Consider the following 144179-nt stretch of genomic DNA (forward strand, 5'->3'; position numbering starts at 1 on the left):
TTGTCTTTGTCCTGTTTTCAATCGGGTTTATGTCAAAAAAGACCGGAAAATGATCTGATTCTGTTTTTATGTTTGACACAGGGTTCCACAGTTTTTAGAGTCTGTAAATTATTTAACATAATTGTATTATAATCATTAATAACTGTTATAAAACATTAATATGTGTCTTGGTAGGTAATCATTGATCTTTCCATTCATGCAAGCTCCCAGAGTTGTTCAGCATGTTTAAGTCTAAAATCTCAGGCTTCAGATCTGTCTTAAGATTTCCAGATGGCTCCAGCTAATTTCAGACCACCAGGCAACCCGTGCATGCATTTGAGGAGAAGAAGTAAGTTCTTGTCATCTTGGTCAATACCTGGAGCCGCAGCAGCAGAATTCTCCACTACACCTGTTGCGAAACTGCATTTATATAGTGTGAATCGAACAGTTACATAAAGCCAGAAGTATAAAATGCAGCCTTTTTTCAACATATTTTCTATAATATTCACCACTTCACTGACCTGATTGCTAATTTTGGAAATGCACTAAGAATTATTTTATTAATGCAGTAGTTTTGAAAATCACTGCACTAATAATATAATTATTTGTGTAATTATGGAACTTTTGAGAGCTGTGTGGTAACAGAAAGGCTATTGTACCTCTTGGTCTTATCACAATAAATCAAGGACATAGCTTTTGAGGTCCAAAGACCAATAGCGATAAAACTGATGATTGATAATCAGCAAAACCTAAGGTTGACTATTTAGCTGACTCATTGGTCCGATATGTAATAAGGATTCTGTAAGCACTCAGACACCATTTTCTGCAAATCCAGCTGCCAAAGTTACCTTCGGTGTCCTAATTATTTCTGTGTCCCTACAGGAAGGACATCAACAAAAGATTATGCTTGAAATCAGTGATACCCTGATACCTATTTCCTGTTACATGCTGAAGACAGGGATCACTTGGCACATGGACGGTGTGACGGGAACTGTAGGCCTCGTCTGAAATGTTTCCTCATAATTCTCCCCCATGTATGCAGAGATGAGGTTAGCTGTCGGCCTTTGATCCAATCAAAGAAGGGAAAGTGATTTATGATGTATTAAATAAACTTCCGACAACATGTGACCTGAATGCACGCTGACATATGAAAATACAATGGCAGGCAGGCACATTTGTTAAAATTTGACAGATTTATGATGCTTTTTAGCAGGTGAGCTAGTTTGTCTTCTAAGGTTAGTGGGCTCGTCGGCTCAAGAGGAAAAGGGCAGTGTTTTTTTCCACTTAGAATAGACTTGAGATAAGGATGTCACATAGGTGACGGAGATAATGGTGCAACGGTGATTGCATACCTGACGGGTGATGTGTGTTGCAGGACGGGTGAACTGGCCACAGGAGGAAAGGCTGGAAAGGCTCTGCAGATCAAGACTTGCCTTATCACCACAAGTCTGTCAATGAATGTGTGTGCGTATCGCTTTTCTGCTGCTACAGTAGCCCCCTTCTCTCTCTAGACCATGCATGTGCATAACCACACATCATAAGGCCCTCTATGTGAATCTACTCCTACCAGCATTATTGTTAATATGTATATTGCCTCTTTTTCTTCCAGTATTGCTTTATTGCTTCCTCTCCCTCCCCCTCTGACTGTTGCTGCAGCGATGTTGGACAACTGCTGTCAGACTTAAGAAGCAGTGAAGAGAAAAAAAGGCTAGAAATTTGAACCTCTTCTGTATCCTATAACCAAGACTGTCACCGTAAGGACCACGCCACTTTGTAAAACTGATCCCACACGCGTTAGCTCTTACTCAACGTGCTCTGCAGAGACCCGAAAAAGGCAAAAGACTTGACCGACAATATTTTAAAGTGAAGAAATTCTATTTATTTCACATCATTGAATTTGAATCAAATCTATATCAATGAGAAATCTCTACCAGCTGAGCAAGCAACAGGTCAGGAGATGCACTATCTGTCATCATGATATGCCACACGTGCGCACACACACACACACACACACACACACACGAACAGGTGCTTCAATGTTTCTAGATGAAGGCACATAAACCCATTGAAGGTCACAGTAAGGCAGATTCACAGCACTAAGGAGAAACCGTAGACCGTAAAAATTAGCGAAGGAACACTCAAGACTTTGACCAGTCTGCCGTATTATAGAATCTCTGTGTAGGACTGTCCTGTCTCCCCCTGTCCGGAAGGAAGAGAGCAGGTGAGAGAGGGTGAGGATGGCTGAGAACAGGAGGAAGAAGATGTTCAGGTGCAGTGCTGACAGACATCCCACCCCTGTTTTCCATGTGACCTTTCCCTCTGCAGGCAGGTAGTGAGAGTTTATCCTCATCATTAGAAAACTAGCAGCGCAGAGAGAGAGAGAGAGTCCTTCCCAGTCTGTAATCCTCATTTCCCTTAAAAGTTCTTTGGCTTGATTGAATCAGCCAACCTTTGGACAGACGGAACAATCGGCAGTCCGTGAATCAACATCATCATATGCCTTTGCAGGCATACCGTCAAAGGTAAACAGCTGTGTTTCTTCTTCCACTCGGACGTGTAATTGCGGCAACGACAGTACACCATCACTCAGAGACAGCAGCAGCACAAACTCCGAGAGTTGTTTTTGCATCATTTAGGAACAGTAACACCATAGTGTCAATCACAGTTTGTTCAGTTGCTTTTCGCGCCCCGGAAAGGACCGATCTGTGCACGCAGCGGCAGCGGTAGCGGCAGCAGCAGCAGCATTCCTTTGGATCACCAACACACTGCATTTGTATAGTCCACAAAGCACTAGTTTGACATAATACCCTGTTTCCAACCGTATACATTCTTGTGCAGAACAGCTCTGTCTGTGCAGAGGTGCGACCACTCTGTTTTCACGTTAGGAATCTGGTCCCTGAGTCTTCAAACTACATCTGAATAATCCCACTGCACCCCAGTTCCCCACCCTGTCCTCTTACCCCCTCTCATCTACGGACATTCAACTCGTAGGTGTGGGTTAAAGGGAGCTCCAGCCATTTCCGCGTAAGTCGATGAGCTGAGATGCGCACCCCCCACCCCACCCCCCACCGGCAGAAGGGCAAGGAATATGACACAGCATCTGCCTCACACTCGCTCGGACACACTACAGACATGTAGTCACATACAGCAGAGAGACTCCACACTGGCTCTGAGCTAACGGCGCACACTCACACACACACACACACACACACACATTGAACAGCATACACAGCTTCAGTCTCTTGGTTCAGTCCGTCACAGAGAAGATGTCTTAATGGCGTGTCAGTGTCAGGTGCAATGGTTGTGCAGGGCTTGTGTGTGTCTGCATGTGTGTGTCTATAGGCAGTTCTGTTTGCGAGGACATCTATGGATGGATGTGTGTGTCCCTGTGTTAAGTAAGGGCATACTCGAACGTCCCCTTCTCCAGCCCCTCGATCCCGTCCGCCCAGTTGGAGGAAGGCATACTGCTGTAGGGGTCCAGCAGGATCCTGAAACATCTTACTATCAGCAGACCCAGGAACACCAGTAGCATCCCCACGAAGGCAAATGCCGTCTTCTGCTCCAGAGTCAGGGAGTGCGCCATCATGTCGTTTCCGCTCATGGCAGCAAGGGAGTGGTTGTAGTGGACGCTACACATGGTAAACCAACATCTAGGTGCCTCATCTCTCCTCTGATAGGGTCAGGCGTTTAGGAGCCTGCATGTTACCTGGACAGAGATAACATGACGGCTTCAGGTTAGCGCCGCCTTGTGTCTTGTGCAGAGAGGATCCATTCAATCAACCTATTTAAACATGATCACACTTGCATGCATACGCTGCATAGGCGTTGAGACACAAGGGTGCAGATATGGGAAGGGGAAGACACAGAAACAAGTTCAACGTCTTTGAAATGAGCTGACCACGAAACATGAGGGGCTACAGGTATCTATAAATAGCCTCTTTTGAATGTGGTATCAAACAGATGTCCGGAGACTTCGATCTCTCTCGCTCGCTCAGCCCCTCTGGGAATTTTGCAGAAAATTACAAAAGGCAAACATGAAGGGAAGAACGAGGGAGACTGCAGGAAAAATGGGTCCAGGGATGCGAGCCAGTGCCACGGCTACATTCCTTTAAGTCGGTTTAGAATTGCAGTGTGTCGCAGTGCATAGCCAGCTGTTAAACACAGGCAAAGCGTTGGGGTTTCAATGAAAGCATCTCATCTCCATGAGATGTGACGCTATGTATGTTCAGGTTTAGAGAAAAGGGCTCTCTACCTGTTGCGTGCGAGCAGATGCCTGCCAGACAGCAGGACTCCATTAAGCAGGAAAGCGAGGGTGATTGATCAAACATAATGACAAAACTGGCCTTGTCACACAAGTGCAAGTCTGCTCCTGTCATTCTGTTCCTCCCAAATCTTTCATATGAACACAAGCAGCAGGTGGCTCGAGTGAGGGGGGGGGTTAGATGGGAGAGGGAGGGTACATACAGACAGGGACAGGTGAAGGAACAGAAAGAGAATGGGGGAAAGACAGAATGAATGGCGAGGAGGACACTGCACAACTATGCATGGTGTGAGAGACAGCGAGGCGAGAGGGGGGGTAGTGAGGCAGGGTGAAAGAGAGAGACTGCATCGGCAGATTCTCCAGTGAGGCTGTCTGAGGAAGAAAAAGCAGGCGTCTCACCGTCATTATCGCTCCATCCTTACAGACCTGTTGCTGCCGTCTCTCGCCAGCAACTCCTCTCCCTCGGAGTCCTCGGACGCACGCCCGTTAATCCATCCACGGCCGGCATGCTGCATGCGCTGCGCTAACCTCTCATCTAAACAAACGGCGGGAGGTGAGGAGAGAAGCGGAGGAGCGGGGGAGAGGCTGGATCGAGCTATGATGCGCGTCTCCTCTCAGAGATGCAGCTCCTCTTCCTCATGCTCCCTCACTCGCTGCCTCCTGCTCATTATCATTCTGGTTCTCTGTCTCTCCCTCCAGGAGCACGCACGCTTGCTCCTGCTGCATGGCAACCACTTGTTAGTCTCACTCAGCTGCTCTGCTGCCTCAGTCATTCACAACATTCCCCCCCCACCACCAACAGCACCAACACCACCACCACCTCACCCGCCTCAGCAACACTGGGACGGATGCAGCAGCATAAACAAGCAATCCGCCTCTTCTTTTTCTTCTCTCCTCATTCTCTCCCCTCCCTGGCTTATTTGGCTCCTCTAAAAATGACTCCACCAAAATGTGACAGGAATACCATGGCTTAGCCAGGGGGAGAAATGCTGCCTCTCGCTGCCCCCGGCCAGTAAATGCTGCTGCAAAGGTATTTTTGGTACAGCACAGCATTATCCTCCAAGCCTGGTTTGATGATGTGTTTTTAATGGGTGCAGTTTGCTGTGGTCAAATTGAATTAGCCCCCCCACCTCTGCTTAAAGGCTCACTAATGCCAGCACCCTGGACATGGCGAAGGAGAAGAGACCAGTATTTAAAGACATTTCACTGTAGTGAATGAAAAGCAGCGGACAGCAGGTCATCATTGCCCACTGTAACAGGATGCAGCAGTGAAGCGTCCGGCCATCTGTTTCGTTGTTATGCAGCGCAAAATCATATCAGCAATGTGGTTTCTGTCACAGTGCTGCAGTGACTCGGATCTGAGGATAAGGCATGCCATGAGGGAGGTGGTCATCTTTACACTGGTAAAGGTTGCTTCGTTTTTCCTTTTTCGGTCATAAACATCAGACGAATTCCCTGAGAGAATCTAGAGGCGCGTTACCTCCCTCACATTTACTTTTACTTCAGGCTTTCATGCCTCTGCAGTGTCTTTTGAACTGTCCTTTTTTCTTGAGTCAGAAGCAGCTTCTAGTCCTGCTGCTCCGTTAACACTCGGCGGCGCGGCGCTGCTGTGATTTAGCTGTGAGGGAGTCAGCTACTCATAAGCACGTTTTTCTTTCAAGGACAGCTCTCGCAGATGAGATGAGGAGATGTCACACTGTACAGACAATGCAATCGTTAGACGCCGCCTCATTGCCCTCACGTCAGTTTGAGAGGCAAGGTCAGAATGGAAAACTGTGTGGCGGCAGCACAATAGTGCGCGGTCACCAGTGACGAGGTCAAGTTACAGACAGCGTGAACTGTCATTATTATTAATCCATTATAGTGAATTTGCTGCGAGAGAGGATTTCATAAAGCCACTCATGTGAAAATTAGCAGCAGCTCAGTGACTTACATTAGGACATTTGCTCTTAAATTCCCTTTTTATCATAGCTGCCAACAGACAGAACAAGCAAATGTGCTTTTACTTGTGTGCCAAGGTCTGCCGGTGCGCTTTGGACTCTTTTGGCTCTGGGAGAGGAATTGCTGAGACAATATAAACCTGTTGCATAAAGCATATTAAAAGACAGCGTTCAGAGGACATAAGGATAAAGACTGTTAGACTTTTATCGTGGCCAGAAATCAGGAAAACAAAACCGCTAGCCTGATATTGAGAACTATAAAACTGCGATTCTATGAACTGCTCCCCTTCAGTGTTACTGAACCACACCCTTATGTGATAATACAGTTCAAAATTAATATTAAACACATACTGCCAGGTGATTGCACACATCATATTACACAAGAATTATGGCTGTAAACTGTTATGAAAAATAGCAAAATGATTATTTTTGCATCTCTTGGTGTGGTCAGATGCTGGAGGTCTTCAGTAAGACATCACTAAGCCATGTTAGACATTATGCAAGTTAGGGAAAGGTGTATATTGTGTATTTTGTGGTATTCACACCATAAATAAGCAATTAATTTACTGTTGGTATTAGTTGTGGGTTTCCAATTTGTCTATATTATGGCTTGAAATGCGACGACTTTTCTGGCTAGACTTAAGGGGATGTGTGTGTGTGTGTGTGTGTGTGTGTGTGTGTGTGTCCACAGCTAATCTTGTTTAATGTAATCTTTTTTTATTGTAATCTCTGTTTTAAGCCGCCATCGACTGCTGACCCCTCACTACTCTAAACCAGCCGGTAGGACCTGCAAGTGATCAAGACCTGCTTCGCGACACGTCCGCCCCAGACCCACCTGGTGGAGATCTGCACTCTGCTGAGTGCACTCCTCCACCTCTTTATTTGGTTTGTTTTGACCTTTCTTCATATTTTAGTCTGGAGCGTTTCCACAGAAATCAATACAAAGAGGATTATTAATTACTGCTGACTCATCAATCACATCTCAAGCCCTAATCTGGTTTCTACACAAAATTAAAAACCTACAAATGTGGCGAGATACTTATAACGTTTGTCACTGCTACTGAGAAAGTCACATTCCAGTCTAAATTCATAAAGGAAGCTTCAACATGACTGTTGGGCTTCAGCTGCCTTGTTATGAATTGTGCAGCAATCGTCTGTATGTATTCTATCAAAACACCCAGCCATCAAGGAAATGCATTATGAGTTTATTGACCTGATTTTTCATTGACAGAGTAACGTGGACTGTACATCCAGTTAAAGGTTAACTTCCCTGCAATATTACAGGTCAACCTTATCCATGGCCATATTCAATAGTTGTTGCAATCTGTCCTTCATCACACCTGACTTATCAGTGGTATCTGTTCCTGAATGAAGTGATTTATTTATTCTCAGGAGTGAGGTTGCACCAGCTGTTGAGTTTGTGGTGATAGCATGCATAAATCTACGCAGGCCGATCAAAAAAACAACAACAACAACAAAAAAACAATCAGTATGGCAATCACACATTTCCATGTAACATAAAAAACATCTGGATTGGAGGAGCTCGCCTGTAGATGCACTAAAAATTCAGCATGAGGTGGTTATACATGGGAAATTATCCCCCAGAGTGACTTTATAATGGTTTGGCTGTCAATGAATTATTCTCAAGAGATTAAATGACAATTTGAAACAGAAAATTGATTCTAGAGGTGATTATCATCAATGTGCCCTTTAGACTGACACTTAAACCACTGCCCATTCGCTTGTTTCCTAACCAGCTTTGAATGCTGCTTTGAATCATTGCTCAGGCATGAACGTGTAGGTGTAATGATGTTTCTGGTGCAGCATAAATCTGTGGTTTGAACACCATTATTATGTTCAAAAAGTTGTTTAAACTTTTAACAAGAAGAAGCTGGATAAAAGTTTTTTTTTTATTGGAATACAATCAACTTTATGTGATATTGAAAAGTGTTTTGTTTTTTTTTGGTGATGGAATCTGCTCAGCAATTCTGTGCAGATTCCACCACCAAAAAAAAACAAATGTTAAGGCACATTGCATAAAGGAAATGAAAATATTCCTTCAGCAGAGTAAAAGTGCATCAATCAATAGTTTCAGGAATGATGAATTGCCTTGGCTCATTCTGCACTATATCATTAGCATAACAACATTTTGCAGAGTATTCAGGGACTTACTGGTTCTAATAAATGCTTCAAATGTTGAGCCTTTGTCTTGTGCATCGATCAAACTGCTTTGGTGGGTTGCGCAGGTCTTGATATGGGTTTGTGTGGTCTGGGTACTGTTAGGAAACACACAGATGGATCCATTAGAGGTATTACTTTCCGTTCACACTAAATTCAGTTACTCATTTACTGTCTGATTAACTTACTGACGCCTGAAAGTGTCTACTAACCGCAGAGCAATCTTTTCAAACATTTATATTTTATTTGTGCTTATTCCTCAATTCCCTCGGGTCCAATAACTCCTGAATTATATTCTATTCGACTCTATTCACCCAGGCTGCCTAGCAACATCTCCCAAATCTCGCGTTGGAGGCACAAATCTCCACTGAATCTTGTGTCCAGTTTGGTAGGTGGCGGTATGCACTTGAAAGTTTGTATTGCAACCCGCCAAAAAACGGTAGAAGAAGAAGCCTCTTCTCTGCATATTTTGAACTGCGTAGCGACAGGGGCATCTTGCGTCGTGTGGGGCAAAAGACCTCAACATGGCAGATGTTGCAACTCTCGATGAGGAGCCAAAGCAAGAAGAATCTACTGCATCCGTCAAGTCCGATACCGAGGACACATCTGAAGAAACACCCAATGGCGTGAAAACGTGAGTAAAAATTATGCATTGGTGTGTCCGTTCCGTCTGTGTAGCCGCTAGCTAGCTTAGCTAAAATGGAGTCCTGCGATGCTAGCTATTGTTAGCCGCGAAGCCTCTAACCTCTGTTATCAAACGTTGTAACCGTGGAGCGCATGTACGATAGATGTTAGGTTTGCATGTTAGCTAACATGACGAAGAGTATGTTATAGCATTTCTAAGTGAGGTCTCAAAATTGTCCGCATATGCCCTAACGTTAGCTACTTTGTGTAGTGGGTCAACTTGACCTGGGTGCTAATCTCGGTTGTGTTTTGCTAATGCTAACAGAATACTAAATTTAATCTCTTGTTAAATAATCAAATTAAACCAATTTTTAACGTTAGCCCTTTAACTAGTAGGATAAATCAAGCAGGCTACACTTGTCCTCAGCGGACATGATCAGCTAGTGTTAGCATCCCTGTTAATCCCCACTCAGTTGTACACGTTTCATTGAATAAAGGCACTTATAATGCTGCACTGTCAACTGCTGTTAATTATTAAACGACCCTAGTTACCACAGTATTTTTCTTTTCCCATCAGACCTCACCAGATTTTTTTTACAGCAGGATAGTTGCTTTGATAAAGCGTCTTAAAACAATTAATTATAAAATTCCAAGTCTAATTAAATATTTGATATACTATTAAAGCGTATTTTCACCATAAATAATTAGTCTGATTTCTTTCTTTTAATTTTGTTGCACTTTGCGTAATTAGCTTGACTGTATTTACAGCTAGTAGAATCAGATGTACTGACAAGCAAACGAGTGGTCACCTGTATGTTGTATTTCATATCATCTGTTAATGCACTAACTTGTTGTTTATTGAGCTCTACCATTCTTTCTGATTGGGGAGGGGGGTGGGGGGGGGGGGTCCTTCTGAAAGAAAAACACAGTGCCACTGAAATGCAAAACACCTGGATGGAAATTGCTATTACTCACATATTTATTCACAGGTCCCGACTGAACTGTAGTTTTGATATAGAACGTTCTCTGACTTGCACCTTTGTACATTTTGTAGGGATGCTGAAGAAACTAAGCCCCCCAAAGAAAAGCATGACGCTAAAGAGAAGTCCTCTGGGAGCAGAAGAGGAAACCGCTACCATCCCTACAAAGACAAACATGGTGGAGACAAGAAGGGTGCTCATAGGAACCGAGTGTTCATCAGCAATATCCCCTATGATATGAAGTGGCAGGCAATTAAAGATCTAATGCGTGAGAAAGGTAATGTCCCCAGTGATGGGGATGGCGTCTCCCCTTCTCTCCAGCTCTTCATCTGATTAGAGATTCTTGACCCTTTTTCCTTTGTTTCCAGATGGAGCATCCTGCTTCTAGTAGTAGTCAATTAGTTTGTAGCTTTCTCTGGATGTATTTAGTGCAGACAGTAGGGAACCAACATAGTGTGATATAAGGTTATTGGAGTTTTAATAATTTTTTTTTGGATGGACGCCAATTTAGTTTGGGCTGATATGTCTGTGAGAAAAGGAAGATGAACTTAGTTACATTGTCACTTGTTCTATGGCATTGTCAGCTCCAAAATGTAACCTCAAACCATTAGCAGAATTGTTTGTTGAATGATTTTGTTGCATCTGTTGCAAGGTGAATCTTGTTTATATGAATGATATATTGTAATGTTTTACTTTCTGAATTATGGGGGTCTTAAGAAGCCTTTTGAAAGGACGGCTTAAAACTTTCAACTGCTATGATTGGAATCTGTTGACAAACTGATCATGTTGAAGTCTTTTGAATTTCCCAGGTTTAATGTAGCTGTGTTTCTCTCTGGCCTTGGCCTTTGGGTGTCTCAGTCACTGCCCAGAAAGGCATGGTTTTGTCTGGTGGGATGTTGGTCTGGGCTGACTGTTGATCATTAATGGGACATTTCCATCTGTAGCGGCATTGCCAAGGCCAACGGCGATTTGAAGACTTGGTGACTTAAATTCCTTTGTTCTTTTGGTATTTTTCCTTTGTATGTCTCATGTAGTTGGTGAGGTTACATACGTGGAGCTCTTTAAGGATGCAGAAGGAAAGTCAAGGGTAAGTGATGTGGCCAATTTGCTGCACGAGGTTTTAAATGCCCTCAGCAGGCTCTCATTAATCAAGTGCTCTTTTAGGTTCTGATCCTTTGGGTCTTACTAAGTTACCGAACTGGAGATACTGTAGGTTGTGTTTAGAGCCTGATAGATGGCTAATGATGATATTCATTTGAAAGGGAGATGTCCTGTTGATTTTGGAAAAGTAGACCAATGAAATCATGTAAGAGTACACTTTTGCTTTTGTTGTTGTCATTTCAATTGGTGTAAAAGATTGTTTGTTTGGGCATTTTCCAAAGGGAAGTGTGGGTTGTGTGATTTGTCTCATTGATTGACCCTCATGTCTCAAAATCTTATTTTACAATTCTGTTACATGACACAGCTCTCTCTTCAAAGGAACAAAACAGTCTTGAAAGATCCTGTAATGTTTTTTTATTATGTTTTTATACTAAATGGCAATGATGATATTATAGATGCAAAGGTGGACCTTGTGATTTTTCTTCATTGCAGTGGTAAAACTGTTTAATGCTAAGTAATGTGCAACATTTTTTTCCCCTTTATTTTCCACCTTGGTATTTGTGTCCAGTTCAAAACAATACAATGTTTCAGTAAAATGACAGTGCATAGGTATCTTTCAGTGTGAAATGATTTTACCAAAACCTTTATGAAATATAGATTATTATTGTTATTGTTTTTTTTTTACTATTTGTCAACATTGCTTCAGATAATGACAAAGAATATGCTCTTAATAGCATTTTAATCTTGTTTGCAATAGACTTATATGGGCAACATGCACTATAGAAAATACTAGAAGCATGTTGATACACCAGATTTATAATGCTCATGTGCTTTGTCTTGATTCTAACTGCATTTTGTTCACTTCCTCGACTTTGGGTGTGTGCTACCTGGATGCCAATGATGCTCCCCTTGTTAGGGCTGTGGGTAAGAAACTACCTTAATTTCTCAAAATTGCTTCTTTTTTTTTTTAAATTCTTATTACTTGCAAGGGCTTATCTGATGCATCTGTTTTCCTTATTCAACAGTGTGGTGGAGTTCAAAGATGAGGAGTTTGTGAAGAAGGCGATAGAAACTATGAATAAACATGACCTGAGTGGAAGGCCACTCAACATCAAGGAGGTGAGAACAAATTACGGTGAATAACTATTGGGGGGGGGGGCGCGACACACACTGACTGCCTGTGCACGACACAAGAGGAGAGGGAGCGTATTTCAGTTGTCCCTCTAGGCTTAATGTAGGTTGCGTGTTGCATTGCTTCTGCGCAGTTCTTTGTACTGCTCTGTTGATTAAACAGGTTAAGTGAAAGCATGTTGTTGTAGAATGAGAAACCAGCAAGATTGCCTTTATGTGGTTCTTAACCTCATATATTCTAATGGAAGAAATGATAAAAGCTATGCCTGTGTCTGGTCAAGTGTGGCAAGCATGGAGGAACGTAGAGTAGTAGCCTCCGTCAGGCTCACTTACTTGTTGTTGAAGGTATATATGGAGGCTGTCTTGCAGAAGGTCCTTTTGATAAAAATAATGTGTTACATCAAACTCATTGACATTCATTAAATGTTGAATTTTGTGTTAGATTTCTTTGAATTGTTGACGTTTTATTCATACACCACATTATTAGACACTCTTTCTGATTACTAAAATAGCTCTGCAGGGCAAGGTTTCTCTCAGGCTGGGCCATTCACACAAATCATTCCTGCCCAAAGATGGTCGCATATGACAATTTTGGTCACAGTCTGGAGAGCTGCATTTTTTTCTTGGATTGCAGCAGATATGAAGTGTTGTTTTTTGTGTTACAGCCTATCTTTCATAGTGGTCCTGAATTCAAAAAGTGACAAATCCAAACACAAACATTTCTCATCTTCCTGTAAACTGAAATACTTTCCAGTCACAGTTGATTGTACGTTTTGGTCTTTGATATTGATGATATTGAGCTGATGCTTCTTTTTCACATTGCTTGTGTGTTTTCTGTTCAAGGTTTGAAAGATTTGTAGGTGGTCACAATTAATTTATAGCATTTATTACAGCTGAATATTTTTTTTGTGGAACTGAAAATACAATGGATGCTGATATATCAAGCAAGTGTGGAATTGCATTGTACAGTTGTTAGTTGTACAACCCTTACCTGACTGATTCTTCTAGATAATCTTGACTTGCCATTTGGGACTAAATTGTTAAGCATTTCTCATTGAAGGACCCTGATGGGGAACACGCTCGGCGTGTACTGCAGCGCATGGGAGGAGGCCAACATGGAGGTCGTGGGCAGGATATGGGGCCTGGTGGGATGAACATCCCACCCTCTATTGCCAACAACCCCAACATCCCACCTGACGTCATCCATGCACTGCAGGCCGGACGACTGGGCAGCACAGTGTTTGTAGCCAATGTGAGGCAATAGTAATAAACAATTTCTTAATATAGCTAGTGGTAATTATTTTTGTTCATTAATAATGCTTGTGTCTTTCTGTTGTTGTACAGCTGGATTTCAAGGTGAGCTGGAAGAAGTTAAAGGAGGTGTTTGGCATGGCAGGTGTGGTCAAACGAGCAGATGTTAAGGAGGATAAAGATGGCAAGAGCCGTGGGATGGGAACAGTGACTTTTGAGCAGCCACTGGAGGCTGTGCAGGCCATTTGTATCCTTCAGAAATGAACATTCAAACAGAGAAAAAAAAATGGAAAAAAGGAATGCTTTACAATTTTACTGATACCGTCTCCTTGACTCTGGACTCAGCCATGTTCAATGGGCAGATGCTCTTCGACAGACAGATGCATGTTAAAATGGTATGTTATATTTTGTTATTATAAAACGTTGTTATACAGCTGGTGTGAGCTTGAAGTTTTACATTTGTTTTGTTGTGTTTTTATAGGATGAGAAATCTCTTCCCCCTGATGATTTCCGTCAAGTAGAAAAAACACCTCAGTTACCACGTGAGTGCACTGTTAGCCCCCTGTTAGTTGTTGCTATCAAATCATATCCACAGTAATAAGCTCAGTGAATTGTGTACAGCACTAACACTGTCATTGTAAGAATTATGATACCCTTTGGGAACAAGTGACTCGTCTTAATAAACTTATAAAGATATTTTACAGTGACGTTAGACAGGCCCAGATAGGCCCATGCAGCAGTATGCTAATGACACTCCATCATCTCTGTGAAAACAGCACAATCATGGCTAGAAGTACGGACAGCTAACATGTATTTTGTGCAGTATAACACATATAATGAGAATTAATGACAAAGTGAAAAATCATTAATAAAGAAAAGCAAGTTGTATTTATCTACTTTACAAATATTGAAGGAAGTGGAATCTATACATACAACATCGGGGGCAAAGGTCTCCACATACTGAATTCTGTTGTTTTTACAGCATCTGGATCTTAATGCAAATGGTTTATTTTTGGTGAAACTTGAGACATGTAGAAAAAGTGATTTGGTTATTTTCCCTGAGCGTTTGCAGCATGATGTGTTCAAGGACTTTCGGGAATTTGAAAATACAACAATAATTTCTATTTTTTTTTTTTACAGTTTCTGAGTTTGACAAATGGTGTAATTTTTAAAATTTGTCATTTTTAATGAAGTTCAGAGAGTTAAACACCTATATGGCAAGGATTTCTTAAGCTTTTGTTTAAATGGGCAGGCTTTTAATTGTATAAAATGGCGTATTACACATGCAGTAATTGAACAGTTTCATAAAGGGAAAATCTGCATTTTCTATTGTTTCCTTTTTGTTGGTCGAATTTCGAAATGTATGCTCGTTTTACTCTGGTTGTGTGCAGTATTTTTGCAACAACAAACTAAAAAAGGAAAGCAGGTGATAAAGCTTATGACATAGGAAGACATTAATAAGTTATAGGTGGTTGTTGTTGTCGTCTAGTGAAAGTCCTTGTCTTAAAAGACCTATCAGCCAGTTTGAGTTGTAGCGGGTGCCCATGCTATGGTGTGCGTGTTTATTAATGGAATTGACAAAGGTCTGACGTCTGCACTGACAGGAAAGCCTTGCTGTGCTATATACTATATAAATATATATACTATATAAATAGGATGTGGAAACATTGCTCAATTTGAACAATATGACACTTGGGTGAATAAATAACATCTATTCTCCCCAACGGCAACGTCTGTGTGCCTTTGATTTAAAGTACACTCTGAGCAGTACATCTGCCATTCTTGAAAGTTGGTGCATTGCAGATGCAGTAAAGGATCATGTAAGGATATGTCTTGGCACAGATCTGTTTCACTAAACATTGTAGTAAAGTGCAAAAATTCTCAATGAATGTCTGTTTTGAGTGTAGCATCAGTGATTATTGATTTAGCTTTGTATGAATTCTTTGTACATAATCAGCTATTTCTTTTTGTCTGTGTAGGAGGTCTAGGTGGTATAGGCATGGGACTGGGGCCAGGAGGGCAGCCTATAAATGCTAACCGTCTGAGCGGTGGAGGAGGCATGGGCTCCATGGGGCCTGGAGGTCAGTCACCTGTGAATTATTTTTATTCGTTTGCTTCCGGGACATCACATGCTGTGTTGCAAACCAGCCTGTCTCTATAGACAAAAGCTTATCAGAGAGAAGGAGATGCAGCATTAATCAACAACTTTGACCATCATTCTGTGAATTCATATGCCAGCAATCCTTATATAGACAGTTAATGTGTAAACCATTCAACCATCAAGTCTTGGCTGACATTTTCAGTGCTCATCTTTTGAACCCAAAGCACTCTCAATATGGGTCAAAGAGATAGGACAGAGCTCTGACCTGCTAAAATACAAGACTTTTGCTCTACTAGATGCTAGGATGTGACTTATACTGTGCCTAAAAGCACTTTTGAAATGTTTGAAACGCGCTTTTTATATGCGTATATACAGTATATATGTACCCATTGGATGTAAACAGATACAGTGTGTGCTTTGGCGTGGCCTATCTGACGCCATCTTCTGTCGCAGGTATGGATGTTCCAGGTTGTGGTGGAATGAACAGACTTGGAGGAGGTAAGGTTTTTGCTACCCATGAGCTTTCAGCTTTTTGTGGGGGGAAGGTCAGAGCTTTGTTCAAACACGGTGCTCCTTCTGACAGGAATGAGTGGCGGCGGTGGCTTCGGGGGCATGGATAGCATGGGCAACATGGGCAGCTTCGGAGGGAGAGACATGGCCCCAGTTGGCAGGATGGGAGGTAAGTGAGTGTATTCACTCCTGCTGGGCAGAGATGAGGGTCAGTTTGAGGATGTTATACTGTAAAGACTGAGATGCACTTTATTCGTAACCTAAATGCTTTTTTTTTTTCCTTATGTTGAGATATGTACCGGTCAGGAATGGGTGGAATGGATCGGGACTTTGGCCACAGTGACATGCCAATGAACCGAGGATTTGGGGACTCGTTTGGAGGAATGGGTAAGTGATGCTCTGACTTCAAACAAGCCTGAATTTAGTCATACTTAAACATCAAACACAATGGAGGCGATGCAAGTTCCTCTGTTTTAATTTGGTTTGTGTTATGATAGGGGTGGGGAGCTTTCTTTTTGTCTGGTGTGCTGATCTGTTTGTTTGCTGTTGTTAAATTGTTGTGTTGGTCTAATGCAATCTGCACCAACTTTCTCTCCCTTCAGGTGGAGGTTTTGGAGGAGGAGGAGGCGGAGGAGGAGGAGGCGGAGGCATGGGCAGTGGTGGCATGGGACACATGGGGACTGGATTAGGTACACGAAACTCCATCTTTTATAAATGAATTCACACATTAGCTTTGGAGGTACACTAAGCTCTGTAGCAGATTCACCCTTACTGTTTTATAGTCTTGTGACAGTTTATACAGTAAATCATGTAAACTCAGCAATGAGTATAAGTGTGCCATGATGTAGAAAGTCTTTGTCATGCCATGAATCGGCGCTGGGTAATAAGGAGGGCCAGTAGTCAGATGACCTCAGCACAAACATTGGCTCTGCTCCTTAAACAAAACATGAAGTCCCTGAGCACTGGGGTATGATCCACATTGAAGTAGGCGCAATAGTGATTTACATCGCCAACACTGAGACATACAGCATGTGTACAACGTTGCAACCAAAATGCTAGATGCCACACAGTGTTTATTATGAACAGCTGTAATCTACAAATTAACAAGCTTCTTATGGTATCTGCTGTCCACAGCTGCTTTGTACTGTTTGAAAGCCAGGACAGCTGTGTTGACAAATCTGCAGTCTGTGATTTGAGAAGAGCGGTGCCAGAGTGCCGTGCCATTATGCCTTTTTTTTTATTTTAATTTTATTCTAATTTATCTATTTATAGCAGAAGTGTCATGTCAGTGAAGAATCATGTTTTGTTCTTGAACTGCACAACAGTGTCACATTTTTCCGGTATGATGTGACCGTTCATGGCGTGAGATACAGCCGAATTGAAACTGAAATAGTTTTGGATTGATGCATGCATATGAAGAGCTTCATCTACATTTACTTTTATTATTTATCATGTACAGATTAAATTTTAATAACCCTGCACCATCTGCCTATGGCTGCAGGGTTTTGGTGCTGCGTTCACCTCATGCCGCTCTGCACCATCCAGACAACAATTTGATTTCCTGAGGAAGCATCTTGCCATTTGTTGAGATATTTTTTCAGATCTTGCTGAGATTGGCACAGCTGTTACAGAGCAATGTGACCAGTGATGCCATTGGCAGAGAGTTTATTTATTAATCACAACACCCTCTGATTTCTGTTCTGCAGCCAGCCTGTTTTTAACTTTGCACTGCTGCACATGCATGAAACCAAATAGCAGCTGCACTTGGAGGCCCTCACACAGTCTGTCCGCTCAAGACCTTCTGCTTTGCACTTGACGTTGTGTGATTAAATTAGGGTCCATGGAGTTGTGCGCAGAATACAAAATGGAAAAAAGAGTGTTGGAGAAACTGATTGTCTTCCTCGTGAAGTTGGTGGTCGTTACGAATACAAGCTGATCCAAAGTCTGCTTTTCCTTTTATAAGCAATGTCATGGTGACATTGGGCTCTCTGACAACTACTGTTAAGTGATGGAACACCAATATAGTTTCACAGTGTTTTATACACAGTTTAGTGGGATGTCATCAAACTAAATTAATGAAAAGTTATGTGTAAGATTGTGAGGTTTAGTGTATGAAAGTTCAAATATGCAGATATTGTCTCATTCATATAAATCTGTGGCCAGTGCTAGAACCTCTCTATGCTCCCCTGTGACATTACATTATAGTTCCTCTCGTTATTTCTGAATGTGTGTGTTAATTGCAGGTGGTGGAATGGGCAATATGTCGATGGACCGGATGGGCTCCGGCTTTGACCGTATGGGCATGTCAGGGATGGACATGAACCGTGGCTTTGGTGGCTATGGAGGTGGCGGAGCGGGCCACATGGGTGCAGGCATGTCTGACAGGGGCTCCGGGTCCAAAGCAGGCTGTCAGATCTTTGTGCGAAACGTAAGTGTGGCATAGATTTGTGAGAACTTTGCTAGTATAGAGAAGTAGAAGTCTATTAAATAAGATGGGAGTTACAGAGCCATCGTTAAGACCTCCACACTGATTTAATTTCATTCATAAATTCACTTTTTCAATGTGTTGATTCCCTCGTATTGATTGAAGTTTTAATGGGACACAGCCCAGTCGTGTTGTGCATAATATAAATGGTAATGATGATGTAAATGAGTAATTCATGGTTGATTTGTTTAGATTAATGAACTGGTGCTGTACTTCACAGTAGGGTTTTGATTCCTGGCACATTTCCCTGAGTCTGACTCTCTTCGTGATGTATTTGTACGACATGATTTATTGATGCACTCATCTTTCATCTAGCCTCAAATATGTTAATGTTGACGAACGCATATGCTGAAGTATACGTTTCTGTGTTGCAGCTATCCTATGATCTGACATGGCAAAAGCTGAAAGAGAAGTTCAGTCACTGCGGTATGTCTTTTCATTAGTGTGAATTGCTCAATACGAAATATATCTTAATTTACAAACCGCTCAAAGACTTCTCACTGACGTTTAGTCGTGAACTGTGGTTGAACACGAATGCCGAACACTCATCAGCACTCGGTGAAACGTTGTGGTTTCAGAATGCACTCATCGCTCATTCTTGTCCACTTCAGGCCAGGTAATGTTTGCAGAGATCAAGATGGAGAACGGAAAGTCAAAGGGCTGCGGAACAGTGAGATTTGACTCTCCGGAGAGCGCCGAGAAGGCCTGCAGGATGATGAATGGAACCAAGATCAATGGCCGAGAGGTGGACGTCCGCATCGATCGCAACGCCTAGAGCTTTTGTAGAAGTCCTGCTAACACACTTCCACATTCAGCCCTCTTGCCAATGAGCTTTTGTTTTGTTTTAAAAACACAATTACTTCATATCTCCATGTGTCCACGTTCTTTTCTTTTTTTTTTTTGTTTATATATATATATATACTGCATAGGTCTTTTATCTTTGTTTTGTAAACCCTTCTTAATTTGTCAGGCAGTTTATTTGAACAAATAAACTTTTTAATTTTTAAACCTGGTGGTTGTAAAATGTCCTGGGATCAAAGTCTGGAAGTTGTTCTTAGCATTGTGTAAACTGAACCTAAGGTGTCGGTCTGTTAAGCATCGTTGCTCAACACTGCCATACAGTGGCCTCCTGAAAGTGGGGAAATTCCACATTAATCACCAAGGCAGTAATTGGAATAAAGTGACAACAGAGGGGATGTGGACGTTTATCAGGTGTGGCGTCTAACGCTAATTGCAGGAAGATATTAAGTCCCCGATCTCTGTGATTGGTGGTAGTTTTTGTTTTACTAGGAGAGGATGATCACTTTTGGTTTTGTTACAAAATCTAAATATAGGTCAGTGTCTGAAGTCCATGTAAGCTTTCTGGTTAACTGTAAACACAACTGATAAGAAGATCAGTGGATTTTATTTTTTTACCATTTGTGGCTCTTTGCGACTTCCTTTTCATTCAGTAAGGCTCGCTCATAAAAGCTTATCAGAGCTGCATAGTTGGTGCATCTTTGTGTCTTAACTCACACACCGACCTAAAAAGAAGGACAAGGCCAAATGAGAGTGGCTGACACCTTTATTACTTGACTGACTCGTCAGTTCTGGGTTTATTTGAACTCTGCAGTCACTCCGGTGACGGCACATTTTCTGTTTATGGGTCTTGAGTAAGAGAAGACGTCTCAAAACTTGATAACAGATCTTCATTGTAGGAAAAGTCTTGTCTGACATGCACACAAGAGAGAGGTCTTTGGCACATTTTCACCTTTGGTGAAATATATATTACTAATAATCATCTTTATGAGATGTGACCAGCACACATTTCATGTCACGGTATCTTTAAAAGTAGCCATGTTTCCTTGGCTTGACATTTGAAGGTTTATAAGCTTTAAAAATTGGTGTTTTGGACTGCTGCTACTTGAGTGTCTGAGGATATGGCTTCAGTCCTGAAGAGGTCAGATCTCAGTCACTGCACAATCTTATAGGATTATTCCCAATAATCCCCAGCTCATACAGGATGGACAGAGTAGCAAAGAGGATGTAGCAGATGAGAGAAACGATTCCCAACTTCCAGTCCAACTTCCATCCGTTAATATGAACGGCTACAAAAAGGAAGACGATGGAAAGGAGGAGTGTGCAGGAAATGAAGACGAGTCCGGTGCTGTTGACCTCTACGGGGTTGCTGGTGTCCACGAAGGCGGTCTTGATGAACCAGGGCAGGCCCAGGCACAGCATGTCAAAAACATTAGAGCCCACAATGTTGGACATGGCCATGTCGGCTTTCCCTGATGAGCACAAGACATGTTTGCATATTGGATTTATGTCTATATTCACACACAAAAGAACACAAAAAGTTAGTTTACTCATTCTAGCTGATGAAAAGTGACCGGTGGTTACCTTCTCTGGCCACCATCACACTGGCCACGGTGTCAGGTATACTGGTTCCAGCTGCAAGCAGAGTGAGTCCCATTACTGTGTCAGGGATGCCAAGGGTCTCACCTGTGTGAACATGATACCAACAAGATCAGAGGCCGTGCCCTCCAACAACATTAAGATAGGAGGACAACATCAGCTGACCTTGATTGTGGTTATAAGGTTAATAAATTATAGCCGGAAGCAGGGTGTAGTCAGAAGACCAGACTCCCCCAGCAGAACTCCACCCACCTAAGAAAACTCCAACTAGCTACTAACTCAACCCTAAGTTTTATTCATTTTTTTAACTGTTCAATCGTATGTACTATAAATCCTTCGTCCTACATTATGTGCTGGTGTGGTTAGATTCATTTTAGTCTGAAAAGACTAGACTGAGCTTTACAAAACCCAGCAGCTGTAATTCTTTTCATGTCACTATATACACCTCCCAGATTTCCACAAATATAAATACATGACCGTGTGCCCTGTGACTCTGATTGGAGGCCATAGTGGGACAAATTTCAGCTCCACAAAAGCTCCAACCAAATATTAACCACATCGAGTATTTTGAAGCAACACTTCCAATGAATCATTACCGTCCCATATTCTCAGACAGTTGGAATGCTGTTCCACAACGTTCCCAGTCTTTTGTTGCTCCGGTCCCAACTGAAATGTGCTGCTGGCATCAAATTCAGAATAGGCTGAATCAGTGAAGCTGATGAGGCTTTTAGTTTTCGGGATTAGCAAATGATCCTGCTCTGTTTTATGTATGTTCAACGCAGCCTCACGACTTTTTCAGAACTTTTTCTCCGCATCGCGCGCTATGACGATGATGAGCTGCTAACAGAGCAGCCAAAAGCATGTTTGTACCTGCTCGGTCTCATGCCTGCCCTTTCACGAGACCAAACTCTCCGTCCACGTGAACCTATCTGAGGACTATGGGATAATAATCTCATTATACTTCAGTAGACCTACCGCGTCACATGGCGAAGCTGCCCTTTTAGTCTGATCCTAGGTCAGTTTCATAGTTTACATCTCCGCTGTAGATGGATGGCGGTAAAGCTGTTCCTGGAGCCGTGCCTGTGGGTTGTTCTGTGTATACACACAGGGCTCACATGACTGCTTCCTTCAGGGTGAAGCGGGCTGTAATCCTGCTGTGGCTCGGTAGGCACATGGCCCACTGGAGCTGCAATAACCCCCCTCTTAACTTTCCAGGACAATGGCATCTCAGGAATTAGCCAGCAGACCAACATGTGATTCTACTCTGCAAATGAGACATTTTTTCTCACAAGTTTCAAACACTTGTGATCCACAAAGCTCAATAGCCCATTGAGTGACAGGCCGGTCGCCACCTGCAGCTCAGCTGAAAAGACGCCCAGATTTCAGTCACCACGGGTGCAGAGTTAAACAAAAAAAAAAAGATCTTACCGACGACAGTGACCATCCACACCAGCACGTATGTGAAGCCTGAGATCCAGACAGCTGACATGAGGAAGGTCACCATGAACCATTTCTTCCAGAACCTTCTCCTGCAGTCAGGGATGGTCAGGAAAAGCAGAGTGATGATGGGCAGCGACAGAACCCAGAGGACCCGTTTCAGGTCGCTGTCCGGCACGGCAAACACGCTCCTATGCTCTGCTGGACAAAATAATTTATAAGAAGGTTTGTATCACATCATCAGGGGTCATCATCAGTTGAAAACAGTGGAAAACGGTGCTCTTGTGGCCTTAAAAAATGCATCTTTACCGTCAGGGATCTCATTGAGTCCGTGCAGGCTGAGGGACAGGTGAGAGTACCCTGAGTCGTCCTGGAAGATCCCGCTGTCTGTCCTGGAGCGACTGTGGACCCGCAGACTGGTGTCTTCGCTCCAGCCCATCAGAGGCTGTGTCTCCGTCTTCTCGCCGGATCCTTGACCCAGACAGGTGCAGCAAGGGCTCACCTTCCTCAGGACAAACTCGCTGATGCGAAGGTCGAAGCACAGGACCACGATGTAGACGCCGTAGACCAGCAGCAGACAGGCAGCGTCGTACCTGTACACAAGAAGCTCTTGACCTCAGGGACAGATGTACCGCAAGTGGTGGATAGTCTAAACGCAAGGTTCACTTGTTAAGCTGTTCCCGGACCTTTCGACCAAAAACCCCTGGCCTGCCTCAGAGAATGGAGCTCGTTCAGCTGTTGTCACATGACCGATCTACATGACAGGAAGTGTATGAATGATCTGAAAATGTTCTTTATGTGTAATCAGATGACAGAAATCACTTGAATGAAAGACTATTTTAGGGGTTTAAAAAGTTTTTAGACATCTTTAAGTTTTTTTTTGTTGTCTTACAACAGAAAAATGTGGCTCGGCTTTTATGAAACTCTATCTTGATCGCAATAAAGCCGTGCCCTTTGTTAGCGAATGGTGTGTCTTCCTGTCAAACAAAATTAATTCCACTGCACGTGGTAGTCTTCTATAAACCCTGCAGGCTACCGCAATCGCTGTGTTTATCATGCGATATGGTCACATTTACTGCTCTTTACCGCCCGTGCAATAAATGTGAGGGAGTCACGGTGGCGTACTGCGCTGTTGTTTTGTGCCCCATTTTCATTTGTTGTTCTCAGTGTCACAAGATGCAATAAACAGCTGTATCTGACTCTGCCTTTTACAACCACCTGACATGTAGGTGGTGTACGGTCTGAAGATCAGGTTAGCATGTCCTGATGTTCAGTCGGGGCACACAGATACACTCACCAGTACACCTTGTTATCAGATATGATGGCAATGACGGCGGCAACGCTGATGCCGTACGCCAGGCAGTCCCTGAACAGCGGCCAACAGGTGAGTCGCCCTGCCTGATGACAGAAACAAAAACAGCCGTTTTACAGCTTGTACTGTACACAACGTTTCTCCCGCTTTGGCCCAGTAAAATGCCATTATGTGTGGCAGAAGTCGGGTAATCGTTGTCTGAATATTGCATCAGAATGTACCATAGAGGCCAAGAGTCCACACGCTGCACAGATTCCAAGCAGGTTGTAGACCGCCGATCCCACGATGGTGCTGACCCCAATGTCTCCTTTGGTCACGAACACACCTGACACACATAAAGAGCACATCTCAGCTCGGAGGACAGCGACAGCGTGAGCGAGCGGGGCTAAAAAGCATGGCGGGAGAAAATGTCCTGATCTGAGGCCACGGTCTGTTCCCATGTGGCGGTGAAGCCACAGTTCACCGGGCTGGGAAGAGAGGAGGCACAGTGTTGACGATGCTGGTGTCATCATCATCATCAATTGTTCGTGTGCTAATGCGTGATTACCCAGAAAGGCTGTGACCAGTTCAGGTGCAGAACTCCCAGCCGCCATAAATGTGGCTCCTGCTACGTCCTGAGACAGTCCCAGACCTGAGAGAGAAACAGGAAACTGCTGCGTACAAAATAATAGAAACACACAACAACTCAAACTATAGGCTAAGAACAACCAATCAACAACAACTGAAGCTTCATAAAGCTCATATTTATTACAGGGCTATGTCTAATGTATGGAATTGCCTTATTGTATACAGGTATGTTAAGACTATCATTGTGTTTGTTACCCTTAATTTAACTTTCTCATTAAAATGTCTGTAGCCTGCAGTATTAGAGGTCGTGTAATGATGCAATGAGCCCCCCCCCCCACACCCCAGGGCCTGGTTCATGTGACTCACGCTCACTGATGACTTCTAAGGATGGCAGAAAGTAATCGTCGCAGACTATTGCCACAGCCAGCAGCATGTAGAAAACGAGCATGAAATAAATGACGAGCCCTCCGTCCTTCCTCTCCTGCACCGTGAAGAAGCCGTCAGGAAACTCGGAGGACTGTGGCGAGATGCATTCAGTCTCATTCTCTGCAACACGCACACGCACACACACGCACAGATGTCACACCAAAATCCCCCCAAAAACCAGCAGCCTGCTGCTGCAGACCTGCACCCGCATCATCTGACCTCTTCACGGCGGGTTTCACGCCAATAAGACGCGAGGATTAGTCGCGCAAACACCGTCACAGCTGCTCAGCCACAATTGATCACTTACACTTAGTGAAACAGGAAAATGAGCCGCGACATTTGCAATTAAACAGATTAGAATGACAAGAAAAAGCAATATGGGAATACCAAACAGGTTCTCTCACCCAGAGCCCGACGCAGCCTGGCAGGGCGGCCTTCCCGAGCCGTCCGCGCCGTAAACGACACAAGATGCACCGTGCAATACAAAAATATGACAAATCCCAGAAAGTAAGGTATGAAGTCTTTTCTTTTCTTTTTCTGCGGAGCTGCAACTTTAGTCATGGTCCCTGCAGTCAGTGGAGAGTTAAGTTAGCAGTTATTCCAAGGAGTCATATGTGTGAGCGCTGCATCTAACACTACACTACGGCTACAAGCTGCAAGGAAAGAGAGAGAGAGAGAGATTATTGGGGGGAGAAAGCATCATTTAAGGTCCGGCGCTACAAAGAATGGGGGATCACGAGTTGCGAGTCATTCCGGCCCACTTGAACAGACTCCAGCCTGGGGCGCATCAGGGGTGTAATCCGGCCTAACGCGCCTTAACACGCGTGTATCACATCTTTCACTGGGCGAAAAAAAAGTGTAGTTTCTTTCACAAATGGCACAAATTTACACGCCTGTGGATGTTCAGACACTGTTTAAGGCCTGAAGCTCTGCAGGTTTGGTTAACTTTTACAGTGACTCTTTGATATTTCAAAACTGGAGACATAATTCACCTCCGCATTAGTGGCCACAAATGAATGCTGAAATGTTTATGCAAAGGATTAATTTTGGGTCACAGGCCTATAAAACGAAGAAAAATAAAGGCATACAAATCCATGTCAATATAGGCCATATGTTGATTTCTATTGATACAATATCATTTATGATATGTCATGTGACTATAACTTTAGTTGCAATGTGTGGATATTCAAACCCACTCCTACTTTAGATCTATGTGTGACAGATAAAAAGTGTGTGTGTTTTTGTGGGTGTGTGTGCGCGCGCAGTGAAGGGGTGTCAGACTTGTTTGGACATGCCCCAATGTACCCCCCTACAAACCAAGGAAACACGTGCGCACTTCCAGACAGGTGAGCGCTCCGGAGACGTGGAACTGACGGACAGCGCGGGGACACACCTGCAGAACGAGCGGTACGATGCTTTCTTTCTTTCTTTCTTTCTTTCCTTTTCCAGTCGCTGTTCAGTTTTTCTCTGAACTGTGCAGTTTGCAGGCGCTGGACCGTGCAGGCCTGTCAGCTCGCGTGGACGCAGAGACACTGAGCTGGAGGTTTTCAGGACTTCTTTCCGTTTTGGTCGCATTAGCGGTGGCGGCGCGTCGGCCAAACTAGGGCGCACAGGCTTGTGTTGTTGTGATGGATGACAGTGCGTCAAAGCGGTGTTTGTTACTGTCACATAATACAGAAGAGTGAGTAAATGGCGCCCCTGCGTGGTGTAATTAGGTTCAGTGTTTTTGTGTAATCACTTGAGAGTCATCTCTTTTTTCCCTGTTCTTCGACATCAAGGAAGTGTGTATCTGTGCGGAACTGAGCGAAATAAACATGAATTCAGACAAAAATATGTAATTTAACTATGATTTTTTCAAAACTCAGCTCAGATTCACGAAATGCTAGTTTCATCTTGCTTCCCCTCACAACAGCAGAGTTTATTTCAGGTCCTTTTCATTTAATATATTTTATTCTTATTTTTATTCTACAGCACCCTTTCCCCGAGTGACAATTTCTGTCATAATGCTGCTTTTCATTACTGTGGAGGACACAACGTTTGAGCTGAATTCTAAAAATTTACTGCATTATTTTACCATTTTGTACCGATAATATGTACTTGTCTTGTTTATTCATAAGCTTAATAACATAGGATGCAACTTCAGTTTTCTTTCATGGTATTTTTAGGCAGCACAAGTTGAAAGTTTTGACACACCTTCTCATTCAGTGGTTTTTCCTTTTTATTTTCTTCACAAATTAATACTAATGCCATCAGAAGTGTGAAGTAACACATGGGATTATATAAATAATATGTACAATTACTAAACAGTACAGTGTAAACAAAGCAAGACATGTTGTAGTTAGCTAGAATGGTTTTCAGTTGACATGTGGGCCTTGTCATGTGTTAAGGGAACTTGACCTCTTAGTGTGTTTGAGGCCATCAGTTTGTGTTGTGAACAGTTAGTGTTGGTACACAGTAAACAGCCATATTTGACGATTGTGGTTATTTAGGCAAGAAGCGCTCAACCAAGCTAAATGAAACCACAGTCCATCATCACTTTAACACATGAAGGTCAGTCAAACTGGAAAACGTCAGGGACTTTGACCGTAACTTCAAGTGCAGTCACAAAACCCATCAAATGCTCTGATGAAGAAAGACCCAGGAAATGAAGAGAGAACTGCTCGGGCCCAGAAATACGATCAACGGACAATAGACCAGTCTAAGTCTAAGTTTGAGATGTTTGGTTCCACTGTGTCTCTGTGAGGTGCAGAGAAGGTGGACGGACCGTGTCTGCATGTTCCCACTGTGAAGCGTTGTATCAAAATTCAAAGCACGCTGAACCGGCGTGGCTACCGCAGCATTGTGCGGCAACGTCTGGTCTGCGCTTTCAACAGGAAAACGACCCACAGCACGCCTCCGGGCTATGTGCCCAAGAAGGAGAGCAAAGGAGTGCTGCATCAGATCACCTGGCCTCAACAATCGCCCGAACTGAGCCCAGGTGAGGTGTTTCGGGATGAGCTGGACCGCAGAGTGAAGGAGGAGCAGCCAATGAGAGCTCAGCATAGATGTGAACTCTTTAAAGACTGTGGGAAATGTATTCCGGGTGACGACCTCATGAAGCTGGTGGTGATGCCAGTAGTGTACAAAGCTGTCATCAGAGCAAAAGGTCCTACTTTGTTTAATACTTCTTTGTGTACTTTGTATTATTCATGAGTTACTTCGTAGTTTTTATGTCTTCAGTGTTCATCTACAATATAAGGAATTATAAAAGTAAAGAAAAAGCATTGAACAAGAAGGTGTGTCCAAACTTTTGACTCATACGTGGGTGTTTTATCGCCCCCGGACTGGCACACAGTGTGGAATACTCCTAAAAATCATGTGCTCTCACGAGACACGCTTACATCAGGTGTTGTGTCAGCCGTGATTACTGGACGTCTGAGTGGCTGACAGTGCAGCAGTTTACTGCCTCTGAGCAGCCCCGTGTCCAACCAGCAGATGCCAGTGTTGGAGCAGAAAGCCTCTGAGGACGTCACGAACATGTGATTCCTAAACTTACACCGACACTCGAGAATGTTCTTCTAGAGCAAAACTTGTTTTCTCTGTAAATGACATGTAGTTCATTCGTGGGTTACTCTTAATATGAGTTACACATGTTCACCTTTCATTATTTATTTATTGTTAATTTGCTTATTATCATGCAAAGTAATGGCATATTTGCTCTTTATTAGTCATTGTAAAGCACTTATTAATGCCTTATTCTGCATGACCACATTTTACAACTACTAGGCCATAAACTGAGCTTTTACTCAACAACCTTCCAATAAAAACCTAACCATTAAAAATAATGCTACTAATATGCAAACTAATAAGCAACTATTGAATGGCGAATATGTGTGCCTGAATATAAAGTGTGACCCTTCGGTGGGTCGCGCATTGTGCTTTACTTTCTGCTGTGTAATTATTTGACTTTCAGGAATTTAAGGGCGATAGCAGCATCATTGCTCCTGTTATCAAGGACTGTGAGCTGCGGCCGTATTAAATGTAAATACCTGGCTGTGTTTTATGACCGTATTTTTGTCCCACTGAGATAAATGATTTAATAGCACATTCTGCAGAGGCCTGTGCACTGTGTGCAGTGTGTGTGTGTGTGTGTGTGTTGGAGAACTAAGGTAAAATGGTAGCTTGGCAAGAAAGCTCTCCATCTCATTTGTCATTGGAAGCCTCTCGATCTCTCACTGTGTGTGTGTGTGTGTGTGTGTGTGTGTGTGTGTGTGTGTGCGCTTTCGCTTGTGTGTAAGAAGATACAGTGGAAACTGGACAATGCCCTGTTCCATCTCGGTTGTCACTGGTTTGCTAGCTGTGTGGATCCAAACACAGGGGGAACCCACATCGTTTGTAATTTAAAGGACACACTTCTGATGTGTCTGTGCGCGTTTGTTAAAATGTGCGGCGGGAGCGGACTGTGTTTGTCTTTCAGACTGAACATCCACCGGTTAGGGTTGTCAGTTTGCTTTTCACAACAATGATGTCAGCCACAGAAAAAGGGGAAGGAAGCCAGCCAAACCAGAAAAACTGGCTGAGTTGCTGTAGTCATCATTACACAAGGAAAAGTTAGTTTCACAAGATCGCTCTGTGTTCCTGACCTCTGTCTGTGAAATTACCCTTATCATTCCTTTATTGCGCCTTGCCTCCCCACATGCTGTTCCTTGGCTCTTAAAACAGCATGGGTTTGTGTGTTTGCTGTACTTCAACTTGTTGAATACCAGCACCCTGCCCTCTGCAAAGGAGTGTTCAAGGTTCAGGAAGATAACGAGAGGTGAGTGGCTGACGCATAGCTCGTGTTATGTTACCAGAGGCTCGTATCAGATTACGGTAGACAGCAGGTCGGGTGAAACCGCAGCTGCATTCAGATCGCTGTGGCTCGAGCAAACCAGGAACTGGGACTAACAAAGGAGTTTTAGAGAAGCTAACAGAGGCTCTTCCTGTTGTTTTTTCAAGACGAGCGTTACCATGGGTAAGAAGACACAACACGGTCTGCTGCTTTTGCTGTGCTTTTTTGCCGGGCTCGTTCACTATTCCACTGCCATTGTGTTTTGGACAGCCAACGTGGAAATAAGCTATGTCAGCAGCGACAATAAGACTGTGGACAAACGTTATGATAGGGGGCTGTACGGTCGTAACTCTCTGCTGAAGGAAGCCTCCGGCATCGTAACGCTTCCCAAGGGAGACCCCACAGGCTGCGGCTCAGATTCCGTCTACAGCCGCAATTCCAGCTCACCGCCGTGGATAGCCCTGGTGAGAAGGGGCAACTGTACCTTCAGCGAGAAGATCAACGCTGCCAAACATCAAGGGGCAGACGGCGTGGTGGTGTATAATGTGGACGGCGGCACCACTCACATGTCACACTCCGAGGCAGCTGATATTGTGGCCATCATGATTGGCAACGTTCAGGGCATGGAGGTCGTCAGGTTGCTGAAGAATGGGACAGATGTTCACATGGTTATTGAAGTAGGCAGCCCCCATGGACCCTGGATGGACACCTACTGGCTTTACTTCCTGTCCATCGCCTTCTTCATCGTGACAGCGGCCTCCATCACCTACTTTGTGTTCATCTCTGCAAATCGCCTCTACAGTCTCAACATGCATAGGCGCGCTGAGAGGAGGCTGAAATCGGAGGCTAAGAAGGCGATTGGACGTCTAAAAGTCCGCACGCTCAAGCAAGGGGATGAGGAAACGACCTCTGAGTTCCACATGTGCGCCGTGTGTATTGAATCCTACAAGGCAGGGGAAGTGGTGACGGTGCTGACATGCGACCACATCTTCCATAAATCCTGCATCGAGCCCTGGCTGCTGGAGCGGAGGACCTGCCCCATGTGTAAGTGCGACATCCTGAAGGCCCTCGGGGTTGAGGAGGAGGCAAAGGAGGACGTTTCCGGTGAATCGCCACCAGATGCCACTGTGATCACAGTGACAGGAGGGGAAGCCATGTACGAGGTGCCACTGACTGACCCGGCGAGCCCTGACCCAGAGAGACATCAGCATCGCTATGACAACAGGGCCTTCGAGGGAGACTCGGAGGCTGTGAGGGGATGAACAACAGCAGCGGAAAACAAAACACCAGCAAACCGGGACACAGTCAGATTCTCTGTTTGCAATAAGATCTGGGACGCTGCACGTTGAACCGGCACAATGGAATCTAACTGTAATTTTCCAATGGGAGAAGCAATGTTGATCTTGTAATGCGGGCGTGCTAAAATAGATTTTCCGCATAAAATCCAAGGATTTAAAATCCTAATGGACCTTGTGTGATTAGCTTGGATGCCATTGCATTTTCTTTGTGTCTGTCTTGGTGCAAGTGTGCAATTATTGGATGCGTTCATAAAGATGCCTTTTGAGATGGTTTGAATAGATTCTGAAAACTGAGCAGTCGTGGAGCGTTGCCGGTGTCAAATTGCTGTTTTGCATGGTGAACACACCGGCTCGACACTGGTTAGGGAGGAAGTGCAGCAGAGCATTTGACTACCTGTTTGAAATCAGGGCCAAATTCCCTCCACCAGAAGCTTGTTAGCTTGCATCGCTCACAGTCCCACGCAGCAGACCAGCGGCTTACAAATCCTCAGCATAATTTATACCTCTTAATTCGGTTCATTTTGCACAATCGGACTTTCTTTCCAATCTTTTTAAACTGCTGCGTGTTTTTCCATTCATCAGTTGTCAGGTCCTCAGGCTGGATTTACAAACACACCCTTATGAACACACCCTTGACTGGAAATGCAGCATGACACACATTGCACTAGGATGAGTGAATAATATCACCTGAGGGGCTCGGAGTCTAAAGTAACATGGTCTATATAACGTGTTTACCACATGCACGACAGGAGTTTTCAAGCCCTTTATAATAATGCTTCTAATAGAGAGTCCCACAGTAATAAGGCAATTCAGGAAATGTCATAGGAACTGTAGATGATATGCAGTCAAATATGTTATCTGTCTGTTGGATAGGGGGAAATCATCTTTATGTGCATTATTTTTTTAAATTATAGATATATATATATATAGAAATACATGTATCAATCATGAAGCTCTGTCTGTTCCTATTAAGGTTATAAATAATATATATACGGTCCTTTTCTAAACAGCTGATTTTCATGCACCAACATTGTTTGTGCATTAAAATCCTTGTCATTCTTGAACAGGTCTTCCAGGTTGTTCATTGTGAATTATTTGGAATGAAGTCCCTTCGGTCCTTGTTGGTCTACCTCTGAACTCTCGCATATGTAAAATTTTTAACATGTTTAAGATGCTTGCAGAGATTAAGTGTGTCCCTCGGTAAATGGTAAGGCTTCAGAATTGCGTCATTTCCTTGTTTGCTGGTGGGGATGTGCTGAATATGGTAGTTAATATACGCTTCGATACTGAATCGTTTTCACCAGTTTTACAGATTCCAAGAGTCTTAAATTGTTCTGTAAAAATGAATATTACTTGCTGTATTAAATCACATTGATGCCTATTAGAATGCAATAAATCCCTCAGAATGAGGACAACTTTATGAGCGTATGTGCATGTGTGTGTGTGTGTGTGTGTGTCTGTGAATAACGCATGTGTGTTGCACTACATCAGAGAGGTCTATGTGCAGTTAAGTGGCGTCTCGCTATCAGAGTTATAGTCTCGTTCCCGATGACTGTTGGAGAGCAGTGAAACTGTAATTACCTCTGCACAGGTGGGAACCGATCCACACACACCTTGAGCTTGAGCTGGATAATCATCATATCACATAAGTAGAGGGGCCTGACCAAGCAAGTAGAGATATGCAGCTGTGTGGCAATGGAATGGAAGTAATATTTTTATCATCCATCCGTTGTGAGGTAGAAGTGCATCCAACACTGATTACAGAGAAGTTGTGACGCCGTATAAAACATAAATGAAAACAGGATGCAGCCATTTGCAGACAAACTGTTTACCAACAACAGTTTCAGGAAGTGTTCCTGAGCCCAACATCCTTTAACCAATCATGTGTTCACAAAGAGGTGAACCTCGCTCCATCCTCGCTTGTGAACGACTGAGCCTTTCCAGGATGCTCCTTTCATACCCAATCATGATACTATCACCTGTTACCAAGCAACCTGTTTACCTGTGGAATGTTTCAAACAGGTGTTTTTGGAGCGTTCCACATCTTTCCCAGACTTTTGCTGCTCTTGTCTCAACGTATTTGAAACATGCTGCTGCATCACATTCATAATAAGCAGATATTTACAAAAATCAGTGAAGCTGATGAGGGGAAACATTAAATATGTTGTCTTTGTGCTGTTTTGGCAAGTTATCACATTCTTGTTTTATTTACACAGCATCCCAACGCTTTTGGATTCATGGTAACACACAGTAAAGTCTGTGAGGAAATTGCATTGAACAGTAGACAAAGCTATTGAACATACCGCCTGAGTCATTCAGGACTTTGGGCCTCTGTGATTATAAACAGCTGATGCACTGAAAACAAGCTTGTTTCTCTAGAGCAGTGACTCCCAACCCCTTTTTCTCTATGACCTCTTAAAATAAAGCAAAGCCCACACGTGATCCCTCAGCACAGATTATGGCCTTAGTGTGGAGAGAGGCTGATTTTCCCTCCCGGATTGTTTCATTTAAAGAATTTTTAGGTGTCTGAATAGGTGGAGTTATCCAATATTTCACAAGAAAAAGGCAGAATCAGAAAAAGACATACTTTCTTCAGTGTAACAGAAGGTGAATTTTAAAAACTTTTCTTCGGACCCCTGGAGAGGTCCAAACTCCCAGGATGGGATCCACCGCTCCAGAACTTATTTCACACGTACTGTGATTTATTTGCTCGGAATCAAAAGCTAGATTTTTCATATTTACCTCTGTGCCAAGGGGCTCTGCCTTCAATTTATCTAGGTCAGAAGCTCCAAGGCGCTGGCCCTGTTGCCATGCTCGGTAATCCATCCTTGCCCTGATGGCCCTTCAACGCTTTTGTTAGTCATAATTTTCATTTTAACATCCTGCTTTTTTGATATAACGACCAAAAGTTGCCCAAGGACTGAGCGATTTATCACACCAAGCTTTTAAACGTCATGTGAGGTGTGGTGGTGAGGGCAGATGGGGTGGAAGGTGTAGAGGCTGAAGCAAGGTAGACTAACAGGGCGTGAGCTGAGGCCAGAAGCTTTTTGGCAAACTAACTGCAGTCCAGAGCCCGGAGAGCGAGCGGAGCCTCGTCTCTCATGGTGTTCCCTCTCCCCTCCTAGGCCAGCGTGCACTGGATTTCAGGCCAGGTCTGTGAGCTTCATAGGTCAGATGGTTATAGTGGCATCGCAGCGAGACAGAGAATCAATACTGAACTAACTGGCCAGGCTGGGAACAACTGGCAGGGCCTGGGTTAGAGGCACGCTCCGCTCAGCGGTGGTGCTCGTCTGATTTATTGCCGTTGTTAAAGAGAAAATTGAGTCAGAAGGTTTTCATTTAATGGCATACTAGGCTGTAGCTGTACTCTAATACTGCACTTGACCTTCAGTTCCAAGATAGGAATCAAACAGTGGAATTAACTCCTGTAGTGACCTGAGAGCTTATCGGCTCCTGTACGGCCTAATCGCAGAAAATATCTCATGTTTTCTGTGGCAACAAATACACTCGGAGGCTCGGCACTGAATGGAATAAACAAAAGGGGCAGGGACGTGTTAGAATATACAAGAAGACATAGCTTTATGTTCAGGCTTTCAGCCCAAACTGTCTCAGCTTGTCCCTGTGGACATTTATGATAGCCCTGCAACACCACCTGGTGGAGAAAATCCTCAGTCCCGATGAATTCGAATTCAGTCCCAGCAAAGGTAAAACTGGTCACAAGCCAGCCCCGTCCTTTCATTTTTGGACTTCAGGTACAGGGGCAATTTCTTGCTTGAGTGGAAAGTACAGAGTAATAAATCCCACTATAATGAAATTTAGTACTTTGCTGGCTGTATACTTTAATGGCCCAGCTGTATCGGTCTGCCTGTCTGCCTGTCTGTCTGTCTGTCTGTCTGTCTGTCTGTCTGCGTTGGTCTCTCCCTCTGCTGTGCAGCTTCAGCAGAGTGATGCAAAGTCTTTCTAATTTAATTACAGTAGTTGGTCTCAGGCTCTGTTGTCCCAGACTGTCTGAGTAATTATCTTAATGAAGGAGGGAAATTTGATTAGAAAAGTGCAGTAAGAAACAAATGAATCCATTTAGTCAGTAAGTACAACATAAAACATTTCTTGCTTCTCTTACTGCTTACATTGACTATCAGCTCGAATGCTCTGCTAGATATATATATAATCCTTCCACTCCACATCCTTAGCGTCGCACCGGCTCAGTGATGAAGTGCAAATATTGAGTATACCAGTCACAACTCCTTTCCCTCCCAGCGGGGTTTATGTCTTTTGGCCAATCAGCTTATGTTCACATTACGAGGGAGGCTCTGGAAACATTTGCGGATATTTTGCTGATGGTTGATGTGGTTCATATCTGGTGCAGTCGTTTCAGTGCTGGAGTGTTCGCTGCCAGCATTATCTACTCAGGAAAAGTCACCTCACAAATAGCTCTGCATTTATTTGCTGGAATATTACGACCACAGCTGCGGTGCTTCAGGTTTGTCCAGGTGAGAGTCTTGTTGTTGATGCTGTGAACCCTTCCTTCCTCCAGTCCCTCTGGCAGATCAGATAGTGCAGGGAGCGCCGGACAAAACAACCCTCATCCTGCCTGTCGCCATTCTCGCTGCTGCCCCGTCCTGTCCTGTCCTGTGACGTGCTGGCTGCCTCACCCTCCTTTGCTCTGTTTTTCCTGCTGACATACCTCAAAAGTGCAGGCGGGAGGGGGGCGGCATGCTTGCACATGAGGTTAAAAAAGAGAGGATGTCCGAGGAAGAAACACCTCTTCCCCTCTGACTCAATGGCGGGGGAAGGAAGTGATGTCACACAGTTATCTGTGTCCCACACAATGCTTCAAGAGGCCGCACTGTAGGTGAGAACACAGCTGGGCCTTTCATCCAGGTTTTGCATCACTCCTTCCAGTTTTAACTGATGAGGTTCTGGTTCGGTTTAGATGCCAAATTGGCTTTCATGATTAAAAGTCTGCCATCTAGTGGAGAAATGTCAGTACAGCATGATGTTGACTCACTTCAAATGTGAAGATTTGTTTCTTTTCTTTGTCTGATGTGACAGCAAACTGAATTTTTTTGTTTGTTAAACTCTTAGTGGGTGAAACAAGCAAATTGTAACATGATGCTTTCGGGTTTGGGACGCTGTGAATTCGTCTCTCAACATTTCACTGTAACAAAACAATCCATGGAGAATAACTGATAATGAAAATACCTGTTAGTTGCAGCCCTGCTTAGATCAGTCAAAATGTAAAGTATTAATAGTTGTTGCATGTGTTGTTTATCACTTCCTGCTGTGTGGTGAGGGTTGCATCTTCTGCTGGTGCAGATTCCAAACATTCCCAACATTTGTGCATGTCATTACCTCAGTCGTACCCCAGTCTATCTGTCATCTATTGCACAAACACACACACACACATCAGAGAGAGCCAGAGAAAGACAAAGATAAAAAGAGAGGCTCTGTGTGCCTCAAGAGAAACCCACCTTTAAGGCAGAAAAGGTCTGAGAAACATGTCTGCATTCACAATCAGCCTCTGTCTCAGCAGCCGAAGTGATGCCTCAGCACTGAGCCTGCGCCTGTCTGGGACCGGCCCCGTACTTATCAAACCAATTTGCTCGGTATAAATCCAGCCCGCACGAATCCTGTGTGATTTTTCCGTCAATAGCCCTGTTTGTATATGCTCCATGAAAACCATTTGTCAGCAGTCCTCAGTCTCAATGATTGAGCTGTGTACCATCGCGCGCTAGAAAAACATCCTCTTGTCTCAGTCTGAATGTTGATGGCCCGAGGCAAGGTTTCAGCCGAAGTTTCCTTCTGGAAGAAACTGCCACTCAGCACGGCCTGACAACGCGAATCAATGATCAAGCTGCTTTTCATCAGCTCCTGCCATTTTCTGTAATCCTGTTCATGCACGTCTTACTGGAGGCTCACTTTTCAGAAATGTCAATAGCCGGTGAAAGCGGGCATGTGTTTGTGTGGCTGCGCGAATGTGTGTTTGTGTGTCGCGCTCTTTCCCAGCAGTCCATCCATCCAGTCTGATTAACTCCTCGTGTGTCCTGTTGCCTGCGGCGATTAATTAATGACCCATTTGCTTAATTGCGAAGCGCTCGCAGGACAAAGAGACAAGAAAAGGAGGCATTATCTGGGGAGCGGAGGGGGCCGTGTTTGTGTTCAGATTTTGACCTAAGTGAGCGAGCAGGTGAGTTAGACTTGGGGAAAAAACTCAGTTGAAAGATTTATTGTGCACAAGCAAGTCCAGAGCGTTAGCTGCCGTGTCCCTGCTTGTCCTTTCTTGATCGCGTGGTGTTTTTTTTCCGTCCCGCTTTGCATGCCTGCGTCCATGTGTGTCTCCCTCCATTGCGGCGATTTAGGTGGCGTCTAAAGTGTCACAGCAGAGGCTCCAGGTTCTTCCCCGTCTCTCCTTTCTGTGTCAGTGTGCTGAATGTGCTTTCCTGAACGCAGCACACGTTGTCAGCACTCACCCGTTCACTCTGACCATCTGTCACAGGCCTGCCTGGGCTTCCCTGCACAGTTTGTCCACAAGCTGTGGCTGCCATTTGGTTTACCAATAAAAGTCACTGGAAGGTTTGTCCCAATTTTTGTACACCAAGGGTCAGTGGTAGGACACGGCTCAGCTTCGGCTGCATTTTTCCAGAAATAGTGGCTAAAATTAGAGTAGATGCGCAGCAGATAAAATGTTGCTCGTAATTTAGTATGAACAGAGAGATCTGACAGCGTTTTCCTCTTTTCATCTATATGATATTATTTGTATATTATGTATTTCATACTGAAATATAAAAAACAAAGAATAAATAGGAAGAGCATTTCTTATTTTCTTTATTGGATTGTAGTGCAACCATCTGAATACCCCTCTCCTACGGTGAAACTTGGGAAAGGTGCTCTCTGTAGTCTGGTTCGTCCATTCTGGGCTACTGTAGAAACACGGTGGTGCAACATGGCGGACTCCGTGGAAGACGCCCCGCTCACTCTGTGCATTTAAAGAGCTCATTCAACCTAATGGAAACACAATGATTCTTGTTTTCAGGTGATTATACTCTAATGAAATATAATTATATTCCATTTCTACCAATAGATCCCCCTTCATCTCACACACTGAACCTTTAAGTAAGAGTTTTATGTGAAGAAATTAGTCAAATTTTTCATTATTTAAGTGATTAATCTGTGTGCAAAGAGCTATTTGGCAGAATAAAAATGTTTGTACAAGGAGGATCAATGCAGCTTGTCTAACAAAGGGTTTGTCATGAACAGTTTAGAGGGTGAAACTGTGAGCTGTAAAGTCAGGTTAGCTTCTTTGCTGTTTTGGGCCTCGTCTGATGATTGATAAGGTGTGTATCAGCATGACTTCCTGCAACATCTCTGACTTTATACGCAGTCCGCTGCTATTAAACTAGGCACTGGCGTGAGACACCTCCCCAGTCTGTTCTGTAGTTCATCCGTACGCCTCCCATCTGTGTACCCTGCCATGTGTTTCCCTCAGCACTACAGGTTCCTCTGCATTTATATTCATGCCAAGTCACCATGCCAGGGTGGGTTATGTCTGCTGGCTTAAGCTGGTATATAGAACAGATGCTTTCACATTGCGAAATAATATATAAGTGGCCAAGGGGAAGGAGAAAAAGGAGGATGATTCCATAATGTATAGAAGGAGGCTGCAGCACTGGTTGAATCTAGAGGACAAGTCAACACAGAAGGACAAGTTAGATGTTTGGAAGACTGCAGAGGACTGTCTCCATTGTAGAGGCTGTTGGGGTTTACCACATGTATAGGATCTTCATGCAAAAAGCCTCACTCACAAAGCATCAAATCCAGATGCTGCTGTTTGGGTTGTGTGAACTACGTTTCATTCGAGCTGTAGATGAATCGAATCACGAGCTGCATATGTGTAAAATATTTCTCTCCACCACGACATGCATGTATTCACACAAAAAACCTTTATTCTCACTTTAAACCAGCATAAAAATCCAAATCGACAATAAGACCTTTGAGCAGCTGCCTCTCATCATCTCAAAACGTTCAAATCTGAAACGCAAATCCCCGCTTTATTTGGTTTGATCACTTCTAAATAATAGCTTTCTGTGTTTCGTTCCACCTCCTTGTCTTGTTTGTGGAAACGGCATTGTCGTCACATTGGTTCCTTGTGACCTTAACATTTATGTGGCGCAATCACGTGGAAATCAGATAAGCAGCAGGCGGGGAACTTAAGATAAGATAAGGATAAAGATAAGATCCTGATTACATAATTCTAGAAGTGACTTTTTAGATAAACGTGCATGTGAAGACACAGTTAACAACGCAAATCAGCTGGCAAATGAAGAGCGGATCTACTGATTTGCACGGTTTAATCGTTGTTTAGAATTACAAATTGTAGCTTGCGAGTTTGCAAACAAAGGGATATATGATGTGCATTTAAACACTACAATCACTAAGTGCACCTACAGGATATGCCTTAAAGGGACACTTAACCCTTCTTTCTTTCTCACTAATATCACATCATCAGGAGCAGTGGCACGGGGGGATCGGCAGTTCCGTATAGCTGCATGTGCATACACAAACCCTCACAAGTTAAATCCACAAGCATGTTACTAATGGCTTGTATTTGTTATGTCTCGTCTAATTGAACTAAAACGTTCAGGCTGTTTGTAACTCTTTTAGCCCTTGCTGGCAAACGCTCACAATGTATTTTCTTTTGTAAGGGAAGACAAAAGGTGTTGTTGTTGCTGCAGGAGAATAGAAGGCTTTGTCCTGACTTTCTATATGTGCAGGCATGAGTTACATCCCAGTGAGGCTTCCTTTGTCCAAGCAATGGGATAGCTGGTCTGCGGCCGAGCTGAGGCCCGGGCAGGGGGAGGGTTGTGGAAGCAGAGTTTGGAAATAGATACGAGTCCCTGGCTTCAGGTAGGGTCATCTAGGACACCATGTGACGCTGCGTAAACAAAGAGGATCTTGGCCTCAGGCTGGAAGAGGATAGTTAGGCTGAAGGGAAAGAGGGAATCACTCGACAAAGTTTATTTGTGTTCACCTTCTCTCAGACCGCAGCCGCGGCCCTTTGTGAGGCTTTCCTGTGTGGTCTAGACTCAGCTGGGATTTGTGGTTTAGGTGAAGTCGGGATGCCACCAGGGGAATATCATGAAATGTTTGCTTAGCGTCAGAAGTAGTGGCACCATGTCTTAATACAGAAGTCATTAAAAACGGTTTAAAGGTTGTAACTGTGGAGTCTACAAAACGAAGGACGTAGTCTCTGTGACGTCACCTAAGGGTTTCTGAAGAGCTGAAGATTTGCCCCCTATGGAGGTCCTGAACAGGGAAATTAGCTATAGTGACTAAAACAATTACTTGTACCAGGCTGTAAACATGCTTATTTCTGCTGTAAAGTTTAGCACTTCAATATGGGGGTCTATGGGGATTGACTCGCTTTTGGAACCAGCCTCAAGTGGCCATTGGAGGAACTGCAGTTTCTAACACTTACGCGTTGGCTCCATTTTTTATCCCCGGAGTTTGCCACTTGGTTATAACTAATGCATTTATTAATGGTTAATGATTAATGATCTTTTAATTCATCAGGAAGACCGATCACTTCCTGGAGAATGCTGGAGAGCATCTGGACCACAATCCATTTCTTAACAACAAATTAACATTTATGGCTGCAGACTTGATCAATTGTGGCCAAAAAACCCTTTATTAATGACTTATTAACGCATAACTGCAGACATGATGGCTTTTTAAAAAATGAGAAACCAGAAAGCAATCCATTGTGTCTACAGCTGTAAATGTCAATAGGTTCGTGATAAATGGATTTTGGTCCAGATGCTCTGCAGCTCTCCTCCAGAAGGTAAGTGGTCCAACAGTTGATCAGAGGAATGAAAAGAATAGTCAGGAAATATTTGCTTTGTCTAGCCCACTTAAATGAGTCAAATATCTGTCCATTAAATATAAGGCAGCTTGGTTAGCTTAGCTTAGCACAAAGAGTGGAAACAGGGGGAAACAGCTAGCCTGAACAACCTGCTAGTTTGTGAGCTTTGGAGGTGCTGGTAGGTGGATTTTGTGACAGTAAAGAGCCTGAGCCAAGTGTTTGTCCCTGATTCATGCTAAGCTAAGCTAGCCAGCGCCTGGTTACAGATTGCATCTTCAAATCTAACCCTCCCAAAATGTCATTCTGTTCCTTTAAGATGATCCAGAGAAAGAGTTTTCACAACCTGGCAACCCCAAAGTTGTTTCATTAATGGCTTATAGCTGATCTGTAAAACATTAGTATAAGTATTTATTAACCATATTAACCATTAACAATGCCGTTTGGTTTACTTTTATATAAAGAGTGACTTATCAGAAGCAGAACTGAGTTGGTGTTGGGCACGCACAGCATGGACATGGATTCACACATTTTCCTGCCTTTCTTTGATCCCCCTTGTAAATAAATTTAATTTACAGCCACCGAGCAGAACGGTCCCTCGGACTTCAGGCACGGCAAGCTCAACTAAATCAACTGCGACTGCAACAGCAGCTCTAACAGCAGGATGGTCGTCGAGGAATACGCGATCAATGAGAGGGGGAGCGACAGAGACAGAGAGATGGCTGAACAGAGGGGGAGGGATTCACTTCCTTCACCTGCATGCATGAATACATACACACACACACACACTATGCTGACTCTTATCTGCAGCCTGAGGGAGTCAGTACGAGTCAGAGAGGTCCCCTGCACAGAAATAGTCGCCATGGCTCTCCACGCCTCTTGATTACTGCTTTAGATCTCAGCAGGTGAAGAACAATACTTTTCAGGCATCGTACGGGAAGCCCAGCTCGTCCCCCACAGTCGTACCTCACATTTGCATCCGTTTCTTGCCTCCTGAGTTCACACCCCTCTATCTCTCAGCACTGAAATCCCTCAGGAGCATGCACGTGGGTTCATTATACATATTTCGATGTGGAAACCTTTTCCTGAGGGATTTATACATGTTGATTGGCTTTAATTGTGTGTTTGTGTGCGTGCACCTTGCATTAAATGAGCCAATGTTTGTGACTGGCCATGTGAGGTGATGTGTGACACTGGTAACTGCAGGCTATGATGGGATGTTTTCCTTGTGAGTGACTGGACCGACACGTCATTCTCTTCAGGCTTTTATATTCTTGCTCTTCGAGTCGGATTGTATGCGTGTGTGTGTGTGCGTGTGTGTGATGTATCGTGTGTGTTTGTATGAGTGTGCATGGCTTCCTTTGTGTGTGTGTGTGTGTGTGTGTGTGTGTGTGTGGAGGGTTAAGAAATGGGCCTGTCAGAAGTGAATGATCAGACTAATCAGGTGGAACACAGCAGACAGCAGGATTAAGACACACTGGAGAGAGAAAGCCCAAATATAGCCAGGGTCAACACACATCTCACGCTAGGGGAGTGTGTTTGTGTGTGTGTGTGTGTGTGTGTGTGAGTGCATGTACTGTAGACCCAGTCTTGTGATGTCCCATGACAGGCCTTTTTTTTTTATTTCCATTTAATTGCTTCACAGTGTTATGACATGAGTCTCAGAAAATCCATCATCAACATCACTAAACCTTCTTTTTCCTTTGTGAGGAGTCTTGTCAGGTGGGAGTTTAAAGACACACACACACACACACACACACACACACACACACACCTACAACAGCATTTACACTGGCATCCAGTATTATAAGAAACAAGCAGCTCATTCAAAGACAAACCCTTTTGCCAGCAGGCCTTAATGGCATTAACCGTTAAGCAGAATGAGTTGTTCTGGAATAAAGCCTGACACATTGTTTACCTCCCATAACAATCAACCCATTTAACATAAATGAACCCTACAAGCCTAAATGGATAGATCATCAGCGGAGGAGACAACAGCCTGTGTTTATCTCCTCCATCCATCCATTTAGTTATCCAATCACTGATGAATGTACATTCTCGCGCTCATTCGCGCTGACAAATATTGATGCTGCTTTGGTTTGTAATGCGTGGGAATAAAAGCAATCATCAATATTAATGGCCACTCTATTTGGAGATAATGCCCACATTCATTATCGTCCATTAATGTTTGTTTACCTAATTTGATTGGACTGTAACCTCCACAAAGGCATATGATGCGCCCCTCGCCGTTGTTTATGCGAGGAATCCCGAAAGGCTGGGAGTTAATTGAATTGAAAGTTAAATACGCGCCGCCCTGCTAAAATTTTGTCACATTAGCTGCTATTTCCAATCCGCGGCATGCTACAGAGTTGCTCATGACTCCGCTGGGGCTCGCCTTTATCATATTTCATATCATGTTGTTATCTTTCACCTCATTACACTTCCAATCAAACTTATACAGCATTGCCAAATGGTGTGTATCCAATTTTTCTTTCTCTTTCCCCCCGATGATTATGTATTTTCTTTCATTTGTCTCTTATCTTCATCGCTCGTGCTCCTCCCTCGCCTCTCCTCCCTCTGCCGTCTCTCCAGAACTGCTCTAATTAAACACGGGGTCGGTGGTGGTACAGAGTCTTCCAGCCGAGCAGAGGAGAAAGGCTCTAATTCCAGCTCTCAGGATGGAACTCTGACACACAATGGCCCTGCCATCCTCTCTGCCCCCCCATAGATTCCCAACTGAAAGCCCTCTCCTCAGGCAGCTTTTTAATAGGCCTCCCCTCACCCAGCGCACCCCCACCCACACACGTATAAACACACATGCATAAGCACACGCAAACACCCGTGCACCTACGCAACACACACAAGCCATTGGCCCCCCCGTGTGCGTGTGTCACTAGTGCTGCAGCTCACACTGCTTTGGGCTTTTTGAAGTGCTCCTAAGGCCAGACGACAGCCTTTTTACTTTCCACATCATGCAGAGGCGCAACCGCTAAGCTAAGGCCGCAGCTCTGACTCGCCGCTATTGTAAGAGCAGCACTCGAGGGCCGACTGCCGAGGACTAAAGGTTTTGGCTATTTTCTCCACATGATGTAGATTTTAAAAGCACTTGCTGCATGAGGATTTAGCATGAAATAGTACTGTGAAAGCAGGTAGCGCCGACTGGATCCCCTGGTTTCCCTGGCGCTGAAATTGGGTTCAGGTCTGTCACGTCTGAAAGAAAAGTCAATCTGAAGCTGCATTTTCCTTTCTACACCAGCTACCCCCATTTGATGGCATTAATCCCATTTTGGCTGCTGTATTGTTCAGGTATAAATGCAGCGACCAGCTTTTTTTTTTTTAGGAATTTACTGAACCTTTTTATATTATTGCATGGAATTTCTTGACGATGAGAAAAATACAGAATAACTTCTTACCCTCTACTGTAACTCCTATAGGGTACGCTGTGAAGTGGAGTTTTTCTTAGCTATATTTAGAGAAATGGAAATGGCTGAATTCTGCTTTTAGGATATGTGTGGGTATGTGCTGTCGGGGATGGGGGTGGTGCAAAGCTATATCCTGTGTGTCCAGGGTATTGGATCGTTGTTGATGTGTTTTTGCCCTGAATGATAATTCTGCCTGTTGGAAAGACTAGGGGTTGTTGTGCAACATCTTGGCACTCGGCTCTTCCCTCCTTTCTGTGCCATCTTCTCCCCTCCGTCGCTCTCTGTCCTCACTCCTCTTCTTCCTTCCAGCTACCCTCCTTCGGTCCTTTCGCTCTCTGAGACTGGAGACGAGCCTCAGCAGCACAACAGCGCTCAATCGGGACGGGAAGAGTCCGAGAGGGCTCATCCGCTCAGCGTGACGCCCGTTACGTATTGATCTGGCCTCTGTGTGGGGCAGCGAGGGCACGTTTATGATTGCATCAATATAGATGAAAAAGATGGAGGGAACAGGAGAAAGTTGTTGGCTGTGTATTGGCCTCGGAGTGTTGATCTGATTTCTCAACAATAAACAAAGTTGGTTGGGGGATGGCTGTGGAGCAAAGGCAGAAAATTGGGCATCTGATACAGCAGCCGGCTTGTGAAATCTCTCTGTGCTGATGTGTATAGACTATAAGCCCATTGATCTGTAGGGAGAATTAATTTGCTCTGGCACTAATGCAGGAGGGAGCTAACTTCATGTTGTTAGCCAACGTCAGATCCGAGCTATGTTCAATTAAACCCGGTAACAAAGGCAGAGTGCTGCACTTACAACTGCCCCACATGATCTGATCCGCGGGGCATTTTAGGATATCTGTGATTCATATGGCCTGTCTTCGTGCAGGTTAGTGCTGCGAGCAGTAACATACGTCTGATTTTATAATCCGATCTGCAGCAATTAAAGGGCTCTTTGTTACGTGAGGAAATGTTGCTGCACATGGCGTCAGATTTTTATAATTATTACAACATCCTGCTCATACAGGCACAGTATTCGCCCGGGGGTAGGTCTGCACTACAGGCTGTTTATGTCTGTTTGTATGTATGTATTTGTGCATTCAGGGGCTTTCCCAGGCTCAGGGTTTTGCAGGTGATGAGGGTCCCGTCGGCTGAGGTGTGTACGTTCTCCTCACCCCTCAGGGATGGGGTGTGTGTGTGCTGGGGTGTGTCTCAGGGTGAGTGTCTGGGAAGATGTGATTTTCCCAATGACAAAGCACCGTAATAGCAGGCTAGGCTTTAGTCATAAAGCAATTGGGATAATCCATTGGTTTACCAACAAAGCTCCCAGAACACCCACACTGTGAAGGCCCTGAGTCAGGCTTCAGAGGGGGGGGGGGGGGGGGATGAAAAGAGTGGAAAGAAACAGAAAACAAGAAAGAAAAGAGAAGTTGTTTATTTCCACCTAGACAGAGCAGGTTGAGGGTTACGTAGCTATCAGATGGACACTCTGTGGTGATAAACCCCAACCCGAACATGTGGTACCCCTCGCAACCAGAGTTAGACCCTGAAAGGTGTTTACAGTCTCAGTAAGTGAACGATCGCTTGATAGGCTTGCTGCAACTTGCCCCACCCAACACCCCTTCTCCAAAGCACACTTTTTATGCACACACACTCACAAACACACACACACACACACACTCACACTGCCGGGTGAGCAGATGGAATCAGACAGATAAGTACCTTTGCTTGCAGGTGCTGGAGCAGGGTCTGTGCATCTTAAAGAACCACATTGGACAGATATTCATCTCACTCTCTCCTCTCGCTCTTAACACTGTTCCCTATCTGCGTCTCTCGGCTCTTTCTCTCAGACTGCCGTGTATTGCCGGGTTGCTGCTATGCATGGTAATACTGAATGACATAAATCTAGATTCAGGACTTTGTTGCTCTAATTTCCAGACTTGGTAACAAGCCCAAAGACGGTACCGGCCTCTCCGTGACCCCCTGAACTCCACGCACTGGTCTGTTTGGTCACGTAATGTTGCCTGGACCAAGTTTCGAGGAAAAGTTCAAAAGTTTATTTTATTTCAAAAGACAGATTTTCCAGCTGTGGGTGGTATCTTTGAAGTGATAACACAGATGTGTGCAAGCTGCAAGGAGTGATAAAATATTTGCCCGGGCATAATTTAAGGTTGAGTCCTTTTTTTATTGCGTTTTAGCTTCAATAACAACAAAATTAGCTCTGTTTTATTCTCTTCCTCGCTGTTCATTATGTTCAGAATAGGGCAGGAGGCTTATGGTTCGGTTGGTGCAGGAGTGCATTAATGGGTCATTAATGGGCATAATTTTAGAGTAACCATATTTTCAAACCCTCAAACCAGGACCCTTGAATGTATGGCGCATTCATGCATGTGCACGTGCATGCACTTCTGCACGGACAGAGGTGTTTTCATCAGGATGGAGGACAATATTTGCAGCACTTAGCCCACCAACAGAGTGCACCTTTCAACACCACGGGCGCCATGAACGCAGCGTTTTCGTTGCCGGGTACTTTCTGAAGGAGGGAGTAAGCCTCCTGGAGCTCCTTAAAAAAGACTGACTCTCTCTTTGGCATGACAGCTAACCACTAACATAACGACAGGTCCTGTCAGAAAGAGCTGCAGGCATCATGGACAACAGCACATTGATTGATTGACACACATACAGACAAATCAAATCAGAAGCATGTTGCACTGTTAATGTTTTTATAATGGGCAAGGTAAGAATGAGTGGGACAGAACATGATAAATGTCCACGTAAGCTCTGAAAACAAGTATAATCTAATTATTATTTTAATTGTGGTGAAACTGGGAGTTTTAAAAATATTTGTCAGGACTCAGGAGGCCGAACTTGAAACCAGGACAGTCCTGGACGGACCAGGATGAGTGGTCACCATATAGAAATTAAACAAAGGATTTTGTTGAGTTGCATCTGTGAATGTGTTGACCTTATTTAAGAGGGAGTAAAACACAGCTCTTATGTAGCTGTCCAACAGCCTTTTCTATGGTGATAGGTATCACTACTATGGTGATAGGTATCACTACTAAATTAGCCTAGCTGTCCACATTTCACTGCTGGCTAATGTTTGCAGGCAGATCTTACCTTGAAACGCTGTGTCTTCATAAACAGTGGCAGCTTTTTTATCTTTTCATTGTTATTTTCTGTTAAGAAACAGATGCAGTACACTTACAAATAATGGATACATCAAATAGAATAAAAAATAAAATACATTATCTTGTTACATCTAAGTCTTTGGATCTATCTTGTCATTTATTCAGCTGCGACAGTTTTACATTCATGGCGTTATGCCTTTCACATAATTTTCTGCACATTTAACCATTTTACAGACCATAATAGACTGTTCCATGTTTCAGTGTTGAACTTGAAAACTTAGAAGACATGAAACTTGCAACGATATCCACCGCAGTGCACACTGAGCTTGATTATCCAGGTGTGATCTACTTGAAAGAAAAACATGCCCTGGCAGGCACGGTGGTGTGTTCAAACGCTCGAGAAAAAAACTCTTAAAAAAAAAAAGGTAGAAAATGAATCACTCTAATTGTGCACAGGGTATTACCATGAAGCAACAGAGCTACTGCGACAAAAACTGGTGAGTAATACTGCTGATGGTCTGCTTTTTGTGGAGGAAATTTCTTGACTCCATTCCTTAATGTAACGCATTGCCTTCAAGGACGCAATAATTATTTCCCTGTGTATCCCATTCCATATTCCTCCATGATAATAATGTCTGATGATAAAACACAGGTGGCAGTGCAGATGCAGGCATAAAAAGAGGATGTCATGTCGTTTCTGGAGGTTCTCGTGCAGCCAGACGCTGCCGGGAAGTCTTCGACCGATGAATTAAAATGTGCCGCAGAGCTCTCTCTCCCTCCTGCCGTCCCTCTCTGCGTGTGCCTGTCTATCGTGTCAATGCCGTTGATTGTAGAGCTTGGCTGAAACTCAGCGAGGAAGAGCTGGAGAAGTCCCTGTATGTGCTTTATTCTCTCATTAAGATGTTTTGTTTACCGTTTATTCACGATCCAAATGTCTGTTTCGACTCATAACGGCGTAGGAAACACTGGTCCCTTCCTGTCTGTGCTTCCTTTCCTCGCATTTCAACAATCCCTTTCTCTGCCTCCCTTTTAAGTCACTTTCCAAAGCAATATGTGCCATTAACCAACTGTCAATGTAAGGGTGCTTGGCACATGGATTAGACTTTGATGGCTTTTCCCGACTGTAGAGTCTGTACTGCAAAAAACGTCAAAACTCCTTTTCAGTCCAACTCGGAGAAATTTCGGCTTCTACCCTGTCATTTATTTCCACTTTCAAACGAAGCTTTACCCGGACACTCTGTCAGATTTTAATGCATCCGAGAGAGAGCACATGTACTTGCTAAAGCCCACAAAGAAACCCTCTAAGCACCTTTCCATGACTGAGGCTTGTAAATGTAATTGCTGGTTTCACCTCCGGGCTTTTAAGAAAAGAGGACAGGAAGGAGTACAGATGGATGATTTTCAGTCTAATCACCATCCTTAAATTTCTAAAGGGATGCTGCAGAGAAAGCCAGAAAGCCGAGAAATGGACCAGATCAGAGTGTGTGTGTGTGTGTGTGTCTTATTTGTATGTTCCTGTATTTTCCAGCTTGCGAGCGTTGCGGTTTCAAAGCACATTTTAATCTGTTCCTTCAACTTCAGCAATTTACTTTCATCTCCCAGCATCTAGATGAGTGACCTTGCTGTGTTCCACTTACACTAAACTATGAGATGGGCTTTTTTTTTTTTTTTTAGCATCTGCTTTCTGCGTCCCTTGCGAAGTGGAATAAACACACACGCGCACACACACGAGCACAGACACACACACAGACACGTCTGCATGACAACGAGCGCATGCTTTTTGTCCGGGAACAGTCGGTGCTGGTAATGAGACTAAGTGTGGCCAGGCGGAGGGACAAGTGAATGAAACAGCTACAGAATCACTGGCTGTGTTTGATTTGCCTCCACTAATTCAAAGAGACCATCTGATAAATTGAGAGGATGGGACGTACATCAGAATAGCAAGAGGTGCCTCTTTGTTGTTCCCCATTCCCAACCAAATCACACCCCCAACCCCCGCTAGAACACCCAGAGGGGAGAATGTTTCCTCTGTGTGTGTGTGTGTGTGTGTGACAGAGAGAGAGAGAAAGACAGAGCTGGGTTGCTAGGAGGTGTGAGTTTTCAGGAGGTCCTGCTGAAAGCAAATGAAGGAGCACTTGTGTCAACATTCTGACGGCAGCGATGAGCCACAAAGCCTCCCGGCCAAACAGCCGAGGGGCTGCGTAACCCCCCTGTGAAAACGCCGCGCTCTCAGAGCCCCCCTGCACCTCTTCTTTATGCGCAGATCAGTGGGATGAAAACAGTTCCCCTCTCAGTCTGAATATTTGACTTTTAAGTGTATCTTGTGCTTCTGCGGGAAGTTTGGACTCAAAACGTTGATTATAAGTGACGCTCAAAAGTTGCGTGTGTTTTTTAAGATAATGTTTTGGACGTTTTTTTTTTCTGCTTTGTTTGCTTGTGAACATGAAGAGGGATGCAGGGAATGTGGGAAGTGAGGGAGGAAGGGTGACGTGCAACAAAGGTCTCCAGGCAGATTCAAAGTGGCGATGTTGCTGTTTTGTGGTTCGTGTTTTTAGACCGCCAAGCCACCGTGACATCCCGTGCTTGTGTGATCTGGAACAATTTGGACGTCTGCATTCCTGTTGTCACGTTTTCACACAAAATCCTTGTTTTCACGCTGTATTTTTCTGCATGTGTTTGTGCAGACTACACACAAACGGCTAGAAGTTCAGTACTGCAGCACATGAAGCACACGTGGTTGTATGTTTAAGACTTTTTGAGACATGAAGAACGGGTAATTTAATTATTTTCCAGTCTGCAAATCAGAAACACATCAAAGTGATTATTCTCCATCCAACCATCACTCCTTTATTCTTTGTTGTTGGCAGCTAATCTTATCACAGGCCTATCTGTGCGTAACATCATGAATTGGATGTTTACGCTGCATGCATCTAAATGTATGCACTATCTAGCGTGTATGCATTCCTCTACAGCTAATTGGTGGCTCAGATCTTATGCCCTGAGCGGCAGTTAGCCCAGATGTTTGGTGTCTGCAGCAACATACTACTTTGGAAACTTTCCCACATGCTATCTGGTGTGGTTGACTCCACGCGGGCCCCCAAACTTCAAAACAACCCAGCTCTAAAAATAGTCCGAAGCTCTTAATCATTCTGCAGACTCGTAGTGTCTCTGATAGTCAGCTCACAGAGCTCAGCCTGGACCGATAAATAGCCCCCGCCCAAGTCATGCTGGAATCACTGAAAACATCTTGTTGCTCTTGGGCTGGATTCGCAAGACACCATGCATCTGATTTAACTGCTTGCAGCCTCTCGCCATGCTCTCTCATACTAGGAACACATGACATAGCATAAAGAGCCCACTTTTGGAACCCGACTGAGCGAAATACCGTGACTTGAAACAAAAAAGTAACCCCAAAGGCTCCTCTTTCTGTGCAGTAATGTTTTATTTCAACTATACATGCCGTGTTAAAAAAATCAACAAAAAATATCATGAAACAAAGACCATCATTATTATTTACACATTCACAGTACAACTTTACAACATATCTACACGCTCAAATACTCTGGAGATCATATATACAGCTGGCCTTGCATCGCCATGTTGCACAGTATTTAAATCAAAATTACATGACAAAATCCGGTTCATCTGCACATACACCGAGCTCAGACTGAAATATAAAGGCTTCAATTTAGATTGCAACAGAAAGACCCAGTTCATATTGCAATGTACAAGGCAGTTGAGCAGTCTATGTTGAGTGTATGTCCGTGATGTCAGTGTGCACGTGTCGAGTAGAAAAGAGAGCCCAAACACTGCTTTAGATGACAGGCAGAAAGTCTTTACATACAATCATCACTTGTAAACAAAATGCGGCTTTGGGCTAAACAGGCAACTGACACTCGGATAGGATCGCAGATGTCACCCAAATGATGTACCCATTGCTAAGAGAAACGATCCCTCAGTCGTCCCTACTGGCCAATAGAAGCAGTTCCTGCCACTGCAATCCCGGGGAATTACAGATTCTGCGTGACCGCCGCCCGTGCCAACAGACGGATTTCACATGAACACTGTGTTAATACATTGGCTGTGGGCAGGATGTGCTGCGTTGAGCTGACTGCTCCACAGTACGAGGTCTAACCACCCTACATCCCACTGTCAAGAAAATACATTCACTGCATGGCACCTCTGCGTGGCGGATTAACACCATTCTTTTCAACACCGGCAGTAAAGGAGAAAAACTGATTTATAGCCCAAATTAATGTTTTTTTTTCACTGTCCTTTTGCACAACTAGCATTCACAAGTGGAATGTTTGTCAGACAATTTGTTTTTCAGATCGCTTCGGTTTGGATTAGGTAGTGATTTCCCAACACATCCTGCTGTTTTTCAAATTGCTAACATAAAATTGTTTATATAGTATATGACAATAACATACAGAGGACCAATTGACTTTGCCAATATTACACACGGTACTAGTTCATTTTGTGAATAAGGCACACAATGCACAGATTCAGGTTCACTTGCCTAAAAATATTTATACTCCTTATTTATAATATTTAAGTATGTACAGGATCTTGTCATTCCCAGCATGACTCATTTGGACACATTGGTAAATGTTGTGTTGATTGTACACCGGCCACTTGCAGGGAAGCTGCACAGGGAACACGGGCTGCAGAACCAGCACGGCAGATGACAGAGGTGTTACATCCACGTATTGTTCTAGGGTCAGTTCAAAATACCTTTAATATGATTAATGTATGAGGAAAATTCTAGTGTTCTTCTATTAGGGGACACACGAGTTTAACAGAAGAGAAGTGCCCTGAAATGTTGAATTCATATACATGGGCTGAACCATTGGTGTTGCTTTAGTTTCATATGGTAAATTCTTTAAATAACACATTATAACATCATAAAGGCAAATCATGTCGTTCAAAATTCATTTAGAGAATGAGATGAGAAATGTATGTTTTTTTCTTAATACCGTTGCTACATAGAGAGAGAAGTCTCTTGAACCACCAGTAAAGTCCTACAAAGGGGCAGTGGAGGTTAGGGGAGGTTTCAGTCATGGAGAGAAGCATTTTTTTTGTTTGCCACGATCAGTTTTAACAGTGCGTTTGGTTGCTAGAAAACTGTACTCGGTGGCCTCTGTCTGCAACACACACGCACACACACGCACACACACACACACACACACAAGCAGATGCGCACACCCATATCAAGGGCTAGAGTCTGGTAGAGAAAAAAAAAAAGACAAACACCCATGTCTAAAACCAAGAGCAGCAAATGCACTATGTAAAATTTCCCTGTCCCAGTATACACCCAGCACGACCAACTTCACCTCAGCCCATCCTGATTACCAGAAACACTACAGTGTGACACAGAAATGCGGTTTAGGGTCGGTTCACATGGGTTCAAACAAGAGCAGAGAAGATATAATATTGTTGAAATGAGAGACAGTGACTTAGGTCTCAGACAGATCTTAAGGTGCATCCTCTGGCATGTGGCCACCGCTCTTGATAACCAAATATGGAAGCCAGTTATGTGCACTGCCTGTACACAAACCTGCTTTCCAGTCAACCCACACACACACACACACATGCGAACACATTCATTTGCACTCTTTGTTCCTTTGCCGCTTGATTCAGCTGTTTGCGGTTGTGTGCATCTTAAGCAACACGCACGCTATGAGTTTTGAGTGTTCCTCTCCTCTGCCCCCAGCCATCTTACTAACAAAGGCATGGCCTACCTCGTCTCTTTGTTCAGTTCACATTAGTGGGAAGACAGTGCTCAAGGGCAGTGACAAATGAGACCCATTCTTCAAGTATTTCACTGTTTTCGTCCTGGTACCACATGCACAGATGCCGCAGCGGCCCCAGCTAGTGTCCTAAACCTCGTACCTGATATGGGAACGGGCGACACCCCAGCCCAGATGCAATGAGGAGCAGCAGGTTGACCGCTGTCCGCTGTTCATATCCTGTGGCTACCGTGACAAGGGAGCGAGATGGAGACGAAGGGAGCGAAAAAGCCCCAAGGAGTATCTTTGGCCACATGTGTGATTTTCCCTTTTTAGTGTGAGTGAATGTGCATCTCATTTAAAGGGGGACACCTTTAAATGAGATCATCAACACCTCAAGTTGATACACAAACACACAATAGGCCCTACCCCATCCGTAGCCCACCCCTGCCCCAAAAGCCCTCAGGGCTCAAAGCTCTACAGTCAAGGCCAAGAGCTCACTCAGAAGTGTCTTTGCTCCTTCAGTAACTGTACTTATTGACTACTCGCATCTGTGGAGTCTGTGGTGAAAACCCGTTGGGTTTAGGGGGCACATCTGGCTTTAGCGATGGGGTCCGTTTAAGCCCCGTGCGAGGGAGTGAGCAGTGCCCACTGTAGCTGCCCTGTCGGGATACAGAGGATGGGTGGGCTGAGTGCATTCCCGCCGCCAACACTCCACCATGGGAGTCAAGTCTGGAGGGGGGTGTTGGGGGCATGTAGCCCCCTCTGTTCATACTGTGTTGGCGAGACACAGACACCCCCATGGTTACCCCATTTGGTGAGGTGGATAAGGAGTGCCTTTGAGAGGCACTCCGGTGGAGTTGATACCCCCCTCTTTGCCTCTCCAGGGTGCCCCCCATGCTTAGGCTGCCCGTTGGCGTGGTGGGAGTGGTGGGCATGGGCACATCAACCCTCTTGGTGGGGCTGTGCCTCGGCAGGGAGGATGAGGGAGAGTACAGGGAAGCCTCACGGCTGGGCACCTTGGGGGGTACCTCAGTCAGTTCCTCCATGGGCTCCAGTGTGAGTTGCTGCCTTGGGCGGGGCCCTGATCCCTCTTGAAGTATGGCCTTGGGGTTGGCCACAGAGTCATTGAGGTGTTTTAAAAGGTCATTCAGGGTATTTCTGGCATCCACAGACCTCTTCTGGTCTTTCCTACTTCCCTTAGAATCTGGATTCTTCAGCTTCTTTTCAGACGAATGCGGCAGTGTATCATCTCCATTGTCAAAGTTCGGGTGGTCATGTGTGGCATTGGGCAGGACAACTGCACTCGGGATGTGGGAATGGCCCAGGGTGAGATGAGGCGGGTGGGAGTTGGAGTTAGGAGGGGCAGTAGAAGAAGGAAGGAACTGAGGACTCTTGACTGATGAGTTGGACTCCTTACGAGGCCCGCTGACCTTCCCTTGAGCTCTCTCCCACTGGTTTTTAATGGGCTGCAGGCCTTTCTGCTGAAGCACAGGGGTGGACTCAGGCGTAGGCAGGGCAGCCAGCTCGGGCGGCTGACAGCCTTCCCGCAGGATCATGGTCTTGGTGTCCCCGTTGGCTGCATTCAGGTCTTTGCCATTGCTCAGCAGATTGGTGTACAGCTTCGGAGAATCAATGTTGGTTTGGTACTCCTAAAAATGTAACAAATCAGACGAGTGCGATTAGACACCGACATCTTGTTCAACAAGTCCTCTCGATGTAGCATTGGAGCTGTTTTTATGGCCGTACCTTCACAGGGCTGTCAAAGAGACCATTGAGCTTCACAAAGCTCCCGGTGGAATCGGAGCAGGACGGTGCAGACTCGGCATCCTTGTGGACATGCCTTGGCTTACGGAGGAATGAGTCTCGGTAGCAGAAAACAATCAGACCAGCCAGGAGGGCACCCATGAGGAAAGCGGCGAACACGCAGGTGATGAGGATGTTCATGTGGACCATCTGGTTGGTCTCACCTGCTTGGATATCCCACACACCTACGAAACATTGAGGCATTGGTTAACCCCCTGGCGAAAAGAGTCAAAGATCTCAGTGAAGCATCCCTCCCCATTCAGCAGCAGAATTGTGCATGTTTATGTGTGAACACAATCATGCATGAGCTTCTGCTTTTACACCTCCCCCTACACAAGGTAGCCAGTCAACCACAACCAAGTTCCATAAATACTAACACATTCCTATTCATCTAAACCCAGATGAAGAAGAATTATGGTGAAAATTGGCAGAAGCTGTTAGGTACCCACATCCATTTCACCATCTGCAACTAGCAGTGCTATGTTAGTTCAGAAGGGAGGACTCGTGTTGCCTTGATCCACGTTTCACTAGAGGCTTTTTGTCATGCGTTTAACCGGTACGAAGGGGTTAGAGGTTGAGAGCCAAATCAATCTTTTTGCACAAGAGATCGACCAGCACAAAGTTGTTCAAAGGAAAGAGAAGCAGTGCTTGCCCTCCGGGTGTGGAGACAGCTACTGCCCGGCCGGAAGTTTGTTAGTAACCACAGACACTGAAAGAGTTAGTCATCCACCGTGCAGCCACAGAGGTGGCGTGGCAGAGCAGGCCCAGTCAATGATCTACCAGCCAGGGGTAAACTGTTACTAGAGCTAGAGTTGAAAAACAAAAACTATACTGGCAGAGAGAGAAACTAAATCCAAACTAGAGCTTGTAAAGAAACAATAAGAGAACAGAACAGTGAGTGCGAGGTTTAGTGATTAGAAAACTGGGAATAAGTCATTCAAAAGAAAGAAAGAAATAAAGAAAGAACATAAGAAAGTTACAATTCAAAACAAAACAATGATAACATGTGTAGTTACATAAATTATGGATGAAAATGTCTATCTGAAAACTAATGGAAACCCTAAATAGCTGCCACTGTGTGCACGTGTGTGTTTGCATGTGTGAGCCTATGTGTGGATTCTCATTTGTGTGGCTTAGTGTGAGCTGTTGGCAGCTATCAGATCAGGCTCAATGCAGCATGCTGGCTGCCTCCCTGCGGGCCTTACCCTCTTGGCCCCCTGGGATAGAGTCTAAAGAATGGGAGGTGGCTGGGTCATCCTGCAGCACAAAGCCTGAGCCGTAGAGCTCTGGACCAGGTCCAGAGCTGGGGCTCTGAGTGGGTATGAGTACTGGGGGGTGTATGGGCCCACTGGGGTGGACAGTGACTGGCGCTGATGAAAACTCCATGTCTGTGGTGACAAACAAACTGTTAACAAACTGTGCAGACGTGGGTAAAGCATACTGTTATCATCCCAGTTAGTAGGCATAGGCAATGGGTAATTTTTAAGGTTAGTGTCTGACAAAATAATGAATAAACCACAGTTAACCTTTAACAAAGTGTGTTTTCACATTCCCACACCAATGAAAGTACATTTTTTCCTTTTTTTTTGTTCAGACAATTTGGGAAAAAGAGAGGATACTGAGGTTCAAAGAGGAGTTGGTACACAACAGTAGGGATGCTAAGGGGATGGTGGGTGGGCATGCAGGAGGGAGGAGGGATCGGAACAGGAAGTGATGAGTGAAAAGGAGGAAGTGAATCTGTGCTTAGGCGGAGCACCGATGTCGCCTGGTGAATCTGGTGTCCGTGACGATGAAAATGAAGCAGGTGACGTTAGCATTCAAGGAGGTGCTTGGTGAGAAAAGATGAATGGTGGCAGTGGTGGAAAGACAGGGTTGGAGATGCTGAACTCAAGGAAAGAAACCATTTGAGTAAAAGATCAAACTAACCAGAGGTAGGGTCGCCAAATGATTTGTAATCTGGCGCTGATGTAGTGCCCAAAAACGCTAAAAGAATTAAAAGAACAAGAAATCAGCATAAGGGAATTCAGATATAGAACTAAAATCCCTAAGAGACACCAAGAGTGCAGTTTATTTGGTTTAATAATGAAGATATAAAGCACTCGCTAGCAGTGTCCTTCTCTCTCTGGAGTCACTAGAAGCCCTCTGGTTCTGATCAATACTGAGGTTCAGCCTGGGTCATGTTTAGTTGGTACAAATGATGGGATGGAAGTTTTAAAGTAAAATCAGTCAAAGGCACATTTTCTGAAGCTATCGGAAGGCCTCGACCATTTGCACCAGCTGAGCATGACCCTTAACTGTACATGTCCATGTTTCTGCCTCACAGGCGGCACAAGTTACAGGTGGCCATGTACTGTATGCAGATGTGTGTGTTAATACTGCACATAGACTTATGTAGGGGCAAGTTACTGGAGTGGTTACTGGTGTGAGTGTGCAGGCTCATGGTGTGTGTGGAGATGAGTTTGTGTTTCGTTTGCGTACATGAGTGCATGTGTATCTGTGTGTATGTGTGTGTGTGTGTGTGTCTCAGGATAGATGGCATGGCACGTTGATGAGATTCGTACCGTGACAGTCTCCCAGGTGGGCAGTGTTTCCTAATTCAATGTCCTGCTCATATTCAGCCCTGAGGAGAGAGCAAAGAGGAGATGGAGAGAGATTAATCAAATTTCTTGTTATCTCATTTTCTCCTCTGTAGTATTTGCGCTTTATATTGCAGCTGAGGCTTGGACTCACAGAACGCCGGGCTGTATCCTCTCACAGGCTCCATGAGGCTTCCAGCCACAGTAAGGATCCCTCGATGCAATGCAGGACCTGGTTGCCGCGCACACATGTAGACCACTGGGTTAAATCATTCTGGGAAGTGCACTATAATAATTTGTGACTGGCTGAACATTAACCACAAGGCATAATGTGAGGCTGTTATCGTTCCCTTTATGACATTTACCGAAAAACAAAACAATAAAGTCACAGGCCTATGACCGGCCGCTCAAAGCACATTTAACCCCCTGCGTGCACTTCAGGGCATCACTTACTTGTGGCAGGAAGAATGCCTTTCGCAGCGACTCAGGGGAATACGGATGACGCAGCTTGAAAAGGCAACATACAGGCTGTGAGCGTCTTTGTCCACGTGCAGCGAGAGGACACGCTTGTCGTCCTCGTGGTTAGACAGGCACCTGGGAGGGGAAGCGAGAAACCTGATCAGAGGTTTATCAGATAAGTCTGTCTGCCGTTTCAGTCTCGGCAGATTTAATCACTTGTTAGGTGGAGAAGTCGCATAAAGCCTTTTCTCACAATTTAACAGGATTTTAACCTCTGTCACGCGGCGGCGGGCGTGTTCACATCCACAAATAGGCACACAGAAAAATGAAATCGCACACGTACTGTGCATGCACGGAAAGCAGACAGACAGACCCCGCCGTCTCAGCCGGGAAGCTTCACTTTAAGACTTGCTGACTCCTCCGCCAGAGGACAGACGGGGGAAGAGGAAACGAGAACAGGAGCAGACAGAGAGAGGGTGAAAGTGCGCGTATCCCTACTTTGCCTTGTTGAAGACATCGATCTCCTCCAGAAGCAGGCTGTCATTCAGGGAAACAGAGGAGGTCTTCGCCAGAACCTTGAGGATGACCCCGGACTCGGCCCCGATGAACACCACTGTGTAGTTCTTGTGAGGTCCTGCTTCATTGTCCACAGCCAGCGCTGTCAGTCTGTACCTTCACACAGCAGAGAAGCATGTGTTACTCACAGCAGGGGTCATCCCATTAAAACAGGAGAGGGCATTTTGAATACATAAATCACTCCAGCTCCTCACGCACTGAAGGTGCTTGTACTTCATTGCATGTTATATCAAGAGACATGTCAATATTTATAGCTCCACGTGTGACAGATTGTTAACTGGGTATTGAACCTCTGAATCATTTTGTTTAGCATCGTTCTTGGAGAGCTACTTGTCATAAGGCTGCAACACTCATGAAATGAGAGAAGTTTAGCATATTTGGTTAGACATAGAAACGAGTTTGCTGTAAAAAAAAATTAAAGCTGCACCGACGTGTACCCATCCATAACGTGCGCCTGCATTTACCTGACGCGAGTCTTGGTGAACCAAGGCTCATCCCCGATAGAAGGCACAGCTGTGTCCATGAGGGGGTGGGACTTGATGAACTGCAGGGTATCGTCCGGGAACTCGATGGAGCTCTTCAAGGACGCAGCTGGACCATGACCTGCGCAGCACCCGGGTCTGGAACGGAGAGTGCACATGCACAGAGGGCGAAAGGTCAAAGATCGGCCCATACGATCACACACCAGGGAGCAATAATAGCGTGTATTGAAATGGATGAAAAGTGCAACGAGAGGGTGGGGGGTGAGGAGCAGGTGCTTATTAGGATCACAAAAAGGCCTCAGCTGGAAACATAAAATATACATATGCATGGTTATCCTCCATCAATGATTCACTGGGGTAATGAGGTGCTTTCTGGACTTTGTGTTTTGGACACAGGGCTGGGCTACAAATATACGTGCTGACTGTAAACAGGTTAAATATGCAACGCGTCTAATTATGCCAAATTAATTATTTAATCATCAGCAGATGGTGAATGTGTGTGCTGGGTCAAAGCTAATAACTTGGTCCCGTACTAGTGAAAAAGATTTGATTGCACCGGGTTTAACCTGGACAAAGAAGGGTTAAGAAACGGGAGAAAAAATGACAGGTGGTAAACAGCTGCTGAGTCACGCACCAGCTGCTCGATGAAAAGCCATGTTTAAAATCCTTACCGAGGTTTGGGCAGCTTCTCCTCTGGAAACGGAGTCCACACGGAGTCAGGAGTCTTCTGCTCTTTGAACCGGCCCCAGAATACTTTCTCTATGTCGGCCATGGAGAAGGCACACACCGCTGAGCCTGGAATACTGTGGAGAGATAAAGACGTCAGTGCAACGTCTGTGTTTGACTTCTACATGTCTTACTTCTGTCCTGGGCATCAGCTAATCCAGCGACTAACCGCAGCCATGGCTAACCTGTTCATCTGTGTGGTGAACACGCCCACCACCGAGGGAACCCCGTTGATGTTGATGATGTCGGTGATGGACTGGAGCACGTCGAAGTAGAAGAAAGACTCCCCCGGCACGGAGCAATTCAGCCTGGCCTTCACGAAAGACGTCCAGTGCTTCTCCAGCACCCGCTGTGACCCGCCGACGTCGTTCTTACAGATCCGGGCCACGCGAGAATACACGACCTGCGGGGAGCAGGGCGGAAGAGGAGGGCGGCTGAGCGAACGCCACTAAAAACACTTTGTGCTGAATAATGAATGCATCACTCCATCCTGTAGCAACTCGCCACAGACGACTTAACAAACACACGCCGTCGTGTGTGGAGAGTTCACCCTGACTGGAGCGTATATATACATAAAAAAAGCATCCAACGCAGCACCGTGTGAACGTGTGTTTGATTGCACATATTACAAAGGCTTAGCGTATAAATGAAGTGTGTGAAGCAGTTGGCTTTGACGATTTTAATAATTCACCAGTGCAAACCTCCATCAGAGGCCAGGTGTCACCCAAGCATTAGTAGGGTTGAAATATTTATTGGCTGGCGGCTGATGGAGGATGCTGGCTTCCCGCGGCTCGGCCAGACCAGCTCAGGATGAGCCGTGGTCAAAGCTGGAGTTTGGCCTCGACCATCCTAATGCCCTCTGCGCGTGTGTGTGTGTGTCACGGGGAGAGGCAGACGTGGCGGAAGAGACAAATCCTCTCACTGTGTAATGGTTTTACATTAGTCGAACATTCCCAGCAAACACTGGCTGTTGAAATTTCTCGTGTATTCTAATGCGATGTACTGTCATCGCCTGAACGGGCTCCATTATCACTTGGGCCATTTGTGGCGGAGACGCATGCACGGAGGGAGGTGTAAGCCCTTTTTTGGATAAAGGCCTGCATACTGTAGCCGTGCGGAATATGCAATGCATTATAAATGGCAGGTGCACTGTCTTACCTTGCCCAGATTGCTGTGCTCCACTGCGATCTCTCGGTAGAAAAAGTACACATAATTCCCGTACTCTGCTGCATGCAGGAAATGAGGTTCTGAGGGGGAGACAGAGGCAGAGAGCTGAAGTGTATTTCTGCACCGTCACCACCACTGTGCATGTTGAATATTTCAGGGATTTGTACAAGGCTGTATATGACTGGGGGTGACCTAGATTGCCTGGGAGAGAACAGGACATATCCCCATGAGCTTGGCAAGGCAGGAGAGATCTCCATCACTCCAAAAACAGCTCCGACAGCCACGTACATACTAACACCATGCAAAAGGCACCGTGGGCATTTAGCTAGCTGCCACGTAGACATGTGTATCTCCCGGAAGGCAAGGGGGGAGCGGAATAAATATTGAGTGTGATGAAGAGGCATTTGTGTACCTTTCAGCCATTTGGAGTCATATTTGATGGTCCTCAAGGCCGATCCATCACCCATGCTGCGATAGATGACAGAATCACTGGCCTGGAAGTCCGCTACGGTGGCAGAATACAGCTTCCCTTCTAGAAAACAAAACGAGGATACACCGCTCTTCAGTGCTTTGTTGTTTCTCTTCGTTCATGAGGCTTAATTGGCTGACTCGCTATCGCTGCAGGCACATTTTTATCGTGGCAGAGACACAGAGGTGATAATGAGAGCATAAGTAGGAACACATTAGTTCTTCGTCTTCGTCAGCAACGCTAAGTATGCGCGTGGGCGGGTGTGTGAGTTTGACCCTCACCGGCAAAAAGGGCAACGTTGGTTTGCTTGGAGTCGAACGGGCACCGTGCCAGTCCGTTGATCTCCTCGCCGTCAAACTCTAGGTTATCCAGCTGAGGAGAGCACAACAAACACCCACACGTTAGAGGAGTTTTGTCGAGCGACGCCGTGAAAACGGATGCATGTAGAAACGAGTGCAGAGAGAAAATTGCATTAAGGGCATTAACACGATACTGACCCTGTAGTATCTGCACATGGGGTTGAAGCCGTTGGTGCCACAGATGAACACCAGGTCGTCGTTTCTGGGCACCAGCACTTTGATGAAGTTGTGGCACTCGTCCTGAAAAGAGACACACAACATGGAACGGCGTCTTAAGAGGCGGCAAAGCTTCTCTGCTCGCAAATTAAAGTTTCTGTGCGGGCGATGGAGGACAAAAGGTGCAAGGTGGAAGGTTTTTAATACACACTCTGTGTTTTCCCTTGACGGCGCACATCTCCCTGTCGGCTTGGCCCGATCGCCATGTAAGCTTCTGTAAAATCCAACATGGCGCATTAGACACATGCACGGCACGCTAGATGCACACACTGACTCTCTCTCACACACACACACAGTCCTCCCTTTTTCCACTCTCTCATTTTACAACCTGTCCAGTTTGTGATGAATGGCTCTGTATTTTCTATGGAGCCCTTTTAGCGTTTGTGGATTGAGAGAGCAGCTTGTGGCGAGACTCTTACCCGGTAAGGAATGATCTCATTCCTGTAGGATTCTCTCAGACTGACAAGGTACACCTGATCTCTGTGGACAGACAACAACAAAACACACAGCTCAGCCATGGACACACTTATATGTATATTAATATACAGGGCTCATCAGTTTCAAAATCTGGGGCTTTAAGGGTACATTTTTATTAAAAATTAATTCAGGCCCAAAATTAAAAAATGCCATTTCCAACACATCCGCTGCGTGGTTTAGCCATTTCTCATTTTTTACATTCTTCAAGAGACAGTTCATTTACTGTGAAGTACGGTTTCAGCCTCCTCTTGCAGCGGGAAACATCACTTTTTGGTTCACGGTGAAATAAAGTTTGAGAGAACTGGGTTAAAACCAATCTTTTCCTCTTTAAAAGCCGAGTACTTTTCTGTCGAAACGTGTAAAAACTGAGAATGATGAGACTTAAATATAGTTCATTTCATGCTGTGAACGTGATATGTGAACAACGAACGGGGAGTAAATGCATAGTGAACTGTGGTTTTATGCAACTGGCTGTTACATGAAAACTTAATATCCTCTCTGCTATACCATTTTACATGACAGCCACTTATTGTTTTGATTATACGCTGATTATTTTTTTAAAAAATGTAATAAAACCGCTGAGGATCAAATTTCATCAGCCCTCAGAGAGCAACATTTTGCTCCCCTTTCAGTAAAAACATGCGAATACCCCAAACTGACAACAGGAGGATCCATCTGCCAACAGTGATACATGTGGTGGTGATTACAGAGGCTCCAGAGGTGGGAGTTTTATACTGTAGATGTCAAAGTGATTTCATGCTACAATATTAGTGCTGGCGGTCAGATTAATCCCAGTGCCCATAAATACCAAAAAGACATGTAAAGATGCCAAGAAATCCCTGACAGAGCGTCAGACCGGCATGATAGACGCCTTTCCTGGATCAATACAGGCCATATACATCAGATGCAGGCCTAGAAGCCACAGATCCAATAACACTAAGAGCTTTTTTCCCCCCCTTACGCCACTGTTTACCTGCCAAGGAGTGACTGAGTGTATTGGTGTGGAGGGTGTGTGAAAGAGAAAGAGAGAAATGGAGAGTTTACCTGCCAGCGATGAACAGAGTGTCCTGTATCTTGGTCATCAGCTGGAAGTCAAGGCGGTGCTGTGACTCGTTGCCAGAGGGCCTGCCTCTGAACACGGGGTACCTCCGTGAAACTGCAAGGACACGACACATGCGCACAAGCCTTTAATGGGAAAGTCGCGGCAGGAGCGCGGACGAACCGCGCTCGCCTCTTGGCCACGTTTAACTCGACTTGATTAGAAATAAATATGCTGCATGCGTGTGAGTGCTTTCTACAAATCCTCCTGCAATCACAATAACGGTGCAGCCGAAATACCTCCTGCATATTCTGTACAATTACATCTGTGTGTGTCATTGTGTTGTGTTTCTGCCTTAGATAATGGCTGCCTATGTCAGCACATCTCTGTTCTTCCAGTACATCACAGAGATGAAAATGAAATCCACTTAATGCTACAACTGACCATACAGCAGATTGATTTTATTACTATGGATATGGCATGCTAGCGTCTGAGCTGCTGACACAGCTAAAAAAAAGGAGGCTGCCAGTGTTGGGCCTCATTCCATGTGTTGGTAAAAAGTGCATATTGAAGATAGTTGTTGATTTTTTTTTTCATCAGTGGCGTTGCAGCAATTGTGATCTCTGCCCGCCGCCTCTGCCGGGCGTGCGTGTGTACTCACAGTGCGCGTCGACCACGTCGAGGGGTACGGTGTCCTCGGGGAAGCTGACTGCGAGGAGAGTGCGTGAGGCTGTCAGCAGCAGCAGCAGCAGCAGCTCACTGAGCAGAAGCGCAGCTCTCTGGCCCATGGCTGCTCACAGACGACACTTCCTGTTTCACACTAGTGGAGATGTTACCTGGGAACACACACAAAAAAAGCATGCTTTTGCTGCTTGACGTGTAACACGTTTCACGCTAAGCCCAATGCAAACTGTTGTTTTATGAGCTAAATCCCAAAGCTTCGCTGAACTCAAACCGTTTTTCAAACCGACACCCGCAATGTTCGTAAAATACAAGCATACACATAATGCCCTCTCTGGCTTATCGATGACTGAGCTCTCAGCGGCAGTGCTTGGCGTTTCCCCTCTACCTCTCCCTACATCTGCTGTCTAAGCGAAGGTCAGCCAACTGACTGGTGGGGTGCCTCGGCGTGTGTTGGATGCAGCGGAAGTCCGCTCTGTTAGAAACGTGGCGGGCCCGCTGTCTCTGTACATCTGTGCTCTGATTGGTTTGTCCTGGGCCCGGCTCAACACTAATCAGCACATTGCAACTTCATCGCCATCAGTACTGCGGCCTCTGCTCCGACCTTAGCTGACTTCTATTAGCGCTTTGTTGGCTGTTGTTCCTGCACGCCATCCTCAGAGCTGCTGTGCTTTATTGCAGTGCAGTGATTCACTCATCTTTGTGTTTGGAGGACAGCTGTTTTCACATAGTAGTTATTGTGTGTACAGTAGTTTGTGCAGCATCTGATTGTAGACATGATACACCAGCAACTACATTGGTAATAATTTATCGTGGGAGTGGCAGGGGTTTAGTGTGTATGTTAGTGCGTGGAGGAGTGCTTTAGAGACAGACTGTGTCTGTGCATATTAATGATCGGTGTACATTCAAATATTTATAAGGCAAACAAATTATTCATGCAGGCAAAGCCTGAACGGATATAAACAATTTACCGGGAGACGTCACACAGGCAGAGGGATGGATTAGCTGGGAGCACACTGGGATTCTCTCTCTCACACACACACACACACGGTTGCACATACATAATCGCTCTTTCAAACGGGGAAATGCAAAGACTGATGCATGTGCACACACACACACGCGCGCACAGTATTGACTCATTTTTCAATTAGCCCCAAAGCACACCTGCTCCAGCGCTGTCTGCGAGCCCCGCCTGCCAGGCCATTAGTGCTCTGATTGATCCGCACAGGAAGCATGGCAGATCAGCAGCCAGCAAAGGCAATCTATGGACTTTACCGTATCACTGTAGCCCATGTGAAAAGTTATAACTCAACATCTGGTCACCCTGGGCTTTTCGAATCTATTAGTTCAAAACATTAAATTAGCTTTAATACACCTGCTTGTCAAGTAGAAGATTAGGCGAGTCAGCCTTTTGGTCAAAAACATACAAATTGGTTGCACTGCTTTGCACATGTTGATATGAGGCACATGGCGTGTTTTCCAGGCACTAATAATCTAATTTTGGTCAGAACAGTTTCTGTATGATGATGTGTCACTAAGAATAATGGAAGTGGTGGAGAAGGAATGCCAGTGTGTTTTAGTCATCGACAGTGTGTAATCGTGGCTGTTCAGCGCTCTGTGGGATACTGAGGCCTTTGAAAGAGCAGTGTCATTATGACTGAGCAATGCCCGGATAAGGCAACGCTTCATCTCAATTAGTCCACTTAATCGTTAAATTGCGGGTTTCGTGTTTAGACAAAACAGAAAGATTGTCTGAGGGCCAGAAGGTCGCTTTCTCTTCCTACAACAACAAACATCGATGATGCTGCAGCAGTCGCTGCACTCTAATCTAGATACAAATGAATCTCTGGACACAAACGATCCACAGATCTATGCACGCAGGCTTCCAGATCTATACAAAAGAACAACTGTCAGCAACTTAATCTAACGAGAAGTGATGGTACTGCTCAGCGGAGAGAGGCCGCGGTGTTCCTTAAAAGCATCGCTGCTGTTTTTTTTTTTTTTTTTTTACAACTCGGTTCAGATGTTCTCGCACCCAGAGAGGTGCTGTATTAAAACCCAGGCAATAAATTGCTGAGTTTCCGGGAGAAGCCTGGGACAGGAATAGATACCAAACGCACAACAATAGAGAAAAAAGAGGAGCTATGAAAGGTAAATAAACCAAGCTCCACATTTCAATTCTATAGCGCTATCATACCGGCTGCAGGCGGCGCTTCTAGCCCCAACTTGGCCGTGTTCACAGGTAAATCATTTCCTTGCTTGTCAGAATTTAGAGTCCTGCTCTATATCGCCTCTTCATGAGCGCAGACATACTTTTCTCCTGCCATTCTGCCTCACTTAACAATTCAGGGAGAAAAACAGCCCAACCAGAGGCAGAAGCTCTGCTCCGATCTCCCATGATTCCTTGCATGGTAATAGCCGTGCTGTGGAGGTGAAGGCTTTCCTCGGAAACTTTAATGTAAAACAGAAACAGAAGACATCCAGAGGTCAGCGATCTAAAATTACTTCTCAATCTCTAGTGAGCCCAGCATGTTTTCTATTGACTATTCCTTTGCGTTCTCTGGTTGCTGCCCTCCAGTGTGTGTGTGTGAATGTGTGTGTGGGTGTGTGTATGTGCGTGCATGCACATATAGGCCTCGACAAGCCTAGAGACGCTGGGCTTGTCACGCAACTCAGTGCCATTCAGCCTGGCCTCACTCTACCTCTGTTATTACAGGCTTTTCAATGTCCTACAACCACACTCTTTCCCTGCTGATGTTGTTGGCTCTGGCCCATGGTGTTAAACATGAGGAGGGGAGAGGGGGAGGGGGTCTGCTGGATGGTTGTTTCTGCTGATGGTGGGTGTGGGGGTCTGTGGAGCAGCTCTGGTAGTTACGGCTGAAGATTTAGTGTTCCGGGCTTAAAATGACAGATTAACACATATTCTCCTTTTGGCCGGGCTTTCGGCGGCATATGTTAGCCATAACCTCCTCGCTGCACCTCTGGATGGATGTGTTTCTGCAGGGACGTCCTATTGGATGGAACTGGGGCTAATAAAAGGATGGCAAACAACAGCAGTGCGTGAGATTTCCAAAGTTGTGTGTGGATGTGATGGGTGGATGTAATCCCAGCAGAACAATGGCTGCTGCTGCTGCTGCTGCTGCTCGAGGCTGCCCGACTCGTCATCGTGCACCACGCTGAGATGTAAACCAAACAGCACAGGAAATCAGATAGCCCAGGAGTTCAGTTTCAGCCATTTCACTCCACACACTTGGTCTGTGTGTGTGTGTCTAAATGCATGTGTAAGCATGCGTGACTGTTTGTCCAAAACTGGACGCATCCTATAACGCGGCTGTCTCAGCTCTCAGCTGCGGCTCTGAGAAAGTAATCAAGATGCAGCCACACAGGAAAGCGAGTCAGCCAGATGATTAGAGCAGCCACACAGGCCCAGAAATGATTACTACTCCTTTTCCCACTTCAGTAATAACCTCCACCCCCGATCGCGTGCTATTTACCTAAGGATCACTTCTGAGGGGCTTGGTTGGACTTGTTGCTTCGGAGATTTGGCAGACGGAGTGGGCTGTGCCACCCTAAACCCAGCTTCCCTCCCTTTCTTCTCCACCTTGCGAGAGGAGGAGTGAAACAGGAGAAAGGCTGCTCTCAGCAGTAGTTCTACTATAGCGGAGCACAAAGGGACTGAGCTGCAGGTGTGACCGGGAAACAAAAGGGGCTTTGGGCAAGTCAACACAATAGAGCCCCACCCCCGGTCAGTGGACCTGCGTTCAGGAGAGCTGTTCTGGGGGCTCCTAAAAGGGGGTTCTGGGGGAACAAAGCAAACCTGTATAAACATACTGACTCCAAATGCTGCGCACAGGGTCAAACTTTTACCACTCAGCCAATTTAGCGCCGAACAATCTGATTTCCGAGCAGCAGTTCAGGGCAACCGTAAGGCCGTGTGGTTTAATGGCGGCTGTTCCGGGGTTACGGCCGGCTGTAGAGGAGGTTAACGGTGATTGTTCTGGTCGCTGAGTTCTGACCCCGCGGCCAGTGAGGCGAAGTGAGGCACATCAGCCAGCTGTGCTGTCAAAGGAACCCACGGCCGGCTCTGAGGTTTAACCCGGCCGGAGCGCGGTGCTCCTGTCAGTATCAAGTTTTTGAGGTTTTGGTGACTAAGCTGAGGCTCTCTTATCTCTGTGACAGAGCTCAGATGCTACAGATGCTCGGGGAGATGTTCACATCTTTATTTCTGTAAAGGTTTGAGAGGAGCAGCAATAAATGTGTGACCACAGACAAACTAAAATTAATGAGTGTGCATGTTTGTCCTTTTTAGAGATTAATTGAGCACACAAGGTTAGTCAATAGTGACAACTTTAGAATAAACTCTTAAATCATCTAATTTTGCTAATTTACTTCATTTGGCCATATTTTCTGAAATAATGAGGCAGAGCGGAACAATTCTTAAAACTACCCTAACCTGCTCGCCCCCTTACGAGATAAAACAACCATTTTGATTATCTCTGTTTCTTCATTATTCTTCTGCTCCTCTTCCTCCATTCGCTGGGTCATTTTTTAAGTTTTTGCGTGGGGGATGTTGCGCTCCCCGTTTTGCGCACACAGTCCACGCAGCAGCCCTGGCTCTGATGCTCGCATTGTGCGGACTGGGGGCGTAAAGGCATTCAAGTTTTATCCGTGGTGAATCTTTTCAGACCCCCTTTTGCCCACATGTAGGACTCATACAAAAGACAACAAAGACGCGGGGGACAGCGGTGGAGTGACAACAGCGACGGGGCTGCGTTTATTGCCTCCAGAGCGTCCAGTGCATGCACGGGGCTGGGCTCTCGCGCTGCTCTGCCTCCAAAAAGGTTACGAGCGCTTCTCCAATTTATTATCCAACAGAAGAATACCGTAATGAAACTGGGGATCCATTAAATCGATTAAAGGCATCGGAGAGCGAGCAGCCAACAAGCTTTACGCACTGAGCGTCCTGCTCGTCTGTTATTGTTAAATACTGTTTGCCAGCATGCTCCGCGCAATCATGTGCCTTTATTCCAAGTTGATTTCTGCGAAGTCGAAATATCAGAGAGCACTTAAATCCATCCTTTACGCCATTCAAACCAACTCCGCACAACACAAATATTGAGCCTTAGTGGCTGAAATTGTGGCAAATTAGCGACATTTCTGTGCATGAAAGGTCTGTGACGACCAACAGTAGCTGGCGTGGCTCTGATTTTACTGTCGGTCAGTCATCATCTGTGTGCAGATTTCAGAATAAAATATATGGATTTTCAAAGCAGAGATGTAGTTTTAAAAACGGGTATACTTTAAAAGTCAACTTGATTACCCCGATTCTGTTCACAAAGTAGCTCTCCGGATCGAATAAAAGCAAGTAGTGATGTGTCCTTTATTAAACCCTTAATAATACAACACGGAGTGTGTCGTAAAAATAGGAAAAAATCCACTTTACCAATAATTAAAATCATGGTGGACACCTACCTGGAGTATCCGAATTCACTCATGAACGGGGCAATCCGACTGAATATCATATTCCTCGGGTAATCCACATAAGAGAAAACACCCAGCGTGTGATATTCCTGTTCCTTTCAGCTCCATCCGGACCCCACTCCTCTCTTTTATCCAGTTGCGCACAGATTTCGGCTCCGCTCGCATGTGAGCACTCGGACTCAGCCTGCTCTGTCTCCGTCCCCGGGCCCCTGCGATCTGACGACTGATCTTCAAAGCTCTGCCACGACCACACAGCCCCCCTCCCTCATACGGCCGTGCACCAGCCCCTTCCACTACTATTAACTTTGGAAACCAGAGGGAAAAGACATAAACGTTAACGACGCGCCGTCCTTCCTAACTTCCACCGCGCTCCGACCTCCTGCGCTAATTATTGATTTAATGCTGATTTGACATAATCGAGGGCGTGTGGACTGACGGGCAGCGTGACATAGCGCATGTCCAGCAGAATAAAACAACAGCCAGATCCGCAGAAAAAAACTCCTCTCTGCGCTGGTTTATCCTAACAAACAACGCTTAGTTAACTTTAAACTCGCCGGTTCGGTTCTCGGTTTTAATGGTGCGACTGCAGAACTTAGATCTCTGACAGGGTAAAGTGCCTCGCAAAGACAGAGGTGAGTAAACAGCTTCGATTCGGCTTTATGAGCGCTGGAAAGACGCGTCGGAGCGGGACGGCCACGCAAACGCTGCCAGCGGTGAAAGCAATGAATGGATCGTGTAATGGATTCGTAAAAATCAGAACCCTCTCTGCCATGCAAGCATCAGTTTTTTGCAGAGCAGCATAGCGACGTGGTCAGGAGGAATATTTTGCATCCCAGCAAAGACTTCTGCTCTCTAGTTTTCCCCTTGACTTTCACTGCGTAATGCGGCGCAACAAAGTATATCCACGCAGCGGCGATGAACTCACCTCATCTGAATTGGTTTTTTGTATCCTTTTTGTGCGGCTGTAATCCTCAGAAATATATAAATATATTGAGCGCGTCGCAGTGAATCAACTTCTCCTGGCTGGGAGAAAAACAAACTAATGCACGGCAAATGGTGTAATTCGACCCGTGCTAAGTCAATCCATCCAGAGAGAGAGAGCCGCAGCCTACCAATAAGCAGCGCTCTCGCTCCGGTCCCTCCCCCCACCGTCCCTCTCTCCTCAGTTGGTTCGGGCTTCTCTGCCTTGCTCTGGCTTCCTCCCTTTTTTTTTCTTAGCCCAGAGAGAAAGGGAAAAAAAGCGACCCCCCTTCCTCCCGGTTCTCCTCCTGTGTGACCCCGTATTGCCCCCCCCTCCTCTCTGTTAAACCCCATCCCCCAACTCCAAGTCAGCAAGAGCGCCTAGTTAAAATCATTTCAGCCGAGTTGTGGCTGCTTAGCACCACACAGCTTTAGAAATGTGTGCACTCAGACGGTCTAAGCACACACCTCCTACTTCAGATGTTTCCATTAAAAGTGGAGGAGTTATTAATGGCAGCAATATAAAAGTGTGGAGAAAAAGTCTTACATTCATGTCAAATAACTCCACGAACCCATACATTTCTGCACATATAGAGCAAACTGTGCTGTAATATCGTTTTAAATCTGGAAACACATACCACACATATATTTTCTTTTTAGGAAAAACAATGCTACAAACATTATTGTGTGTAATAAACACAATAAATCTCTTTTGGAAGCCTGTCTTGTTGTGCTTGGGCCAGATCTATACATAGGCATCAGGCATTCTGCGTGTGCGTGTCAGCATGAGGACGTCGTACGAAGCCAGAGTCGTCACCGAACGTGTCGGATCGTTCCAGCCAGGTCCGCGGGGCCCGACAATGGGGGCCCATTTGCACCCCATTAGAGAGGCAGGTTAGCAGATGTGTGAGAATCTCCCCCACATGGACGTCCTCACCCACCCACACACACACAAACACACACACACACTCCTGACAGCCCCCATTATGAGCTGAGAAAGTAGGATCTGCATCTCAATACTTGCACAGGAAACACTAGTTTGCACTGCTGATCTGCCTGATCCCGGTTTGGCACTTCTTGCATGTCTTTGTCCCCGCCTGTCCCTCACTTGTCCCACCCTTTTCCTCTTTTTTTTTTTCTCTAACTCTCGATATCCAGTCTCTTCCTTTGACAGAAGCTTTCCTCTTCCTCGGGCCCCCTATAGTTCCTCACTTTTCTCCGATCTCAGCTGATAAAGTTTAGTCTGTCATTTATGTGACTTTCATTGCTTTCCTTCTGGCCTGTCATCCCTAAATCTTGCCGCTCAGTGTTTCCATCAGTCCCGGGTTACTTCTGTGTGACGTCTCTGTATCCTGCGGGGACTGAATCAGCACGAGCATCTATTATGGTGGGAGAGGGGGGAAGACGGATGGATCAATGTGTCGAGGTAGTGAGTGTCAGGATGGGTGAATACACGTATGGATCTGTGGGCGGCCGGTGATCGGTGGGTGTATTGATTGGTCCCCTTTTTCCAGTGAATTGACAGTTTTACCATGGGTGTAATGGCAACGTGACACCATTTCAGTAGGTTTTAATGGGTTGTGCTGCACTGCTGTCAGCTGTGACCACTCTCAATCTGCTTGCAGTGTAATTTTTTTTGCCACTAACATGAATCGTCACCAAATCAAGAATAGCAAAAGGATAACTCAGTGTCTTCGTCTTTTTCTTAAACAAATTGCATATTTAAGCGGTGGGACGATGGGTGATTAAATGGAGACGTGTTTATGGACATAGCAGTGATAGAGGTGGAGCAGATGGGTGAATGACAAAGGTCTTTGAGACTGAGAGCATGTTTGCATTGATAGAAAGCATGTATTGATGTTGGGAGATGGAGAGGTGGATGGTGGGAGTGCAGAGTGATGTGTGTGGAGGATGGGGGGTTGACAGAGGACAGAAGGCCTGTGCTAAAGCCTGATATTCCCCCTGGGGGACCCTGCAGTGTGTAGGTCAACCCCAGGGGGTGTGTGAGGGTGGGCCTCGGGGTGCGGAGGAGAATGTGAGGGCTTGGCCTTAGGTTGGGCCTACCAGAGAGTGCAACACCCTCCACTCCCTTATTTACTGCCTGAAATGCCAGTACAGATGGCCATGTGTCGAGGATGGGGGCTGCAGGCTTAAGGTTGGGGCTGAGGCCAGAGATGGAGAGTTTGTTTTATTGCGACGTCACCATTTGAGAATATAAAAACCCAACAGAGCAAGGTCAGGAGATACATGCAGAATGACAGCGGATGCAGCGTGAAAAAGCTGAATTTAAACATGTGTCACTGGACTTACTGCAGACATGAGCAACATAAATACAAAGACCCTGCCGCAAGTGGTCCCGTTCTCAAGACTGATGAGACGACACTAACAGCAGCAGTGTTATGCTAACTAGCAGAAATGGTTGTGTGCTCTGTGGCTTGGCATTGAGTGTTCTATCAGATGGCTGCCTCTCAGGGTGGGGGCAGTCTGGACTGAACCCTCCATGGTGACCTCTGATTGATTAAGAGGCCATTTCTGGCACTTGTCTGGCCTGGGGCACCATTTGTCACCTGACTGTGCAGTCCTGTCGAGAAGCTCCTCCAATCCAGGCCTTCACTCAGACCTTTTTTCTCTAAATCCCCAACTCAGCCGTATCCACCAGGGCCACCCATGTCAAAAATCTGTTCACCCACTCTGGTGCTCAGCCTTTTGGATTAGAGTAAACACCAAATGGCATGTTAAGACATAACCGAATACACTACACATGAAACGCTTTCTCTGCAAGTGATACCTCACTTCTGTTTTTTCAATTTAAAGCCAGAGTTAAATCAATTTGTACCAAGGACTCGGTTTATAGGCTTTATCATTTGTGTTGGTTTTGACTGATGTACTAATTACCAAAAAGAAAAAGTGTTTATTTTTCCTTGGCGATAGCAAGCGGTTCCGTATGTTAGCTACTTTGTGATTTAAATTGCAGGTGATTACAGGTTTGCCATCGCTACAATTGGACCCATGAAAGAACACCATCCAAACCCCCTCCTTTGTGTAATTATAATGTAGGACTAACAAAGCACTGCGTGTAACTCAGCATGTGTTGATATAAGGTTTATCTGATATCGCCGTGTCGGTGTTGTTCCTACAGCATCATGATTGAAGTTGCTGCAGGACCATCATTGCTACTGACCAAAAAAAGGCTGCATAGGGAGCAGGTCATGGTGGGTGAATGGGCCAAGCGCTGGATTTCACCCAGGTGACTGGGGTTTGTGTCCTCTGTGGAACTAATTGCTGGCATTTTTCCCTTTATTTTCAGTTTTCAGTTTTTTGGCATCAAAACTAGTTTATTTAGGAAACGATCATGATTTGGGTTAAAATAGACCCTCTCCCAGCTTCTTCCTTGGGCATATTTTTTTTGGTCTTTTCCCCGAAGTTGCAAAGGTTTGACATCAAAACAGCGTGATTGGTCAGTTGCAATGATGGTCCTGGAGCAACATAATCATGATGCTGCAGGAGCAACGCCATCACAGCAATATGAGATTCTGTGTCTGCACGACATGAACAAAAAGTAGCATCCAGTGGGAATCAGTGCTAATGTTTGAAAGCTAGGGTAACTAGCCTGCACTTTCCCCATGGAAGCTAGCTTAGCAACACAATGGATAATGTGTTCAATATTGTAAAGGCACAGATGCCCATGCTCCAGTCAGTCCTGCGCCACAGACGCTGACAGCACATCGCTAGCATCGCCGGCCTATTATTATTATTATTATTATTATTATTTGCTTACACAAAGAGTCAGCAGAATTAGGAATTAAGTAAAGAATAGTTTATAACTGCTTGGATCCAAATGTCAAACTTACATTATTACCCCACTTCAGGTGAGCTGCATGTCACAGATTGTTGATGTGATGATTGTGCCATCCAATTTGCCTCATCAGCTGCTTTTATAGAAAATTCATCTCAACCAGAGGTCAGAGGAAGGCGACAAGCTGTACAGCCAACAGTTGAACACGCTGACTGGAAGCAGGGCTGAAGCATCTATCTGTAATCTGCAGTGAAATGACCTGTGCTCTGTTGGCACATATTGCTCCTTCAGCTTCCTCCTTTTTTTTTTTATGAGCTTATTTTGTAGATGAGCAAAGGAGGGAAGCAAATCTATTTTGTCATAACTTGTTTTCTGCTCTAAATTTAAGGAAATTACAGTATCTAGTTTGCTTTGATGAAATCCTGATGACTGCCACATTTACTCAAGGAAATGCACGGAAAGGTACGAAATAAATTCTGATATAATGTGATTGTGTTTATTAGAGTTTTCTCGGGGAAAATGAGAATGCTAATCGTATTCATAGCCAGTGCTGTGGGTAATTTGCAGCCTGCGATAAGCTGCCATATCAATGTGAACTGCTGATGATTGAGTGACACACATGACATTTTCAACTCATTATTTATTGATCCCGTTTCAGTTCCCATCTAAATGTTTTAATCTGCTCGGCGATCGAGACGCTCACGGAAGAGAGCGATATGGAACGTTCCTGGATTTGAGCTGATGGTGACACTGTTGCCCTCTGTCTTATGTATAAAATGAATGACGATGTGAATGTAATGCAATGCCACCTTGACACCATTAGGACAACGCTTCCACCAATTAAGGGTAACACTCCTGGTCCAAGCCTAACACTGACATTCACTTGGCGTGGGAGAGAGCCCATTGTTGGGGGGCAAAAGTTTTATTACTTCTGATAATGATAATAAATGCCTCCACCCACACACTATGCCCTTCATTATAGCATTGATCCCATCACATCCCTGCGAAAATCCATCACTGTGGCTCCGTTAATGAATGCTCCAAACATAGCAGTCAACTGCGCGGATGATCCAAGACCTTGTCGCGTTCCCGGTAATGAAGTTAATGAGCTAACGGAGCAGTCGACATTTTCGGGAAGGAAGGATACGACTTTATTTAGGGTCGAAGAGGATAGGAGCGGGATTTAACAGGCTGGGCTTGAAGCGTGAACAGGAAAGGGAGAGCCGCAGAGGTTGCTCCGTTCACACGCTCCCAAGCATGGGCCTGTTCCTGTGTGAGCTCCGGCTGGCGCACATGCACAGACAGCCATGCGCACAGACGCACATGCATGCAGACAGGTGCTGTGTGTGGTACCGACGGCATGGCGAACAGCTGTGTGTAGGAGCTTGTGGCGGGGCGCGCTGGGAGGTAGCTGTTGCATTCTCCGACCTTACCACCGGACGCAGCATTTGACACAGAAAGACAGACAGACAGAGGGCAGCTGCAAGGTGCCGTTCAAGGGCCCCAAAGCCAACTGCACCCACCCACACAAAACTCACTGTCTCCAGCCCGATATTCTACCTTTGAGTAACAGCCAGATGACCCTGCCTCTGCTGCACATCACAAAACTGAAGGAGTATCCTGTAGCTGCGTATCTGTAAGCGCTCTGCCAAAGGTCTGGCTCCAGTCAGTCCCACAACCTGCTAATGGGAGCACTTAAACCACAACTGCTGGCCCAAATATTTACCTACCCCCTTACCCAGTCATAAGCCCCAGCATCAAACCCTGTCCCACCTCCCATCCCGGCTGTCAGTCGCCAGCTAAGTCCTCCTCAGGGCTCGGAGGCTATCGGGGATTTAAGGGAAAAGCCCTTTATCCAGGGACTTTCTCCACGGGCTGGGGCGAGCAAACGTCTCATGTCAGCAAAACAGCATAAATGCTGCAAATGGCATCTTTTCTCCCGCTCAGAGGTGGCAAACAAACTTCCCTGAGAGAGCAAACACGTGGCGTATAGTTTCCGAGCGAAACGAATCGTTCGAAGGATTGTGGAGCGAGTGCTTAATTTGCTCTTCATAGAGCTTCCTGTTTATTTTTATTCTACATCTGTGTTTGTGCGCATACATTTTCATATCCTTGCAGGCATTTCTACTTGAGTGGGTGTACGCAAAGGTTACGCCGGTGGGATGTGATGCTACATGCTGATTAACCCTTAGGTGGATTGTACAGGCTAATCTGGGGAATTAAGATCCCAGCCCTCAGGAATGCCACCGGCTTCTAGATCCAGACCAGGTGTCCACACACAGTCCGGTGGGGCCCAAGGTGTGCGTGTGTGTTCGTGGGTGTGGGTGTGTGGGGGTGTTTTGTGTGTATGTAAGAGAGGAAATGACAAGAATGGCCTCTCCTGCATGACAATAGCAAACGCTGGGTTTTACAAGGAGGACCAGTATGCTGGAATTCACTGGGCTGTCCTCATTTACATCGGCTGTTGGTGTGCATGCAGATGCTTTCGACCGAAGAGCAAATGTTAATGCTCACACCCACATCATGCCGGCTTGTGTTCTCTCATGCCAAACACACAATTCCCCGCTATGGACTCTGCACACTGTATCAGCTCCATTTACAGTTTTATCAGCTCTGCGATTACTCCTTTCCTGATCCAGCGTGTACAGGCAGAGTCCAGTAAATTTGTGCAATACAGGAACTATCACTATCACTATCACCAGGAAGATTCTCCCACCAATTTCCTGTTGCTCGACATATCTAGCTTGGATTTTGCTTCACGTCCAGTTGGTCGTGACACACCTTATTACAGAATTTTTATTACTCGAGCCCAATTGCGGTGAGTGGGAGACGGAGCCAGTGTCACCTGTCCCTTTAATAAAGGTGGCATTAGGAGGGACAGCAGGGAGCAGAGCAGCTGGAGAAGGTAATCCCGTCTCTCCAGGTCAACCACCAGACAAGCTGTAGCAGGCCCCACTAACTCTAGCCTAATTAACACACACCAGCAGGGAAATCTCTCCCTCTCAGCCCCATATAGCAGCACACACGCAGTTCTCCAGGCTGCCATCGCAGGGTTAATTCTTTCCAGCCTCCACACTTGGGGGTTTGACCAGCTCCAACATGCTTCGGCTGCTGCTTCCCGGCTTCTGTGTCATACCTCCTCCGGGTAACCAGAGATAGATGAGTCGATGGTATTAGCTAGAATGCAAGATTGAGTTTTTCCCTGAAATTTTCATGTGCAAGTGTCACCATTTTACGTCAGTGCTGTTTCGTCAGTGCCAGGCTGAATTCCTTCACGTTTCCCCTGCAAAGGATTTAAAAAGTCCTTTCACCAAATTTAAAAAAAAAAACAAAACCCAACATTAAAAGCTACATTCATAAAGTTCTCTTTACAGAAACGGTACCCTGGCTTCTACCTGGACAACAAACAGAACACACTGTCAACAGTGTCGAGAGGAGTATTTCTTCATAGGACAGTAGAATCAAAATTCTTTACTTTGAGGTCTGTCGTTTAGTCAGAATAACATGGAAATTGTCTAAATGTAATTTTACAATACCTTTTGACTTTAAAGTGCATGTGAAAACATGCAGCCTGGTAAGGGCAACACAAATCTATGAACCTCCATTGGGGTGGGGAGGGAGCAGGAACTGAATACCTCCAAAAATTGGCACATAAAACCAAACTTATTTGCACAAATAGGTACAAGAAGTAAGTTTGCAATTTGGATAAACCACCTTTAAAAATCAGACGATCAAACAGGTAAACAAAGCAACAGTTCAGCCAGATAATCTAAACCAACAAACAGGAAGTTTGCTTAATGCTTTTAGCGTTTGCCTTCATTTTGTCTCCTGTCTAAAGTGAGGTGTTGAAGCCGACTGTCTCACTGCTCCTGTTTTTAGCTGCGTCAGACTACGTTTCAGCGATTCCTCGCGCGCATATTCCCTGATCTCAGCATTCGGCTACAGCACAGTTTTATTATTATTAATAGGACTGAACTACAAAAACACTCAGGTTGGGATAAATAAGGAATACGTGTAAGACTTTTTTCTCTGACTGTCAGCGACCAGGTGGAACGTGAAACGCACACCGCCACAAACACTTTGGGAGACAGTCGTGTGTGGCGGCGGGGCAGAGATGTGCAACCCCTGGCGTCTGACCCCCTCACACACTCCTCCGCAGCACCACTCATCCATTTCTCATTCCCCTCCCACACATGCCCTTCTTCAAGTGTGTCTCCAGCTGAATGGTGGGAGGAGGGAGGGTGTGCTGGGTGAGTGTATCAGGTGTCATTTAAAAAAAGCAGTTGTCAGGACTGGCTGAAAACGGAGCATGACTTTATTCAGTCTAAATTGTAGCCTGGTGAAAACAGCGTGGCCTCTCGGTGCCCTCCCTGCAGCGGAGTGGCCATTTCTGTGAGTCAGTTTAATGGAGCTCTATTAAGTGCTCTGTTTTTATGGGATTGATTTCTCCTTCCTGTTGCGCCAAATGAATATTTCGATAGATTTCTCCGCTCCTGCTGGATGCCAGCTGCCATTGAATAAAAATAACGTCTTACGTCTCCCACAGGTAGATTATATGTATTTAAACGAAGTAAACCGAACTCATTTCTCTGGTAAGTCATCTGGCTTTGGCTGAATCACACGGCTCTACACGCACACACACACAAACACATGCAAACTTCACACTTTTTTCCTCTCTGTTAGCCTCACACACGTAAGTGCATGTCCGCACACATCCGCAGCTGGTGGGGATTAGAAGAGAGGAAGCAGAGTGAACACGCAGGGTTTCAGAGTCAAAACAACCGAGCTGGACTTGACCTTTGACCTGCATGGCCATTCATCTGTTGATAACATCAGTCAGTTCCATAAGGCAGGTCCAGAGTGTGTACAGGCCATTAAGCGTACTCCGGACAGACAGACACTTCACGGCGAATAAAAACCCTATCTTTGACAATGCACACTCCCTTCTAAAGGATTTAACTTAAGATAGTGATGACTGCAAAGTATAAGGCTATATGATAATTAATGGCTTCCATTAGAGGGAAAACCCTTTCTCTGCACTTTTCCTGGTAGATGGAGTGCTGAAGTAGCTTAGCTCTGTGTTTCTGCCCTACCTGGGGCTATAGACAAGTGGTATCCTGCATGTTAAATAAAGTCTTTCCCCTCCCGGAGCCCCTCCTCTGCGGTCCCCATTCCTCAAGTTAAATCAAGTCTTTCCCTGCTCTTCACATCTCTGCCTCCTCCTCTGTCTCCATCCAGGCATTGTTAATGGGATCATTTCTTATATTATAATATCCCAGTAATCTTCATCATATTCCATTTCCTCGCCGTTTGTGATAGAAGGGGAACAGTGGATATTTCCTCTGATGAAGACTGAATAATTAATGTTGTCTGTGTGTACTGTATGATATGGGTGTGTGTCTTTATCTCTGCAGAGATGGAGTTAAGCGTGCATGTATGCGTCAGTGCACCGTTGTTGTGGGATGTTAATTTTATCTCCCGTCGGGCTGGTGGCCGTGTCGTGGACTAAGTAGAGTCATTTACCAAAGGTTACAGCTGCAGTCATGGATACCAGCAGATGATAAGTCACACCAATGAGCCTTGTCCTGAGTAGTCGCGCTTTATATTCAGTGCTTCTCGCCATTTCTCTGTCTCCCCTTTCTGACGTGCTTCTTTTTATCAGTCTGCATTTGCCTCTTTATTTTTCAGCCCGTTCCCCTTTTTCTTTTATCTCTACGAAATCCTGCTAATTCCCACATCCTTTTCGTGATAGAGAAGGGCTAACCAGCATGTAGCCGTCAGGAGGTTGTTATTCAGTCTGCTGTTTTCAGTGGATCATGGTATCCACACCACTATATTATATCCACCGCTATGGAGATATGGAAATGAGACAGCAGCTCTCAACAGGGGCTCTAAAAACACTTGTATACACTTCATAGGCAGGGATGCTGCTGGGCCAGTGGCCAGTGGCCTGGCTTTCTCATTTCTCTAAGAGGTAAATGTTGCTGACTTGCCGCTTTCTCATAACGCCAGCCTTGCCCTTGTTACAAACAGAGCTGAATGGGGGCCTTCTTTTATTTATTTTTTGCTATAGCTTGTCCTCGCGTTTGCAGCCACGAGGGCAAGAAACAACAGGAAACAACAGGTACTGTGTGACAGCGAGGTTAGGAGGAGGTTTCGAATTGGTTTAGCCGAGCGGTAAAGTGGAGAGCACGGATGAGAGCAGCATGGAGGACTGCGGATGAGGAAAGGAATTATGTAGCTTTAAAAATGCATATGGATTTCTGGCAGGTTTAGAGAGTTAATTACTTGAAAGCACCAGGCAGGCTCGGAATGCATGCAATAAACATGTCTTTGCCGCTGCAAGGTATGGATCTTCTGCCATATTTCCTATATGATCCCAAAACACAATTTTAATTCTATATTCTAAAGGGAATCCAGTGGGTAAAAATCTAATATCTTAATGTTTGGCAAGGCTGTATTTATATACTTTAAATATCTAATCTGGTAATACATGTAATCTCAATCTAATGCGCCACTGTTCCATTTCTCTAAATATGCATTGCGCTTGATAAATTCAACCCCACTTTGTGACATAACCCCAAACTGCCAAAGCTTTCTTATGCTAAATTTGAAAGGCTACATTTCAAGATTGTATTTGAGCTCTAGCCAGCTTTATTACTGCAGGCTCTTTGATCTCGGTGCCAGAGTTTTGAAAAGCAAAATCACTTTCCAATGCCTGTTTTATTCGTCGGTGTGAGGGCGCACGGCCCAACATGGCCTCCGCAGTGCTGTCCTAAACTCTTGGGTGTATCCCTGAAAGACCTGCTTGGTCCTGATAAGTGAGCGCATCACATGGACGCGTCTTGCTCAGCCCATGTGAACATGTAGTCGGCAGTAATTCCGTAATGAGCAGTTTCTGTGCGTCGGTTTTTGTGTGTTTGTTTTTCTGTTTGCCCGTCGGTCTGAGCCTGTGTGTACACGTAGGCCATGACTGATGCACAGCCAATCCCTAGACTCGGGGAAGATGTATGTGGGTGAGAAGTGAACTCCGAGCCTGTGTATGACAAAGATTCTGACTGTATGCTTGCGAATCAGTCTTTCGCCTAAGGGGGTCTGGGCTGTGGTTTCAAGCTTTCGAACAGAAGGAGTGATTAGGCAGGAGAGGCAGACTGAGCTGTGTGTCGGTAGCATGACTAGCCGTGTGTGAGTATAGGATGAATGCTCTGCGGTGGCTGGATTTCCCCCTAGATCAAGCACACACTGTTTTTCAGATGACTGTTTTTAGCAACAGCTGTCAGCCTCTGTTTTGGACATGAAAGACTTAGATAGACGGCAAGAAGGGCAGGATCTAAAGACCAGGGATCCAAACAAAAAAGCAGTACAAAGTAATTCCAGCCATTCTGTTTAGCATTGACACTTTTTATTATGTGGGTAGAGGCAATGTTGCTGTCTGAGCACGCCACCGCTTGAGGCTGCGACACGCTGACACACCTGCCTGAGTCAGCTGAGTCAGGGCACGCGCAGCTGGAGACATGTGGGTGTGGACATCTTTATTTACCACACTTCAGGTTGAACATGGGCTCTCTTTCTTCATCTTTCTTCCCCTCCCTTCCTCCTCCTCGGGTCGCGCTATGCTTCTGAAGGCTCTGTGGGAGGAGACCAGCCCTCCTGTCCTCTCCGTTTGTGTCCTCGCAGCCCCGTCCTGCTCAACACAACTTGCTGACCACGGGCAGCCGAGGGAGCGCTGCTCTAATTGTGCAGGTCGCCGAGGTTACGCAGCCTCTCCGAGTCTTTCCACTCTTTCTGCCTCTGCCTCCCTCTCTTTGATGCGGTTTGCTCTCCGCTCTCCACTCGGTTACTGTATAATAATGCATGACATCACAGTTTACATTGCCATGACAAATAAATACCGCACTCTGATGCTGGACTCTGGAAACAAAGTGCATCACTGTTGTAGAAGTTTACTTTCTTGCTCGCTAGAGAGGTTAATCGTGTAGGGAATCCTTGAAAGCTTTTTCAGCACAACGTCCGCTCATCTAAAATCATTTAGAGCTTGTTTTGTTTTCTCTCCTCCTCGCCTCCGTGTGTAATGTAGGAAATGTAGGAGATGTCTGCCTTTTCAGTTGGGTTCCGTTGTCTTTTGTGTGTCTTGTCTGAAACAGCATGTCAGCCAGGCGGGGCGGCTCTGGGAGGATGTGTGTGTGAGAAAAAGAGAGTGTGTGTGTGTTGAATGAAATGTAAAAAGCGGTACGCCTGCCTGCACACACACACAACAGCCTTTGGCCTAATGGGAGCTGACACTCTGACAGGCTCTCTGAGCTCTTTATCTGGGCCTCTCGCCTTCAGAATTTGTGTGCGTGCATGCATGTTTGTGCCTGTGCGTTGTGTGCGTTGCGTGTTTCCTCATGCTTGTGTGCGCGCGTGCATGCGCATGTGTGACCCCAGTGGTGGTAGTCGTCAGGCCCCCAGAGAGTTCTTTAACCCCCTAACAGAGTCAGTCTCATTTACATTGAAATAGAAGAGTGGCAGGGCCTCTTTATGGACTGTTTGCTTTTGCTCTATAGAAAAGCCTCAACTCCACCTCTCTCACACACACACAAGTGCGTGCACGCGTACACACACATGCATACACACATGCAGAGTCACACTAGATACATGGGAATTTAGTCTTCTGCAGGTCACACAGTTGGTTTTCCAAACTGTTGGAGTGTTAGGCCCTCTTTACCAATCTGAATTGTGTGTGTGTGTGTGTGTGTGTGTGTGTGTGTGTGTGTGTGTGTGTGAGTGTGTGTGTGTGTGTGTGTGTATGCATGAGTTATGAGGGGTCTGAAGGGGCAGCTGGGTCTGGTCTGTGTGACTGAGGCCATGCGGTTGCTGGCTGAGTGTTTTTCCACCTCACACTACAGCTCTCCTACCTTCCTTAATGACTGCTGGTCAAAGCTGATCTGGGGTCCCCCCGGTTCCCATCAACTAGCTGGTCCCACACTCCAGATAAACGCTGCCCGAGGCATGAGATGCTAGATCAGAGCTCCTTCCTCAAAAAAATGTCCTCATCCTCCTAGAGCAGGGGTGGGGGACCTCCAGCCTCCGGGGCTTATACAGCCCACAAGACCGCTTGCTCCAGCCCATGAGGCAATTCATAAATATAAGAAAGCAATTACTTTTTCCATTGAAAGAATGTGGTCCATGAATGCAACACACGACGCATAACGATGCCTGTCAACAAAATGTAAGTAGAAGGGCTGTGTCGCCCTTTCAAAGAGAAACGGACAAACCACGAGACCACATTCTGACAGGGACAATGTTCTGCAGGCAAGTTTTGTGGTGAGTTAGCTAATAGCTAAGGAGCTATTCCCTGAAGGCTGTTCTAAAAACCGAACTGGTCCGTGCTAGCAAAAAGGTTCCTGATCTGGAGGGGAAGCTCTGAATCTGACCCCGGACCGGTGTCTCTGTCAACCCAAGGCAGAAAGAGGTTCCCAAAGTTGGTGGTGGCTGCCAGAGAGAGCACAGGTCTAATTATAGCAAGCAGGAAGTGAGTGGGAAGGAACCCTTTGATGATCCATACAATTATAGTTCTTTCAGGGAAGTACTGTGGCTGAGGAGGGAAGCATCTCTCTTCCTCTCCCTTTTCAACTCTGCCTCTTACATATAGCAAGGACTTCTTCCCTCCTCGCAGGCTTAATGTAGTGTTTTCCTCTCTATCTTCCTTCTTATCTTTCTGTAAGGGCTTTCCATAAAACAGGCGAGCAGAGAGCGCTGTTTGAAGTTAAGTGGCTGGGTAAATAGAGTCAATGTTTTCCACCTGTCTCGCTCTCTCCTGTCTAATTTCTTCCTGATAAATGTTCAGCTTTCTGTTGCTGCAGCCCCACCCTCTGAGCAGGGACAAGTGTTTCTGTTAAAGATCACAGAGGAATGCCCAGTGGAATCTATATTTAGCCACTTTCTGTTTGTACTGTGCATGCACGTGCACATGTACATGCACTGTTTGTCGGTTTGCATGCTGTGTTTACAACACAGCGTTCAAATGTTCTGGACCGGTAAACTCAAAAGCAAAACTGACTTTAATTTTTATTAGTTCAAGTATTTTTTTTCCCTATACAAATATAGTTTTCATTAAAATTTATGAGTTTGTTTATATGCTTTTAGAGCCAGCATAACAGGTGGTCAATAAATAGCTTGGTTGCTACAGAGCCACTGGATCACATGGTTTCAGCTAGCGTATGGTGGGCTGTGGGGATAAAATTGGCACCGGGCGAAAAAAAAAAAAAAAGTGTGTCTCCAAATTGCTGAAGCTTTGCCATAATTGATATTTTCCAAAAAATCTTTAATGAGGATGAAGGTAGGAGATATTTTGCCAGAGGGAGAAAGTGAGAAATGTTGAAGGATACAGTGAGAGAGTAACGCAGGGGCAAGAAAGCGTACGACTCCCCCAGAAGGCCTCCTTTCAACCTCGAGCTAACACCTCATTCTTATTCATTTTAATCACAACAACACAGTGTTTAAATGTTCCTGAGCATGAATGAAGCGCTGGTGTGCCAGCTGTTGTACTAAGGCAGCCGCACTGTATATCAGCGAGGCCGTGCCCCGCTGCGGAATGTCCTCGCCCGCTTAGCATGACTTTAAAACTACGTTTTTAGGATGCGACAATTAATTTTAGGTACAGTTATACATGTTTTAGCTGCGCACCACTTCCCTTTCCTGTTGAGGATGAGTCATCCTGTGTGTGAGTGTGTGTGTGTGTGTGTGTGAGTGTGTGATGGAGAGTGGTGAGTTCAGTCACCGCAGTAAGAGCAAGCCACTCTCTGCCTCGCTGTGATGAGATCCAGATGGAAAGTTTCAGTGGGTTGCCCACTCTGCTAACCATTATGGTTCCTAAAATGTTCCCAAAATGTTTTTTTTCTTTCTCCCAAAGTCTCTTGTGCTCTAACATACTTTTATACAGCGATGGACACTTTTAGGCTGACTCCCTTTAGCAAGTTGTGCACTGTTATTACTGAAGTGAAGTCAAATCTGTTACATCAAAGGGTCGTTTCACTTTGCAGCATCGAGACTTACAGTAGCGCCTCCATTATGCCTGAATTATCAAGAGCATGCCGAACATTACCTGCAGAGCCACGCACATCAAGAGAAGAAGAGAACTGTTTCTGTTCCCTTCCAGACTCGCCCCTGGATGTCTCATTTGCAACGCCACAAACCAGATCAAAAGCATCTCTCTGTATCCACAGTCCTTAGTTGTAAGGAAACTCGCGCCAGGATCTTAGCATGCACACAAACACTCATTCACACACGGACACACACCCGTACTGTACATCCAAACAGAGTCAAACAGAGTGTTCTGAGCTGTGACAAACAGACCCACCAGGGTCCAAGACAGAGGGCTTTCAAGTTTGGCCAAGTGGTCTACCACTCATCCCATCCGTCAGCTCCCCTCTGGGTATGGGACACAGATCCAGGGTCAGCTCGCCGTTCACAAAAACACATTCTCAAACCCACACACAGCACTGGCTCAAGCTGTTGTCCGAGCACCGCGGCGAGGTAACAGGTTTCCTGGACAACCTGTTCGGGATTTGGTGTTTTGGACTCTCCAGGCGTGGGGAAAGGAGTGGCCTTCTCTTCTTCTGCCTGTGTGTGTGTGTGTTGTGTACGTGTTAATTTGTGTTTGCATGTGAGACAGGGAGGGTGAGAGATGGCAAAATAACGGGTTCACGTGTTCAGATAAATACGCAATGACTCGTATTCGGTGTGTGTTTGTGAGTCAGTAGCATTGTGTGCAGCTTCATGTTTGCATAAAAGAAAGCTCATGCTGAGAAAATGCCAACAGCTGATGAATTTCCCCCCAGTGCGGCAAGGTCAAGCAGCTACTCTGAAGAGCGCACATCTACCTCTGCTGCTGTCCACTTCTCTGAGGAGAAAAATCCAATTTTGAAATTGAACATGTGTACTTCATTCTTCCAGGCAACCCGTGGGCCACAGGGCGGGTTGCAAAGGGTTTTCATATCGGCAGAATCGCAGACAGCCACGAACAGATAAATCTGGAGCAACGTGAACCAAACAGAAAAATGAAAACAAAACATAAATCTGTCTTTTATCTCGCTTTCACAGCCAGACTTACCTGCTTATCTCTGGCTCTGTTTCACCTCTCCCTGCCTTTTACTGCCTACTAAAAACTACAACTGCAAACTTTGCTCAGAACCACTTTACAGTGGTGACCTCAAATCTCAGCAGGCAGGCAGGGTACTTGAGTTGTTGCGTAAATTTGTGTGTGTGTTTTTTTTTGTCAGACTTCACTCGTGTTGAATAATTCACGGGCAGACCTATATATAGGGTTAAGACCACTGGGTTCTGTATTTTTAGCTCATTCCAGCCTTTATGTAAGGCTCTTTATATAATCGTGGGGTTTAATGGCACATTTTGCTGTTAGACCTCATTCATAATGAGCAGATATAGGGTCAGAGGACTCATTATCCATCACTTTAGGCACACGCGTGCACACATACACACAGCTTGGCACTCTTATCAGTGCAGTGTATGCTGTCAGATGTGTATGAGGATAACATAATGAGCACGGTCTTTTGCATAGTGCATAATTTTGCGCCAAATTTGCCTCTCTTAAAAATGTCACAGAAACCTCCCATCACTGCCTTTTATCACGAGCTATATATACCAATCTACACACCACTGTAATATCACACCTCCGCCTGTCCTGCGCTGATGAGAATGAGTCACCAGCCAGCAGGCATTAAACAGCCCGAACTGAGGCGGTGAAAGAGTTATTAGTAAACACATTTATCTTCCTGATGTGCCCTCTGTGAAAAGGGACTTAAGTCTGTGTGCACCGGCATCCAGCGGTTTCTTATCTGGAGCTAAACGGAAGTCGTGGTGACAGCCACAATTAGGCAGGACAGCGCAGGATGGGAGAGGGTCACACACATAGTAATTAGTCTGTCACCGCGGCGAGGCCAGCGACACTAAAATACCGGCTACAGATCAGCGAACACGCCGCCGAAGCAAATGCACGCGTCATTAAGACGAAGACAAAATACACAGTTTCTGGTGTCCTCGCTGTGAGGAAGTGGGGGGGTAGTTTGTGGCAGGCGTCGGAAGCCAGCGATGTGTTTATTAAACGTGCAACATATTAATTTTCTTATTGAGCTGCGGAGTGAACTGATCGACTTCAGACATAAATCACGAATGACTTGAACTTAATTAAAATGGGGTCTGAACCCTCCACGTCCACTTCACAGCAGACCAGCGAATGGCGAGCGCGCCGTGACACCTTACACCGGGGCTCTCTCAATTGTTTGTTATTCAGCGGCGGAGGTGAAAATATTGAAAGTTATCTCAAGAGTGAATTATTATTGCAGCATGGGTCCAGGCAGGTCCTCAGAGCCAAAACAACAGCGTTGGCCAGAACGTCCTTTGAAAACAAACCCGAGGCCTCTCTGAGGCTCAGGCCGTTTATTTACCCCGCAGACACGGGCTCTGTAGCCTGACGCAGCCGTATTTCATACATTCACCGTGGATAAACATCACTGACTCTGACAGTCTCATGTACTGCGTGTACTGTTCGCGTGTGCTAAACGTTGAATCTGTGACAGAGCAGCTCTGCCTGGAGCGGTCCTTGAGAAGCTGCTACTTTGTTCAATGATTGAACTTTTTTTCCATATCTCCTCCCCTGTCTCTTCCTCACCCGGTGCGTATCCATCTGTCTCACCCTCTTCCTTGTACATTTCCTCCGCAGCGACGTTTGATTTGGTTCGGTTTGTCTCCCCTCTTGCCCCCCCCCAACCCTACAATTCTTTGTGTGAGACCTGGTGAGGCGCTCAGATTGTAAATAAGAGGTGCACTGTACCTCCGCAGACATATTGATCACACACACATCAGTCAGGTGGCAGAAATAGATTGTGATTGATGGTGACTAAAGCAGCGGATGCGTTTGACACGAGTTTGTGAGTTGCTGTGTCTGTGTGTGTGTGTTTTTGTGATGTGTGCATGTCCCCCACTGGGCCCGATACGTTTTCTGGGATATTTACACCCGCAGTTGACTGATAACATAATTAAGGTCGTGTAGTGATCTGTGGCGGCTGTGTTCCCACTACACACACCAAACCTGGTCAGTAAATAAAGCCCTGGCCCAGGAGGCGATCCTGTGACACAACATATATTCAGCAGAGCCACACACACACACACACACACACACACAAACACACACACACACAAGGAAATAAATGAGTAATTCTACAGTCATGTCACACCGCAGATAGGTAGCAGTTAGCTGGTGCAGTGTTGTTGCGGTGAAAGTGCATTGGCGCTACTGTGTGGCAAAGCAGAGCTGATAAAGCCTGTTTATTTAACAGAGCTCATCCTTTTTATAGCAGGGGGAGATGTTTCTCAGGAGGCGAAGGAGGCCAAAGGAGTCGCTGTTTTATGACAGAAGATAAATGATGTTTACGTCGTATCACCGCACGCATTTCAGCCAAATTACCGTCACAGCAGTCCGCTTTTCACAGTCTGAATATTATCAAGCTCTCCATTAAAAGTTTCACCGACAAAATGAAAAATACGGTCACTGATAAGCTGAGTGGTTGGATGAATAAATGTCCTCATCAGATTTCCGATCGGTCAGCCGGTGGCGGCTGCGAGTGAAAGCAAACTTCATCAGAAAACAATCTTGTACAATCATTTGAGCAGGATCTGTGTTGAATCTGATCTGTACCCTCAGGCTAGCTGTTTCCCCTGGTTGCCAGTCTCTGTGCTAACTTAAGCTAAGCTAAGCTAAGCTAAGCAACCAGCTGCTAACATTTAATATTTACTGTGCAAACATGAGAATGGTCTCAATCTCCACATCTAACTTTCTGGAAACAAGAAAATAAACGCACTTTCCAAAATATCTAACTTTTCTTTATTATTAATTTTCTAACTGCTAATTCTCTTTTCCTATTAATTAAATACTTCAGCTTCTCCATCTGTTACCCTTCATGACAACATGTCTTCTTGCATGTGTCTAACTGAAGATTCACAGCTTCTAGCTGTTCAAATTACCGTCTGATATTAAATTATGGTTAATATTTGTGCTTTTGAAATTATTTTGAGGTTTGATTAGGTTGCAGCAGGGTGGAAGAACAACAGTGCAGCATGTGGCTTTGCAGAATTTCTGCTTGTGCATTTTTATGTAACACTCATTATCACTATTTTTTTTTATTAAATTGAAAATGATACAAATGGCTCAAATTATTCATTAGTTTTAACGTGTGGCAGCCATGAGATAGTGTTGCAAGATTAGTTTAGTATGGTTTAGTATTGATGAGAGCTTCAGAGTTTCTGCTTTTTACCTACTTTTCATTTCTTCTGTCTTTGCTCTTTATTATGTGTCATCTGTGAATTCATGCGTCGGCCTTTCTGTGTGTGGTTTCTCTTGAGACGGAAGATCACCCCTCTCCGCATGTTACAGACTGACAGTTCTCTGCTTTGGAATGTTAATGGGACAGGCCACTGCAGCTAATTGGGCTGTGTGTGTGTGTGTGTGTGTGTGTGTTATAGTCTGAAGACATCTTAACTTGGCTAACTGATAGAGGGTCTTTAGTCACTCAACTGAAATTAGGTCCTGAACCATGAGAGAGGATCGTCACACGCTGCAGACACTGAACATGTCTCCATGCAACTGGCTTCACGAGCACATCTCCATCAACAGATCAAAGCTCCATTTTATCACGCAAATCGTATAGTTTGTCACACACAGTGAAGCACATCCTTCCTTCAGCCTCTTTACGTACATTTCAACTGCCAGCCTCTTCATGGTGCACTTACCATTAATCCACATCTATATCTTCAAAGAGGGACAAAAAGACCCCTCATCACATGATCGGGAATGACCAGCCAACTGCTTTCAGGCTTGTGAGAGGATTAAAGACACTTTCAAACCAAATACAAAACCTCCACGTCTCGGCTAGCTGACAGACAAGCAGGATGGCAGCATGGGCAGAGCTCTGCGAAGAACTCTTGGCTGGGAAAGGAAAGAGGAAACTAGGCCAGAGAGGCCAGAGGGGTTGTGAGGTCCACTCTCCTTTGTTACTCAAAGAGATGATTTTGCTTATGCGGGCACTGACAGGTCCAGAATGGATTTGTCTGCTCCCACAAAGGTGACGATGCATAATGGGGCACTGGCTCACAAAAGCCTAAATCTCTAAACACAGTTTACACGTAAAAATGACACGCAGGGATTTTCAGGTCACTTTCACAGAGATCTTTGTCTATTCTGAAAAGCCAGAGCAACAGGAAAACAGCTAATCCTTCTTCTCTCTCTAGTGGCAAACAACAAAATAATGTGTTTCAGACATCACCTGGTAAAGAGCGGGACAGACGCAACCAGCTGTGCGGAGTCGTGGCAGGTTAAAACCTTAAGTCTGCCACCTCCTGCTCCCCTGAACATTGTTCTCATTGACTCTATTTCTGTTTTCAGACAACTGACTGAGTGCAACAAAGCCATTCAATCATGCCAGATGGATGTTACCTATTAATTAGTTAAGTAATTTCTCCTGCACTGAGGTGTTGATTAATGGGTAGTCACAGAAAAATTTAGAGGTAGCCGGGGTACCATTACTGCATTGCACCTGTGTTTGAGCAGGCAGAAATCAGTGTCTCTGCTCAGTCTTGGGTGTGAAAATGCTGCTCAGTGTTGATGGAAAGCCAAAATGGACATTTGGTGATTTTAGATTTAGCCTGCTTAGTTTGGACCTGGTCCTAGATGCACACCATCTCAGTCTTTCCTCATCCTGTTCTGGTCCATGGGTCACACAGAGCTGCTTTTACACTGCAAAAACGAACGATCCACCACTTTGAGGACAGGCCGAGGGTGCTGCAAGACTTATCCTGCCATTGTTCATTTATTGCACGTTTTTTAATAACGTTTCACCACATTAAAAAACAGCAATATTAACTGTTAAACAGAGGAAAAATCACGGCTGTAGGTTGTCATAGCAGCTTTTCGACTTTTTAAGGAGCTCAGCAGTCAGAACAATGTGATTGTCAGAACAAGAAAAGGAAAAATTCAGCACAATAACTAGATCATAAGTAAATGTTGATACATCCAATGGAAAAAAAAAGTGGTTGATTGACTTGCAGCCTTTAATTGCACAAACACTACTATTACTATGCATTACAAAATGCTGATGCAGCGCTCAAAACTGAAACCGAGCCAACCAGTAAAACTAAAATCAGACTCCTCCACACTGTTTGGCTAACAGCTAACATGAGGAAGACAGATATCCATCACTGTCTGATCGCGCATTCCCTGCGGTATCGCACGTTCCTAGCATCATACATCTGGTCTGGCACACATGAAAACAAGACAAGAAACCGCCGGTCGGTGGAGTCAGACCTGCGGGACGAGCTCGCCCTCACCACATCAGCAGTGGGCTCACATATCCCATTAAAATCCCTGCAACATTTGGTTTGTCCTTGTACACCATGAATACAAGCTAATTTTAAAGAAATACGAGTAATTATCTTATTTAATTGTATTTATTGCGTTAAGTTGAATATTTACCTATAATTCTGCAATACAAGCCTATATTATGTAATATATAATATAATATTAAACCTGCAATGCCAGGGGTCCACACACTTAGATCCCTGCCTTTGCCTGCTGCCATTTTTTATAATAACCACGTGCAACACTATCGATCAGGAGAGAGCATAATCCCAACCTTAAAACATCACTCTTTTCTCTCTTAAGGCATATCACTCCGCCGGGGTAAATATTTAGTAATGGCTACAGGTAATGTGCAAAGTGTTATGTAGTTCTCATTAGAACACATACACAAAAAAAGACATTTAAAAATATGCTATATACAGTATATAGGTCCCTTTCCTTCACTTAAGTCCATCATGACAACAATAAAAATCAAAGGAAGGGAGGGAAATTAATGTGCAAAATAAATCTAGCAAAGAAATTTCATCTTAAAGCAACTTTAACTACAACAGCAGCAGCAGCAGCAGCAGCAGCAGTGTTTGACATAGAGAACAGAGAGATATTAGCCTGGTTACTTACCCCCCTGTAGCAAGAGATGCTCGCAGATGGCCTGCCAAGATACAAGAAAAACACAACCTAACTCAGCCAGTTGTTCCAGAGTTCTGTGTGTAATAAGGACAGGTACAAAATGCACCTCTGGCTAAGGTATAAAAGAAGTTGTTTTAACTTTGAACACAGCTGTTGGTTCATCAAACTGGGCCTGTGTGGGATCACTGAACAAAAACTCTCTCTGAGTTTTAAGAAATCTGCTTCTTTATTAAGTGTACTTCACTGAAACTGAAATTTTAAATCTGAATTTTTCTGTGGTCACATCCGTTTAACTCAATGCAGGATGAAAAGGGACAAAAGCTGAATTTGTAATCTCATTACAGCCTCAGCCCTCCCAAATGGAGCCTTCAATTGAACGCCAACAATGCCACATATCCACTGCATTGTCGCAAATCAGAAGTCAAACGGCGGCTTTCTAAAGAAAGACAATAGCCCTTCCAATTGAAAGCAGTCATTCTGGGGTCTTGAAGGAGGCCCCGTGTTACCACATAGTTTTGTGAGACCTGTCTAGAGCTCAATTCACCGAGTCTGAGGGTCTTTCATCTCCCTGGGCCTATCGCTCTAAGCTGGGAAACAGGAGCTAAGGGACCCTCAACTCGCAGTACCCCAGCCCGGCTTCCCTAACCCTCAAACCCCTCCTGCTCCTGCCTGCCGTACTGGCCCTCTCAAAGGAGTCTTTCAGTATTGTGTTGAGGCCCAGTTCCAGGTCAATGGGAGCCCTGAGATTTAGAGCTGCAGCCTGAGTGGGAACAAATGGTTTGTTTGGTGAGTGGCCTGAAGTAGCTTTAGAACTTCCATCAGACCCAAAGTATTGCTGACTTAAGTATTTAGTATTACTGCAGCAGAACTAATATGACTGCGATGACAGAGGCGCCGGCCCCCGCTTTAAATCCTACCGCTTGGACACTGGTAGAGGTTGGGTCGAGGTCCCAAAACGAAAGTTCACGCAATGTTTTATATAATTGATATCGCAAAACTTACTCAACACAAAATGCCACAAAATGTCCAAGATAAATTAAAGCTGGTGACACCTGCTGTGGCATTTTCAGAAACACAATTATACTGACCTGCGAGGGACTGACATTTAAAAAGAAACACATTTGCACCCATCAGTGGAATTACTGCAGCAAATCCGATTTAAGAGACATATGAATATGTCCAGCATTGAGTAAAGAAACCAATTTAATTGCCACAGGCGCCATCAGTCAGGCTGAATCAGTACGTGTTCGTCAGTCTGCTCTTGTTGACAGAACGCCTGTGCATGCGGAAGGTCGCATCCTTGTGCAGGGTGTGCTTTGTCTTGTGCCCCATCTGCCCTGAGTGGCAGCTCAGCTTCATTTGGGAGACAGCACCCCTGGACTCTATCTCTAGCTGTCTCTGCTCAGGCCTTTGTGTGAGTCTCAGCCACTGATTGGGCTGTATAATGTGACTGATGTCCTCTGGGCAATCTGCTGTTGGGACAAGGACGCGCTCAGGTGATCCAGAGGCTGATTGGCGCCCGGCTAATGGAGAGGACGCCGTGACCTCTGAGGCTGTCGGGTGCCAAACCGGCCTGTTAATTATGCATCGGGACGCACGCCTGCCGCTGGAACCAGCCCGCCACCGCCTGTGTGGCGTCTAGACATGCAAACCCCTAAAAATTCACCAGCATCGCAGGCTCACCAGTCGCTCTGTGTGTGTGTGTGTGCATGTGTGTGTGTGAAAATGTTGCACCATCTGGTCTCAGGCTGAACTGTCTCTCTGCGCTTTGTGCGAACATCAGAGCAGGGGATACTTCACCACTGCTCATAGGTGTGTGAAATGCCCATATTTCCCCGAGTTAGGATTTCACGGCTGAGCAATGTTGGACGGCTGACCACAACATTTCTTTCTTCCTGTCTTCTCTCTCTCTCTCTCCTGCCATTCTTCATGTTTTGCATACATTGTGAATATATTTCTGTTGACCTGCACAGCAGAGGAGTAAGCAAATATTGACGTTTTTAGTGCTTTATCCTCCTCCTCCTCTTCCTCATCACCCACCACCTTCCCCTCATAATCCTACCTCATCTCTCTTTAATTGGTCCTCTGTATGCTTGATCTGCTCCCTCCCCCTTTGTCTCTGTGCTACATGTCCTTATTTGTTTGAGCTTCAGATGGTCTGGTAGATAGGCTAATTTTCTCTCTCCTCTATCGCCTACTGTAATCGGACAGGCCCACGGGAGCTGTGTTCTGCTGCGTTACACGGAGAACGCCGTAAGCGCGTGTGTTTCGGTGTGTGTGTGTGTGTGTGTGGTTACCGCATTGTTAGAGGCACTGCCTGCCAACACTATTTCTTTTTAGACAGACAAAAACCTTGTTTTGGATGAGCCATGTTTATTGTTCATGCTGACACTGCTTTTATGACAGAATGACTAATGAGTACACTCCAGTGTGTGTGCGTGTGTGTGTGTGTGTGTGTGTGCATGTGTGTGTGTGGGGGGCATAAACACTATGAAAAACAGAAGCAATTGGCAGCATCCTAAAATCCCGCCAAAGTGAAATATCTGACTTGAAATGAGTGTGGTATACCTGTGAATGAGGGGTAGCTGGCTAGCCTGCATCCTACATACTGTGTATTTAGTGAAGCTTCTATAAAGGTTCAAGCGTACCCATCTGTGTTTCACTGAAACAGTGACTCACAACAGAAGAATACTGAACTCTTTCACCAACAAATAGCAACAAGTGCACAAAGGTCAAGCTCAGACAGTACGATACATGAAGAAAATAAGTTCCTGCGGCTTCACTTCAGACTGTGCTTATATATAATAGGAGTGCACTTGGCGAAGAAATAAGAATGGGGCCAGATGTGGACTTAATAACAAACCAATTCCAAGTAGTGCAGATCGTTGGGAGGCGTTTCTTTGAGGCATTTAATGAGGAGATGTGTTTTCAATTCATCGCAGAAGACTGGGTGTCTCTTCAGTTGCAAGCAGAACGGGAAGGTCAGCCCGACAATGAGGATCCAGAGCACGAGAGAGTCGAGGCCGACGCAGCGGCAACAAAGAGAGAGGTAGCTGCGTGCGTTGTCCTATACAAGCATTTCATATTATTTTGATGCTGGTTTTTCACTGGCCTCATACTGGAGGGGAGATAAGACATATGTTGTAATGGTTGAAGACATCTGAAGGTCAATCACGTACCGCGCTCCCAGACAGGATGATGTCATAGAGGAGGAGGAGGAGGGTTAACAAGGCTGCGCATTGGACGTGAACTGAAAAATGGTTCCTCCTAGTCTTTTATACTCAACTGCTGGCATAGCAATAGATTACAGTTTTGTGTCACAGCATTGAACTAGAGAAAATATTAACTAGACTGTGGGTCGAGCAGGTGAATGAGCAGCTTTCTAGTATTAACCCGAAGCCAGAGCGACACGCTGACTAAAGTTTTACCTGCCCATGAAAAAAAGTCATACAAAGCGTTTGTGTACTGTTGCTTCCCATCGTCTTTACTCCGCTCTGTGGTAACTGCAACCCGAGGAAAGCAGAAATAACAATGTCACGTATGCAGAAGGAGCCGCCGCAACAGCGATGACAAAGGTGCGAGAGCAACAAATGCCTCTGAGGGGATTTAGAGGCAGTTTAATCATCATAAAGGTGAACATTTTAACAAGCTTATGCCAAGTGAAAAGACTTATTAACCACTGAGACGTGTGAAACTATTTCAGTAAGGGACATTTTTCTTTGAGACCTTGTTAAGCTTTGATTTCACAACATGCGCGCTGTGGCGTTCGACTCTGAAGGTGAAAAAGCTGCTTGCTCACGATTTGCAAGACAGCTGTGAAGACCGGATGAGTCAGTCTGCATCCATGTCGAACTGTATTTGTCCGATTTTCAGCACATCTATGAAGGTCGAATGAGTCAATTCTTTATCGAACTGTCCGATAGCTGTTCTGCGCCGCTAATATGTTCAACCATTGACACAGTTTTATTTACTGCAGCCTTCTTTTATTCAGGTCTTTAAACTATAAACTATAGCTTGACCCTTTCATTAAAGCCTTGCCACAACACTGCAAGCTGCATAACAATTTGAGTTCATTCACTTATAGAAGACATCTTAATTGATCGCTGTGTACTGTACACTGTAATCCTGCAGTTTTTCTAACACACAGGATTTGTTTTCTTATTTCAGAGCAACCTAAATCACGCAGTTCAGTGTTCAGTTAATGATCTGCACACAGTTCAAGAGTTGACACTCCTTCCCAGTTTCTCTGGTTTAACTGGTTCAATGAAACACAGGACAGAGTGCAGCCATTTAAAATTGATCTTCTGTCCGTCTGTTGTTGGGGTGCGGATCGAGTTCTCAGTCCACTTAGACAAACATAGAAAATAGAGAAAAGCAAACTCCCACACATTGCAAAAAGCCAAGCATGTCACATATGGCTTGTGTAGTGGGAACGGCAGATGTACTGTGTGACCCTGCATTCAACAAAATACAACACTGAGCTCAAATGGAGCCAGATTATCCACATTACTCGTCCAGTGTCCACTTCTCTCTCGGTTTCCGGGGGTTTCTGTCCTCCAGCCTGTCGGTATTTCATATTTCACCCTGATGGATATAAATGTCTGTGAAATATAAGGGCAGCAGGGACAAAAAGACTGTGATAATTATGAGATGTTCGCACAGTCTAGTGCAGATTAGTTCATCCCAGCAGCCATTTCACTGTCTGTTACCTTTGTGGATGTCCGGACCAGACGCAGGTATCTGACTTTGCCGGCCTTCAGTCATTCAGTTTAGCAGCAATTTATAATCCTAAACACAAGTTAGTTATGAGCAGCGGTATGGTATGAAGACCCCAGTGTCTAGAAGCAACTGTGTTTGAACTGACTTAAGATCAGGCCCTGCATAAACACTTTCTATTGTGCTTTCCCGACTCTGTCTGCCTCTAAGTGCTCCCACTGTCTCAATATTGACAGATTACTAAAGGGTGGCCCACCCACCCGCTTTAAATTTTAGATGAGGTCGGATTAATGATATCTGATATCATCGGTTAGATTGGATAATGGGTGGTCCGACAGATTCTGGGGAATTCTCGATATGGAATCACAAAAAGGCAAACGTAAGGAAAAAGACATGTGCCTGCAATGTTCCAGCAGTACAGTAAATTCCATCCATCCATCCATCCTTTCATCCATCAATCCATCCACCCATCCTTTCATCCATCCATCCATCTAGCAAGGGCCACAGTGACCAGACTGATTTTTTTTTGTTTTTTAAATGTTCAAAAAAGTCGCATCCAAAAATTGAAAAGCAGCATTTCTTTCCAGAAACAGTGGCCCAGTTTTTTTTTTTTTTTTTTTTTTAATCATCCAGACCACACTGTGAGCAGTTTTCAGTGGGACTGTTTCCTCAGTAGAAAGCAGTTTCAAATTCTGAATTTTAGCAGCAGGCTGCAAATCCTAAAACATCGTATTGATTTTGCATGAGACACTTATATCAGTTTTTTTTTATAAATAAAAGTTTTGGCAGCGGCAATGCAACACCTACACTGACACACAAAGACAGTCTAAATGGAGTAGATTGTTGCATTATTGAAAATTTGATTTGTCAGTATAAGTAAACTTATTTGAGTTATTCCCTTTGCATCCATTCAGCGGGCATGTTCTACAAGCTCACTGTGCTTCAACATACGACTGTGATGACGTGGCCATGTTGGAGCTACAGAACGTATTGTGTAACCATGCATTATGAATTGCTTTCGCACCCCATCAGTTCTGGTGCTTTTAAATATACCACTCCGGATGAAACGCTGTTCTCGTGTGCGAAAGTGTTTCCTCTGGTGCTGAGAGCCAACGTCACCGGCAGAGACAGAAATAACGCAGATAATCTGATTCAAATATTTATCCTCGGGGTGCACGGGAGGAAGTGCTGCACTGCTCTCCGGCACCACCGGAGCCCTGACGATAGCGCTCGTTCCCATTCTGCTCTGTCTCTCCAAAAGACACTATTGTGTCCTTTCTAGATTTGTCAAATGTATTGTAAAAAATGTTGTAATGGCACCGGTACGCTTCTGCTGGCAGGTATCTGGAATTTTTCTGCAACAATTTTACATTAAATTGAAGGTAAAATAGGATTTTCAATGAATGGAATGATGACCGGAGCTGGTAAATCAATTACACATACATGGGAAATCAGAGAAAAACCCACAAGGTTGCGTTCAAGGACAAGCCCGCATCAGGGGTGTTGCACATATTTGCCTGGTCTCTCTATCTCACTCTCTCTGTCTCTCTCTCTCACACACACACACTTTGCACCTCTTCTCCAAAACCAGGCCAATCTCCTCCTGTCTGTGGAGATTGAGCTGCTCATCAGAGCCTGTTAATTACACCGTTCTCTAAAGGAATGACAAGTTGAGCCACTTTCTTTTTCTTGGTTGGGTCTGAGGCATGGAGGCGGGCCTGAAAGCTAATCTCAATAATCCATAGGGTGGAAGGACACGTCTCTGCTGTCATCAGTCATCGATGGCTCCAGCTATGGGTTGGCGGGAAATAACTGTCTCCATCTCCTGCCAGCTACTACAAGAAACACAACTGTATCCCTGCATGGCACTTCAAGTCTGTGGTCCTTCCACACCTCCCCCAACCTCAGCATCCATCCCCCCACTCTCCCCTATGCCCTGCTCTATTACAGCATGAACAAGGACATAATTGCAATTTAACACAGTTACAGACACAGAGGAGATATGAGTGTCTTGTGGGAGCCTGATGGCTGTGTTTTCCTGGTCCCTGGTCTTCGGGGCCTCCTCCCTTGGCGTGTACAACACAGCCTACATGGGAGCAATGATCTCTGTACGACTGGGCTATCACAGCATTTTTATAGGACTCTCTGGCATATGCTTAGTTAGTGTTTGTGCTGCAGAAAGGTGCATCAGGCTATATCTGTACTCCCCCCATTCACCGAATCTTTGTCAGTACCAGGTTGTCATCAGCAGTGCCCCACCTCATCCATGTTGCCATCAGAACATGCTAATGTTGCTATCTGTTTACTCACACTCCCTGTCTGTTATTATGTTATGATGATGTTAGGAAAAGGTCAAGTGATGCATCTGCTTACCCTAACCTTTCACCAAGAGCTTTTAATTAGTGCCAGCATCACTCAGCATATGGCTTAGCTTGTGTGAGTGTGTGTGTGTGTGGGTGTGTGTGTTTGTGGGTGCGTGAGGCTGTGCATGTGCACGAATTAAAGGAGAAAACCAACTCGAGCCACCACGAGCCGCCAGAACAACTTCACGGATTCAAGTCTCTGGAACTTGTGGGGTGAAAACAAATTCCCTCGTTTCATCATCAAACCATTGATGCCTCATGCAAACAAATGATATATGACAGTGGAAGTGCTGCTTCGAAAGAAATTTCGAACCATCCAAATTAAGTCATTTATCAGCAATGCAAAATGCATTAATTGGCAAAGTAGCATATTTGTTTCCCTTTCATGCATGTGCTTGCAAAACAACATTCGCTCATATAGCAACTAAAGCAACATTTTTATAGTAGTACTTGGTTAGAGAAACTTTTTGCACCATCAGAATCAACCCAGACAACCTCCCTGTGACTCGCCCGCAGTGCGTGCTGCACTTTGATCGCTGGAAGGAAGAATGTTGCCTGCAAACACAATCCAGGAAAAAGTTACTCTTCCTTCAAAATGTCATTGACAAGACAGATCAGCTGTATATGCAGTGAATGTGTGACAGGGTTGTTGCCTCGTGCATTGTAAGGAAGCATTCAATGTTTCTTCACACACTTATTCCTTTTTTTTCCTTCATCAAATTGGCTGTTGCTGTTACACATTCGTCCATGTGTGCATGTGTTTACAAGTGTGGATACTCGTGAGTCAACTCAGCGGTTGGCCTTATCGCCTGCTATCTTAGTGAGCTGAGTGCAGCCTGTTTACCGCTGTTGGATATTAATTGGTCTAATGAGAACAACAGCAAAGACTAACCCCCTGAGCAAACAGCCCAACCCCAGTCGCTCCTTACTTCAAACATACTCCAACACCTCTGCTACTCACATTTCTGTTTTCTCCTTTATTTTACTTCGGCTTGACCAAACAAATCTGCACATGCCCTTTCTCTGACCTCCCCGACCTCCATTTCTTTCGTCACTCCTTCCTTCCACCGCCTGCTTCCTCAAACGTCGCCTTCCGCGATAAAGTCCGTCCATTCCAGCCGTTTTCTCCATCGCCCAGTAAATATCAATAGCATCTGGGTGATATTTACTGGTGTGGGGAAGATGGATGTCCTGCTCTAAATGCTTCAACCTCATTGCCTCTTGGAGTATTAGTCATGTAAACAACGTCTGCTTATTAATGGTAAAAGCTTTCCCTAATGATCCACACCTCACATGAGTCTGAAATATCAAGTCAGGGCATAAAGAGCAGCTATAGATCATCATAATGAATGATGGGAGGCTGGCGGAAGGCTGGGGGAGGAGACCTGTCCCGATGCTAATTCACTCTCTATTTCCCTGCCTGATTCATATGCTGTTTGGTCATAATACATCAAGGCAGCATGATTCATCCGTTAAAGCAGCTAGTTTTGCCTTCACTTCACTGAAGGTTATGTGTTAGCATCGCAGCACGTGTATGTATTTGGCAGCGATGCCAGTTTTCCTATAAGTCAACAGGCGGGAGATACACAAGAGACTGCAATCGCGTGCGAAAACGAAACCACAATCTGACTTCCATTTGCACGTCAAGTCGCTCCGTGTCTTGAAGGCAACTCCACTAGGAATGCAAGTAATTTACAAACCTAATCAAATGTGCTCAAAAGAAGCGGTATGTGTCTTTTAACGAGCGTTCTGTTATCTGGCTGACATGATCAGTCCCCTGAGAGAATCCATCAAAGCCCTGTTGTCTTCATCACGCTGGATGGTTCCGAAGAAAATTGGCATGACTGTGAATTTGTTCTTGTCAAATGTTGAGTAATCAAAAGCCAGCCAGCCGTAAATAAACAAATTCACTCCACTACGCCGCGGCATACTAACTAGCTTTGCCACAGTATTGCTCATAATGGGGCGTGATTATTTTTATGGCACCGCTGAACGGTCAATGACAATGATAATTCCGTAATGAATCAGAAGTGTACCTGTGAATTTGCTCTAATTGCCTCCGTCACTTATGCGCCACATCCACGAGCGTGTTGATTTTAATCGTCCAATCTGTGTAAAGCGCCAACCGGCACACATCACATCAACAGGATAATGAAAGTGCCTCGGGAACAATGGCTGGGGGGTCAGGAATGGGGAGCAGTGCATTAACGCTGCTGTAAGAGTGTAACAGGTACACTCTCACACGGTGCAGGTAAATGTGTCTTCCGAGCCTCTTAACTCTGATCATTTGATTCGACAATTAGCTCTGAAGGTTTGGATGGAGAGGCTAATGGACGGGTGGCTTAAGTGGCGTCAACGCAGTTTCTTTTAAGCTGCTGCTGTTGAGAGCCCACAGGACGCAGTGATGAACACGCTGTGGACATCGCACATAAGAACTGCTGCATTTTAAAGAAACCAGTGAGGTGTTTTAGTGTTGCTATAGTTTCTAAAGCGTGTGTGCGTGAGAGGAAAACGTGTGGGTGTCTTGCAACAGCACATCCAGGGATTACACGTGTTTTCTCCTTTTTGTTAATGGCCTCCAACCTGAGCAGCCAAGCAGCTGCAGAGTTTACGCTCTGTTGTGAACGGCTGGGAAACATTGCGTGACTAACCTGTGAAGGAGGGGGTGGAGATTTTGTTGTGAGATATCTTCGGGTGGAGCACTGGTGGCATGAATTGAAACATTATCGTGAGTGGCACAAAGACCCAGGAGTGTTGCCAGTTTTTTTCCCCCTGTGTAAGGTAGCTAATGCTTGCAAAATAAGCAGGAAGAAGCCGCTTAATGCCTTTAATCACTAAATTACACATTATTGTCATCATAATCATTTTTTTTTAAATAGTGAGCTGTGATAGTTCCAAGGGGTGTGGATTTTGAGATATGTGCGCTCACTCGGCAGGGAGGTTCTCATGAAAAACCGAGTTGCATTGTGGGAAGTGTGTGGTCCAGTGTTATTTGAGCTTAAAAGTCAGGATATCTCAGCTTCTGCACAGTCGATTTTGACCTTCTTCGAGGATATTCTGTCTCTTGCAAGTCCCCCGACGTCAAGCACAATAACAGATCACTGGAATATTTTTTAAAGTATTGTGCTTATGTGTCAAGATCAGTGTAAAGTAGTCTGAACAGCGTGTGAGTGTAGAGAAGTGCAGTCATGACAGTACACTGGAAGGGTGGTGACAGACAGACAAACAGTAGTTGTCAGTGATTGGTTGCTGGTCACGCTGGCACGGACAACCACAGCTTCATGTTTCAGATACGCTGCTATGCAGTCCACTGAGCCCAATTCTTTCAACTTGCGTAATCATCAGCATTTCTGTGGGCCGGAGAGCCACGCTGAGCGGAGAAAATTAGCTGATATCGCTCAGAAAATCACTGCATGTGTTGCTCGGGTCATTTTTAAAATGATGCTCATCTGAGAAGCCCTGAAAAATGGTAAGTTGGCAGTCATCTGAGCGAGAGAGCGTGATGTTGTGCATGAAGTGTGGTGCACAGCAACAGAGAAACCACAGGCAAAATCTTCTCCAGGGTTTTTTTTTTTGTAGGGTTAATAATATAGTGTGCAGCATCAGTTTTCAGTTTAGTTCAGTTTTTATCAGTATCATTTGATCCTTAGTGGATTCTGAAGTGTACAAATACAACCCATTCAGCCAGGATTCCCACAAGACCTGACATCTAGCTGAGCGGACTGGTTTGTTCCTTCCTATGAGGCCACCATTAGCTGGTCAACTGCCCAGTGAATCCTTCAGCCGCAGATGACCTGTGGGAGATCAGCCACCACTTCCACTCCGATGAACCCCAGAATCCGGTCCAAGAAGTCCCAGTCCATCAGTCCCAAGAGCCCAGATCAAATCAACCAGTCACACACATAGTGCATTACTTATAACCAGAGAGCCACTTGACACAGGAGTGGTCAAGATTATTGCTTTATTGGTGGCGAGAGGATGTCATTTGAGATGCAGCGCAAGTAGCCAAGCTTTAAAAGCACAGTGGCTCTCAGATTCCCACTTGTAAAAGTGCTATCAGACCTGTCCAGCCAGCTACGGCGCCTGTGCTAGCCTTGGCACTGGCACTGGGCTGGAACGGGGCCGGGCCTGGGGCCGACTGCACATAAAAACACGGGGACCATATCCTGAGTGGAAATACAATCCCTCGCTTCTTCCACCACCCCATCCCCCACTGTCTGTTGCATGCAAAGGGTCTTCTCTGGTGAGAGGCGTATCCGTGTGTGTGTGTGTGTGTATAAGTGCAGGTCTATGTGACTGTGGGTATGTGGGGTCACCGTTTAAGTGCTGCGGTTTTCATGCCTTCATACCTTCCATGTCTCTTGGTAAACGCGGAGCAGTCTTCTTGTCTTTTTGAATCTTCTTTTTCACGCTTCCACATCCATGTCGTCCTGCCAAAAAGGTTTTTTTGTGCGGCTCTTAATGTGAGTATGTCTTCGCTAAGGCCTTACAGTATGCTGTAATATGAAAAAGCAGGGCTTAAAGTGATGACAGAGGATCACTTTGTTTCACCCTGGAGCCCCAGCCTGACCCAGGGCTGTATCATAATAATAGCTCTGTATGACAGCCATACTGCTCCACTCAGAGCAAATTCTAGCTGACAGTTGTGCCTGTGTGAGGGCCTGTGGGTTCGAGCTGCTGCTGGTGGCCTCTCTCCAGCTCTATTGTGCTGCAGGTAACAATACCACTGAATGGTGCTGAGCCAGAGCTGGTGATGCTATGACCGGAGCAGTTGTCGTACACGACGGCCCGCGCTACATTCGCTATCAATAATGTAGCTGGGTCATGGCATGGGGGAAAGGATGAAGCAGAGAGTGGTGTATTCAAGGTTGACTTCACATCAGAGAATATATAGCATACAGCACTGGAACGGCATTTTTTTTTCCATTTGCCGTTCATGTTTCATTCACGCTTTATCAAGGAGAGCGTTCCCAGTCTAATCACGGCTGAAAAAGCTGCCTGGAATAAGAGCTCACCAATCAGGTGACATCAGGAGCCAGGTGTGTGGATGCACTGCACACCCCCTTCAGGGTAAGGGGAATCCCCAAGCTTCAGAAGAGCGATCTGGTTCACTACAGGCTGGCCAGGGCCGTTGGCTTTGACAGGGTCGTTGTTTGTAATGGCCATTTTGCGGTTGCGAGGGACACAGGAGGGTCGAGTATCACCCCGCCTGACCAAACAGTCACCCCACTGTTCGCCAGCAGCGAACACACAGAGCAGCCTCAATTAGTTTCCCCAGTAATCTCCCACCCCTGTCACATGATCCGGGCTGTTTGTAATAACACACAGGGGGCCGGGGCCGGCCCGGTCAGGAAATGAGATGATCCATGGCTGACAGCTTAGACACACAGCAGCCACTTATCTGTTATTACGATGCTGCAAAAACAATCTCGCTCTCCCCCATGTGTGCACACGTGCACACGCGTTCACACACGATTGCGAGGACATGAAGAAAATGAAGCGTGATATCAAAACAAATCGGAGATCGGAAGATTAGAAGGTAGCGGAATAGCTAATCAGAACTTTATGCGTGCGTCTACATGCCGCCTGCATGCACCAGATCGAAGCATAATCACAACTCAGTCTTCCGATTACAACTTCTTGATGCCACTGCTGCGTCGACTGTGATTTGTGCGTGTGCGCGGGTTCTGCAAGGACACTGCTGTTAAACCTTGAACAGTCCTTTCACCGTAATAGGCCTCTGTCAGCCCACCAGAGGCCCGGCATCTCAAATAATCAGCATCAACATCACCTGTGTCATGTTCTCTGTCAGTGATGTGGATGCTCTGCTCCGCCCCGCGCTGCAACCATCCCCTTCGCTGTCCTGCTGAATATGTAGGCGCTATCAGTCGTGGAGCAGGATTGCGAATGATAACTATGTAGGGCGCACGCACAGATCCTCCATAAGAGAGAGCGAGAGAGCGAGCGACCTCCTCTGAAAAGCCCCAGTTCAAAGGCTGAGACTTGCCTCTCTCTTCGGCTCTTGGCAGAGTCAGAGATCAAAGCTAAACGCCGAGCAACAAATGTGTGTTTCTGTCACTGGCGATTTGTCTGCGTGTTTGATCAGCAGCCTCCCTTATCTCCCTGCCTCACTCTGCTGCTAATATGCAGTAATGGACTGCCTTTCATGAGACAAGAGATGGGGCCTTGATGTGAAGGATGTGACTGAGGTGAATGGAGCACATGGGAAGACACTTTGCAGACAAATCACACAGGTTCCTAAAAACTTGACTGGGAGCGAATGGGCCGCGTCCACGCAGGTATGCTGGAAACAATTCATGTCCATCTGTAATCATTCTGACGCCACAGAGGACGTCATGTAACATGCATGTTTTTGATAAGGACGAATTTTCCATTATTGAAATGGAGATGCTCATTGCTGATCCTTGCATTGACCAGATCACAGTCTTGAGAACTGATGACTTCCATCATTCCCTGTTCCTCTCTCTCCTCTGTCTTATTTAGGGCTTTGCATATATTAAGACTGTAGGCAAATAGACTCCATTCTCTTAGTTATTTGGATAAAAGAAAATCCTGGCTCTGACCTTTTTTATGTTAAAATCCATGTGGTGGTTGGTAAAAGAATAACAGCTCCCACCGGATGGACTGAAAGGCCTGTTTATTCGGTCCTCGCTGCCTTTGGTCTGGCAAAGGAGGAAATAGCTTGGCCTTTCCAGTCGCTGTGTAAATACTGGAAGAAGTGTGCCACTGTGCTTTAGCGAAACACTGCGTGGTGTTTTTACAGCACAAGCTTTACTTCATGAACGTACACGGCTAATCCGCACAGAGGTTTTTTTTGCCCTCACAAAGAATTAAACACTTTCTGCTTTTTAGAAGTTCTAACATTTTCGCTGCTGTTGGACGCTGTGTTTTTGTACCTCAGGGCACAGAAGCTTTCACACTTTTGGAAGAGCGGTGTTTCAAAAGTGTCTGCCGGCCAGAACTCGACAGGCGTAATGGCTTCCTGCCCCATATCCTCCCAAAAGTGAGAGACACCATCAGGCTCTCCACTGAATTATACTCTCCTCACCGACTCCTAACGCCAGCCTGATGGGTCTAATTAGATGGGTCGGATGTTGCTATAGATAGGCGTAGTTTTATGTCTGAGTGTGTGGATGTGTGTAAATGTGTGGTTTTGGTGCTGCAGGAGAACTGTTCCCGTAACAACGTGTTCTGAAAGCACCCCGCTGATAAAATGACTTCAGTAAAGAGCTGCGTTTAAGATACTGAGCTATTATCCCAAACCCCGGCCCCTACTGAGCAATCACCTTCGCGGTCCCAGTCAGGAGAGCTCCAATGACACCAGCTGGCTGGCTAGAGTGCAGACCGCGGGGCATTTGGGCTGCTTGAGCCCACCTCCTTCTTCTCCTGCCGCCCCCGCCTCACACTGTGCACAGCTGGACAGGAACTAGATTAATGTTGTTTGTGGGGCCGGCGTTAAACAAGAGTTCAATGGCGCCGTAAAGGAGGATGGGTTCTGTTGTTGTTGAGCCAAAGAGGCAATGACAGGCCACATCTGAACGTGAATGTTGATTTGTACCCTGCATCCAGGGTGCTGCTGGTTAATTAGAAATGGTGTATTTTGGCATGCTCATCATCACCCTCTGAGACTGCTTCCTCATTTTCCCTGACAACCATTGAGGTCCTCATCAACATGTTACATTTCATAATCAACATCATCACACAGATATTATTTTCAGGATTATTCAAGGCATCCAGCTACACTACTGGTACATTTTTTTCAATAGCTGTCAGTGTGTTGCGGTATAAATAGTTTCCATATTTGTTCATATTAGAGAACCAGTTGCCTCTAGCATTCATTACCAGAGCAACACATTCCTATTTTTCACCTAGTTTACCTGGCCGACAACACAAAACTCAATAGAATATGCAATCTTTGCATTAAATGTTGCTGCAGCGCATCCCAGATGACGGTATGCTCATGAATCACAACCCTGTTTGTTTGCACGGAGCAGCATTTTTATGGTTTATGGTTGAGCTGCTGCATTTGAGAAAGTGTTTTATCCATTTATCCGTAGTTACCTCCTTTTAAGGTGAATGCAGTTGCCTGTAATACGCACAGATTACCCTGTAATTTTATGTAAACCGACCGAGCATGATGCATGAACCATTATATTGTCACGTTTTGATAATGTATGAAGTTCTGGGTTTGGGTAGGTGCCATGATTGTTTTTGTCTCACTTTTAATGTGCTCCACAGTGTATTCACATTTTATTTTGTAGTTGTTTAATTTCGTGTGTTAATTGTGGTTTTATTATACATTTGTATTTCTGTGATCTTGTTCCTTCACCATTTTCCCAGTGACTTTTTTGACAGTGCACTCAGAGAGCCTTGTCCTGTATTTTATGTATGAAAGATAACTTAGAAATGTATTATTATCACAGGATTTGTGTAAGGCACACATGTCTGAAACCACATTTTCCTGTCTTGTTTACACTGTTTGCTTTGAAAGAATAGACGCTCGGGGCGTTTTTTGTATTAGAGTGTGAAAATGAAAATGGTTGAATTTTTTTTTTTTTAAAGCCTCAGATGTGAAACACAGGGATAAGTCTTGCAGAGCAGATTACATATGTAATGACAGCAGCCTAATAGCAAATCTGGCAGGCTGACTGGAGAGTTGAGTTAAAAGCGGCGGTAAAAGCAGGGGGATATATTCTTCTTCAGATAGCCTCGGTAGTCGAATAACAGGAAAAAGATTCATGAAGACTTAAATATGTCTGTGGGTAAAGAAGACGAGCTTTTCTTCCTCTCCTGTGAATAATAACCTGTACTTTGGGAAGGTCTTACAACGAGGGAGAGGATTAGCTATTTATCTAGATGCCTTTGTGTGGATGTGATCTGTCGCGGACCTCTGCGAGAGAAACTGCTGTAATCACATGGAGTGTCTGGTTCCAAGAGGCAAGGGGACAGAGTCAGTGAGAGTCTCAGGGGGGATAGGGTAACAGGTGGGCTGAATGCCATTCACAAGGGTCAGACAGCACAATGCTAGCATCTCCCTTTGATGCTGATACCATCCTCTCTGTGTCTGCTCAGCCCTGCTCCCTATTTCACTGCTCAGCGACTTTACATCCACTTGCCTCCAATTGTGTCTGCAGAACTGCCCCCGGATCCAATAATGCAGCACCACTGCAATTACCCACTTTAATAACGGGCGTCATTACACACCCAGTGGATAGAATATGAAATACGAATTCTGAATGCAAGCGTGTGCCTGCGTGTTTGTGTGTATGTGTGAGCTGCATCATATCCCATCTGCACCCTCGCTCATCATTACAGGAAGTCTTTATGAGTTTAGTTTCATTAGGGCCTTTAAAGTTCTCCTTAATGACAATGTTTAGGTGAGAATAATTTTCATTATGTGAGTGATGACTAGTTTGTCATAGCCCGAATCCCCCGTGTTTTATTATGTGCACAGAAAACACATTAGTCGACTATCTTAAATGTGGTTTTGCATAAAATCCAGGTGTCGCGACCATCATCAGTCTAAGAAAGGCATTACCACGAGCAACAAAACAAACCATTTATTACCAAGACGGAATTTTATAGCCGTTGAACAGTCATGCATTTTCATTGACTCGGCGGACCAGTGCCGGCCATCCATAGCGTGCACGGGACCGTAACATAGAGAGAAGGAACTGAGAGAAAAGACGAGCGGCGAAGGAGCTGATAAGTCATTTATGAGACATAAATTATTAATAAGCATCATGATGGCAGAACAGAGACCGAAAACACACAGCGCCATCTGGACTATGAGGATGGTTTGTCAAAACAAAATGGATAAATGAAATTTTGATTACGTTTATTAGCAGGTCCTGATCTAATTTACACAGCCATTCACTGCCTTTTGCCTGAGAGTGTTTGGGGTCAAGACAGTGATTATCATGCAGGAAGCAGGACGCAGACATAGGCTTCCTTAGACTCTCAGTTCAAAGTGTGGTCATTACAATATTATGATAATGTGCTTGACTTTCATTATATAGTAAAGGTTTAATGGAGTTGGATTATGGGTTTATGAGGACAATGAAAGCGCGAGTACTGTCTTTACTAATCTTGTTTTGTGGTGCCGTGACAGCGAAGCCGGCCAGGGAGCTGTCCACGTCATGTCCGAGTGATTCCCAGCAGTGGTTCTGGTACCCAGGGGCTGCTTCTGCAGCTGTCAGGGTGCATGTGGAAAGATTATCGCGAAGCTCAATCGATTTAAAAAACTATACAATATTACATATTTGTTTTATCCTTTATCCTTAAAGCCAAGCGTTGACACTGTTTACATGCCCAGTTTGCGACACATGGCCTCTTGCCTGTCAGCTCTGCGTGTCAGTCAGCAGTTTGCAGGGCTGGGGTCGAGATGCACGTGCAAAAGAAAAGCCCACATTTCTGCTTGGAATAAGAAATACAACTCTGTTCAGATGTTATGAAAGACTTTGATATTTACAGGTTTTTGGATATGTGCAAATATCGCAACAGTGATCTTTTTAAGAAGGTGGTGGGACGAATGAAAGCGGGGGTCCATGTTTGTTTAGCGGTGTATGCATGGCTGCATGTAAACAGAAATATTAGTGGCGCATTCATTTTCATTAGCCATCTAAACAGCTTGGTAGGAATATTATCTTTTGCAGAATACGGGCAAAAAACTGAATATTTTGCAGATGTTATTGTGGAAACTAAGAGCGTGAGATAATAAATACGGTGTAGTAACATCCTTTATCTAATCATGTGTTCACAAAGTGGTGAACCTCGCTCCATCCTCGCTTGTGAACCACTGAGCCTTTCCAGGATGCTCCTTTCATACCCAATCATGATACTGTCACCTGTTACCAATCAACCTGTTTACCTGTGGAATGATCCAAACAGATGTTTTTGGAGCGTTCCACATCTTTCCCAGTCTTTTGTTGCTCCTGTCCCAACTTGTTTGAAACGTGTTGCTGCATCAAATCATTGGAGCTGATGAGGTCAGACATTCAATATATTGTCTTTGTTTTTTTGTTTTTTTTACAATCAGGGTTGTACCATTACTTAACTCCCACTTTAACATCAGTTGGAACATGATGGGTGGGGTATGATGAAGGGATCCTTGAGCTGCTCTGATAGGAATGTTGGGTGCGTCTGACAGTTGGGAACGGCTGCTCTAGCCTCATCTGTATAACTACTTTATGCTTTCCACTAGTTTTATTTATTTCTGCTCTTTTGGTTTGTGTTTCAGCAAAGCGACGCCATCGTGCCTGAGGTAACACATGCAGGTCCGGCACTATCTCTGCAGCCCATTGGTCTGTTAGAAGATATCCTTACCTCTACCACGCAGCACCAGCTAGGGGCTCATATCACTTCTTGTTGCTTGAGCAGGTGTTTTACTGCTGTTGGAGGGTTGGCACCCGCCCAGAGATCTAGAGCGAAAAAGAGAGAGGAGAAAGTGAGAGATTCTGTGCACTGGGTCAGAGGAATGCCTAACTATAATCATCTGTGATGGTATAATCATAGCTCAGTCAAACTCCACTCCAGGCTCATATACCCCCCCGCTCTCTCTCTCTGTCTCTCTGATATGAGTGAAACTGGCAATCTGACTTTAGAGAGCCAAGTCTCAACTTCATCTGAAGAGTCTTTATCATTCCAAGAGTTTCTTTTTTCAGGCTAATCTATGAGCGCTTTCCCCATTTTAATCTGCGTCTGTGTATGAAGAGTGTCCCATTGGGGCTGCCATACACTAGAAGATTAATGAACCCAATTTGCAAAAGTGACCTTTTGGCTGCTAAAGCACTGCCGCTGCTAAGCCTCTTAATGCCTACTTAAAAAAAAAATGTTGTTATAGAGAACAACTCTTCAGATAAGAGCAGGGAAAATAACCATATCAGAAGTTAGAGGAGGAGTCTGGATTAAAGTCAAGATGATGTGGCCACCGCACTGGCCCCTCCGAGGACGAGTTTCAGTGAGGAAATGTGGAATGATCACACCGTTAAACAAGCGAATCAGAGGATAGGATGAAGCAGGCAAACCCTGTAAGCACTTCTGAGAAAGATGCAAGTAACAACAAGCGAGCAACATGGGTTCACGTCATTAGAAATGCAGCATCTGCGTATGGCTAAGGACAAAAAGAACCATTTTGTGAACATTCATAAGGTTTGTCTAGTCTTTAAAAACCCACGGCTCCCTCAGGCTTTGCGCATTTAAATCTCCTCGAGCTGAACTGACAAATAACTAATAGTACGAATATGAAGAGATGTGTAATGACGCTCACTTCAGCATCACTTGCTGAAATGTTAAGCTTCATCATTAGCCCATTAGGAATGCATGTTCATCGGCAGTCTTAGGATTTTTCTGACATTCCTAACCAGAAAAAAAAAAAAAATCCTCTTTAAGATATTAAAAGAGACGGCAGAGAGGACGTGGCTGACTCTCATATTTATTCCAAATCTGATGTATTTTGATCAACTACGACTACAACTACTGTGACACAACAAGCGAGTGAATGGAAGTGAATGAGACAGCCTTTACTTTTTGCTAGCCGTCAGTTATTCAGGCACAGACGCCAGCGCGACGATCAAGAGGAAGTTGCTTCAGCAGGGTGAGGACGAAGGCCTCACGCATGTGTAATTGCCCGCACATGCTGTCGAGTGGCTGGATGCGAGTTTGATATCTGGATTTTCAAGAAACTGTCGAAAAATGAGTCACGACACATGGAATAACAAGTGTTATTCACTGGGAATGGCCAAGGAGGATGTGGCAACAGTATGGACAGTCCTCATGGCAGGTGAGCAGTGTAGTAAGATAGCAAGTGAAAGGCCAATGTGGCGATGAATGGCTCAAAATATGATTCGTTCTCGACTAAGATCATTTCTTGTGTTCTTGTTTCAGCTGCAGTCGTGCAAACGTGGCTGAAATCTAGCATGTGAAGCAGGCATATCTTGAAATTTGCATACCACACCCTCAGCTGAGTTAAGCCATTAGAATTAAAGATTATTGGCACGAGGCCCAGACACACTGTAGTTGACAAAACAAACAAATGGACTGGATAGCAGACAGGCTGAGCCGCTATTAATGAGACTGAGAGGAAATAAGAATTCAAGGCGCATTTTCTGTGTGTCACTCTCTGCTCGTCAATTTAAAAACTCTTTAGTCCCCGTGTCCCGAAACAGAAAGATGTCATTTGGAAATGTTGTCCATTCAGTGCTCAGAGTCTAAAACGCATTTACTTACGCACAGTCACTCAATCATTTGAAGGTACATTTAACTTAAGAATATGGATATTACATTTCTCAGACACAGCCTTCTGAGCATTTGGCACGGGGAGAAAAAAAAAAGTGACGGCGGAAGCACTTTGAAGGAGCATTTTTAGCGTGAGCATCTGGTATTTTGGGCTGGTTTAAAGGTTTGAAACGAGCAGTCTCAAGCTGTTCTTTCTACCCCGCGGTCCCGCGAGCCATCACTCTCGCTGCGAGGACATATCACCCAGGCTTTTAGAGGTATTGTAAGTGCACTAAAATATGATTTAGCTGAGGAGCACAGCTCTAATTCCTGAATCATTTCTCGTATTCCCTGCCATATTTATTCCGTTACGATGAATTAAATGCATTTAAAGGGAGTAAACCCGAGCAGCGGGAGCCTTGCCATGCTCCAAGTTATGAGGCAGAGTGGTTATTTAGCAGTCCCTTTCTCTGATGGTAAATAGTGGAGTATAAAAGAGGCAGTGGATGGTTTCGCCATTGGCTCTGATGTTGGCGGAGTGATTGATTATGGCGTCATTCATTTGACACAAATGTATGTTTTAAAGCAAATGGGCGAAACATGGGGTCTGTCAGGAATATGGATGAGGGAGCCTTTGCAGAGGCAGTTATAAGCCACGCTGACTGGGAGGTATTTTCATGCCTCTCACTAAATTCGGTTGTTTTTACTTCTTGGAGTTTCTTCCACGGCCTCTGTAAGTCTGCAGCATGTGTGTACACGCACTGGATGTGCATGTGTGTGTGTGTGTGCGAGCAGCCAAATCTTGTCATTGAGGAAAGGCTTTCTGGCAGTACAATGCTATGTCACGACTGAAGCCTCCATCCACAGACTGCATCCTGTCAAGAAAATGTATCATTGCGTGCTCCGCTCTGTTTCTCTGCTCCTCTCCTTGTCCTTCAGTTTTGAGTATGCGAGCACTCAAATCTCAATTTCTCTTAAAACAGATGCAGATTCTGCTAGTTGTGCTAATTGCTTGCTGTACAGCCACAGCTATTTTCTAGGAGCAGGCTAATCACTATTACAAATAAAATGACTTTTGATTTGTGTAAGAAATAAGTGACACTATGATGCAGCGCCGGCTAATTCCTAGCACTTGTTTGCTACAAGAAAAGTCCACCGGTTTACAGCGCGGCTGCACTTTCATGTTCATCTTTGGGATACATCGTCGGCACATGTTGAGTATTAGTGCTTTTCAGCCTGCCCACGGCAGCGCGTTTGATTGCATTGAGGAAGTAGCATAATGTTGTTTTTTTGTTATTTTTTTTAAAACTGGACAAGAGCAGTCTGTTGAGAGCGTGGTCATTGGGTGAAGACATTAGTTACCCCCAACTCATTCACATGGCGTGCTCACAGGAGCCGAGGCCGTCACCTAGCAACCAGCAAGAAGTTTAGGGAAATTCCTGTGTGTGGTCACGCTCAGTCAAAGCAAAAGATGATTCAAATTGTTTAAGCAGGGCAACAGTCCCACACTTTCGAGCATTCATGTCAGATGAAGCCGGATACGAGGACGGATACAGTAGATTTTGGACAGGTGTCATTTTCTGCCTCTTCCGTCCTTGTTCTCTCTGTTCATAAGGCGATATTCAGCATTGGGAGGTAAACAGCCTGCGCTCTCCTTATTATTTAAGTATTTAGCATCTGTCTCTCGATAAGAAAAGCTCAAAACTAATTAATGCCGTCTGAGAGTAGCGTGCAAAAATGCTCCTGTGTCCTCGCAGTGTGGGACTTGTTCACAGTGGGGAGGGGGACGGACAGAAAGAAAATTAATTTGAGACAGGAGCCGGCAGTGAAAAAGAGAGGAGGGGCAAAGAGCGACAGAGAGAAAGAGGGGTAGAGAAAGAGTCCAGGGAAGCAGTTCAGTCCGGCCCAGGCAGGGTCCCCGGGTTCCCCCCGCGGCCCTCTGTTTACACACACAGAAATTTCGGACAATTTCACAGCTCCCCTTTCAGTGGCCATTGAAAAGGGACAGATTCCTTCCTGGTTACTCACCCTCTATCCAGTGAGAGTGGTTGCTATCATGGGAAAATCCAAACCTTTGGCATCCTCAGTGGGTTACCTCTCTTCTTCGCGCTATAGCCTCAGTGCAAACAGCAGCGTCGCGTAATGCCTGTGAAATCTGTGTGTGCGTGAGGTTCAGGGCGCATTGCTGGGATTAAATCAAACAGGACCCCTCATTCAGGGGGTCCGCTCTGCAGTGCCGGGTCTGTTTGCATTCATGTGGTTCTTTCAGTCGGGTCCAGTAGGAGCGTCTCTCTCTGTTTGCCCTGCGCCGCAGAATGTATACGGCATTGTTTCTCATATGTGAGCTGACCCTGCCAGATGCCACGGCCACTAAAAACCTCTTCTCCTTAATCAGCCGAGAGTGCCCAGGGGGGCAAGGTGGCACGCCGCCACCCATGCCCGGTGGAAGTACAGGAGTACAGAGAGGAAGACGGTGAAGAGAAGAGATACTTTTGAATGGATGTGGTGGAAAGGGCATCTCCATGATAGGATGGAAGTCCAGCCAGGGGAAACAACAACAAGACTTGCCTGCGCCATAATTCAAGTAGATGGAAGAGGCCCAGCTCTCTTTATGGTGCCCTTAAATATGCTTAAACTAGCTCTGGTCTCCCTGCCCTCCGTCTCTCCGACAGGAGCTATGGGCCTCTTTATGCGTCGCCCCAGGTGTCTCATTACACAGTCACCTTAACACACACTCAGAGAGCAGAGTCATATAGAGTAATGACACTCTCAGCAAGTGTAAGCTGAACTATTAGAATAACATTAGGCCGTAGCACTGAGGCAACCGCAGAAATTCTGTGGCTCTGTACTTGCTAGAAAGTTATGAATGCACTTAGGTGTGTGTGTGAGTAAAAACTGTGGGGATCTTCTGGTGAATCCTACCAATGCACAGAGAAAACACTTGCAGACTGTGTGCGTGATGCATTCATGTTAACGTGTGTGTTAAATTGGTGTTTGAATAGAGGGAGCCAGGTGTGCCTGGCAGTGGTCCTGAAGTCTGTTAGTGTTGAATATGGTGAAAGTTGGTGGGTTATGTATGCAGTTGGCATGGCTGGTGCGAGACAAGCTGAGGCGCAGCTCTGAGTTGAGTATATTGATCGCTCTCAGCATCAAACAGCGAAGGCAGCTGGGAGACAGCGGGAGAGCTCAGCATTGTTGCAGCCCACTGGTGTACTTCCTCTCATATTCTGCTTTGTTCGTGCACTTCCCTCCAGCGCCCCGTCCCCCAGCACCACCTCCTCCTTCTCTCTCGGCTATGGCCACTCACAGTGGGCTGGAGAGATGGGCAGAGGAGGGGAGGAGTGGAGGAGAGAGCAAAAGAGAGAAAAGGGAGAGCACTTAGTCTGTAGGGCATTAATAAGCATAGCTCTTGGCGAGCGAGCGCTTCCTACGTTCCCACACAAAAACACGCGCACCAACGCACACGCACATATTCAGTCACTCGCACGCGCAGTGATGGTTGGCCAGTGGCCAACACCTCCCTGAGGTTGAAAAGAGGGGATGTGTAGTGCAGACTACAGCGGGAGTGGCTGTCTGAGGGGATGGCAGAGAGTGTGTGTGGAACGCTGTGCCACTGTGGGACGGTCCATTATCCGTACCCCTCGGTCTGCATTTCAATGGTTCCTGCCAGAAAAGAGAGAGCCGAAGCGTCAAGCAACAGGCAAAGGCTTCCTCTCCTGAGAATATGTGTCTGCACATTCACGTATCCAAGTTGGCTGCATGATTCATATTCAGGCTGAGTGAGAGCAGCGATGTTGTTCCTGTTTTTAATGACCTCCCCTGTCATTCGTCTTATCTCTAGCCTCATGTAGATGTGGCGTGCATAGCTGGCAGGGACTCGGCTGGGCTGGGCTGGCCCGTTTGACCCGTGCCAACAATAAGCTGTTGGCATGACCACATGCCGAACACCACCAGTAACATATCTGGCAAATAACGGAGCAAGACCCTGTCTCAGCCCTGCTTATAGATGCCCGTCCCTGCATGTCTGGCCACCTGGCCGCAGCCGCCTCGTCCAGCAAGCCTGCCGTCGTCTTTAGGGAGTGGCACGACCTGGAAGTGGGCCGACAGCCAAGACAAGTTACACAAAGACCACAAAATAAACACACTCTGTCACAGGAGAAAACAGGCGGGAAGACAAAGAAGCATATTGGAGCAGAATGGCCAGCAGAGAAAGTGGCCACGAACAAGAGAGCGAGTGAGTTTTGAGTGACTGAAGAGGTAAACGCTGAGCTACAGCGTCAGCCGTTTGCTCTTTCTTCATCCTTTGATCACGCAAGATAGAGCACGCTCCGACAACTCCATTTCTGTTCAGTTAAAAATACGTTATCTGCCAATTTATCTGCTTTTTAGGTACATGTTTGCTTTGAAAGCGTATTTTAAAATGTCACTAACCATCTGAGTCTCTGATTCCACCAATAATCTGAACACGGGCTCAATCGTCACAAAAAATGCCAGATTGAAACATGCTGATCAGAACAAAATGTTCCGTCTCAAAAGAGATTTTATTCTGTTTCATGCCATCCTGCCAAACGATGAACTCCATGTCATGTCTGCATATTTTTCATTCCTCCTTTTTAGGGAAAATCTGTACTCTTTCTGCACATGCTCACTCGACTTGACACTCCCCTGGGAGGAACGCAGCACTTTCCCCTCCATCGTTTGTCGTTTACTGGTGCTTTCTGGGCGTCTCTCTCGTGGGAACCACCTTTGAGCAGGTGATGTTTTGTGGTTTTGGGGAAATAAAGGAAAAAGAGTGTGTTGCATTCAGGAACTGCGGGAGCGGTGCGCTCGGATAGTGCTGTTGCCTCAGAACAAAAGCAGAGCAGCGAAGAAATAATGCGATGCTGGTCACAACATTTGGGTTAAAGTGCTTGATTTTGTGCATTTCTCATTTAAGAACCGTTGTTTTTGTCACTGAGATCGAATCGATCCGTGAAAAGTGTTGTACTCCGCAGCGTAAGTTCCAGCACAGGAGCTCACAGCTCATTGGACAGGGACATGCAATCAAGAAGGGAGCTCCTTAGAAGAGATAAAGAGACTTTGTTGGCGTCACCTCCAGGGAGTCATTTTAGCGTGAAGTGACTGGAGCAGTCTTTAATTTATTATTGATCTCCAGGTTCCATCAGACTTGTCCGTTTGTACATTAAAGAGGGCCATTACTGTCCTTCAAAGCGTCCCCTGTCATTTAAAACACATTTGGCTTATTTTATTGGTCCGTAGGATAGATTTCCAGCCATTGGAGGGACAGGCAATGTTTGGCTAAATTAAATGTTTGTATAGGTCATTTCAAAGGAACAATATGGGCTTAGTCATCTCTTAGCGACACTACTGGCCCTGTTTCTATTAAAGATTTAACAGGCTGTATTTGTTTGCCTGTGTAACGCACGTTTCTAATTGCAATACGAGAGTGAATTATACCAGAGGTCATGTCCTATTCTCATTTCCAGCCCTGAGCGCTCATTCTTCAATATTTCCTGTCATCGGGGAGACACGGAGTAGAAGCCGTGGAGGAAATGTGCACGTGTAAAAGTATAATATGCACCTTGATGCCTTGAGGCCACGATTGCGTAGTTTCAGTCTGGACCTCTTTCCCATCAGATGGGAAGTTCATGTACTAATACTTGCCAGTCATCTTGATGAGCTGTCTACCTTGAGATGGCATTTAGCCCGGGGCTGATTCACACAGCACACGTGCAGCAGAGCTTCAACAGGTGGAGCAGATGTTGAACACCCCTGATCTGCACTACAAAAATATCCAAATCGATAGTCACCTGTGTTTTTTTCTGCTTTCTTTGTACCCTTCTCTAATGTTCCTTGACCTGCCTTAAAGTTCCTGCAGGCATTGCTTAAGCCCCAAAAACTAATCTCTGTTCATCAAAATTGCAAAAAAACAAACAAAACAAAAACCCTCTTCATACACCCTTCACCTTTGCCTCCTGAAATATGTACTAAATAGTTCCCGCCTACATCTCCACCCGCTCCTCCGCCGCTCGCCTGCAGCTTCGACTCTGCTCGTCAAACACACAGACCTTATCTGCAGCTTCGCTATCCGGCAAACTGTTTTGAGTGATGCTCGCTGTAACTCTTCATCAGCACCCCCGAGCCGTATGAAACGTCCTGTCAGCACTTGACTTGAATCATCGTGTAACTTGGCAGGCCAGCGTCGGCTAGCATTATCTAGCACGCTGCATTTGTTTAGAGACAGTCAACAGATAATGTATAAGACAAATAAACTCATAAGAACAGCATCAGGCTGAGTGCTCAAGGTTCAAGATTCAAGGTTCGTAAGAAGGTGAGCGTTAATTGCCTGTGTTGTCTGTGAGGGACGTGAGCTCTGGTCTCCTGCATGAAAGTCAGACTAAATGCCAAACCCTGTCTTTATGCATTTATGTGTATTCTCTGCACATAAAATGCTGCCCAGAATGTGTGCTGTGTTTCCTTTTGCAGTGTAATACTGCTGCATAAACGGTGTCAGCAAAGCTTCATCTATAGCAGACTGCACAGCCAGACTGACAGTTAACTGTGGGAGATCCCACTATTGATCCTCAGTCTCACTTAAAGGACAAACCAGCTGAACCCCCCCCCCCCCTCGCTTCACCTCTCACTTACCAAGTGTGTAGGAGAGGCTACGGTGGCTGTGAAAAACAAGAAAGGCGCTCTCTAGAGCCAGGTTTGTCCATTTTGGGCTACTGTAGAAACACGGCGCACTCTGTGGACGCTGTTGATCTCAAGGATATATACTACTGAAAACATACTGATGAACATTATATTCTATTTCTTCCTTATTCAAGTCAATAGACCCTCATAAATCTTACACACTGATCCTTGAAACATTACGCTCAGAGTGTGTTTCCTTTGTTAAACACACCAGGCAGCATTACATGCGATTTTTATGAAACATGATCACATTACACATCATCGCATATGAATAAATACATTCACACACAGACTTTTGCACGCAGGAATCATAATTAGCTGTGTTCTGCTTGCCAGTCCAAACGCGTAGCACTTCGTTAACATGCCGCCCTGTTTCAAAATATGTGACATGCATTAAACATGGCTGTTAATGAATGTGACCAAATTGGTGGCAGCTTGCTTTGATCTAAATGAAGGAGCTCTGAACATAATTATTCATAATCTCTCTTTTGTGCGTATGGGTATGTTGTGTGTCGCCGTGTGTTGGACCGTGCTCTGTTGCACGCTGCTCTGAGCTCCGGTGCGTAGTAAGACAGAGGCCCTCTGTCAGCTCCCGTCCCCTCCTCCCCTCGCGTTCGCGTGGAAGCGTGTTCGGAGGCCAAGCCATCTGCCTGCTCCTCATCCACTGCTGAATTCATCATTCAGGCACCTTAAATGACCCAACAGGCCAGGTAGCCACCATCAAGTCATGTAGTCAGCCAGACTAGCTATCAAGCAAACAAGCATGTCAGCCAACGGAGGACACGTTCGGCCAAGTATTTGAATTGCGGGAAGCAGCTGAATAATTTGGAATAGACGAGTTTCAGAAAGATAATCGTGGTTTTGCTATGAAAAGGGAGCAGAAGGGCGGGCAGAGAGCCTGGCTGAGAGGGTAATGGGGCTAATAGGACTGGTAAATGAAAAGCCAGATGATGATAACTCTGCAGCTGATTCTATCTATGCTCATATATAACCTTCCTGACGGAGAGACGGAGAGAGGGGGGGAGAGCCGGGCACTGAAGAGGAGGGAGCGGTGCGAAGGCCAGGGACCTCCCTCTGGATTTGATGAATCCTTCACAGTTCTGAGAGCTTTATGAAACATTTATGACGGCCGTCATTCCTTGCTGTTTCTCTATCATTGTCTCTGCCTCTCTATCGGCCTCACTCGCTCTGTCTTTCAGTCAGATAGAAGCACGAAGTTCAGTTGTGTGAAATTAATCACCTGTGTGCATCTCTGGGTTTTTCTATCTTACCGCCAATCTGATTTTCTGTTTTTCTGACTCCTGCAGATTGAATGCTGCACATGGAAGTTAATAATTCATCCATGTATTAACCTCAATGCTTAGAAAGTGCAAAGCCTGTATGTATAGTCTCTCTCTCTGTCTCTCTCTCTCTCTCTCTCTCTCTCTCTCTCTCTCACACACACACACACACAGTGGGAGGATCTCACTGGTCTTTGGGATTGAGCAACTTGTTTATGATTTATTTACTACTCACTGGAGCTGGTTTATAATGTGAGGTTTCACACATATACACACACATGCACACGCACACACACACACACAAACGCATGCACGCTCACATACATGTGCATTTAAGTGCACTGTCAACAAACAGGGGATCAGTCTCTCTCCCATCTGCTGAGTGTGCCAGTTTGCCGCAGGCATTAAGACACCTTCAGATGCTTCACACACACACACACACACACACACACACACACACACACACACACACACACACACACACACACACACACACACAAGAAAGTCACATCACAATAGCATATTCAGTTCAAAACTGAAGCAGACAGCCCAGTAACAAGAGGCATAAATTACTCCATCTCCCTATAGGAGACAATCCCGAAGTAAAATGTAAATGAGATTCCATGGAGAGAATAGACTCTCCAGTAAAATGTAACGATCATTTCCCCTAAATTTTATCTCCTGAACTGTGGTTGCCTCTCCAGAAAGCCCTCGTCTTTGATCCTGCTGCCGGGTAAACTTCTTTTAATGAGAAAACATACATTAATTCAAAATAATTACGGTAGCAGTTCGCGAGAAAACAATGTGAGCCTCTCTCAGCTGCCACACCTCAAAAGACAACCCCATTCAATCAGCAGCTCCTGGCTTTGTGCCGACTCAACTGCCTCCCCCGGCAAAATGTATTCCACCGCTTCTGCTCAGGCTGCGTCAGATGGCCCCATAATCATTCGGAGGGATGCCAGCTCAGGCTGTGGTGGTAATTGTGGCTGTTTTCTTGGTTTGATCTCATTCCAGCTCATGTGCATTGACACCGTCTCTAGCCTGGATCCCCGCGTCTAAATGAGATTGGACAGTTCTGGTATCGTGACCTCTGTTCAACTCGGTATGACAGCATAAATGTGGATTACTGTCAGTGTGCTCCCATTAGCTTACCTACTGTATAGATTTTTTTCTTGGATATAGATGGCTTTCATTCCCTGATATTGAGCTCTGCCTCCCATCCCGAAAGCTCCCTCTCTGTTTGATTAGTCCCAACCATTACCCTCCATTTCCAAATCAATATCTTTATCCAGGCCTGTCTGTTGGGTGGCAGGGACACAAAAAGGCGTCCGGCGTGTTCAGTGTATGTTTTGTAAAGTCAAATAGACCTTTTGCATCAGCCCATGCCCCGAGGTCTGACGGGGATCTGAGTCAGCACAATTATCCAGATAACTCACGAAACCAGCTTCCCAGCCTGGTCATGATTACGCTGATTACGATCAGCTGATCAACACACAAAATTATTATTTCAATCTAGGTCAAACTCTTCATTTGGGCGTGTGAATTTAGCTGAAATTAATCTGTTAAGTGATTGCTCTTTTAAGTAGGTCTGTTGTGTCTTCCCAGCTGCTTATTTCTGAGGCTTGTGCCAGCATGCTTGCCTTCCCATGTTTTATTTTGATATATTGTTTTATATTCTGTGGCTGAGTTACATCTGCAGGGCAGATTTTGTGATACAGTTTGCGTTGTGTTCACTTCCGTGCGACTGTCGGACATCATATTGTGCCCGCCCTTTAAGGCTTTCGAAAGATGTCGCATAATTGAAAGTTTTCTTACTTATTAATCTTACCTGTGACATGTAGAGAGCTCACCAGGTGACGTGCTGAGAGGGCTTATCAGCTGTTTAACAGGTCACAGGCGTCCAGCTGGCTAAGCCCCTTAGCTTCTGACCAGAAGCACCCCTGACGTGATGTGACTCCTGATACTGACATAGATAAAGCTTACACCACCTGCACGAGGCTGTCTGAGCTTACTATCACTCTCCTACCAGTGTACGTCTGTGTGTGTGTGTGTGTGTGTGTGGACATAATGACAAGCAGGCAAGTTTGCCATAGTGTTATCCATCTGTACTGTATCTGCATGGCTGCCTGCTTAGTATTCCCAGGTGTTGTGCGCTAAGCTGCATGTAGCTACAGAAGAAAAAACAAGGGCGAGTTGGCAAAGAGCTGTGAATAATACATGTGCTGTTGAATTACATCTTGACACAGTTAAGAAAATTTACTATAAACTTTCGAAACAAACTACAAAGGTCTGTTTGTGTGTGTGTGTGTGTGTGTGTGCGTGTGACGACATGTGTAGTGTGTGTGTGTGTGTATGCATGTGCAGGTGTGCCTGTGAAATGGTAGCTTGTTGCAGGTAATGGTGTGTGACAGCGGAGCAACTGACAGCATGGCAGGAACTGGGAGGGCTGCAGCGGCAGAGCAGAGTAAACATCCAGAGACCCGCGGCCCGTCCCGCTGCAGAGCTGCAAGCATACAGCCATTTAATTTACTTACTGCACTAATGCAATTATTGCCACAGTCATTTACAACGTCTAAGAGGGCGCTGTGTTGGTGTGTGTGTGTTTAATTAGTCATGCTGGACCAACTGCCTCTTGAGAGAGATGTTGTGTGTCTACGGATCTGTGCGTGAGCACGGGTTAGCGTAGCAGCGTGTCTCTGTGTGTTTGTATGTGCGGGTGCCTTTGTGTACACGTTGAATGTTTGTGTGCTCTGCAGTCTCTTGTAATGTTAGTGTGTGCACGCATGTGTGTGTGTGTGTACACAACACCATCTGCCTGTGGCTGTGGAGCTAAAATCCCTGATAGCCTCTCGTCCCCGTTTTAGGAACAGCTGATCAGTCATCCAACTAGCTGGCTGTGGCTGGCAGCTACATCAAAGACAAAGTTGTCTCTGGAGAGCCATGTGTTACACACTCAGACACATCACCTACAATAACACATCCACTGCTACAATATCATCAGAGTGGTTGGAGCAGGATGGCAGCAGCTACAACCAAACCGCACTGAGGTGTCGCTTCGAATGCCAAATGGCGAGATAGAGGGAAGCGGAAAGGCGAAGGTCAAGTTTAGTATGCTCACTCGCCTATAGCGATCGGAAACAAAAACATATCCAGGTTTTTATTTCATGCATTTGTAGATTTGACCTTCTAATAACCATGTGGACTGTTGCAGTCGGGCCAGTCGGTAAGACTGTCTGTCCAATTTTCATGAAAAGTTGATTGGTGGTGTTGCAGGCGCAGCATTTCAAAGTTACACGTTTTTTTTTTTTTTTTTGATAAAATCCCCACTGGGCCAGGCTAGTTCTCTTTAAGGCTGTGCCAAAATGACAGAGCCCTTCAAGATTTTGGAACAGTGTTGCATGTGATGTCACATTTCAGTTGTTTTGACTTTTAATTGCAGAGCCGCTGTAGAAAGGGTTGGTTCACCCAGACTGCAACAAAAATCTGTTTTCCACAGTATAATGTTTTGAACAGTTTTCATGGGTACTAGAACTTCAGCAGACGACACTTCCACTCAGAACCCTCCACAGTGACATCTGCTGATTATCCAGACTAATCGAGGCACGGTGAAAAGCACAATCCCATTCGCTTCCATTGTGTGGGGGTGATGCATCTCAGTGGCAGATATCTCAGAGCCAATCCTTTATATAGTATATTTAAAATCAAACGACAAATAATGAAGGAATTAACCCCTTAACGTTTCCTCTAATGCCGGTTTGTCCATATTCAACGCACACCTAGGAACCTTTTGCAAGCACTGGTTTCTCATCGGACCGGTCAAAGTGAAAACTACATCTGTTGTGTTGTTGTTACAATGTATGGGCTGTAAGCCAATTTTGTGGCTGTTCTGATGAAATAAGTGAATTTTGAACGGCTTTTATGATGCACATTATAAAAAAGTATTTTTATTGAATTTAAGCATTAAGGCCTGTTGTCACTAATTTGCATCATAACTAAATTTATATCTATTGTATATGCTACAGAAAAAATAACAAACTCCACTTAATTTAGGATCAATTTGAAGGCAAAAACACAAAGAATTAATTTTTTTATATAAATCTAAATAAATTCAGGCGTCAAGGGATTAAACATCAACCGTTCTGCTCCTGATAACACTATTAATATAATTTGTAAGGAGCTGCATGTCTAGTATGTAAGTATAGTACCCTGGAGCGCGGCTACTCAATACACAGGATGTATAGGTTGCAGAGTATTAGCCACCCTGGCTAACATCTCGCCTCTGTCTTGCCTCACGTGAACTCTAAGTCATCCCCACTCTGTCACTAGTGGGCTGTTAGACATCCAAATTGGCAAAGCTAGGCCAGTGTGTCACCGGTAGCTCTGAGCCTTAACCAAGCGTGGCTCAGCCCTGGCCCTGCTCCAGTCAGAGACATATTATTAGACCCTACCTTACCCCAGCACCTAACCTGCTTCAGCATGAGGGACTCACCTCACACAGGCCATGCTAATTAAATCTCCCAGACGCCCAGGCTCTTAATAAACCCTGACATGACAGCCTGGCCTGTGCATGTCAGGGTGGCCGCGCAACCTGGAAGCGGCCTTGTGTGTTTGCGTTCATTTGTGTGTGTTTGCTGTGCGTGAGAGACTCAGGCTGGGGGTCTTGACGCTGGGGGAAGGGGCAGACACCTGTCTCCAGTCCAAAGAGAGGTCACTTTCTGGGGCTATGGGAACGGCTGTGACTCAGCAGCTCTGCTGCAGCGGGCAGCTACATTAGCAATACAAATCGCACTGCTAGGGAATGAGCATCTGATCATCTCTTCTTCTTTGGCTTTACTTTGTGTGGCAAAGTGAGCGTGGACATTGATTCTTAATAAATAAGTATAGCGTTTCAAACCGGTGCAGTTGCCATGAAGATCAATTTTCTTCAGGTTTCCTCTACAGTTTTTGAATGCATCACGGCCACAGTTGAAGAACAGCAATTCTACCTCCTCATGTGGAAATAGTATACACTTAGCAAATTGTTTTGAACTGCTCGGCCATTGAGATGGAGCCTGCCTGCAGTCCTTTGTGCTATCTAGCGTCCACTTTACATGATTCCCTTGTTTTCCACAAGGTTGAACCCACTGGAAAGCTTTTGGATGGATGGAGTCAGACGGCGGGATGGGCGGCTGGTGGGATGAGCAGAAAAAAACGCAGAGTTGCGTGGTGACACACACTTTCAGGCAGAAATATAAACAAGCAGAGTGTGGCGACATCTGTTGAAAAGAGAAACCCTCTAAACAGCTTTTGTGGATTAACAGTAAATGATTAAACCCTGTTAGCATATGGATAAACAAGTTAAGCTTGTGCATCAGCATGTGTATATGTGCGTCTGTGTCAGTGCTCTCCCTGCTGCCAAAACCCGCCGCCGTCTCCTTCAAGGCTCGGTGTCACATAATGGGACAAGAAAACAGACGTGATGTCTGTCTCATTTAACAACACGAATAATCCATTTAATGCACCCGTACAAATGTCACCGGTCTCACTTTGTGAAATTCCTGAACTGCATATTAAACCCACTGTTACCTTTGTGAGTGATGTGGGTGGTGCCTTTTAATATTGTGTAAAAACTGAGAGCATTCAGAAGCATTTCAGAACAAGAGGTAATAACTGTGATTAGGTATTGGGGAGACGAATTATCTCAGCTGCAGTGCAAAGCAATCTCAGCCTACTGACCTGGATTAGAAGGAATATGATTGTATATTCACTACCGAACCGAAAAACAACTTCATGTGTCAAGGACAGTAAACAATGAATCAATGCATTCTTGATTAGCAAATTAGCTTCCTGACAGAATAATCTCTGTGCTCTGTTTGATCTCTTCTGCCTGCGTATTTATAAGTCTGCACAAATTTCCTACCAAGTGATAATTAGTTGAATCATATTAGAGCATGCAATAAAGGCGCTGTGGAAAAAACAGGTAAACTGGGTCATGTGCTATAAGAGCTGCTTTGGCCTATATTCGGAAGCATCGAGTATCTGATGGAGCAACTCTTCCCAAACAGGAGAATTTTGAAATATTTATCACGGCGCCGGCCCATTCCCCCATCTCTGTCTTCTTATTAGTGCAATATGATTTTGTTTTGTCACTTTAGTTTCGAAATTCGCTGCGCTCCAGACAGCCGAGATGGATTGCTTTGAATGGGTGTCTGTGCCTGCAGTGCCCATTCTAATTCAGCCTGGCTGCCACACCCACAGCTGCTGCCTGGGGCCAGCGCGAGAGCAGCAGGATGGAGTGGAGCAGCGGTGAACTATGGCTGCACGGGGCCAGACTGAGAATATAGGTCATCCAGCCCCGCAGATGAAAGATGCATAGCACTGGCTGCTGGGGAGGAAGCCGGGCGGAGATGGAGTAAATATAGAGATGCTTCCAACTCCTCGGCATGGGCAGTTTAGATGACCACAGGGAGGGGAGAGAAAAGGGCATGTATGGGGTATGTGCAGGAGGGAGGGTGAGAGTGGGAGTGGCATGCAAGCCGGGGAAATTCTGCAAATTTAGCAGAGGGAGAGGCATGGGTGGGGTACGGGCTGCGTGTGAATGAGACCCACAGGAACAGGAGCGTGTCAGTGTTTGTGGGAACCAGTATCAAATGCTCTTTCTTACTGATGAAGGGGAAATGCAAAAAGCAGGCTCCCCTCCTCGGAGCAGCTGCGGCTGGCGCACAATATCGTCCTCTGTTTGCCTGTGGCTGGTGGCGATCGGGGGGGAGTGTAAAGATCGCACTCGCTGTGCACATATCCTTTTGTTTTCTTCACAAGTTGAGATTGATGTGGTCACTTTTAGCGCCCAGAGCGGCGTTACATCGCTCGCTGTAGCGTAATCTCAGTGACACAGTGTGATCTAAATCAACAGTTTGCCTTGTCTAATCTATTTTAAAGGGCCATTTAACCCAAATTACAAACACTTTCTAATTTTTCTCTCGTGTCTTTTTTGTTACCTCAAGGTTCAGAGAGATCCACCTCTAAGATTTTTGTTGCCACTGCAATACAATGGAGGAAAAATGTCCCACTTACTCCGGATTATCCACCGAGCACACTTTCAACAGTTGTCTTTAGAAGTACTTTCCACCGAAGAAAACTGAAAACTTTTGCTGTGTTTTGTGGATTGACCAGACTAACGGAGACACTATTCTTGGAAAGGGATGCTCCAGTAGATTTTTTTTTTTAACTCTGTGAGCAACACGGACGACATAAACCTCCTTTGTACTGGGGTGGCTAATGAAATCAAAGCTATCTGCATGCTTGATACCACTAGAGGTAAATAAGAACTTCCTGGAATTTAGCTGAAACAAAGCCTTTGATTTTCTTCAGAGAGAATGATCACAGAGCAAAATCAAGATGTGTTCAGAGAATAGAAGCTGAAAGAATGACTGATGTGTGAGCGGAGGTGTAAATGCAGTCCACCCCGAGGTTTCGTCAAGCCGGCAGAGAATTCTCTTGCTTGCTCTCTTGTCTGTCACTCCCTCCCGGCTGCAGCAAGCGCCAGTCGAGGTCAAACTTAGGCATGCACTCGTGATAAGTGGCCTTTTGTTAAGACAAATGTTTCAAGAGGTGCTTGTCAGAATGTCTGGTTCTAGAGGCAATGGGTAATATATGTGCATAGCAAAAGGCAAGGCACTGCAATCACTCAACAACTGTACGTGCAGAGTTTCCTTATTAAAACATAATTATGCACATTATTCAATCAAATTAGTATCCCTCCATTGCCTGTTGTCTATTAGTCCCATCAGATAAAGTTTTAAATGACCTGTAAATGGAGGACTTGAATAAAGTGTGGTGATTATTCTCCCCCTCATAGTCAATCATTCTGTTATTAGGCAACACTTGGTTCTCATAGCGTTATCCCTCCTCCTGCATCTAGAGCCAGTTTGCTACAAGAGCAAAACAAAGAGATTTCCATCAGTCATTAGCTCGGTTCTCCACCCCTGCAACCCCCAGCGAGCTAATAATGATCATTTACCTTGAAGACAAAGAAAAATAGCTGGGCAGAAGCTGCATGCGCCATGACCTTAGCATTTAAAAGGTGCTGCATTTCAGCTGACAATCACACAGATTGAATAACCGAGTGATTTTCCACTCATAAAGATCGAAAGAGTCTGAGAGTGGGATACGCATTGACTGCCACTGTGGTTCCATTTTGACCAAATGACACCTAATTATGTAGCCAGGGCTACCTGAGGGGAGTGAGGGGGTGAGGCAGCGGAGGCAGAGAGAAAACAACAATAGGGTGCAGGCAAGGACGACTGTGAAGGGTGACTTTGTAACAGCAAAGAAAGAGCGAGGCAGAGCGGACAGAGCGGCGACCTGCTATGGGCGTGGGTGTGAGGAGGTGAGAGGGACACGGGCATGCGAAGCATGGCGAGGGGCTAAGAAAGGGTCCAGGGACAACTCAATGTGAAGGGTCATTGCTGAGAGTGGAGCAGCGCCCGCTGACACAGACAGACTGTCTGTCTCTCCTGCACTAAGGAGTTCTGGGACACGCAGAGACTCAGCTGCCGGTCTAGACGACAGCCAGAGATAGAGGAGGCTGTCAAGGAGGAGTCATTCCAACCCCCCACATCCAGATTCTTCCTCCCAGCGCTCATGCAGACAATAGGCAACCTTTTAGGACCCCTACACACCAAGCTGACCTCGAACCAACCACCAAAAGCTTCATTCCTCTGCATGTCCAACCCCGTCGCCTAAAAATGATGTGCGTATACATACAGCTAATTTACATGAGAAAGGTGTTACTGCCAGCACAAAGTGTTCGCACTGAAAGTGTCACTGTTTACCCTAGAATATCTATTTCAGGCAGTGGAAGCAGGGTTTATATTTTTATCGTGATGTTTAGGTGAGTAACAAACTCAGCTGAGGTGGAGAAAAGGTCACGTTCACGGTTAAACATTCAAAAAAGTCAATGCCGACTTAAAAGCATGAGATGAGACGTGTGGCTCGTCTCATGTGTTTCAGTTATGAAGTGCGAAGACTTCTTCTCCAGGCATTAGCTCACTTCCTAGCTGTGGCACTCGCCGTCAGATAAGAGGTGTCCCTGTGAAGCAGTGCCTCATGGGGTCCAATCTAATATATGAAACCCAACAAAATTTCAAAACTTGTTACAAAAATCCTTTGTTGCCAATCTTATCTTTGCACATGCTGTGTACAATTGGTGCGGCGGCCTCACAGCCTCGCGCACTTAAAGTATAGTTTTGTTCCCTTTTTTCAGATGAAGGAAAACATGTTCTGCAGAACATGAATCCCGGTATCTGGGATCAGGGGTTGCCTCACATCACTTCTCGTTTTCTATGAACTGCACTTGATCACGCTGCAAAGACTGCACAAAACAACACAGCCTGGTGATTGCGTGTACATTTGTGTACTCATAAAGACAAAGAAAGAAAGAAATCACATTCACTCTCAATTAAAAGTGGCTGCTTGTGTCACTCTTGTGTTATATTTTTGCTTATGTTTTCCGTTCCAGGATGGAATCAGAGACTGTCCTCCATGACAGCACTGCTCATTTCAGCAAGTGGCCCAAAGCGACGTATGTTTACGTTGAAGTGACAAAGTAAGTTGATGTTGTTTTAGAGCCACAAAGTCCACATAAGGGAGGAGGTCGGGGTGGATGGATGGGTCAACAACCGGACTTCACCGCAGGACACTGCTGTTTTATTCCTGTTTCAAAACAAGAGTCAGTGTTTGTGTCTTTTAAACATGACCACAATCATCCCCGAACCCTAAACAAGTGCCTTTTTTAAACCCAGCCAACCGTGATCATTCCTCAAACTTAACCAAGTCGTTTTTGTGCCTGGACCTAATCAAATCTTAACTGCAGCGTTCATATAACAGATTTATTTTCAAGCAGCGATTCGTAATGGTTTTGGACGCCGCAGACAAATGATGCCGTCCTGGTGAGTCAGATCAAAAAGCACTTCTGTGTCGTTCTAGAAGGACCAAAGACGTATTCTGTTGTTTAATTTGGAGGACTTGTTGTGTAATCCAAAGCCACGCAGCACTAAATATAATGCAAAACAATAGTAAAAGATGTCACCTGTTTTTGACAGGAGCCGAGTGGCTAAATTTCTGACAACTGAGGGTTATATTATTATATATTGTATATTTATGTATGTGCATCTGTCTCCTGGCACACAATGTCTCCACTTTTTACGTCTTTTAAATGCAAGTTTAGGGGTTTTGAAATGACAGTTTTCAAGTTTAATTTCACATGTGAAGGTTGTTCATTTGAGCTCTCATATTTGTACTGTCCATCTTATGCTACTAGTTTGGTGAGCAGGAAGTTGGATATGCAGTACGGCAAGACTGACTGACCTGTGATGTGCATTACCTCATGATAAACAGTGTTTGAAGTGTACGATTTAACTCTTTCTTACAGTCTAGTGTTCAAAAAAAGCAAACAAGAATCAAAGTAAATCTTAATATTGAATCACAAATCTTGCAGAATCGCAGTACTTAACAATGGCGATGCATATCGAATCAGCACCCGAGTGTCTTGATAGTATCGACTCGGCATATCGCTCCAGCCCTATATGATACTGGAAAATGTCGTTATTATTAAGAGAAACACTGACAAATACCACTGTGAGCACGGAGATACCAGTTTAGTTTGCATGTTTTGGGGTTGAATTTGAATGGAAACAGGAAACAGGACAAAAAATCAGTCGGCATTGATTAGAAATATCACATGCTTCATATGAAAAAATAAAGAGTACAGAATAAAACTGTGACTTCCCTGCCTGCCAGCTGTTTCGCCATGGCGACCTGCACCTGCTACGCCGCGGGAAGGTCATTGTCAATTGAATTAGTGCAATTTGCATGCTTCTCTCCACACCCTTCTGAGACCAGCTAGATGCATTATGGGCAGAAAACCTGCTGGGCGTGTGGGTGTGTCTGCCTGCATGTGTACCCCGATGGGTTTCGATGTGTGCGAGCCAGCTAGATGCGGAGGCCCAGAGCAGATGAACCATTGCGATGATTGGCCGGTCCCTGCCGTGTGCTGATAGGTCGCTGTCTCTTCCTGTTCAAACAGGGGTCTAATCAGACACTTTAACAGGCTGCCTTGTTCAAACACACCACGCTCTGCACTGGGGGATCTGGCAAACACAGACTTGTGTTTATTGGTGTGCGGACGCGTGCGTGCACGCTGAGGGTCAGTATAATTAGTGTTTGTGAGGAGATGGGAGCGGGATACAGAAATCTGTCTTGCTCAATTTTCCTGCGGCCTGGTCCTCATTCTGTCACACCATCCTGTCTGCAACGCATTTCAGCCCCTCATCTCCTGCTGATGATGAAGTACGGAGATGTGTGTCTGTGCTTGTGTTGCCTTATAATAATCGATAACTCTTCAGAACACCACCGCATCCTGTGGTGAGCAGGTTTCATCCAAAGACAGCAAGTTGTCTCACACTCACACCTAATGCGCGAGCACAAGCAGACCACCTGCGTTAGGTTGTCATCAGTTGCTGATTGGAAGGACTCTGAGCTACATGAAAACAAAGAAGAAAAGACCAATTTGGACTAACATGTCCCCATTGTATCACTGCTGTAATGGCCAATTAAATCCGCTCTCCTCTTTCCCTCCTCACTTTACTTTTTATTTTAAAAACACCATAGCTCATCTTCGTCCATCTGCTTTTTCCATCCCCAATTTGATTTTTTTTCTTCATTTCCACACAAGTGCCAGCTCAGCCCTACTCATCAAGGTAGGGCAGTCCATGTCAGGTTGGAACCATAACTGACTTAACCATGAATGTCCTCAAGATGAACTGTGAACTGACTGGCTTTATACCTCAAGCAGGCATCGAGAAAGAAAGCATAATTCTGTGAATCTCGCTGCACTGCACTCAGTAATTTTGTAGCACAGCAGTGTACCATGGGAGTCATTTTGTTTTGGAGGTTTGTGTCACTGTTCGTTTCACCTTCATTCCAAAACAGACATTGTTTCTGTTTTTGCTTCATGGTAAAAGCTTTGCTTTGATAAATCCTTTTTGTGAAGCTGCTACAGTTGCTACAAGTGTTGAGTTCGTCACAAAGGTTAGATTATCAGTTGCAGCCACAGGTGGCCTTGTTAGATGATCGCTCCACTTTATATGACCCCAAACCTCTAACTTATGTGCACATCCTGTCATATTGAAACATACCTGCACCATGAAATCATCACATGTTCCGATAACGGTTGCTCCCAGTGTGGCATGGCACATGTTTCACGATGGAAATTCCACACTAAACCCTCTACAGCTACGGTAATTGGCAGTCTAAGCCAGACAAACTGTCTGTCTCTTGTTTCACTCTAAGATAATAGACAATCCATGAGTGATGAGTACGTTAGGGCAGGCTATTCAGAGCTCTAAAAGCAGCCGGAACATATGGTGCATCAGCATCAAGAACTGGTACTTATACTCTGAGCAATGTGATTAAAAGCATGATTTAAATCCTCTAAGTATGCATATGCTTTGAATGTTTTTTTGGAAATCATCTCTGCTAGACAGAAACTTACACATTTAAAAATATTTCATGCAGCAAATGTCTGTGGCCCCCGGCCATGATGGACAATAAGTTAGTCTTAACTCACTCAACCTCTCTTTAGTTTTACTTGTGAAACTAATTGTCACCTGAAGCATTTATTAATGAGAGACATTTTCATTTGTGAAAATGTTAATGTTATAGTGGAGTATCAAGGCTTTTACTTTTCCTTAAAGCAGGTTTCTGTGTGTGTGCTTGTGTGTTTTCACTTGCTCGTGAAATGTTCACTCGGTCACATAATGGGGGCTTGCTTGCTGTATTCATGGACAAAAGGCAGATATAATTTGATTAAAGGGTCATGACTTGTTTTTTCTTTTCTTTTTTTTGTTAAAACCCCAAATTCCACCAGTTGCATAGCGTCCACATGTTCCTTCTGCTCTGCGAAAAAACACACCGAGTCTGCACAGGGTAGCTCGAACCAGACAGGAAGTCAGACACAGGAACAGTGCAGCGAACCCAGTAAATTTTCAAAATAAAACACCCTGTGCAGACTCCCGTTCGTACATCAACAATAAACACAATTAAAACAGACAAAAAAGACACCGTTCAACAACAAAACCTACTAACCCATGGTAGAAGCACAAAAATCAAGGGAAAAAAGACCAAATAAACACAATCTGAGCAAATCAACAAAGCTCAGCAGGCAAAATGCTCTGCATCTGAAATGTGACCGGTTGGGTTTGAAGACACCTGGAGGATGAAGCAAACACCCGTCACATACATATGACGGATACACGCCTGGTGGTGGCGAAGTAAGTGTAAATGCAGTGTCCTTTTAAATGACAAAATCATGTATGTATGGCTTGACGCTGTTGGGGTGTGTTGTTGGTGAGTGATGAACCTGAAGCAGGCAAAATCTGGGCCCACACACGCACATGCGTATGGTGCAGGCACACACAAAGATCATGGCTCTGTGCGTTAATCCCTCTGTGCTCGGTGGTTCAATTCCATAGAGGTTAATTAGAGATAATCAGAGGGAACCGCTGTTCTGCCACAGAGCAAACTCCACTAATTTGTTATGACTGAACTCTTCCCTTTGTCTTCTTCACGGCCCTTTTTTTGCTTGTCTTATCTTTTTGCCTTTGTGTGTGTGTGTGTGTGTGTGGATGTGTATTGCCCATGCTGTGGGGACTCACCTTCCTTATGGGGCCAAAACACAATCCCATAATATAAAACATTAATTCTTAGGGTTAAGGTTAGGGTTAGGCAAATAGTGGTTATGGCTATGGTTAGGGTGTGTCCCCAAGAAATGAATGTAAGTCTATGAATGTCCCCAAAAGTGATTACAGCATGATTGTGTGTCTGTCTCTGTGTGTGTGTTTGTGTGTGGCTGCCGGTGGAGGAATATGAATATATTTTAGTGGCAGTAGTAGCCTTGAAGGTGTTTTGAGTTCTTCCTTGCCTGGAATACTCCTGTCTATTATGATGCTTGGTGGAGCCACAAAATAAAAGTCAATTACAAAATTCTATCCTTGAAAGCACGTAACAACGCAGATTGGTGATGATGAACAGGATGTGATCAACAACAAAGCTCACAGGCTTGCAAGCCTGAACTATGATGGTGGGGGAGATTAAAAAAGGAAAAATCTGAAGCTCAATATGACGATGATGTCGTGGAGGCTTGAGATTCACCCAAACTGGGATGAGTTTTCCACAACTCTTTGACCTGTATGCATGTGGCTGCATCTTTTCTTCTGTTTTCTCAGACCACCCTCACTAGAAAAACAGCTGTATTGCTTGACGGGAGCAAAGGAGGAAGTCAGGTGACGTAGTAAAGAGCGAGAAAGTCTACATATGGAGGAGGTGGGGTGCAAAACCAGGCCTTTTATAATGCAGCTATTTTAACCCGTATCATCATCATGATCTTTTCCTACAGCTAACCAAGTAGTTTTGTTGCCTAAATCTAACCAAACCATGTCAAAAAGTTATCAACATGATGAAGGAAGGTCTGGTATGCTTGTTGCTGGTGCTCACAACGCCATACATGCCATTGTGGGAACAGTCATAAATGTTGTTTTAGGAGTGTTTTGGCAGTCAACCACCAATCAGTTTTTTTGCGTTTGAGGATGTGTGGCATTTCTTCTTGCAATTTTAAATTCATCCTATGACTATAAAAACCACCAGCCAGAGACTGAACCATGCCCACTACTGCATGGATAGAGGGTCATCACCTGGCTGTGGAACCTCCTTGTTAGCTGGATGCACCTTTCAGCATAAATGGCAGTGTCTGTGGGAAGCCGGTGAGGGATAATGACATTGTCTTTACACTAGAATAACAACAACTAGTTAGTCAGGTCACCTGAATAGAAGATGGGGGTGATGAACAGGGGATAGAGTGAACCTCCATGTGTCACTGCAGCCATGGTAACTTGTAAAATCCTGTCTCATAGTATCCTGTCACACCAACGCAGCACTTTGTGTTGTGCTATTTTCAGTCTGAGCTCAGAATTACATCCTCCCAATGAATCTCCTCACTGACAGGTGAAAAAAAAGGCTGGCATGTACAGTATATCGTAGGTGACACATGTTGTTGTCCACACACTCGTCAGGCCAGCAGTGGAAGTAAGCAGTGACAGGGACCTGAGCGTATGGGGAGCTGGCCCTTCCAGGATAAGAGAAAAAAAAAGGGTAGATGCTACTGTTTCTTAGTGTCACCCTCCTGCTATTGGGGCTTATTTGCCCTTGAGCACGGCACATAAACACAACTGTGAGTTTTGTGAATAGTTACACTCAAAGATTGTGGCTGTGCTTCCAGCTGAGAATCTGTGTAACGATGCACAGTCGTAGCAGTGAAATAACAAGGCAGTCAAAGCAGGGTAAATAGAGGTTAAAAATATCCCTGAGCATACTTCTGCTCCGTCATTGCCTCCCCTTTGATTGATGGCAGGATGTGTCATTCCTATCATTGTTTGTTTTTGTCCTTTTTTTTCTGGATCCCTTCAGCTATTTCATGAGAATATGTTAATTTCACATTCCAATTAAGAGGAAGTCACTCAAAGGAGGTGAGACGAGGTTTAATGAGAAAAAATTGGACATTTTTCATCTTTCTGCTGTTGCACGAAATTGAAGGGCATCATGGTTAGAAGTCTGTGTTCAAATTAATTTCATTAATTTCTGCTACAGTAAACAGTAATGTGGGAAGCTGAATTCTTAGAGAAGAATGTTCCCTTTAACAATGGCTTATTAGTTACTGTCTTATGATTCTGTGTGAACCACCTCATATTCCAGAAAGTATTAGAGTTGCATAACAAATGAGATTTTTGCTGCCTTTGCTGGTTTCAGGGCTCACATATGCCGGGACCTTATAGCCTATTTTAGTGTTTGTTGCCTGACAGACAAAGAGAATAAGAGGGAAGCGTGTTGGGCAGATGCCACACATACAGTCGGCTGGACTGGGGACATTTTTTAGTGGGTGTGTGTTTGTATTTGTGTGTGTGAGAGAGTGTGTTCATGGTTTATAGGTGCATGTGTGTTAGAGTGGGTGTGTGCGGTTGGTCATGCAATGCCATGGGTCATCAATAATATATCAGCTCTACTCTCATGCATTTAACACTTGGTTTCACTTGATTTACTCATCTGGCTCCTCGCCCACAGGGGGATGAAGTTATCATTAAAACATCTCCTTCCTTCCCTCCTTGCTCAAGAAATTCACCTTAACAGTGAAAAAAGCAGTGATATGGAAAAATCCCTTAGTAAGTACCAAAAGGAAATGCAGATAACGCAACACATGCAGTTACCCACTGAGAAATATTTAACTGTGAATCATCCGTGAAGCAGGAAATATCGCAGCCTGGCGTGCAGCACAGCTGTGCATAAAACAAATTAACTGAAACCAATTTTAATTAAAATGAAAATGAAAAAGCCGGTTAAGTGTAATTCTGTGACTGTAATGTAGATACAGTATATAATTGAAGGGCTTGTTTGCATATGAAAGGCACCCGGAAAGGGTGAGAACTCAAATAAATTCATTTTTTAAACTATCTGTTAGCCTCTGAAAGTCAGCCTTGGAAATTTAAGTCTGGACGACAGCCACTGAGAAAGAGTTGAGCCAGGCAGCTGGAAGCCGGCCCACTCACTGAGCTCATGGGAGTGGTTTAGATGGCATGACTCGCCAGCTTCACGAACGATTTCTTAAACTACATGTTGGACGTCTGAAATGAAACATGACTCTCCCCGGTCGACGTTTCCAAACCAGCCACCGTGGTTTTCCAGTTTGAGAATTTGCAGCAAGTGAAGTGCGTGTTCATCCAATCTTGTTGTTCTCAGATCAGAGGAGAGCAGTTGTCATTTCTCAGTTTGCTTGGAACGCCTCCTATAAATGCTTGTGGAGCCTCGCCAGACCACATGCAAACTTTGCGGCCGCGAGTTCATGCAGAGACTGAACAACGCCAGTGAAGCTAAGGCAATCTCATGTCTCGTAAAAGATTCAGTTTCTTCCATACCAGATTACCGCAGGTGCATTGTTGCACTGTACGCGAGGTGGCACAGTAGCCCATCATTCGAAACCATTCCAGTGATGTCTATCAGCCTGCAACACAATTTTGCATAATCTGCTCACTTATTGTGCTTTTCACTCATGCTAGCTGTCAATCAGGCTTGTTGAGGAGAGCATCCATGGAGTTCATCGTGTTTGTGTCATGAGGCGTTGTTGTTCTTATCCACATTTAATCCTGATACTCCTGAACAGAAATCCATATCATGAAGATTGTTGTGTCAATCAGTTGTGACCTGACTGTGCCTTTTTACCCTGAATAAAACGCCATGTTCACCCAAGGGTTCTGGATTCATCCGGAGTTAATTATTAGTGATTAAAGTCATTATTTTTTTCTGTTCCTATTTTGGGTAGTGCTTAATATAATCCAACTTTCTGCAGCTTTAGGGGTCAGGCTGAAGTCACAACTGTGTTCTTGGTTGAAAAAGAAAAGAAATAGATATATAAAAAAAAGAATAGGGAAGAAAGTGGGAATTGAAAGAGGAGGAAAGAGATGGTTGAAAGAGTGGAGAAGAAAAGTGATGATTGAGAGAAGAGAGGAGAAAAGACAGATGGAGTCTAGAGAAAGGGATAGGTGGAGGAGGTGGTGGATGGGCCTGTTTATGTGCAGCAGCATTAATCTCTGTCAGTCTGCTGGTCAATATTGTCTGTGGTCCCGACCATTGGATGTCGCTGTAAATGATTGATATGGCAATAACCTGTTTACCCAGGTGGCTTAAAGCAGTGGTATTCTTGGCGATATTCAATAAACAGCACAAATCCACTCTCTGTGCAATAGTATACAGGCTCACATGCATGTGTGTGTATGGAAACACACACTCAGGCACACACACACACTCACACGCGCACAGCTCAGGGGTACATCAGTGGTGGTGGCAGGGCTGCAGGGTGGTGCTGAAAAAAAAAGGTTCTTCAGCTGGAGACGTTCAAGCATCTGTCCAGCTGAAGTGTCCTCGAGCGAGACGTCAAACCACCTCTTAATTCAACTCCTTTTTTTTGGGTAAAAGCTGCACTCACGGACTTCTCGATCATTTCAGGACAGGATATTAATTTACCGAGTCACCGTTTATGAATTTCTATGGCCGGAATAATGCCCGACTGGCAATCTATAGAAGGCAGGAAAACATCTGGATAGCTACACACAAATTAGAGCCTGCAGTCCAGCTCGCATGTTTAGGATGTCAGAATAATATACACACTGCTAAGTGTCAAACCACATGGCCACATTCCTCCTCATATAAATCAGGTCTCTGAGGTTACAGGGAATTGTCCAGGAGGCCAGTTGCTTTGATTGAGAGTTGCCCTCTGTGCTCTAAATGACCCGCATCTGGATCAGAGCTGAAGGTCTACTGAGGGGCAACGGGAGATAAGATGTAGTGCTGCTCCCGAAGGCCTCGGCCCCTGGCAGAGTCACTTCGACTTTTCCTCTGCCATCCACACCGTCTCCACCCACCTCAGGGCCGCCGGTGTCTCCTGCCCTCAGCTGGTCATCTTATCAGCCAGAGCTGCTACTCCAGACCACTGACACACACACACACACACACACACACACACACACACACACACACACACACACACACACACACACAGGGAGTAGACTGCTCCAAATGTGAACATAGATTAGATTTACGACTGACCTGCCTCCAATGCACCATAGGACACCTCCATCATCTCAGCACATGCATGATGGTATTAGGTTGTCTGTATGCTGACTTATTATCACTGCAAAGCTTGCCACGATGTCTCCACAACACACTGCCTGGAAATGTAAAGTGGATTTTTAGTGTCTTGTGTCTTAAGCAGCTTGAAAAAGATCTGTTTTACCCATGACTGCTAAGTTTTATTTCTTACAGTTTCCTTTGTAGCTTTTGCATGTAAGCAGGCATGTTTTTATAGCTATCTTACACAGGGATGCAAATAAGAGCAAGATTAGAACTGGATGCATTGAAAGTGACGGTAATTAGAAAGACCATCGTTAGTAATCATTAGAAATGAGCCTCCCTTAATTGTTTTCTAAACACTTCCTACATTAAAACACAAGAACACGTTTCACATATTATCACTGACTTGTGCACACAGCAGCTTCACATTGTATATTCATCATTTCTTCTGTTTGCATAGTTTTAATTGAATCGTTTTTTCACGTTTTCAGATTTAAACAGGATCTTCAGTTTATTTAAATAGACCTGATTCCGTGATGTTTTCTAAGAACGACATAAGTGATGTATCCTGTAAAATCAACAGCTCCTTGCCTTTTTAAATGCCTGTTTAAAGTACATCCAAACACTACTTGATAGTCACTGGCTTGTTTTGTCTGTGACAAAATTAAAAACAGCCCTTAAATCACAGTGAGCGTGAACATTTGCCAAAATGGGCTGATGCTGCAGAGGACTTCGCGAGTTATGGCGTGTCACATATATAATGTCATATACATACAGCGTGAATGTTTTATGATATTTTTATTTCTCAAGCACAGAGAGTTTAAATATGCTAATGTAATTTTATTCTACCAAACTTTTCACTGTAAGAATGGCAGACTGTGAGGCTGTGCTAAACCACCTTCCATTATATATTTCACAATGTGTGGCCATTAAAGGAGGTCTATTGCTGCTTCAAAGACATTAATTATACAAGCCGTAGTCCCCAATGCTCTCCAGTATTGACTTTTTACCTTTTAGCCATTTTCTATTCAAGCTAATTAAAAATTTTGTAATACTTTTCCTAGTGCAGAAGAAAGAAAAGGCCTCCAGCCTGCATGAAGCTGCTGTAAGTGGAATAAAGACATAATGACAGTGTCTTAGAGCGCAGGGGGAGGCTTTCCTCACCCACTGTCCCACAATGCGTCCTCTCGTGCACGCGCACCCTGGGTTTTGCAACAAATAGCTAATATCCAGCCTGAGATTGTTATAATGAGATACAAGGAGTCACACAGAGGAGAAGACACCTTTATGAAAGGTATTTAATGAGTCCTGGAGAAAGACAGTTCAGCACCTGAGACACAAAGCGGCGACGTCTACAAAAACAGCTCTAAGAGCATTGAAACACAGAGCAGATAGTTGGCTGTCAGCCGTCAGACGCCACTGAGCCATCGCTGAGTGTCTGTGGCCAACAATTGCCCGTTGTTTTGCGTGGGGAGTCCAGCCCTGATGGCTTCAGTTGGCCTTTATCGGCGACTGCTCTGCTGATTCAGCACAGCCAATTGGCAGCAGAGGCAGATACTGGGACACACTGTCTAAGTGGTTAACTTAGAAGATAAGTGTTATTACCCATTTGGTATGATTTCTCTTTCAACTCTTCCCCTTCAACACCTGAAAGGTTACAACGCCAGAACAAAGCAAAACTTCCCAGAGCCAGTATTCTGAGGCCGTATGAACGGTTTCACAGTGGCACGACACGATGCCCCAGTTAGCTTCTCTGCCGTCTATTTCTGATCACAACTGACTGCTTATTACCTTTCATGCTGGCGACGACCATACTTGCACGTCTTTGTAGTTAAAGGGCATCTTTTGTGGAAGACGTGACACAGCGCTAATCACTTGATCAATCAGCCTTTGTAGATACTGGCTCTTTAAGGTCAGTCTGGTGTGTCAGAGCCCAAGAAGCATGGCTGAGAAGGGCAGGTGTAATCTTGAACCACAGTGAGTGCTTGATATGATCCACATGTACATTAGATCATGTAACATATTGGAAAATTATTCAAGGAATAATTTGTGTGTGTGTGTGTCCATGCTTGCATTCATTAACTTGCATGCATGCCTCCTTGCCTTCCAGCGGTTGCCTTGGGCAAAGGAAACACATTTCTATCACCAGCTCTGTAAAGACCCGCCTAAATGAGAGACATAGTATATCAGAGAGGCAGAGGGATTTTCAAAAGAAAATATCAGAAAATGTATTAAGAGGACGTTGTTCTCCTTGAAGAGAAGAAAACCTTGTAGCTGGTATTTTTTATCAAATGAAATACGGAGCAGGGGAGACCTTCTCACCTCATCTTCGTGTTGATGAGAGGGGGAGGAGACACAAAAACTGTTTTCTTTGCATAGCTAGAATGAGCGCGGCTTGTTGAAAAGGACCCCGTTGTTACAGCCAGAGCCCTCAGCTAATGTAGTTTGGAGAAAAAGCAGCTCGGCTCGCTATGGAGCAAAAGAGGATAACCAGCGGAGTTCTGCCATATATTAAATGAGCATTCGTCTAAACGCAGTTGTGCTTGTTTAGAATTTGCATTGTAAATGAATTCAAATTTTCTGTTTGCATGAATATGCACAGCCCTTTCCATTTTCAGCCAAAAGAGGACACTTTTGGCTCAGTGTCCTGTAGCCTGTTTAAGCTTCATCTGTAGTTGTGGGAGGAAGGACCATGTGGTTGTGGGTTCTCTTTGCATAAAATGAAAGCCAAATGTGAAGTGGCACGGCAGAGATCCCTGTAGAAGGAAAGCTGGTCCGGGCTGAGTGAGCCAGGAAATAAATACACAGTTTTTGAAAATAGATCCTCTCTACGACTTTTCCATATGGTTACAGCGAGAAGAATAAATACTACAGTCGGACACAGCTTGTGCCCGACCAGAGGACATCGGGAGGACAGTGTTTTCGCCCGCTGAGGAGAGTGCACAGGATGGACCAAACCATCGCTCCCCACAGGTGTCTCTCTGTGACAGAATGTGCATTAGCATAAACACTTTTATTGAGGATAAATGCTGTGGTGCATCAATAAATACAACAATTTATTAACCTCTGCATACATTAAGAATTCATGCTTCTGCAGATTTAGCATGGACACTATGTCATGTTGTCCTATTATTTGTGTCTTGCTTCATGCATTCTGTCAAGGTGTCTTTTAATGTTCCTAGCATTAATCATATGACTCTTTTCCTTGTTATGAGTGCATCTCAGTGACTATTCATTGCCATTGTGCATGTGTGCATAACCGGGGTTTGTGTCTCACCGTGGGCTAATGTGGTGCTCAAAAATATCACCAGGGTTTGGCAGGTTGCCAGCGTGCCAACTTGGCCTGATATGGTGATGACGCTCCTGTCTATTCCTGAGCTCTTCATGAATGTGCAAGCTTGTAAGAGGTGAAGGTTTTTTTTAAAACAGTTCTCCTCCAAATATGTCCATTTCTTCAACATTTTAAGACATTGTTCTAAAGTTATTTACTGTACATTTTAGTTGCAGGCATTAAGAAATAATGTTGTACCTCATAACCACAGTTAATATCACAGTTATTATGAGGCTGAATAGGGATACACATTCAGACAGCATACTAAATATAGATTTAACCAATGCCGCTTTCTTTTTTCCAAAATTTGTTGTACTTTATTTATGTTTTACTTCTTCGCCCGAAGCCTGTTATTCTTCAATTTTTGGCCTATACATAATGGATGCTGTGTGAGTGAGTCAGGGTGGAGTTTGGCTCTGGGGCTTGCAGGCATTGCAGCGAGATAGAGTAAGGGAAGGAAAGAGAGAGACACAGAGAGCGGCAGACTGACCGAGAGTCTGAGCCAAGGCTTGGCAACTAAGCAAAAGAGAGAGATTATTCGCCTCAGTGGAAAGGAGAAGAAGTCATGGTAGGCAGTAGCAAAACCTCTGTTTGTGACCCCTGTCTGGCACAGAATGATATGGAATACGATTTATTTAGGTCTTTGAAGTGCTTTATCTTTAAATGGTACAGAGAGCTTCTGTAAAACAACTTGTAGCATGCTGTTCTGATCTATACTTAACAAATGTGCCCTGTTTCGGCCTGTTTTCTTTTTATTTTTCTTGTTCCCGCTGGTGACTGCCAAAAGGTGCATTACGTGATTTCTTGATGAGTGAAATGACTCATTGTTTGAATCATTCATACAGGAAGAGATTCATCATACAAGAGGAATGACAGCAGCCCCGACAGCCCAAGATCAATGCGTGGACTGACTGACCGATACACAAGAATTTCACTCCCCTCATCTTGAGTCATTCTGAGAAATCCGGGAAACCCCAAAACGTTGTAGACACAGATCAGACGAGGTGACGAGTGTGTGGGTTCAAAGATGACTTCTACTAGTAACAGCATCTAACGACATTCTGCCCTGCGTTAAGACACATTCCCATTCATTTCAACCGCCGTGTTGGCACAGTGGCGGCGTCGATGCGAAAGGCTTCGACGAGGGTCATCTGGCAAAAGATGCTGAATGTGGCTCAGCTTCAGTGGCTGCAACGCAATGTGCCGCAATTCGCCGCATTGGCCAATCTAATATATTCTGTTTACCTCGCAACAGCTGCGACAGAGGATAAAATGATAGCTGCACTGATGGCTGGCCAGAGTTGTAAAATCCTGTCTCATAGTATTACAAACCACTTTTTGGCCTCTGAAAAGCCAAACTCATGAGTATACGACTCAAACCAGCCGCCCTGGATCTTATTTTACTCTAAAATTCCAAAAGCACACTTAACCTTGTCACTAATCTTATAATAAGGAGCAGCAAGGAGTCATCGTGCATGGGCGACGCTGCTAACAGGAGGCGGATCGACAGGCCAGGAGTTTGGGAGTGTCTTTTGCTTGGAACCATTTCTCTTCCAGGTATTGATCTAGGGCAAGGCTAAAGCTGATAGCTGAGCTGCAACCAGCATGGGAGCTAACTC

At 45.1% G+C, this 144179-nt stretch overlaps 5 protein-coding genes across 7 annotated transcripts; 2 read left to right on the top strand and 3 right to left on the bottom strand.

The window, feature by feature from the left end:
- Positions 1–3370: 3370 nt before the first annotated feature.
- On the bottom strand, positions 3371–3616 carry ctxn2 (cortexin 2). Its single transcript, XM_041942683.1, has one exon. It carries the CDS (start codon positions 3614–3616, stop codon positions 3371–3373), a length of 246 nt encoding a protein of 81 aa, XP_041798617.1.
- A 5223-nt stretch (positions 3617–8839) lies between these two features.
- On the top strand, positions 8840–19529 carry myef2 (myelin expression factor 2). The gene is made up of 17 exons (XM_041958205.1): positions 8840–8992; positions 10037–10239; positions 10997–11049; positions 11980–11987; positions 12089–12182; positions 13255–13446; positions 13539–13692; positions 13791–13840; positions 13927–13987; positions 15425–15526; positions 16000–16044; positions 16130–16225; positions 16348–16443; positions 16659–16745; positions 18300–18484; positions 18916–18967; positions 19153–19529. Exons 1-17 carry the CDS (start codon positions 8883–8885, stop codon positions 19314–19316), a joined length of 1752 nt encoding a protein of 583 aa, XP_041814139.1. The 5' UTR covers positions 8840–8882; the 3' UTR covers positions 19317–19529.
- Positions 19530–20488: 959 nt separating this feature from the next.
- On the bottom strand, positions 20489–25241 carry slc24a5 (solute carrier family 24 member 5). The gene is made up of 9 exons (XM_041941550.1): positions 25085–25241; positions 24621–24800; positions 24235–24318; positions 23909–24012; positions 23673–23773; positions 22685–22968; positions 22367–22573; positions 20924–21025; positions 20489–20811 (listed from the first exon to the last, which is right to left on the bottom strand). The coding sequence occupies exons 1-9, from the start codon at positions 25239–25241 to the stop codon at positions 20489–20491; spliced, it is 1542 nt and encodes a 513-aa protein (XP_041797484.1).
- Positions 25242–29278: 4037 nt separating this feature from the next.
- Positions 29279–32208, top strand: rnf128a (ring finger protein 128a). The gene has a single exon (XM_041936016.1). The coding sequence runs from the start codon at positions 29670–29672 to the stop codon at positions 30750–30752; it is 1083 nt and encodes a 360-aa protein (XP_041791950.1). The 5' UTR covers positions 29279–29669; the 3' UTR covers positions 30753–32208.
- An 18414-nt stretch (positions 32209–50622) lies between these two features.
- Positions 50623–70471, bottom strand: sema6dl (sema domain, transmembrane domain (TM), and cytoplasmic domain, (semaphorin) 6D, like). 3 transcript variants are annotated; one of them, XM_041966043.1, is made up of 20 exons: positions 70357–70471; positions 63931–64105; positions 63275–63386; positions 62173–62233; positions 61905–61967; positions 61676–61777; positions 61460–61550; positions 61122–61241; positions 60701–60789; positions 59728–59945; positions 59488–59619; positions 58799–58954; positions 58257–58430; positions 57753–57893; positions 57454–57531; positions 57285–57343; positions 56650–56706; positions 55929–56111; positions 54667–54908; positions 50623–54569 (listed from the first exon to the last, which is right to left on the bottom strand). In XM_041966043.1, exons 2-20 carry the CDS (start codon positions 64055–64057, stop codon positions 53439–53441), a joined length of 3336 nt encoding a protein of 1111 aa, XP_041821977.1. In that variant the 5' UTR covers positions 64058–64105; positions 70357–70471; the 3' UTR covers positions 50623–53438. The 3 variants fall into 3 exon arrangements, with proteins under 3 accessions (XP_041821977.1, XP_041822062.1, XP_041822143.1); XM_041966128.1 differs by lacking the exon at positions 70357–70471 and adding an exon at positions 69423–69534; XM_041966209.1 differs by lacking the exon at positions 55929–56111.
- Positions 70472–144179: the final 73708 nt, after the last annotated feature.

This window comes from Chelmon rostratus, chromosome 1, assembly GCF_017976325.1.
Source record: "Chelmon rostratus isolate fCheRos1 chromosome 1, fCheRos1.pri, whole genome shotgun sequence".
NCBI lineage: Eukaryota > Metazoa > Chordata > Actinopteri > Chaetodontiformes > Chaetodontidae > Chelmon > Chelmon rostratus.

Coding starts and splice junctions, on each gene's coding strand:
- slc24a5 (XM_041941550.1), bottom strand. CDS start 25,241: ATGACTAAAGTTGCAGCTCCGCAGAAAAAGAAAAGAAAAGACTTCATA. Junction 24,801..25,084: donor CAGGCTGCGTCGGGCTCTGG/GTGAGAGAACCT, acceptor TGCGTGTTGCAG/AGAATGAGACTGAATGCATC. Junction 21,026..22,366: donor GTGGATGGTCACTGTCGTCG/GTAAGATCTTTT, acceptor ATGTTCACACAG/GTGAGACCCTTGGCATCCCT.
- ctxn2 (XM_041942683.1), bottom strand. CDS start 3,616: ATGTGTAGCGTCCACTACAACCACTCCCTTGCTGCCATGAGCGGAAAC.
- rnf128a (XM_041936016.1), top strand. CDS start 29,670: ATGGGTAAGAAGACACAACACGGTCTGCTGCTTTTGCTGTGCTTTTTT.
- myef2 (XM_041958205.1), top strand. CDS start 8,883: ATGGCAGATGTTGCAACTCTCGATGAGGAGCCAAAGCAAGAAGAATCT. Junction 10,240..10,996: donor AGATCTAATGCGTGAGAAAG/GTAATGTCCCCA, acceptor TGTCTCATGTAG/TTGGTGAGGTTACATACGTG. Junction 18,968..19,152: donor AGAGAAGTTCAGTCACTGCG/GTATGTCTTTTC, acceptor TGTCCACTTCAG/GCCAGGTAATGTTTGCAGAG.
- sema6dl (XM_041966043.1), bottom strand. CDS start 64,057: ATGGGCCAGAGAGCTGCGCTTCTGCTCAGTGAGCTGCTGCTGCTGCTG. Junction 61,551..61,675: donor CCATGTGCAGATACTACAGG/GTCAGTATCGTG, acceptor TGCTCTCCTCAG/CTGGATAACCTAGAGTTTGA. Junction 56,112..56,649: donor ATTTGGCGACCCTACCTCTG/GTTAGTTTGATC, acceptor TTGTCACCACAG/ACATGGAGTTTTCATCAGCG.